Raw genomic sequence first — 142,258 nt, 5'->3', positions numbered from 1 at the left:
GCTGGAGAATGGGTGGAAACAAACTTATTCACCATTCCCACTTCCCATGTCACCTGAAAATTTGGGATCATCAGATTTGGAATGTGCTGAGCTAGAAGGGACCCACAAGCATCATGGAGTTCAGCTCCTGGCCCTGCACAGGGCAACCCTAATTTGCCTGACTGGGCATCTTGCCTGTTATTAAATGTCATTTTTTTACTCTTATGGTGCCCTGTGATCCTTCCCTGATGGGTGGAAGGAGCCAGGGACAGAACCTGGCAGCTGTGTACAGAAATGCCAGTCCCCTAAGCTGGCAGGAATTGGGGAACTGGGACAGTGTGGGCAAGGGATCAACCAGTGGTGAGGCACATGTAGGAGCAGACTGACAGAAGGTGTAAGGAAAAGTTCTGAGGAAAAAATCCCTGGGAAGGAATCAGAAAATTTAATGCCTGGCCCAGAAAACGAGGAGAGAAAAAAGGAATAATTGGACAAGAAAGAAAGAAGGCTCAATGTAAGGAGAGCCAGCCACCTGCTGGGCTCAGAAATCCAGGAAAATTGTGTTAGCTGGGGTCAATATTTCACATACAGCCCTAATCCCATCTGCTCCTGTTCTTCCAGCAGGAGCCTGGGCACAGCTCTGAGAATTCAGCATTTCTGATTAGAGAGGAGGCTGGGCTCTGCCCAGGTTGGGCTTTGCAGCTCATTATCTGTGCAGGGACAGAGGAGGATGGCCGGGATTCGGGGGTGGGAGCCCCTCTGCCGGTGCTGAGGCCACGGGCTCGTCTGGGGAGGAATTACCTTGCCCCAGGAGTGCAGGGTGTTTTCACACTTAATGTGCTCCCCAGGGTCTCCTGTGAAGGTGTCAAGGTGAATATCAAGCAGACCTGAGGAGTCCCAGGATCTGGGCTGAGGATGCAGTCGCCATGGCAACAGAGTGGCTTCTGGTCGACAATATTGAATGATGTGTCACAGTCATAAACTCACCACTCCTCAGAGGAGCCCTTCAAGCAAAGCCAGGATGGAGCAGAGTCAGCCTGGGACGGGGCTGGGCTGACCTGTAGATTCACCAGCCCTGGAAGTGTTCCAAAAACATGTGGATGTGGCACATGTTTAGTGGTGGACCTGGCAGTGCTGGGGGAATGGTTGGACTCGATGATCTCAAAGGACTTTCCCAACCTGAATGATTCCATGATTTTCTGAAAGGCAGGGGACAGTTTCTGCTCCCTGGTTTGGAGAACAGCACCAATGCCAAGCACCATTTCTGATACCACTAAACCATGGTGGTTAAACCACGTTATGAAGCAACCACATTCCCACTCCTGCCTGAGCAGGACTTCGAGTGGCTTCTCTTCCCTGTTTTTGGTGGACAGTGTTTAAAAGCCTGATGGGAAAGAACCACCTGAGGGAGCAGGGAATGGTGCTTATTTCTGGGCACAGGTGGCAACAGAGCCACTGCAGAGAAGAGAAAACTCCCTCATTCCCCAGGAAAGCTGGCATTTTCCATTGGTATTCCTCACTGTGGCACAGGGAGAGGCAGGGAAGTTCAAAGCCAACAGATGGATCCAAACCCCAGTGTTGTACTTTACATTCATGCAATGACCTGGCTCAAGATTAACCTTTAGGATGAGCCTTACTGGGAAAGGCTGAGCAGGGGCATTTTTTTCTGTTAGCAGGAGGTGATACCTCAACACACTGACAGTGTCTGCATTCCCCCTTCACTCCCAGAGGGATCAGGAGTGGGTTCCCTCGACCTAAACAGGGCAGCTGGTGCTGCTGGGCACGGATCTGGATGTGCAGAACACGTTTTGCTGTCACCCTACAGCACAGAAGTGAGCCAAGCTCACCCCAGACAGAAGTTGTCTAATCCCTGCTCTCCGGATCTCGCTTTTTATTTTAACTTCTCCAACAAATGTCAGATGTAACACACCCAAGCAAGTCAGAGCAGAACCTCAAGGCACAGTTTTTCCAGCAGGTTGCACAGAAGAGGTTTCCTCCCTGCCTGTTCCTCACAGGCTCAGTTTCAAAACACACACAGAGTTTATTTATGCTCCTCTTCCAATTTCGAGTCCTCACAGCGAGTGAGGGCGGTTGGGGGGAGCTACTTCTGTTCTCTCTTCCCCAGGTGATTGGAGTTATCCCTGTGGATTTCAGCTGGGGAGGGGGATTTGCCCTCTGCCTCTCAGGCAGGTGCTCTGACTGCCAGACACGTCGTGGCCGTACGTGTTTCATGAGAAGGCAGAGGTCTAAGTGTCTAAACACAGGAATAAGTTTCATGCTCCAAATCCCAATTTCTCAAGTTGCCCAAGTGCTGCTCTTGGATAGGCACGTGAACTCATGTGGAAGAAACTCCACACAACCTGTGTCACTGCCATCTCCAGTGCAGGGCCGTGGACATCCCTGTGCTCGGCGTCATCCCTGTCACAAATCCTGCGCTCTCCCATCCCGCTTTTTCAATCCTCACTTTAAATGTCTGCAGAATTTCAAATTCCTCTCCTGGAACTGGGCTGCTGCTCCTCAGTTCTGGAAGTGCTGCACCCCTCAGGTAAGTTGAGTCTGTGGTGAATGCAGCCAGAAGAACAGTGTCACGATGAGGGATGAGGATGGAGGAAGAAGGAGTTGAACATTAATAACAGTGGACAAGACTTGTCTGCACTGATGGATGGTTTTAGGACCAGAAAATCTAAACACTTTGAGAGTGGACTTGGAAAAACCTGTGGACTGGGCTAAACCAAATGAACCCAGGAGCACCTTTTTATTTCTCTGAGCCCTCAGAACTGCTTTGCAGAGACAGAAAAAGGAACCTTTTTTTCCCCACTCTGATCCCAAACTGTTGTTTTGAAAGAGAGAACCCCTTTTAACAGGGGTCTGAGCAGGTATTTGGGGCAAGGTTTTGGTAGCACTGTGGGAGCTCTGTGGCAGAGCAGGTGTTCCCTGCATTCCATGGAGAACCTGCACTGGAGCAGATGGATATTCCTGTCAGGAAATACAGCCTGGGGAGGACCCACTCTGGAGCAGAGGTGTAGAGGGAGAATTGCACTCCCAATCTGTGATGCTGTTTGGTGATGATGGGGTTGGGTGTGACCTTTGGTGACAACAGCAGGGGCAGGGCAGGTGCTTGGAGTGAAGTCAGCCCTGGGAAAGGAGGAAGGAAAGGTTGTTTCCCTCTGTGGGGTAATATTTGTATTTTTTTATTCCCAATAGCTGAATCAAAAATTATATATAAAAATTATATATATAACTATATATAATATGTTTGTATACAATTATTTAATTATATAAACCTGGCCTAAGTCTAATGTACTAAAAATTCTGGTAATATCACATGCTACATGTTTTTCTACCACCAAGACTATTCATAAAAAAAATCAATTCTCTAAGAACTCTTCATTAGACACATACAGTTCTCTTTAACAACAAAGTGATCTCATATACAATATATTGCTCTTTAGTCTGTTTTTTTTTCCAAAATATAGAACAAAACATGCTCACAATACACTCTTTACTTCTTGCAGCCTTACTGAGCAAACCCCTATCTCGTATTGGATCCGTGTCATCACCAGAATTTTGGCTTTTAATGTACTTGGAAAACAACTTTGCCCTATTGATTGCAGCTGTGGATTTTCCCCTGCAGACCTTAAAACCCTTTATCAATTTTCTGTTCCCTTAAATGTCTGTTTAGCAGAGATTGTTGGGTATCTTTCCTCTGCCTCCTGTTATTTACAGCTTTTCCTTTTCCAGCGGAGCAGCCCAAGCCGAGTGGGAGCTGGGGAGTCAAACAGCAGGAGCTCCTGTGGCTGGAAAGAAAAGAAGGGCCCTGAGGAAAGAGGAATGTGGGACAGGCAGATGGGACAGGATGAAGGGGGGTGGCTTGGCTTGGATACCTTGGGGGTCTGGGAGGATTGGAAATGGCTGGGTGCTGAGGAGATGAGATTGCTCTTGGCAGCATCACAGCCTGCAGAGCGAGGAGCTGCGACAGGCAGCGGCCAAAAGGGGTGATGGGTGGTCTCCCTGTGGTCTGCAGCTGTGCTGGAGCTGCTCTGGCCACAGCAGTTTATGGTGTAGGTGATGTGTTGTCACTTCAGCCATCAAGGCAATGCTGTCAGACTGCAGGGAAGGGAGGGGAAACACAGGGAGTGGAGAAAGATGCTCAAGGAGCAAAAAAATCCCAGTGTTGGACATGGAGAGAGGAGACAGGGAAAGAGAAAACACTCATAAACAGCAGAAATATCCAAAGGTTAAAGAATGTAAAGTGAAGGAAAAGCATCATGATGTGTGATGGAGCCTGTGAGGAAGCACAGGACCAGCAAAAGTGACCTTCCCACCGCCCAAAACTTCTTCAAATTGAGAATAATGAAAGCAGCCACCCCACAGCACCAGGGCTAACAGTGCTCCAGGAGTGTTTGGATGATCCTCTGGGGCACAGGGGGTGACTCTTGGGGATGGGGGAGTGCAGGGCTGAGGGTTGGACTGGATGATCCTGGTGGGTCCCTCCCAGCTCAGCATGCTTCTGAGATTCCCACCTTCCAGGTGGGAAAACCACGGGCAGAAAGTCACGTCATGTCCAGTGACGAGGGGAGGGTGCAGGGAGGTTGGGCTACCTTAGTTTTTTGAGGCATTTGGTTCCCCAAGCCTGGTGAAGTTTGGAAAGTGTGACAAGGAAGAGATTTCTGCCAACAAAAGGTGCACCTGGAGGTGAGAAGTGGAAGAAAAAACATAAAAAACCCCTCTAAGAGTCATCTGGCCTATAGAAAGAATAATACAAAAAGTAACCAGGAGAACACCCTTTTTTGGTTTTTTTTTTGAGCTTTGTGTTGCTTCTTTGGGGTATTTTTGTGGTGGTTTTGTTTGCTGGTTGGTTGGGTTTTATTTGTTTAGTGGTCTTCGTTGACCTTGGTTTTGTCTTTGTTTGGTTTGTCCTTTTTGCTTGTGGTTTCTTTTTTGTTTGTTTGCTTGTTTTGTGTTGTTTGGTTTGGTTTTTTGTGGGTGTGTGTGTTTTTTTTTTTTTTTTTTTGTTTGGCTGGAGGTTTTTTGTTTGGTTTGCTTTGGGTTTTTTTGTTCAGAAAACAAGATTATGGCCTTGAAAGAACCTTCAGTCATTAAACCCAAAGCTATGGAGCTGTGAGAGGAGCTGCCAACCAGGTCCAAAAGATATTTCCACACAGGTTTTAAGGCAGTTCCTGAGGCTGCTTTTCCAGTGGACTTTGCATCAGTCCCTCTGTTTGTACCAGCAGCAATTACTGAGAAGATTAGAAAGTCGCCCAATGGTGTCAGGAACACCAGTCCCAGAGAAACAGTCTAATTAAGAATCAAATAATACAACATTCAGATAAACTCAGAGCAGCCTGATTGGGTCAAACCATCAGAGCTTTTGAAGGGAGAAGTGTGTCTGGTTAACCTGGAAAACTTAATAAAATGGGAGAGCAAGGTGACCTCAGTGCATGCCATTTATTTGGATTTTGAAAACACTTTATAAGGTCCCTCATAAAAGACTTAAGGAAATAAATGAGAGAAAGGGAAATGATTCTTCATAACTGATTGCATCAAAAGATACAAACCAGGGATAATGGGATAATGAAAAAGGGTCATTCTGTAGTAATTTTATATAATAACAGAAAAACTTAAGGTTGGAAAGGACCTCTGGAGGTCTCCTGGTCCCTCCATACTCTAAGCAGGTCATCACCTTGCTTGGGTCTTGTGAGGCCCATGGAAGGGTGAAACAACCATGAAAGGCTCTGAGAAACCTCAGGAATGCTGGAAACCAACGTGGATGGATGGATGGATAGATGTTGGATGGATGGATGGATGGATGGATGGATGGATGGATGGATGGATGGATGGATGGATGGATGGATGTTGGATGGATGGATGGATGGATGGATGGATGGATGGATGGATGGATGGATGGAAGGATGGATAGATGGAAGTGGTGCTTTGTGTTAGCAAAGAGTGTACAGAAGTGGAACGTTGTGGGAGGGGTAAAGCAGTGCCAGGAGGGAGGGTTGGGAGGTGAACAAAGTCTCCCCAGTCTCCTCTGCACCCCCAGGTCCAGCCTAACCACCACCAGTCTCAGCACAATTACCAAATGAATGAGCATTGATGGGAATTATGGGAGGCTTTAACCTCTCAAAAACGGATTAAAAGCATAATTACTGCTTATATTGGCTCAGATATTTTAAGTGATGCATTTCTTTGCAGAAGGGAGTGTAACACTTGCTTTAAACCTCTCTCCTCTATGGATATAAATGTAGTAAAATTTGAATAAAGTGCCATCCTGAGCCGACTTTTCTCACTTTAAATTTCAAAATGGGCAGAAGTAGGTCTAGAAAGAAGGGTTGGAAGCTTAGAAAGGCAAACTTTGAAATCTAAGGAAATGAATTATTGAGTCTGACTAAGCAGCTCTGAGATCTCTGTGCAGAGAAGGCACAGGTACTTAAAATTCAAAATTCAAAAGGGAGACAGTGGTGAGAAGAGGCATTTTTGAGAGGTTACACACTGAAAAGGAAACTCAGAATGACCAGAAACCTGCCTCACTCAGGAAATTAAAATTAATAATAGGAGATGGCACAGGAGGCAGAGAAACCAAGGGGAGCAAAGAGAAAATTAGGACAGTTGCACACTTGAGGCAAAAATAGATCACCAGTTACCTGTCACCAAGACTGAAAACCTTATTTAGCACAATTAACAGCAGCAACAAGGGGGTATCAAGGCATTAACAGTGTAAATTAGGGTGGGGCACAAGGCATTTGGGGAGAGGTCACTACTCAGGTTGATGCAAGTGAAAAATGAACTGCTGGTTTCTACCTGGACCAACAGCACTGGCAGAACAACAGAGTGAGAGGGAGGATGGAAATGAATTATACAAACCAGGGATAATCCCCTGAACTGGAGGGTGACAGATATAACACCTCTGTCATCAAGAGGGTGAAGGATACTCAGACAAGTGTAGGCTGTCAGTTGGATGCCCAAGATATGGAACAAGGATAGATAAACCCAAGGAAACAGGAGAAACTGATGAAGTCCAAGATAATTTACCGTAGCTAAATTGTTTCTGGATAATTTAGCAGCATTTCCTGGTAGGATCAGTGCTGCCATGCATAGGATATACATGGGCTAAATCCATCTCACTTCCTGCGAGATTCTAATAAATTAGCCATGGATTTGGGCTCTGGGGCTGAAAGGGAATGAAAGGAGTCTGCAAGTCCTCACTCTGAGGAGGGAATTCCCAGGAAAGGAGTCCTTACCTCTGGTGGTGCTCAGAGAGTTCTGAACATGGACTCCTTGGGGAAATGTGGGATCTCTGGAGAGCAAATCTCCTGCTGGAGCAAAGCTGGCTGCAAAGGGAGGTTTGTTTAGTGGCCAAAGACTGAAAGTTCGATATGAGCTTCATGAGTGAAATGTGACACAAAACTGGGGGGTGCCACCAAGCCTGACAGAAGAACTGGATCTTTCTGTTGACTGGAACAGTTCAGATGAGGAGACATTTGAGAACACAAAGCCAGACTCGTGTCCTCAGAGGATCTCAATCAAGGCTGCCTTTTGTGGTGCTTGCTGTGAAACAGGGGCCCAGGAGTTAAGGAATAAAAATGCATGAACTGCAGGCACAAGGAGGGTGGAAAAGTTTTTAAGCATTTATAGGTTGCATATGGCTTTTTATTCTTTTTTTCCACTAAGAATACGCTGGACAGACCAGCCATGACACTCATTTGGGTGAAGCTGCTGACAGAGCTGGTGTAAAAAACATTAGTATTGATACTGGAACGTTTTCTGAAGCTTTTAACATTCACCACCCCAGTAAAACTGGTTCTGGAGCTCTCTGCTCAAGCACCAACCTAGAGAAAACCCTCTTGAGTCACATTTGGTGTCGTGAAGCAGCAGCAAATGTTTGACTGAAAATGCTCACAGTAATGGAGAGGCATTTTATCTCCTAGGAAAAGGTACAAAGCAGTTAAGTCATTATCAGATCTTTAATGTAAAAAATGCTTTAGATAGAGGGAAACTGACAAAAATGGGAAAATTACTCTTTATCAAGATTGTGAAATGCTTTCCATTAACTGGATCCAACATTTGCTCCTTGTTCTACACAATCTATCAGATTTTAGGGGAGATTTCTTCTATAGCTAATAAAACAATTTTTGAAACATTCACCCTTTGCTCATTTGCATTTGCTTACAGAAAACTGTGTCTACTGTAAAGACAGCAAAGCAGTAATTATTTAAATTAGTTTGATAGATGTTTAGTAATGCTTTGATTAAAATATCAATTTTGGATACCAGTAAGTTTGTGAAAAGCAGAGCGTTTAAATGATAATGATTTTTTTTCTTCAAGAAATGGTTTTATTTTGCGCAAATGATTTGGAATCAAAAGCCCTTTTCATGCAAAAATTTCAGGCACTCAAACAATGGAGCCAGAGCAGAGCTGAGGTCAACGTGGCGACCCAGATGGATTATTACGAGATAGAAAAGGGGCATCTTTGTCAGATGAAATGTGGATGAATCCCCCTCCACAGGAGAACAGTTTTATTACGTGGGTGATGCCCAAGTAACTCAATCTTGCCTGAATGATTGTCCTGTAAGACTGACAGGAGGTTGCTCAGGGGTGAAGCTGAAGGCTTTTCAAGGCCAGGTGGGACGAGGCTTGGAGCAAGCTGGGATAGTGGGAGGTGTCCCTGCCCGTGGCAGGGGTGGAATGAGATGAGCTTTAAGGTCCCTTCCAACCCAAACCAGTCTGGGATTCTGGGATTCTAAAAGGCAAAGCCAAACTAAGACATCCTTGTGAGCAACCCAGCCCAACACCAGCCCCAGAGCTCCTCATTTCAGCCCTGGAATCACAGGGTAGGAATTTGTGGCTGTCCCCAGCCTGTTTCTCTACCTCTAGACATTTATCACTCCTGATAAATATTCATCTAATCTGTGCATCAAAATATTTCCCTGGTGACTCTGACCTAAATCCTGTTTTGCAAACAGAACTCAGTAGTTTCTGGTCTATCTATAACGGGTATGGAAGCAAAACCATTCCCTCTTTCTTCTCACAAGTCCCCTAAATCAACTGTTCCTCTGGATAAACACCTCAAATCTGTTTTTCCCCTCAGAGTTCTCTATCCAGCTGGTCTTCCTCTTCCCCAAAATGTAGTTCTTTAAAATGGAAATGTTTTTCCCACTGTGATCCAGCCCTTCCCAAGCACAACAAAATGATTGCTTCACATGCTGAAGAAAGGGAATTTAGATATTTGCCCAGGGAAGCTGTGGCTGCCCCATCCCTAGAAGTGTCCAAGGCCAGGTTGGACGGGGCTTGGAGCAACCTGGGCTAGTGGAAGGTGTCCCTTCCCATGGCAGGGGTGTGGCTGGATTATCTTTAGGGTTTCTCCAACTGAAACCATCCTGAGCTTCTATGAGATCACGGAATGGAATAAGAGATTAATCATTCTTGTTTCTCAGACATCAACTCCCACTGAGTTGGTTTATATTTTTCCTGGTGAGCTTTGCCTTCTCCAAAAAGCTCTGTGGAGATGTCTCCTCGTGTGGCTGAGTGCACAGTCCCTCTAAGTGCAGTCGTCGTTTGAAAGAGGCAAAGAGGCTTTCACAGGCTCGTTATCACAGCTAAGGAGAGGGAAGAGAGTACAGCTGCTAATGCTGGAACAGAAAACATATCTCTTCTTGACCTTCAGCCCCCTTCACCCCTCCACCCTCTGTCCCTGCAAAACTCCCCACCCCATCATGCCATGGTGTGAATCAGCACCTTTCTCTGGAGCTCTCCAATTAAGATTCAGCAGCGCTTGGAGAGCAGCAGTCGGCCCACACTGGACTAATTAATTTTTCCTGCCTGAGTAATTACAGTCCAGAGGTGACCATGAAAGCCAAGCAAATCAATTTGTGTTTTACTGAGATCCTCATCAGTCACGGAGCACTAACCAAGAAGAAAAAAAAAAAAAAAAAGACCAGGGACAGAGCCTAAAAAACAACCAACAAAGGTTGCTCTGAAGCTGCTGAAAGTCTGTGCTGGAGATGGCAAACACAGCCCTCAAAATCCTTCTTTTGGCGGTTTTCTTTTTGGCCCAATCACTCAGCTGCTCGAGCATTTAAACTTCATCTCCCTCCCTGGCACTCACATCCACTGCAACTGGTTCGTGTTCCAGCCAAAAACCCTTCAAAGCTCAGTTTACAAAGAAGAGCGGGATCGTTTTGCAAAGTGTTGGGAGTGACTTTGCCACTTCCCAAACAGAGACAATCTGCTGCTCTGCTGCACCAGGGCGGTGCCGTCAGCACCTCGAACCTTCCTCCAGGAAAAACCTTCCCCAGCGTGCCAGGGCTGCAAACAGACAGCTGTCTCCACACAGCGCTTGTTGACACACTCAGGAAATGTCTCAGCCTCAACAGAGAGAATCCCAGAGAAATATTGTCTCCTGAAATCCAAATTTTCTTCCTCCCTCGGATTTTCTTCCTTCCCTCCCCGCAGAGTTCATGCAATCCCGGATGAAGCAGCAAGTGGTTTTGGCTGGTGGTTTGATGGGGAAGATCAAGTTTTCTGTGCTCTGCAAAGAACTGGGACATGTGGTTCTCCTGGAAGCAGAATGAGGATTTGTGGGCAGGAGCTGTCTCAGCTGGAAGGGTGGAGGTGGAAGGGATCTCACTGTGGAAGTGCCATGGCATTGTGACCTTTGAGGTCCCTCCCTACCCAACCCATTCTAGGATTGGAGAAATGGGGCTCCATCCCCTTTGTAACTGCCTTCCAGGAGCTGCAGCTGCTTTTAGATCCTCCTTCAAGCCCCTCTTCACCTGGTTAACACAACCCAACTCTCTTTGGTCCTGCCTGTGGGCCTGGAACCTGAGTCTGACCCTCCTCTGGCCTCTCTCTTTTTTTTTTATTTTTTATTTTTATCATATCCCTCTTGGAGGAGAGAAGGGCCCCAAAACCGGCCACAATAAGTCACATTTGTCCTCCCCAGCACTGATCAGAGAGGAAACCACTTTCCCTGACTCTGCTGGGCACATCCTCCCAGTGTTTCCCAGGGCATGGTTTGCCTTACCTGCAGTGGGAGTGAGCTCTTGGCACACGTTCTACCCCCACATCCACAGATTCCTCCAGCAGGACCTGTGACTTTTCAGCAAGACTGAAAACGTCCAGCGCTGTCAGGTCTGGGCTGAATCAGACTCTGGAATGTTCTGGTTGAAGGGTAGACCTGAGCAAGTGGAGAAGGGCTGGTCAAGTGGCATCTGGCTTAGCCTCTCTCTTTAATATAAAAAAAAAAGGATCAATCAGGAGGAAAATGGGATGGAGTGAGAAGAACATCTCTGCCCCAGCGCTGATCTCCACATCCCCCTTGTACAACAGATGCTCCACAGTGGGACAATGTTCCCCTGACAAATATCATTGGACAGAAACACCCTGAACATGGGCTGTGGAGAAAAGGCCTCCCTCTCTGTGGAGGAGCCCCTGAGGTTTGTTGCTGAGGTCCCATAATGGGACTGGGTGACAATCAAGGTGGTCATCAGTGGTTCCCTGACCAGTAGCTGAGGGACATGATACTCCATTGCCCCATCCCTAAAAATGTCCAGGGCCAGATTGGACAGGACTTGGAGCAACCTGGTCTAGTGGGAGGTGTCCCTGCCCATGGCAGGGGGTAGGACTGGATGATCTTTAAAGTCCCTTCCAACCCTAACCAGTTTGTGATTCTCTGATTCTATTTAAGTCCACAGTCCATCATCCAGAGAAGGCATTTGCTATAAAAAGCTGATCTTTTTAACTACAGTGAAGTTGGCATTTTGGGGTTTGTTTGTGTTGGTTTTATTTTTTTGTTTATTTTTTCCCTGTGCACGGAAGATGGTTTGAGGTTTTTTTTTTGTCCTCCCAAAACGATGGCCCTTTTCCAGAACGGACTTTCCCTGCCAACACATCTATTTTTAGCCACTGTTGCTTTTCAGTCCCTCCAGATGAGCCTGCTCTGAGGAAACACAACGCTTGGGAAGGCCCCGGCCCTGCGTTCTGCAGGAACTCGGAGAGAGGGCCGAAATCCTCGGGGATTTTTCGCTTTGCTCTTCCTCCATGCTTCCTTCCCATCGTTCCCCCTGCTGCCAAGTGAAAGTCCTTGTCTTTTTGACTCCCCCAACCTCAGCGAAGCGGCGGCTGAGAGACCCCGAGGCGCCCAGAGCTTTTTGTCCCTCACAAAACCCACCCCGTTGGGGCGTGGGGGGTTCCTAAAACCCCGACAAATAATCCGGCAGTGCGGTGCTTCGAAAACCAACGGTGGTGACGATTACCCCCAACTTACACCCCAGAATAATTTCTGCCCCCAAGTTGCAAATTGCAAATTAAAAAAACTTCCCCAAAATTCTCCCGCCCCTCGCGCGATGGCGCCCAGAAGATGATTTCTCTTGACGCGCCTGAACTTTTGAACCCGACGAAATAAAAAATCTTTTTTTTTTTCTTTTTTTTTTTTTTTTTTTTTGCCACGAGAGAGTCATCCAAAGTTCATTGCCCTTTCTCACATTTGCACCACCAAAGGGACATAAGGAAAAACATCAAGTGTAATATCCGTCAATGTTAGTGAGGCATTCAGAACACATCACCGATGCATAAATAACCCACATGAAACTCCAGTGGCAGGAGGAGGTTCTGGAAGAACGGAGATGCACAACAATATTTAATTATAAATTGCATCGAAATGATTGTCTTTACTCATCAAAGGGCGTCTCACAAACGTTTCCCCTGGTTCAGATGTGAGCCTGAAAATCCTGGGTGCCCCCTTCCAAAAGCTCAGGATTTTTCTTGGTTCACTGGCTACTTTTTCCTGCCAAAGCTCATAAAAATCCAGACACCAATTTACTTAACACGAGGGGTGTGAAATCCCCACTTAGGGAAGGTGAAGTTAATTGGAGAAGAAAAAAAAAAAATCATAAATCCAGGCCACTGAGCAGTTTGAATTGGCAAGCTCTCCCGTGACCTTGATTTGTTGAGGTTTTATTTTCCTGAAATGTTTTTCCCAACACAAGTTGGGTGGAAAAATCCACTGGGATCACCAAATATTGGTTTTTCCTAGCCTTTGTATGGAGCAGCGGGTGTGGACCCTTTGTGTGAGGCAAATCCTGATGGAAAAAGCTCTCTGGAAGGTCCTGCAGGAGAAGGAGGGCGTACACCTCACACAGGTAGTCCATTAATGGGACTAAAGGGGGTTGAGCAGCTGCTGCCACCAAAAATATGTGGAATAAGATTCTCTGGAGCACCTTCTTAGCAGAAATTCAGTCAGGGATGACCCACAACCTGCGGGATGGAGCTCAGCCTACGCCGTGCCGAAGATGTTCGCTGGTGGGAGACTCTCTGGAGACTCTCAGACAAAACTGCTGCAGTGACAAGGCCCACGGGGAAACAGAGGGAATGGAGCTGGTGATCTTTGATGGCCCTTCCAACCCAAACCATCCTGTGATTCTCTGGCACAGACCCCCCCAGTTACAGACACAACACTGGTGAGGCTGAGGAAAGCACAGGAGGATGCTGAGCAGGGCCTGCTCTTGCACCAGGGGGGAAATGATCTCGACAGCCTCGAGTGAAAACCAGGCTGTGGGAGCTGTTGATGTGGAGAGAACAGAAGGTTTCCTGTCTGGAATCACGAGACAGGCTCTTATATTCCTTCCAAACACAGCCCCATGAATTAATGGGGTTAAAGCACTGTCACATGAGACCCAAAGAAAGCTGGAAGTACCGCACACCCCGATTTTGTGGCACTGCTTTGGCTGCCTGGTGAGGGATCACTTCTCTACTTCCATGCACTCACTGCCAACCAGGTTCTGCTCTTGCTGAGGAAGATGCACCTCTTTGTACAACTTCCTTCACGTTGACCTGAGTGGAAATACAGGGGAGAAGGAGGAGAGGAAAGACACCATCCCAGTCAGAAAATCCCCACACATCCCGTTGTCAGACCCATCTCCAGCTCTTGTCAAAATCCAGCTGGATAGGGAAAACAAAAGGCAACACAGGGTGTGAATATTCCCCTCTCTGGGGGTCAACAAGCTGCCCTGTGGCTTTTAGAGGGAGAGTGTCCATAAAGGGGCAAGGAACAGCTCCAGGCACAGCTTCCTGTGGGATTATCAACGTGCTGCTTGAGGGTGTGAGCAGAAATCCTGTGGGGTCATTAAAGAGCCTCCCTTTAGCCCCAGCTTTGTGTGGTGTTAGATCAGGCAGCTCTGACAACGACCTGCTGTGGGAGAGGGGCCATCAGTGTGTCCATGGAACCAGCCTGGGATTCCCTGCTGACAGTCACAGCTCTGTAATTATAGGTCATGGAAAAAAGGGAAATATGTGAGTATGCAAATGCAGAAGAAAAAAAACAACTGAGGCTCAGTGTGGAAAGCTAAATTATTTAGGGATTATTTGCCAGATATTCAGTGTACAAATGGAGATGCCAAACTCAGATAGGGATGACCAGCACATGGGAAAGGGGACAGAGAGCACAGAATAAACTGAATATTGGGGTGTGATATAAGGAGCAACATAAGGCACCTTAAGGTATTACATCTGATTGAAAGTGGCAAAATGATTGATTTCTGGGAGGGAAAAGCAGTTTCTTTATTAGTGATAAAGAATGAGACACCTTTTTTTCAGCATTTTGAAAAGTCATGGAGGTAAAGTCGGGGAGAAAACAAAGTCAGAGCGGTATCTCCCCCAGCCATCAAGACAGCAGGAAAAAACAGAAATGTATGCAAAGAATTTTTTCCTCTCTTCAGGTGTTTTAGACATCTTTTGCTTATTGAAAACCGAGTGCAAATGCAAATTTTCTTTCCATATGCCAGTGAAATAAATGAAGCTTATGTTTCTCCAGTGAAAGAAATTAATTACAATTAAATCTTTCTTCTCTGTCTCCCCCCTCCCTGATAAATATTTTTAATAAAGGAGATTTTAAACAGTAGAAATATTTAGTTCATCCTCCCATTTTCACTCCACCAGGCTGTGCTGTCCCTGTGTATTTATTGTCACCCAGACTTGCTGGCTGTTACCAGGGTTCTGAGCATGTTTTCTTTGTAATAATCCATTACAATTTCCTACACCAGCCCTGGATTTATGACATTATTTATTCTCTATAAATTCCCAGTCCTTTTTTTTTTTTTTTTCTAATGGCAATTTTATCCTTTGTGTTCCTCCAACAACCATGAGCTGGGGGTGCCTGGGCTGATTGCACTCAGTAAATGCAATTATACATCCCCCCCTCACCCCCTGCACACACACATCCATATATGCCCCTGTTTTCTGATAATAACAAATTTGCAAAGGGAAAAAGAAGAGTTCAGGAAGGATGAAAATGAGTAAAAAAACCCCACAAAATAAATCTCCTTGTGTGGCAAATCTTTCCGACCAGAAAAAATCAGGTTTTTTTTTGAAGTCCAAACGATTCTCCTTCGACCCTCGCACAGAGAATCATCTGCCTGACCAGTCAGGCCAGTGAGTTGTGACATTTCCAAAACTGAAACCCCTCTTACCTTGGGTCCAGAATAACATCTGCAAACATTTGCATTTGGAAAACAAAAAGAAGAAACAGCACCTGGTTGGGGGACCAAAAAGGAAGGGTCATTTTCAGCCTCATTAAATTCCGCAGGGATTCTGTGTGTGATTTTATTTTTTAATTTTATTTAAGGAGAACAACAAAACAGGGCAAAAACTGATTTCATTTTGCTTTGGGCCTCCTGCCCCTTTCCCTTGCTTGGGTAAATGAACAATTGATTATTCCCTTTCTGCTGTAGCACCACTGACACTGCATTTATTTCCCTCTCTGCAAATCCTCCCATTCAGAGCATTCCCAGCCCCATAAATTCCCATGAATAATGTACTAACCAGCAGAAATGTGACACTTTCATATATGTGGCCTGATCTGATTAATTGAGATCCACGACATCCTATTATCTATGTTTTCTCATCCTGGCAGTTTATATATATTAGATTGACCTGAAATACACTTTTAATTGATTTTTATCAACAAATCCAAAGAGCTGTGGTTTGGTTTTTACTGAGCTTGTAGTGGGCCTGGATCTTCACTTAAGCTGAGCTGCATTTCATATGTGGATGGATTTTTCCCACCAAGATTACAAGAAAGCACTTTATTTAGGCATTAAAATGTTGAACAAAATGTGGTGGAAAGGAATAAGAGAGCAGAGTGCAAAACAACACTGCTAAAAGTCTTATTAAAATAGATTTATGTCAACAGTGACAAAAAGAAGGTTGGTGAGACAGAAAATACAATTAATAATAGTCAGAACTGTGGAACAGCTTGGATTGGAATTAAACAAACAAACAAACAAAAACAACAACAAAAAAAAACCACAAAAACCCCCTAAACAAACAAAAACACAACCTAAAAAAAAAAAACCAAGGAAAAAGTCCAAAATCAGTGCTAATAATCAGTGAAAGTGTGGAAGGAACAGGGTTGATACAACACTATAATTCTTCATTTGAGTGTCTCTAAAGATTTTTATCTTCCTCTGAAGGCCTGTGGCAAAGGGAGTGGAAGGCTCAGAAGCTCCAGTTGGATTTTGGGAAAAGCTCCATTCTCAGGGGTTGCTGCAGCCCCAAAACGGGCAAGGTCCCCATTTTGGGTTCCCAAGACTCATCTGCACAAAGCCATGACTGTGCTGGGACAGTTCTGCTGGCAGAGGGAGGCTGGACCAGAAGCACCCAAGGTCCCTCCCACCACCCCCACCGGGATCTCTGAATAACGGGAGGACTTTGGAGCGTGGGTGGCTTTTACCTGGAGGTTTCTTCTGCTCCTCTGCCACCACAGGAGGCCAAGAACTTGTAGATGGCAAGACATATTTTTTATTACCAAGTATTCCACCAGAAACACGCTCAGACCACCTCAGACTGAGCACCCTTGGTGTAGGATGACCCCTTTGGGTGCAGCAGCTCCCCAGTCCTGTTCCAGTGTGTCCCCCAACACTGGGAACACGTGGCAATCTGCACTGCAAATGTGCCTGGGAGGACCTGAGGACTCAAAGCTTTGCACCATGTTCTGCTGCTCAAAGTGCATTGGAAGGGAGCTACAGATCACCAAGGTCCTCCTTTCCTTCTCTTCGTGGCAGAGGGATGAACAAAGGACAGGACAAACAAGGTGGGGCAGATCCAGAGGTGAGTGGAGAAAGCAAGAAAATTTTAGATATTAGGAAGAAATCCTTCCCTGGGAGGGTGGGCAGGCCCTGGCACAGGTTGCCCAGAGAAGCTGTGGCTGCCCCATCCCTGGAAGTGTCCAAGGCCAGGTTGGATGAGGTTTGGAGCAACCTGGGCTGGTGGGAGGTGTCCCTGCCCATGGCAGGGGATGGGAATGGATGATCTTTGAGGTCCTTTCCAACCCAAACCATTCTGGGATTCTATGCAGTAAAAATGTGTCAAAATTGTGCAAAGCAAGCACAGAAATGCAGCAGAGGGGAGATAAATATGCAAAGAAAGAGCAGTGCAGACAATGGCTAAAATGCCTTAAGAAAAATACCTCACAATGGGCTTGTATAATAATCACTGGCAAATCAACTATTACAGAGGAGTCTGCAGAGCAGAAAAAGCCAAGGAAAGAAAGCTCAATGTGAGCAGAACCTCAAAATATCAGATTTTTTACAGTTATGACACCAAAAAGGCAGACTTTTTTTTTTTTTTTTTTTTACAGTTCTGACTAGCACCAGATAAGGCAAAAGCTGGCAGAGGCACACAACCAACCAGGAAATTGAATGGGAAGTGGACTTCAATGCTCTGTGAAGCTACAAAGACTTCAGTGCATTGTGCTGAGGGAGGAAGCAAACCCAGAGCTGAGCAGAGAGAAATTAAAATTTCATGCAGGCTCGAAGGCAGGGTAAGACACAAACGCACCAGAAAGGATATTTATCGGCCAAACAACACAGGAGTCGTTACTTTCAGCAGTAAATTAAAGGGAGCTGACGTGAAATCAGGGAGAAATATTCCACACAAACCCACAGGAGTGAGATGGGTAAGCAAACATGAAATATTCAGTCAGTGTGAGGCGTCTGCCAGCGAGGGAGAAATCCCTTCTGATACCCAGGGCTGCAGGGACTGGTGTCACTGAGACACAACTCCCCTCTGACACTTCCTTTGGCACAGAGAAGACCCTGAATGAGGATGGGAAGGCCTGATATCAACAGAAACATCAACCACACCCCTTGAGTCCACGTGTAGGGAGACCCTGGGAAGCCCAACAGGGACATCATCCGGGATCTCTCATGTGGGTCTCAAGCAGATGGCACGTGCAGGGATTGCTGAGACCTGGAGAAAGATCTCCCTGTAATTCCCTCTTTAGGTCAATAACTTTGGGAAATTGCAGCCCTACACGCCCAGGACGGATTCTGATTACACAGCAGTTCCTCCTCAGTTTTTTTCCACTGCTTCCCACTGAGATGTGCCTGACTTGCATCAGTGTGATGGAAGAGGAATCCAAACTACTCAACAATCACCACTGTGTCTTCGTGGGGTGCAGCAGAGCAGCCTTGGTGGGGGGGGGAGGATTTTGGGTTGCTATTTCCTCACCAGCTGCCTTTCAAAGCAGAGCAGTGACTTGAGGAAGGGATGGTGGGGAGTAGAAACAGCGTTATGATACTGCAGGCTGCCCTTCCTGGGTCAGGAAAGGAAAAGCTCATGGTTTGGGAAGTTTAGTTTTTGCATCAGGCCTATCCTGCTGAGATCCTTTTCAGTGGTTTGCTCTGAGAGCGTTGTCCAAACACTCCCTGAGCTCCGTGCCTGATATTTTCTGTTGCCAGATATTTCACCTGTCGCTACATGAAGCTTTTTTTTATGACCAGCTTGGAGTCCAAGTGTTCCACCTCCCAGGATACTCTGCAAGATGCCACCTGTATCGTGTTTGCAGGTGGTTTTGGGCTCAGGAACCTCCCTGGATTGTTTGCAGGTTCTTTATGCTCTCGGTTCAGGTGGGAGAAGGCGTCCAGGGTCTCACAGCACTGGACATCACAAAGATTTCTGGGAGAGTGAGTGACCTGATGGAGAAAGGAGGGCTGGGAGGAGAAAGGGGATTCTGAGGGGGCTCATGGTGCAATGGGAGAGTCAGGAGGAGACTGCCTGACCCAGGCCAGTGCCCCAGCCTGGACCAATACTGCTGGGAAGAATTTCTTGGTGCACCTAAAGAAGCCCCTGGGAGCTGATCCTGGTCCCACCATCTGTTCACCAGGTTTCCAGAAGAGATCAGGTCTTACCCCAGGTCTAAGACAACACTGTTCCCTCATAAATGGAGTGGCCAGTGGGGTGGGAGGTGAGCCTTGATTTAATTGCCTTTAATTTAAGGCATTTAATGCCTTTGCTGCCTTCCCAGACTCTCCTCTGGGCTCTTTTTCTTTTGGAAAAGAAGTAGGAGGGTGACAGAATCAGGCATCACAGAACTGTGATTATGAACTGAATTATTGATGTTCCCTTCTTGTGAGTCAAAGTCTTTATTGCAGCTGGTTGTTGGGTTATGCCAGCTAATGGTCTGTACAGACTGCACTGCATTATTGACATCAGCCACCTCAGCTACACCTCCTTCTCTCAGTGTGTGTGGGCTTCTGGGTTGGGAGATTATTGCAAAGAAAAATTTGGGGGTAATAATTAAAATAAAATCGAGTTCATTTCCATAGGACTTGATCCTTTCCCTAATTTACAATAATCCTTTAAATGTGTGATTTTCCCTTTTTTTTTTAGTTTTAACACACAGGATTGTCAAGGGAAGAAGATTCCCAGGAAAACAGCTGTGATTTACTTCCAAGGTGGGATCCCAGCTGGGAGGGAGTTTCTTAGCCACTGAATTGCCTCGAGTTTCCTTCTCCTGTTTACAGTTGCTTGTCAATCCACTGGGAGTGGATATCTCCTCTTGCTCCATGAATAATGAAGACCAAGGAAAATCTGCACAGAAGTTCCAAGTTCAAATACTCAAACACGTGCACATATAAATTCCCAGCATCTTTTTACCTAAAGAACAACTTAGTGACGAACAAAGTGTTCTCCTGGATAATTTACGGCCACGTTTGGCAATTAATTATTCAGACTAAATGGTTTAAGCAGGGTAACAGTGATATCTGTTTATCTTGAAGTCATTTACCAGGCACTAAACAAGTTCTGGGCATGTTTTCCTCTCTTTAGGAAATCGATATCCCTCTTCTTTGTCTCTCATAGTATTTACATCCAAGCAGGATTATTGGGAAGGAGGAAAGCTGGACAAAGCCCCTAGAAAGGAAAGCCACAGGCAAATGCTTCAAACTTTACAATTCACATTTATTTTGAAAAAATGTTTTGTTAAAAATACTCCTACAAAGGCATTGGAGCAGCGAGTTTTCTGTTTCCTTTATAAATACATCTGATTTCTTTATTTTATTTTTTTTTTGTTTTCCTCAGTAACATCGAAAGACATCTGACGAAGCCAGGAAAGCCCTGGGCTGAATGGAAGACACATCCCTGTGTAACAAGGACCTGCACACTATCTCCCCATTCACAAGTTAAAAAAAAAAAAAACCCAAACAAAAATACAAATACTGTCATGAAAAGTGTTACGTTGTCCACGGGGTCACGGAGAGTGGGGAACCAGGGTTGGGGACACCCTGGATGTGTCCTGGGGACTGGTTTAGGGGATGGCTGGACACGCTTGTCTTTGGGTGGTTGAAGAACACATCTCATTTCCCCATCCCACACTCCCAAAGCTGTGACAACGAGGTGAGAGCCCAGCAAAGCCTCCTGTCCCTGCAACCCTTCCCTGTGACATCGGCAGCTCCTCCACAGATCCTTGGCTGAAGGACATTTTCCAGCTGGTGGCTTCACGCCACGTCACGTTTGCCCTCTGTGAGCAAACCACAGCCATCAACACCCTGGTGGACGAGGGGATTTGCTGCCACAGCACTCACCCACCCCCCACTGCTGCCTCATGGTCACCACCTCACCTCCCACCCAGCCTGAGGTTTCCTTCCCTCCCTCCAGGACCTTCCTGGGCTTCAGGGTCTGACCAGGAAAGCCCTGCAAGGGCTCTTTCCCAACTGCTCTGTTGGCTCTCTGGCTCCTCAGAAACCCCCCATGGAGGGGCAGTTTGGCCTCCTGTGCCCAGCTCACCCTGAGGGGAGGTCTCTGAGCTCCCAAACTCACCCCTGTCCTGCACCCCGTTGGTTTGAGGAGGTGAGAGGGGGTCACATCTTTATTTGGGACACTGCTTGGAAACCTCGGGTTCATTTCTCCAGCAGGAGCTGCTACTGCTTGGCTCTGGCTGCAGCTGCTTCAGCACCCTCCCAAAACTCCAAGCAGGGCCTCAAAGCGCTCCCTGAGCAGGCTGACTTCACATCCAAAGCAAACAGCACGGCAAGGGGTGACACAACGTCGGCAAAGCCTTTCCAAAACAAACTTGGGATAGAAAGCACGTCCCCAGACTGATGGATGGGCTCATTCACCTGTGGGGAAGAGGCAGGGTTGGAGTCTTTTCCCTGAACTATCCTGTGGGAACGTTGACCAGGGATCCTGACACACCTGACCTGATTTCATAGAACTTTCTACTGATCTGGGATGTGGGGAGGGGTGATAGTTCCAGCAGGAAAGGGATTTTTTCATGGGAAGAAATGTAGCTAACCACGGGTTCCCTGTGAAGATGTGCTGAGATCCAAGGAAGGGAATCCCTGGCAATGACCCAAACCTAAAAAAAAAAAATATCCAGCCAGCCCTTCCATACTGGGGGAGGGGCAGAGAAACAGCACAAAGAACAGAGAGCTGAAGGTGGAGAACAAGCAGTGGCAAAGACAAGGGTGTAACAGTCACAGGATGGAAAATGGTTGGGAAAGCCACTGGAAGAGGGCATCCAACAGAATGCTATGGGTCCACAAAAGAAGAAACAGATGCAAGCCTCCATCCCTGATCCCTGATTTCTCCCCCTCCAGCTCCAGCAGGATGTCAGGGGATGTGCTGGGATGTGGGGTCTTGGTTCAGGAGGACCACACGGAGAGGGGGAGAAGCAAAGCCAGGACTTTGGCAGGAGAACCTGGATGCTGCAGGAGAACCACAACCTTGCACCAGGGATTGCTCTCCTTGCCAGGGCATCCCCAAACTGCAGCTCCCACTCCAGCTCCCTCAACCCTGCAAGGAGTCTCTCCTTCCAGCCCTGCTCAAACCAGGGTTTTCACTGCTGGGATCTCCCTGTTGGAGGGGCCAGGGATAATCAGGCTTGCCTGTCACTCTGCCCATGCTCCTCAAACCTTGGCTGGGCTCTAGGACGTGTTCTCTCCAGACTGTGAGGTGCTCAGGGATAGGGGGAACAGTCACTGGGCACTAAAAGCTGGGATATTGAACCCCCAGCCTGGCTCCTTGGTTTCCTCACATGGGAGCTGGGCCATCCTTCCCTAAAAGCTGGCATTTTCCTATCACCCCAGTGCTCCTGAGATCATAAACATGGGAGTTGGGATTTTCAGGCTAAAAGAACCACCAGAGAGCTCATAAAACCATTATCTAGAAATACACTGGTCCTCTCCCAGCCCTACTGGAGATCAGAGGGGGCCAGGCAAGAAGCACTAACATTGTGTTCCTTCCCCAATCTCCTGCAGCTCACAGGGCTCTGCAAGGGCCAGGAATACACAGTCAGGGATCCCTTCAGCTCCAGCCAGGCCCCTCTCCCACATTCCTGGACTACTCTGCAGAGGAAAACAAATCACTGCCCGTGTCAAACAGCTCTTCATTCCTGCCACGGCAGCAGCAAGCAATGGAAGGGATTTAATGTCTGGATCTAAGTTGTCCCCAGAACATTAAGAACAAATTCCTCTTCAGAGCTGGGCCAGCACTCCCAACTGGACCCTGCAGTTAATCCCTGCCTGTATCTTGTCCTGCAGCCCCCAACACTCAGCTTTGGGGTCCCTCTGGGATTTCACTGCACTCACCCAGCCCAGCCCTGAAAAGCTCCATTGCAACAAGAGCTCTTTGCCCATTTTGGAAGCTTCTCCCAGGCTCCTTTCCTGCCTTTTTCCCCCCTGAGACAGCTCTGATGGGTCCATTTGGATTCATGGTCAGATACCCAACCATACCAGCAGCTCACAGGGACAAGTGTCACTGTCAGAATCCACACCAGAAGAGAGGAAGGGAAGGACAGGAATTTCACCTTATCCCAGCACCCCCTTAATGTTCTCTGAGTCATGAAAGAAGGTTTGAGGCAAGGATGCTTCCACAGAGAACTTCCACATCCAAAATATGATGGGTCACCAAGTCAGTCTCCCTTTTTGTGCCTTTCCTGCTGTTTGAGGCACTGATGTTGCTGAGCCCCAGGGATACCTTGGGATACACAGGGAACTGGGAGGAGAAAGCAGGGGGTTCCCTCTGACATGGGAAGCCCTCTGACTCTGCACTGAAATCCTTCCCCAGATAGAGTGAAAAGGGAAAATTAACAATACTTCATGGAGTATTTGAGCTTTTAAGAGATGCAAAATGTGTCAGTCCCAAGAATATGAGGGTACAGAAGAAGTTCTGTAGGGATGCTCTCACACAACCAGTGCCCCCAAGCATCTGTGACCCAGAAAAGACTGGAAGAGGTATTTTTGTGTCAAACTTGTCTTTCACAAGTTTGTCCTGTCACCTTTTGAATCACCAAGTCACAGAATGTTAGACTGGTTTGGGTTGGAAGGGACCTTAAGGATCATCTCATCTCACCCCTTGCCATGGGCAGGGACACCTTCCACCAGCCCAGGTTGCTCCAAGCCCCATCCAAGACAGCCTGGGACACTTCCAGGGATGGGGCAGCCACAGCTTCTCTGGGCAACCTGTGCCAGGGCCTGCCCACCCTCACAGGGAAGGATTCCTTCCCAACATCCAACCTAAACTTACCCCCTTTCAGCTTGAAATCATTCACCTTTTCCTATCAGTCCATCTAACACTGGGTATCCATGTGCTCCAGCCATGAGTTCCACCCTCCAGTCCCTGTGCTTTGTGCCAAAGAATGTTCTGCTTCACCTGACTTGGTGCTGTTCCTGTCAGCAACAGTCACTGCTGCTTTCTCACCCTTCTCTCATCTTTCCTGGTTTAATGGCATGAAATTTTGATAATTTTAACCTCTGCTAGACCAAGACTCAAAATCTATCTATCTTTTATACCTCCCAAAGACTTCTGGCAGTCCCAGAGGCAGCTCTATATATTTCTTAATTCCTGTGTATCACTTTTTGAGTCAAGGAGAACAAAAGCATGACCAGCCTTTGAGGAGCCAGCACATCAGAAATTCACTGGCTCAGTGAGAAGGCTCCTGAGTGCTTTTGCCACCCTCCACCTCCCAAACCAGCTCACCCAGCACAGCCTGGAGTCCTGAGCTGGGAGTGCAGACAAAAAAAGCAATTTGGGGAAAAGGGTGATTTGACCCTCAGGTTAAACCTCAGGTTGGATGAGTCCTCATAGAATCCCAGGATGGTTTGGGTTGGAAGGGACCTTAAAGTTCATCTCATTCCCATCCCGTGGCCACGGGCAGGACTTTGAACCCCTTTCCAGTGATTTCTTGCTAACACAGCTGTTTGGCTGTTAAAGACTTGACAAAAAGTTTAATCCTTTCCTCCCAGACTTGTTGGAATCATCAAAGGATACGGCACAACATCTGTGCAAGAACTCCACACTGACCTCAGAGGGAGAAGTAGAAGCTACAGTTGAGGCAACTGAAACATTCCTGGAGTTTACTGGAAGGAAAGAGATGGAAAAGGATCAACCAAATGTTTGTTGTCCTTCTTTTTTTTTTCATGAGGGCAAAACAGGACTCTTGACAAAAAAAAAAAATAAAAAAGAGGCACCCAAGGTGGATTTTTGTGATTTGTTTACAGGGATGGCAATGGGAGCAATGTGATATCCAGCAGGGATCAGACAGGGATACAAAGAAGGACAGAGCTCAGGACCACAGAGGGGAATTTCTGGCAGAACTGGGGACAAAAAAAAAAAAAAAAAAAGGGATAGAAACTGCTGAGTTGGTTGTAAGACAGGTAAGAATAGCCAGGAATGCAGATCCAGACAAAGATTTGTGGGGAGAGAGGTCTTGGTGCTTCCAGTCCCAAATTTCTGCAAATAACATTTGTCAGTGGAGCTGGCAGGAGCAGCAGAGGGACAGCAAGAAGGTAAATTCCAGGAAATATCTGCAGAGTGCAGGGAGTTTTCTAGGAGAGCTGTGGAAGATTTTCCAGGAAATATTTGCAGAGTGCAGGGAGTTTTCCAGGAGACATATGGAAGACTGGAACACATATGAAAGCAAACAGAGACCAACGTTTTGTCCTCTCTTCGGGAAGGGCAAAGAATTAATTATAAGAAGCAAAGCCTGAACAAGTCTAAGAAAAAAAGCTAAAATGTGACTGTAGATTAAAAAAAAAACCCTTATGTTCTGCATAATGGGAGCATTCCAGCAGCTCCCAGCAACAAGAAGGAGAAATCAGCAATACAGAAGGGAATTTTTGGTGGGAATTGCCCATGGGACAGTGGCAGAATTGCACAGAACTGGGAGCAGGGTGGATTCAGCACCATGAGCAGGTGGGACCTGTGCTTAAGTCACAAACCAGAGCTCCAGGACAGGACTGGGGGGTGTTGACTGCGACAGGTAAAGTTCAGAGCATGGAACTCTGAGGACATTTGGCCTAATCAATTGATAGAAAGGACTGTTGGTCCCACACCAGTTCCTTGGGGACTGCAGTGCAAAAGGAGGGGAACACAGCTAAGGAGACAAGTTTTAGGATGCCATCAATGGCACTGGATAACTGGCAGCAGGAGAGAAAAATGAAGCTGGTGCTGCATTAATTTTGAGGGAGGAAAAGTTGAATCCTGAATGGGAAGAACTTGCAAGTGTGTAAAATTTTTGAGGATGGAAAAAGACCTACATTAAGCCAGCCTCGAGTCAGACATGCAGGAAAGAAGATGATTTACATTAAAACAATAAACTCCACTAAAGCAAACCAGACAGCAGTGATACTTCCAGCACTCTGGATTATTCATACACCCGAGGCAGCCACAGATTTATTGCATCATCAGAGGACACAACTGTTAAGGACGCAGCAGAGCTCAAGCCCTGACTCCAGGTTTCATATAAATCAGCCTGGAAAATGCAACAAGAAGTTTCCTCAGCTGCTCAGCTCACACCCTCCAAGAGGTTTTCTCTACAGGCCACTGCTAACCTGCAGCCTGGGTGATGATTCCTGGGAAAGAACCTTTCCATTAACCCAAATTCAAAGAACAACTTCCAGGGCAGTGGAGAAGCACCATGAGAAGAGGTGCTGATGAAGCATCTCCTCCTTGGCTCATGCCATGCCAGAGCAGGAGGGAACTGCTCTGGGGAGAGCTCCAGCAGCTGGTGAAGAGAGCAGGATCCTGTTGTTGGGAAAGGGATAACAGGATCAAGAGCCTCTCTGTGACAGATGTCCCAAGGCAGATCTCAGAGGCTGTAGCACTCTTTTCTCCCCAGCTACTTCAAACACTTCCCTCTCTGCCAGTGAGAGGACCCTGTGCCATGACTGGCACAGAGCTGTGGGATGGAAGCCCACACTGGAATTGTAATCCTAAAGGAACACTGCAGCAGTGTCAAACCCTGTGCCAGCCCCACTGACCTGGACTGCTGCCTTGGGAAGCTCCTGCTCCATAGTGAGGATAGCACAGAGAGGAGAAGCTCCTCAGCTGCTGAAAACCACAAATCTCCACTGGTTTAAGAAAGGCAGCTCTGAGGTTTTACTGGGAGGTGGAAGGGCAGATCATCTGGGGAGGAGAAGTGCTGGTCACAGCTCTCTGTTTGTGTGTCACAATTCCTCGTGGCACTGCTGTATCTCACAGGTTTGTTTTTCCTTCTCCTGCACACCCCTGTGCTGCAATTCCAGAGAAAAGGCAACAGCTGGAAATGACGCTCTAAACACACTTTAACTTTTTACTATCTACGTATGCTTTGCTTTCTCTGCTCTGCCCCCTGATGCTCTGCGAGGCTTGAACTCCTCACTGGCCAACCAGCTGGGAAATTCCAGCCTGCTCAGCTTTCCCACCAAGCACCACCCCCAGGGTGACCTCAGCCAGGAGAAGTGGGGGAGAAGGGCAGGGCTGGGAGGTAGCTCAGAAGGGAGAAGGAAAACGGGAAAATCGCAACAAGCTGCCTGAAAAATCTCCTTGTGACCCCTTCTGTTCAGTCCCCACACATGCACACATGCACATGCACAACAGGATTTCACAGTGCCAACGTCAGCAAGTGCCTTTTTCCCCTCGGAACACACCGGATTTTTGCCATTAAGGCTCCCATTTCGTAGCAGTGCATTGGAGACCCATGAAATAAATATGTTAAAGTCACTCCAGTGCCTGTGCCCTGCAGTGCAGAGCGTGCCAGGGGCGTTCACAGCCAAAGGACTTGACAGGAACTCGGCTCCTCGTGCTCCCAGCAGAGCTGAGGGATGCAGAAAATCGCAGTGTTTTTTGGACCACGTCTATTTGAGTTCTCCACGAGTCCCACACAGCCAAACACAGATGTCACAGCGAGGTCTGGCACAAACAGACGGGGATGTGCTCCTTTTAGAACCAGCACCATGTGATTTTTGGTCAGAAGAAGAGGCGTGGATGTGCTTTCTCTGTCCTGGCTTTGGAGGGCTGTGGCACTGAGCTGGGTCCTGTCCTTCACAGTGGGCTGGGTCTGGCAGGTAGATGTGTCTGACAGCAGCCAGCGAGGAGCTTCAGTGCATTAAAGACAAAATGCCTCCAAATGAAGAAGACCCTGAAGTGCCCTTCCAAGCCCTGAGTGGCTCTGAAGGGGTGCTGCTCCTCCTTAGTGTCTGCAGGGATGGGCAGGATGGCAGAGAAAACAGGCAGGAATTGTCTGGGGAGGACAACTGAAGGGCATCGGTGTGCTCCTTCCACATGGCTGCCCCACAGGAATCTGCTGGTGGGTTTTCTGGGCAGGCAGCTCTCCTTGCAAAGCTCTGGCACACGAGTCTCTGGTTGGCTGTGGTGGGACAGCTTGGCACAGCACCCTCCTTCCCTCACCCTGGAGTGCCACCACACAGCTCCAGGCGTGCCTTTGGGAAAGACTGACCACTGCTCCTGGTTCAAACACGTGAGGCAGAGGCACCAGGGGAGAGTCCTCCCTGCTCCCCCCATGGGAGAAGCTCCTGGTGCCCCCTGCAAGCACTTTGTGTGATTTCATCAACTCCAGGGACTTTCCTATGTTCTTTCAAAGTCCATTATTCCCTGACCAGGAGCAAGTGCTTTTTGGATGCAAAGGCATCACCAGCATCCCTTTGGATACACAGGCAGGACAGACAGCCTGGAGCCCACTCCCCCCAAAATTCTGCCACCTGAAAGCCATGCAGGGCAGTAGTGGTGCCATCAGAGGGGCTGCCCTGGGGACACTGAGCTCAGAACACGTTCCTGGGTGCCCTGCACACACCTGGTGTTCACCTCCCTACAGGTGAGCTCTGCTGCCAAGCCAGGGATGTGCAAACACAAACACAACACTGCACTGGGGATTTTGGGTAAGCAGATTTTTAGATGAGTAGGGGCTGGAGGGACAATTCCTCCAGGTAAAGTCCTTGCTGCTGGAGCACTGAACTTTGAGACAGTGCAGGAGCTCAGTAGAGAAGTGACTCATGCCTGTAGGGAATGGTCTGATGCCACTTGCAAGGGCTTTGCTGTTGGATCTGGTCTGGAAGTGGAAAATGCTAAAAGTATTTTATAAATGGCCTCATATTTTACAAGCAGTCCAGGGAGATGATGTCTGGCCTCAGAGGTCTAGATGGCTCAGGATTTTCATCCACAGCAGACACACTTCCTCTTGGATCCAGCTCCTGGAAAATACAGCCAAGCAGCTCCCAATGAATGTGCCTTCAGCTGCTGAAAACGAGGGGAGAAGCCCAGGAATGGCAGACAGGGACCTGTAAACACCAGTTCTGCTGGTCATGGCCAGGGGGTGGCTGGAAAAATGCCAAATGTGGCCACAGGAAGGTGGTGGTGGCAGGAGCCTTTCAAAGGCTACGATGTAGTGCTGGGCAGGAAGAACAACCTGATTCCCATTTGCACTCTCTGTGCTTGGTTGGTGGCATCTAAACAGCCCAAAAAACCTTCTCAGTAACCAAAGAATTTATTTCAGTTATTTATAAACCCATGGATTGATCCTTCAGCTTCAGCCACGGTGTTTTGCCTCCAGAGACCTGGGATGAGGTTTTTGCCTTTGCTGACCCAGGTTCTCCTCGAGGTGAAGGGCTGAGACTGAAGCTGCCTCAGAGCTCCCAGAGCATCATCTCTGAGGGAGGTACCGGTCCCCCAATGGCACAGAGCACACCTGCCCAGTTTGGGAACCGCAGAGAACCAGATCACACAACTCTGACACTCCAAAACTACCAGGACTGGGCTTCCTCTGCCTTTCCGTGCTCCAGGCACCAATCCAACACCTTTCCCAGCAGCCAGACCTTCCTAAAGGGCTCTGAAAATAGAAAGACACAAAACCCAGCCACCCTCCCCCTCTCTCCCTCCCCCAAAACCCTCTGTGGTGCTGGTTCAGCCCTGCACCAGCACCCCTGAATTGAACTGGAAACCCAAGAGCCACAAAACACCTGCTGTGCCACAACCAGTGGAAAAGAACAAATACTCAAACAGGAGGGAATGTGCATATAAAAAAAACCTTTTTCTCCTGGCATATTGTCAATAAGCTGCAATTTTTCCTTCCCCAGGGAAGAGATTTTAAGTTCTTGGATGATATGATGCTTGGAGATGTAATTTCTTTTTCATTAAAAAAAAACCAAACAAACCCAAAACAACCAAAGCCCAACTGAAAAAATTTCCAACCCCCAAAACTCACAAACCGATGTTAAAACAATGGACAAATCTCCCAACAATGACAACTGAAAAATAAAGGTACACGTCAGCATTTGTAATCAAAAACTACTACATACTGTCCTTGGGAAGTCCTCTGGGAAAAGATCACTGGCATCTGGAAAGGACACCACTAAAAGTCTTGTGCATGATATGTATGAGACACGATGCCACTGGAGGGTGGATGGACAGACCCTTTAGGAAACTGTCACTCACAAAACTGTTCCATGACAAGAGAAAATAAGAGATGTAAAAAGGACTGGTTTTTTTTTATCCCACCCCCCCTCCCTCCCCCCCACCAAAGGCGTTACAGATTCCTTCTCATTTGTTGGAAACAGCCTCCTCTAAGTCTTGGTTTATTTGTCGTGTGTGGTTATTTTTTTTTTTAGAATAATAATAAAAAAAAAATAAAAACAAACAACCAAACTCTTCGGCTTTTGAAGAAGTCCATCAGTTTCTGAGATGCACTTGGTTCCACAGCACCAAAGAGCTCCAGCTCTCCCCCCTCTGATTCGCTCACAGGGGTTTTTGGGGGGAGGGCTGCACGGCATTCCCAGAGCCACAGCCCATGGGAGGAGGAAAGGATGTGCTTCTGTGGCCTTTCTTTGCATTCCTCTTCCTCAAAAAGTCTCATCTCTCCAGAGGTGCCTGGGCCCAGCTGCAGCAGCCTTGTGCAAGAGGAAACGTGAAGCTGCTCTTTTCTCTTCCTTTGGAGACTCCCATTGGTCTTGGAGCCCTTTTCAAGAATGCAATTGCTTTATTATTATTATTATTTAAAAATATTTCATAGTTTGTTGTTTTGTTTTTGTTTGTTTCAAAATAATTGTCTTTTTTTTTTTCTTTTCTTTTCTTCTTCTTTTGTTCCCTTTTTCCATTGCTTAAATTCTAGAAGCTCTTCTGTTTTTGAGGACAGGGTGTTCCTTCCTGCTGCCCTGACCCTCAGAGCAGCTGCCTGTCCCTGGTCCATGCAGAACACTCAAGAACTGGAGCTTGGACATTACAGGGGTGAAAGGGGAGCAGGGCCTTGAGGAAGAGGAGGAGGAGGAGGCCACACAGCCATCAAACCTCCACAGACTGAATTTGGTTCATCTGTGCCCTCATCACCTGGATACTGTTCAGGATTTTCTTCTGGTGTCCTGCTAAAGTGACCCCAACTCGCAGAATGTCCCTTTGGGAAGAAAAGAAAACAAGCATCAGAAGGTATTTTCTCACAACAGGACAAGATCACAGGTGATATTTCAGACGATCTCTCAACCCAAACTATTCTGTGATTCTTATGATTCCACGAGAAGGGAGCTGAAGTCTACACAGACTTCTTCCATGAATGCAACCAGTGGATGCAAACCTGGTGAAACCTCTTATTTTTTACTTTTTTCTGGTTTACCCTCCAATCTTTGCATTTTCTACCCACCTGTAGCACCCTCAGAGTCCTGGAACCTCAACAGAGAGGGAGAAACCAAACGTCCCAGGCTCTGCTGAGTCAACTTGCCTTGAACGTTCTACTCTTGTGCCATTTTGTTTGGATTCTCTTTCATTTTGTGACACATTTTTTCCATCCCTGGAGACACAGGACCAGGGTGTCCTGCCCCTCATCAGTGTGGATCTCACACTCCCCCCCTGCAGATGATGGGCTGTTCTTGATGCTTTTCCTTTGATCTGATAAGACCATGAAATGATCACCTTTTGTACTTGTGCTCTGTGTTAAATCAGGGTAATCTAATTTTTGGAATGCTTCTGTTTTTTTATAGATATTGGGCATTTCTGGGAGAAATAAAGGTCATGGCAAGAGAGTGAGTGTGACTCTAAACTGGTCCCATTTGTGGCTCCACTTGTGTTTGTTCCCCTCTGCATCCTTCCTCCTGCTGGATAAACCTCAGTCATGAATTCTTCAGATCTTCTTCCCATCAGGGGATGGATGGACACGACCCACACCTGACTCTGGAGGATTTTCAAGTGCCTTTTCTGCTGGAGTGTTAGGAACAGACTTTCAAGGGGAAGTGTGGCAAAACCCTTGCCTGGTTTCGAGTGGAAGACAAGAGGCAAAGAAGGGCAAACAGGAGCTCCAAGGAAAGATGGAAAAAATTCCTTAACTCATGTCTGTAAACCAGGACAGGACTGTGCCTCTGTGATTCCCAGCTTTCCGCCTTGGACATTGGATATTTGATTGTATACTGGGAAGGAATCCCTCCCTGTGAGGGTGGGCAGGCCCTGGCACAGGGTGCCCAGAGAAGCTGTGGCTGCCCCATCCCTGGAAATGTCCAAGGACAGCTTGGATGAGGCTTGGAGCAACCTGGGCTGGTGGAAGGTGTCCCTGCCCATGGCAGGGGTGGGATGAGATGGGCTTTAAGGTCCCTTCCAACCCAAACCATTCTGGGATTCTTGGCAGATAATTCGGTGGCCCAGGTGTCCCAGCCTGCAGACAACCAGTAAGAAACCTTTCCAGTGTTGAAACCATGCGGATTTGGGGAACCAAATCAGTCTTCAGGAAACATTTACCCTTTGCTGGCTGTGAACAAAACAGCAGCTCCACTTCCACGACTGTGTCCTTCTGCAAAGACCAGGTGAACATCAGGGGGTGGTGTGTCAAGTAGAGTTGCACCAGGATTTCCCAAGGAAAAAGGACTTGGACTGTCCTTCTCTCTGTTTTACACCCAGCCAAGCAGGTGATGGATGAGGAAGGGATGTTTGTCAGACCTGGTGGGACACGAGCTGAGGATGCCCCTGTGATTTTGGTGAAGGCACTTGGAAGATGTTGTGAGGGACGTGGTAAGGGACTGGGAGAAGTGGCATTTAAGGGACACTGAGGATGTCTGTGAAAGAACAGGCTGCATTGGCTGGACTGCCTGCAGAACTGTTTGCTCTTGGATACTCAGAATAGCACAGCCCAGGCAGGGTTAGGTTGTAGTGTGGGTCTGATGTCTCTCTTTAGTCAAAGCTTTTCTTCTCTACCCTTTCTGTTGTATGAACACAGAAAATATTGGTGCCAAAATCATCCCCAGGGCCTTGGGGTTGTACCACAGGTGTGCTGAAACAGTCAGAACTGCCCTGGGATTTTCCCAGCAGCAAATAAGAACAAAAAGCCAGAAAAGGTCCCACTGGCTGTTTGTGTGAACAGATTCTGACTCACTGGTAGATTTAAAATCTGGATTAAGGCACCAACTCCAAAATCATTCCTGGTCACCAGGCTAAAGGACATCACAGCACTTGCAGATGGTTTTAATGTTTGGCCCTTTCTAAGGGTTTCTACAGTGAAGTGCAACCAGGCACAGAGGCATCAGAGCCCCCAACCCACCACAAACGGATTTCAGCTGCTTTCTCCAAAGAGCTTGCACAGACTTTGACACTGCAGGATGTTTTTATCTAGGGGGTCCTGTTTGCCAGGAAGATTGGACTGGATGACCTCCAGTGGTCCCTTCCAACCTTTGCCTCTCTGTGATTCCATGATCTGGACTTTCAGACACCTTTCTTAGGCAGAACTTCGTTGTGTCCATCCCTGATACACCACACAACCCAGAGGACTGCAGAGTCTAAGTGTGCTCTTGAGTGGCTGGGGAAGTGTCTGATGCCACCTGAACTCTCCATTTGTTCCATGTTGGGGTTCTGGAGACCCTGGGGGGGGTGTTCATTCTCACAGTGGGGACGTGCACTGGTGTGGAGATGAACTCTGCAAGCGCAGAGAGACAGAGAACACAAAGTCTGGAGTACCACACAGAGCCTCCAGAAACTGAACAGACCAAAAGTGGTTCCACAAAGCAACAAATTCTATACAAATAAAACCACAAAATATGAAAATAAAGCTAATTCAGTAACAAGCAATTGTTGTTCAACGCCTGAGACTTCCCCTGTGTTTTGGGCACTTACTCTACAGTCATCTGAGATACTACATCAAAGGTGGTGAAGCCAGCACTGGCAAAGCTCTCCTTGTACTGGCTCATCTTGATGGCATCCAGCCATTCATCCACAGTGTTGAAGCTGGAATAATCCGGGATTGTGCGGTCCAGGAGGGGGAGGTTCATCCTGGAACACAGAAACGGGAATGAGCAGACAAAGAGCTGCAAACACAACTGTCCCTGCACCCTCCAGCACCTGGACCAGCATCAACACTCTGTTCTGCTGAGGGACACCAAAATACACCTGGGGGACCCCAAAAGTCCCCAGGGATTCTAAAATACCTCCAAAATACACCTGGAGGATGCAAAAATACACCTAGCAGATCCCAAAATACATCTGGGGGATCCCAACCCACCCTCCCAACCCCAAGGGACTCCCAGTTGGTTCCATGTGCATGTTCAGGGTGTCAATGGTGTTCCGGGGCAAAAGGGGTTTTGGGGGAAAAATGGGGGGTTTGGGGAAGAAAGTGTTGATTTTTAAGAAGGAAAAGGGTTTTATTAGGAAAAAATGGTGGGGTTTGTGTAAAAAAAAACCAGTGGTTTTAGGAAAAAAAATGGGAAGTTTGGGGGAAAAATGGTGGGTTTTGGGGAAAAAATTTGAGCGTTCTTTGGAAAAACTGTGGGGTTTTGGGAAAAATGGGTTTTTGGGGGAGGAATTGTGGTGTCTTGAGAAACAAATGGGGTGAAAACATGGCTTTTTTTTGAAAAATATAGGTTTGGGAGGGGCAAACGCTTGATGATCTCAGAGGTCTTTTCCAGCCTCATTGATTCTGTGATTTCTATGAATGTGAGATTGGACAGCCAGAGTAACCACACTCCTCCAGCACCCTGTGTGCAGAGTCCACTGTCCATCAGCTGTCTGTGCTCACCAGACCCGTCCAAGGAGAGGGATTGGAGTGACCTTGACATCTGCAGAGGTTGCCAACCACAGGATTCCCTGTGATTCCCAGCTCTCTGGCCTGGACATTACATATTTGATTAGAGAGGAAGGAAGGAATTCTTGGCTGGGAGGGTGGGCAGGTCCTGGCACAGTCTGCCCAGAGAAGCTGTGGCTGCTCCTGCATCCCTGAGAGTGTCCAAGGCCAGGCTGGACAGAGCTTGGAGCAACCTGGGATAGTGGAAGGTGTCCCTGCCCATAAAAGGAGGGTGGGATGAGATGAGCTTTAAGATCCCCTCCAACCCAAACTGTTGTGGGGTTCTGTGATCTTTCCATGCCTACCCTGTAAAGGACTAAACACAGGCCATGTTGCCTCTAAAGCAGCTCCAGAGAGAGGTGCAGTGATGGTGCCCACCAGGACCCGAGGACAGCAGGTCTGCACAGAGGAGCCCCAGAGCGAGGGGAAGGCAGGGACACCTACCCAGAGGAGAGGGGTGCCATGGCTTTCAGGCTGTTGGGATTTCGGATCATTTTGTCCAACGTGTTGACAATTTGCCCAAATTTGGGCCTGTGGTTTCGATCCTTCTGCCAGCAGTCCAGCATCAGCTGGTGGAGGGCGTTCGGGCAATCCATGGGCGGTGGCAGCCGATAGTCTTGCTCAATGGCATTTATCACCTGCAGGAGGGGAAAAGGAGGTCAGTGCAGCTGTGATAAAACCCATTTAATCCACAGTGTCGCCTCTCTTGGATCCTGAAGGTGACTGGCACGACCACCCCTGCTGCAGCCTGCACTCAGTGGTGCCCTCCAACCCCCCCTAAACTCTCAGCCCTCGGCATTTCACTGAGGTGTGTCCTGGGGGGTGACACCAGCCTTGCTCAGCTGGCACCCAGCCTGCCTGCTCAGTCTGACCTGGTGATAGAGCCCATCCCTGCCGGGCTGTGTGACCTCACAGCTCCAGCCACGAGGCAGGGGAGTCAGGGGGATGTGTTTGGATGGGTACCCAGCCCAGCAGCTCCCTGGGAGGAGAACATCTCCATCCAGTGAAGGGTTGTGATCTACAGACAGGGATGTTGCCCCCTGTGTTTTCCTTCCTCCAAGAAGCTGCCTAGAGAAAATTAAGGATACTGCAGCTGGGAATGGGAAAGAAGCAGGGAAGTGTTGGTGGGGAGGAGGCACTGGAGGTGCTGTGGCAGTAGAAGGCTCCCTCCAAGGGAGGGCAGATGGCAGATCCGTGCCAAACAATCCAGAGGGTGAGGTGGGGGATCTGGCAGGGTTTAAGAAGGACAGTGGTTTCAGGTAGGGAATGGACTAGAAGGTTCTCCAGACACTGCTGTGCGTGGCCAAGGTGCTGGGCAGGCTGACTTGAGACCACTGCTGACAAAATGAGCCAGGTGGGAGGAATCCTCCCTGCCCTTCCCTGCTCTGGTTGGACAGGGGTTGTGAAAGTCTGACCAGAGTCATCTCCTCTACAATTCCCTGACAGGAGGATGGAGCCAGGTTGGGGTTGGTCTCTTCTCACAGGTGTGACAGGACAAGAGGAAACAGCCTCAAGTTGTGCCAGGGGAGGTTCAGATTGGTTATTAGGGAAAAATTCTTCATGAAAATGTTGTCAAGCATTAGAACAGGGTGTGCAGGGAAGTGGGGGAGTCACCATCCCTGGAAGGGTTCAAAAGGTGTGTGGATGTGGCACCTGGGGACATGGTTCAGTGGTGAACACCGCAGTGCTGGGTTGATGGTTGGACTCCATGGCCTTAGAGGTCTTTCCCAACCTCTGTGATCCCGTGACTGATGTGCTTTGTGCAGCTCTTGGCTCCTGCTCAGGTATTCTCCCAGGAGGTGCAAGTTGACCCCTCTCCCAGCTCTACATCTACCCAAGACAGAGGGGAGGGGAGGCACAGGGGGCACGGGGTTGGGCAGCAGCATCACACAAGGACCAAGTGTTCATCTCCGGCACGGACTGAGCGCTTTTTGGACGAGCCGCCTGCTGTGCTGCCACCAGACACATCCAGAGGCAGCACAGGCTGCTCTCTCCATCTCCCCTCCCATCAGACACATCCTCTGAGGCGGCACAGGCCTCAGTTGTCTCCATCTCCTCTCCCCCAGCCTCCCCAGGCGCTCACACCCCAGGGTCAGGAGGCTAATCGGCACTGAATGCCCGCCACGCGCCCTCAGCGGGGAGGACCAGCTGGCCTTAAGTGGTGACAGCTTCTGGGCCACCATGTCACCATGTCCTGCGGCAGGAAGAGCGGGAGAAAGGGCTGGGGACGGGAGATGCAGCGGGAGATGCCAAGAGGAGAGGAGCAGGCTCTGCCAGCCCCGGCAGGTGGAGCGGTGCTGCCGCAGCACCGGGGTTGTGGCAGGAGAAACCTTGGAGGGGAGAGGTCCAGGGAGGAGAAATTCTTTGAAGAGGGACTGATCAGACACTGGAATGGGCTGCCCAGGGAGGGGGTGGAGTCATTGTCCCTGGAGATGTTTAAGGAGAGACTGGATGTGGCATCGGTGCCACGGTCTCGTAGGCAAGGCGGTGTTGGGTCAAAGGTTGGACTTGATGATCTCAGGGGTGATTTCCAACCTGGTTGATTCTGTGGAGTGCAAGGGAGATGGAAGGCAGAGGGCTACAGGTACAGTGACACCTGGCTTCAGGAAATGCTTGAAGCTGAGGTGACAGTGAAGCCTCAACAGGAAGGGAATTGTCCTTGCTGAGAGGGCAGACCCTTTACCTTCTCAGCATCTGCCCATCACCTGCTCCCCTAAACCCTGTCCTACTGCTGTAGGTGCTGAGCAGTCCCCAACCTCTGCCACAGGGTGACCAGACCAAACCCCAAAATTATCCCCATTACTTCTTCCAACAGTGCCAACCTTGGGCACATGTCCCTCAGCAGGGAAGGCTCTGGACACACCACAGGCTGTGGCCACTCCTTGGCCTTGCAATGCCCCCAATTTCAGCGTTTCTGCCCCTGGTTTTCTGAACTCACATCTTGGTTGGTCATGTCCCAGTAGGGCCGCTCTCCGTAGGACATCACCTCCCACATGACGATCCCGTAGCTCCACACGTCGCTGGCTGAGGTGAATTTGCGGTACTGAATGGCCTCAGGTGCCGTCCATCGTATGGGGATCTTCCCACCCTGCAGGGAGAAAACAGAGGATGGGAACAGAAGAAATAAGAGCAACTGAAAACATGAGAGTCCATGATGTTTGCCTGTAATGTTCTGGTAAAACCCAGAAGGAAGGGACCACAGGACTACCCCTCATGCTACTTCAGGATGGATGTGGATTGTCTGGTCAAGCTGGGAAGCCTTCAGTGATGATGATTTTCCCCATTTGGTGACCTGTCCCACCACTCTCCTGAGGATGGAGCTTTTCCTGTAATTCACCTTGAACCTCACAAGCCACATTTTTGCCTGTTACTCCTTATTTTATCATCTGGTGCCACTGCAAGGAGTTTGTCTCTGCCTTCTTCCTCCAGGTCACTTAGAGACGTTCTCTCAGCCTCCTCTCCATCACATTAAACAAGACCAGCTCCTTCCACCTGCCTCCTGCTACAGTTTTTCTCAGCATGGAGAAATACTCACAGTGCTAGCAGTGACTTTGGTAGAAAAATTAAGGTCTAGGAATACAGGAAAATCCAAACTGATCTCCCTCCATCCTTTTGCTGTCACCTCTCTACCTCCAGAGCAGGATATATGGAATAAGAACACCTTCTTCTTCAGCCTTCTACAGCTGCTGACTCCTTGAAGTCAATGGTACATAATTTTTGATGTCCCCTCCATCAGGCAGACTCTTGACAGAGCTCATGGCAAGCAGTGGGTTTAAAAAAAAACATATAAAAGAGAGGTCCTAAAGTAGAAATTACAGACTTTGGAGGTTCTTTGCAGAGGAAATCACTTCTGTGAGACCTCCCCTGTATGTGGTGATGTGACCCAGGGCCTCAGCCATGACCCTCCCACACCACAGCCTGTGGCTGTTGCCCACCCATGGGCACCAGGTCCCTGGGATGGTGACAATAAAACACATTTGTGCATCCCAGGACAGGGCATTTTGCAGAGGAGGATCCTCCTGGTTCTCTGATGCAGCAGGTGCACATATTCTGTCCCTACAGATAATCTACACCCTGCCCACAGTCCAAGGAGAATAAATTAGGGTTGACAAATTTATTATTAGAGAGAGAAAAGCTACAGGCACAATAACAGGGATAGAGAACAGCAGTAAAGACCACGTATTTACTTAACAAAGGGAAAGTTAATTGGCTGTGAGGAACATGTTGTGAAAAATAAATGTTATTAAGTGCTTCTAAGGCTGTGTAAGATGGAAGAGTTGATGTTTGAAGCTACACAAGTTCAGATGAAAATAAACCCCCACACTTTTGCTGTTTGTTTGGTATTCAGCTGCTGATATAATTCACTAAGAGCTATCCCAGGTAGCTTCAAAAGACCCAGGAGGGATGATTTCCTACAGCAATACCAACACTTATTTCCAGGAATTCTTGCCTTAGGCATTGATCCTGTTGCACTGTTCCAGAGCCACGCTGTGTGATATTTATGAGAAGTCCTGGCTACAACCTCACTAAACAACAAGTCTTCAAACAATCCTTTGGTCCCAGTGAACATTCTGTAGCCTGAGACAGGCCATGAGTCCTTGGTGGCACTGTGGGTGTTCCTGGGAAGCAGTTACATGTCCAGGAAGCCTTTTCTAGGAATCTTTCTGTCTAATTTAAACAGATTCCCTGGAGAATCAGTATCTAACACTGCTGGGATGAATGCCCAGCATGCACCCACACTTCAGGCTGTCGTTCCTGGGGCTGAGCCTGTGACATGACACGGAGAAGGATGACAGATTCCTGAGCAGCAGGATGATGGATTCCTGGACAGCAGGGCAGCACAACTGGACAGTGATGATTAAAAAACCCAGACTTGCTGCCCTGGCAACAAATCTGTCAGGGCAGCATTTCAAAGGACCCCATCTGGATCCCACTGAGTGGGTATAGTGCACGATACCAACTAAGGGCTTCATCAGGGATATAAATGTTTGGAAGAAGGCTCAGCTATCCCTAGGAATGACAGGACCTTGCAGGAGAGAATCTCCTTCCATTTATTTCACTAGTCTTTCCCATCTGGGACCTTATTCCTCCTGAAAAAGCGACCTCCCTCTTTCCCCTCTCCAACTCCTTCCTTCCCCCCCCATCCCTCCCTCCGGAGGAGCAGCGTTACCAGGGCGCTGGTGTAGGTGGGATCAGAGGTGTCGTCCTCCAGGAAGCGGGAGAGGCCGAAGTCGGACACTTTGCAGACCAGGTTGCTGTTGACCAGGATGTTTCGGGCAGCCAGGTCCCGGTGCACGTAGTTCATGTCCGCCAGGTACTTCATGCCCGCAGCAATGCCCCTCAGCATCCCCACCAGCTGGATCACCGTGAACTGCCCGTCGTTTTGCTTGGGGAACAGAGAGGGGGGACATCACGTGAAAATTCACAGCCTGGCACGGTCAGGCAAACAGCCAGAGGTGTCTTTCTATGTTGTGGCAAGACACAGCTCTGCCATGAGTACGCACATTCCCTCCAGAGGGGAGTGCAGAGCTCACAGGCGCTGGGAGTCACCCCCACTCACCCCCAGGGCATCGCCTGTTACCCAAAGGTGCACCCACTTTGCACCAGAGGGCTCAGAAGGGATCATCTATTCCTGCTATCTCCCTTCAACAATTGTCCACCTCAAGCTCAGAAGTAGCAATACTTGGACAGAGCAGCTGGAGGTGAAGTCCTGCTGTGTTAAAGCTCTGTCAGACTGCCCCTCTGTGCCAGTGTGTACAGGCAGCTGTGGGCGTGCAGGAGGGCACAGCCTCTCCCTAGGATGAGACATGGACAGGTGACCTCCTGGAGGTGGTGCCACCTCCACCTCTGCTCCCAAACCACAGACCTCTGGACTATGCAGCAGCTGCTCCAGGGGGTGCTGGGCAGGGAAGGGCACTGGGAAGGGAACCTTCCCCCCCTAGTCCTCCTCTGTCCCAGCACAGCCTCTGGAGCTACCCACTCCCAGGACCCCATACCCGCAGGAAGGAGTCCAGGGAGCCGTTCTCCATGAACTCAGTGATGATCATGACTGGAGAGCTCTTGGTCACCACGCCCTCCAGGTGGATGACGTTGGGGTGGTCAAACTGGCCCATGATGCTGGCCTCGCTCAGGAAGTCCCGTCTCTGCTTCTCCGTGTAACCAGACTTGAGGGTCTTGATGGCCACAAAGATCTCCCTCTTGCCAGGAAGCTTGAGGTGCCCACTGCACACCTCTCCAAACTCCCCTGTGGATGGATAGGTAGGGCTTGTCAGCTTCCCACAGGCTCCCCTGTCTGCCCTGCACATCCCTGAGCTGCCACCCACCATCTGATCTCTGCTTCCTCCCTCCTCCACACCCAAAGACCCCCCTTCAGGTGGACTCATCACTGTGATATGGGATTATTTGCACGTGGGAACTGGGTGTTCATGTTTCTCCATGAGCACTGGACCCCGCTGCTCCTTCTAGTCCAGGCTGGGGCTAAGTAAGACCTTAGTGACACCAGTCCTCCCAGTACAGGTAAGGCTAAACCCTCACCTGATCCTGGGAGCAGGAAGGAGCCTGTGGTGCTGAGGGGAGCCAGCCATTCCCAGGTCACCTACCTGCCCCGATCACCTGCTCGATTTTGACACAAGAGATGTCGATTTCTTTCGCAAACTCCCTGACAGCCTCATTGGGATCTTCGTAGGTGAACGGATCGATATAGATCTTCATCCCTGGAGTCACTGCACAGAGGTGAGGACACAGTCAGAAAGGTGGATGCAACCACAACAACAGACTGTTGGCATCAAGGAAAAGAGAAACCTGTTTGTGTGAGGGTCCTTCTGCCTCAGCGAGTTGCACAATCAAGGGCACAAAGCAGAAACAGAGAGACAGTTTGAGAAGGAACATGCAGAGCCATGTTTCACAGGACTATTAAAGCTGGATTTAATGACTATCAGTCCACAAGTCACTGTTGGTGTAGTCGGGGGGATATGTTGTGAGCTCAGAGTGCAAACTGCAGAGTGATTTCTCCACGGGGGCAGTGCAAGCAGGATGGACACTCCAGTCTGTTCTCCTGACAGGTAACCCAAGGCTGAGTTTCCTCTTGGGAGCCCCAAAATGGCCAAGACAAGCTGTGGAGGACACAGGGAAAATTGCAAGCACCAAGTTCCTCCTGCTGGGCAGAGCAGAGGACACAGTGGGTCCTGGGAAAGGCAAAGGCCATGGGACCTGGTGAGGCTGGACTGCTGCTGCCACACCCCACACTACCTGTGGGACAGCTCTTACCTGTGGGTTTCCTCTTTCTATACCCATTTTCTGGCCTCTAGCTCACTCCAAAATGGGGATTACATGGAGGGCAGAGCTCACAGCTCACGAAACAAGAAGCCCAACATGGCACCAGAGCATGACTCCCAACTCCAGGATGCTGGTTGGGTTCAGGGGGTTCTGCAGTGCTCACAGGCTACCCAGGCTTTGGCAATTTGCTGTAGTCTCCCCACAGCAATCGCTGCTGGGGAGTGAGCAGGGACTGAGCCCTGGACAGGTGTGTTGAGTGTGGAAGTGGTTAAAAGGCACCTCAGGCCCTTTATCAGCTCACGTGCATCCCATGGCACCAAGTGGTGCAGGCACAGCCATTAATGCCACCTCAGCCTGGAGCTGCCATGTCCCACACCAGCACCAGGAGAACGTGTGAGTGTGTGTTGGCAGCCTGGACTGACAAACAACTGAGAGCTGCATTTTCATAATCTCTCCTGAAAAGTGTCATTTCTCCTGGTAAGGGATAGCGAGGCAGCCAGAACAGGCAGCTGGGCCACAGGGCTGCAGCTCAGAGCTCTGCCTTTTAGGAGGTGTTTCCCAGGAAAATGAGAAACAACAGTGAGTCCTGAGCAGAAACACTACTGGTGTTCTCCATGCTCTGAGCAAGGTCTGGGTTTGTACAGGAAAAATTATTAAAAGGGCAGAAATGCTGAAACTATGAGTAAAACACAAGGAAAATAACAACTGACACTGGAATAAAGCAAGATTAGAGCCACATGTCTCTGGTGAGGGAGGAGAAAGGGATTCCAGGGACATGCAGGTAGGGATTAATCATAGAATGGAACGACTTGGGTTGGAAGGGATCTTAAATGACCTCATCTTGTTCCACCCCTGCCATAGGCAGGGACATCTTTCACTATTCCAGGTTTCTCTGAGCCCCATCCAACCTGGCCTTGGATGCTTCCAGGGCTGGGGGAAGGAGGATGCAGTGAGGCAGAGGGTGTGCAGTGAGGCTGGGAGCAGGAATGCTGCACTGAGGGAGTGCCTTGCACTTGGGTGTTGGAAGAGGGAGGCTGCAAGAGAGGGCATGTTAGGTATTGTATTCTATACCTATCCATAGATATATCTCCTATCTACTGGGAATCTGGGAGCACTGGCATGGGCTCTAGCAAAGGTGTGTGGGCTCCTGCAGAAGGACAGCACTCTGCAGGAGGGGGACAGACCAGGGAAGAAGGGGTCTCACTGCTGCCCAGCAGACGGGCAAAGCTGAGGAGTCGGAGGAGCAAGACACGGTGTGGTAGCAGGAGCTGCAGCACAGAAGAGCGTGGTGAGGCTTCAGGGGGTGTGTTGGATGTCACAGGGGGTGTGTTGGATGTCACGGGGGGTGTGTTGGAGGTCACAGGGCTTTGCAGAGCCATGCCCAGGGGTTGCCTCCTGCCAGCACAACGGGCTGGGGAGCAGGGCAGGGATCAGGAGCTGGATCAGGGGAGATGCTCCTGCCCCACATGCACACACCAGGAGGCCCCTGAGCCCCTCCCTCCCCTCCCCAAAGGAGGAATGAGTGAACAGGAACACAAACCGAAGAGCGAGCGGCCCCCCAGGGCGGGCGGGGACCCTCGGTACGTACTGTGGCCACTGGTATAGTGCTGCAGCTTGTCGGTGTACTCGGAGTCCGCGCGCTCAAAGCCCCTTCTTCTGGAAAGGAAGGAGAGACCTGAGCACAGCATGGGCCCTTCCCATCCCCAGGCCCTGCCAAAATGTCCCCAGGGACCACGCCCTGCCCGGCCCTGGCGTGCTCAGGTGGCCTACCTGCTGCACACGATGCCGATGACGACCACGGCGATGAGGAACACCAGACCCGCCGCCGAGGAGCCGATGATGAGCGGCAGCTTCTCCTGGACGCTGGTCTGGTATTCAGCTGGTGCACAAAGAGAGGGAGTGGGTTAATGTGTCATCACCCACGAGTTCATCGAGGCCAGAGCAAGGTCCACGTTTCCATGGGTGTTGCTTGCTTTGGTCCGGGACAGGTGGTGCTGTCCCAGGCCTGGGATGTGCCCCAGTAGGCAGGTTGGATGGAGCTATCCCTTTGGAGAGGAGGGTTTAGTCCCATGGATACGTGCTGTGCCTTGTCCTTGGCCTCGGGGCTGGAAAACTGGCTTGGCCTGTTTTATTTAGCAGCACAAATTTAGAAAATTAAGAGCTGGCTCTGCATTTGTCATCACCAGCTGTGCATGTAGAACACATGAAGTTTGCTTCCTCCAACTCCAGCTGAGCAGGGGCATCCCCATGGCAGGAAAGCTGGGCAGAAATTAGACCAGCTGTGGGATTATCTGCATGGACCACCATGGCCAAACCTCTCTCTCCAGGTCTTGAACAAACAAGGGGACCAGCATTGCTGCCAGTGCCATCTCCGTGGCTTCCTGGACCCCGTGTCACCTTTCCCCAGAGGTGACAGACTCACCTTCAGTCATGGTCTGGAAGTACATCTTCCCACTGTAGCGGCCGTACCCAGCCACGGTCCGTGCCCGCACCTGGAACACGTAGATGGTGCCAGCCTTGAGGTTCTGCACTGCCACGGTGTTGGTGGGGCTTTTCACCGTGGTCGAGTTCAGCTCGCTCAGATCCTGCCAAGAAAATACGAATCTGCCATCAGAAAAACCAGTTCAGGGTCGGGTGCTGTGTTTCTGAGAGGAGGAAAGGGCAGGAGACCAGGGTGGTGTGGGCAGAGGGGCCACCCTGGGGAGAACAAACAGGCTCTTCCTCCTGGCAGTGAGACACAGAAGCAGGGATGTGAGTATGGATATCCCAGGGCTATCCAGCACCTCTCAGGAAAGGCTCTAAAGGAGGTTTTTAGCTGGAAAACTTGACTTGCTGCTCCAGGCCTCGAGCTCAATGGGGATGGGAACTGCTTCCCTCTTGTGTGCACACCTTCTCTTAGCACTGTCCTCCTTCCTCACCCCCTCCTCCTGTGCCTGATCCAGCCTCAGCACCCTCTCCATTTGCTCTTCACCACCTCCCTTTGCCTGTGCTGGTGGCAAAGCCCACCTGAACACCGGGTTTTTGGACCTTGGGAGAAGTATTTGGAGTGCTACCACCCAGGGCCTGCTTCTCCAGGGGCCATGGCCAAGTTACCAGTGCTGAGGAACCCAAGAGCACATTTAAAAGTGATAATGAGACTATTTCCAAACTTTTGCCCTGCCCCCTGTCTGCTGTTCTTCCAGCTGAGGGCTGGAGCAGTCGCATCATAACGATACAGATGGCATTGCACTTCTGTCAGTGGTGGATCCATGAGGAATTATGCCTTTAGCTGAGGACCCAGAAGCACTGGTGGACAGGAATGTACAAGAGAACAGGCAGGGACATGGAGAAACTGGACAGCAGAGGAGGATGGGACCACATTCAGAGAGTCTTGAAGGTGGTCAGAGGCCTGGCAGGCACGAAGTCCCAAAAGTCAGAGCAAAGCAGTAATCCCTGCAAAGAGCACAATGCCTCTGGAAAACACAGAGATCATAGGAAAGCCAAGTTGTGGGCATGAGCCCCGAGAAATGGAGGTGCAGGCACTGTTTTTTAACCCCAGTGTCTGTGGTGATGTTGAAGGTTCTCATCCTTCCTGGCAGCACCCCGGATCTGGCAGGTCAGGCTGCCTTGGCAGGATCAGTGGTAAAACAGAGCTGGCAGCTCAGAATCTGAGCTGGCAACTTTACAGACGAGTCCCCCGAGATCTGTTCACTTCAAGTCACTGCAAAGGGCTCAGCAAGCCCAGGGACCCCCACCCTCACCAGGGTGTTTGGGAATCAGAGTAATGACAAAGAAAAGCTCAAGGACAAATACACACAGATCAAGGGAAGATGAGCACACAGCAAACCCATGGCCTTGTTGGTCTGATCAGTCCTCAGCACTCCCTTGGACCTTTCCCAGGTGGGCCAGGAGAGAAATAGGTCAGGAAATGTTCACAGTTTTAGAGCTCAAGGGCTTGGATGAATCCTCCCAGGCCCTTGGATGGCATTAACAACACAGTAGTTTAAAAATCATTTTATCCAACTCTTTTGGAGAACCTCATCCCTGCTCCTGGAGGACTTTAAATAGAATGCGAAGGGGCAGCCTACAAGCTGGTTGATAGCCTGGGAGATTGATTTGTGCCTGTCTGAGGAAAGGGTGCTCATGACTGGGCTCTCCTTTAATCCCAGACCACAAGGAAAAAGCATTTACACCTCTCCACCCTCCCTTATCAAACCTATTCTTTCTCCTTGGCATCACCTCTCCAGAACCTCAAACACATTCACCTCAAACACTTCTTTCATCCCCCCGGGCTTCTCCAGCAGGTCCAGGGCAACCCAGACGGTTCAAAATCCAAGTCCAAACTGTTTTATTGCAGAGGTTTGTGGTGTTTGTGTTTTTTTTTTTTTTTTCCTGCTGATTTTGGTTTGTGTTTGTAATTCCTAATTCAAAATAACACACTTATTTCTTCTTAGGTTGGTTTTTGAGTCCTCATCTGGTTCCCTTTCCCACGAGTCAAACTGAAGCTGAAACCAAAGTCTGCTCAACAGAGAAAGAGCTCCTTGAAAGCCTTTCAAGTAGGCTGTGAAACACCAAAAGGACTTGCAAAAACTGCTTCTAAAATGTCACCTTTTAAAATAAATAATTAAATAAATAAAAAAGCCAAGTGAAAAATGTCAACTGGCTTAATTTGGCAGAGAGCTCCTGTGTGCCCGAACAGCCCTATCTGCCAGGACCAGACCATCACACACAGCTGAACTTCAGCCCCCATGGGATGGGGGAATGCTAAGGTGTGGGGAGAGGATCTTCCAGCCACTCTGGAGGTGGATCCATGGGGTCTGCAGAGCCTGGACTCTCATGGGGCTTCCCAGCTCCACCTGGCACAGGTCACCTCTCCCAACCATCCCAGGAGACATCAAAGGGCTCCTTTGCCTCCTAAACTATTACACTGGTGACCAAACTGGGCTGAATGTCTTCAAACAATTACAAAATTGAGCATAATCAAGCCCAATCCTTTTGCACAATGAAGAGAGCTAATTACCCTTTGCAGTGCTGGACACCACAGTGGGTCTCCAGTTCCCACACTCCAGGATGAGTCTGGCAACTTTCTGGCCAGAAAACTGCTCCGTCCTTTCTACGTGAAGGCAACAACACACTTCTCTTAGTAAGACAAATATTGGCAGGTGCATCTTGGAAGTGGAAAAAACCCACATTAAAAAAACACAGAGAGCAGCCACGTCAGGCAGGGTTTGCACAACGACCTGCACCGGTTCGCTCCAGCTCCACGTGAAAGCAACTCATAATGTTGCCTTTGTACAGGCACCTTTAATAGCACCTAAGAATAGCAATGTTATAAATAATCTGTGAGAGGGAAACAAAAATATGCCTTTGTTTCAGGTATTGTGAGTGGTTCTTCTCTAAAATAACTTCTTCCATTTTTTTTTAATTTAATTTATGTCTTTATATAGGAGAGAATCGGTTCAAAATGGAGAGGCAAGGTGCTTTTTACACAAAATGTGTGTTATGCTATTCGTCATTTGAGCTGTTTTCATGAAAATAAAACATAATTTTCAGCTGGGGGAAAAAAAAAATTCCACCAGAAACAACTTAACCAGCTCCAGAGATGTTTGCTGAGCATTCAGAAGCACGAGGGACAGTTTGCAGTGAAATATTTGGAAGGAAATCACCTCTGCAGAGACTGGCAATGGAGTGAGAACACACCTGGGGTGTATCACACACCCCATCCAACTGCAGGGCTGATGGGAAGCAGGGGAAGAGCAGAGCAGAGCCAAAGCCCTGCATTTTGGGAGTGTTCCCAGGCATCCAGTAAATGGTTCTCGATTGCAAAACTCAGCCCTGCAGTGGCCGGGCTAACCTGGCATTCAGGGATTAACCTGAGGTTCAGGGATTACCTCTGGCCCAGCAGCCTGAGCAGGACAGAGTGTCCTTATGAACACACGCACATCCCTTGGCTGGGGAGGAGTCACAGCCCTGCTGTTCTCCAACCAAAGAAATAGGGAAAAAAAAAAGGTACTGTGAGGCTCAGATGATTCTGCCCCTCTGCTCTGTTCAGGTGAGACCCCCCTGCTGAGCTGTCCCCCCTCCTCTTGGGGACCAAGCACAGGAAGGACGTGGAGCTGCTGGAGAGAGTCCAGAGGAGGCCACGGAGATGCTCCCAGGGCTGCAGCCCCTCTGTTCTGGAGCCAGGCTGGGAGAGCTGGGGGTGGTCAAATGGAGAAGGGAAACTCCAGGGAGCCCTGAGAGCCCCTCCCAGGGCCTAAAGAGGCTCCAGGAGAGCTGGGGAGAGACTTGTGATGAGGGTCTCGAGTGACAGGACAAGGGGGAATGGCTTCCCACTGCCAGAGGACAGGTTTAGGTGGGCTATTGGGAAGGAATCCTTCCCTGTGAGGGTGGGCAGGCCCTGGCACAGCTTGCCCAGAGAAACTGTGGCTGCCCCAGCCCTGGGAGTTCAAGTTGGACAGGGCTTGGAGCAACCTGGGCTAGTGGAAGGTGTCCCTGCCCATGGCAGGGGGTGGGATGAGATGAGCTTTAAGATTCCTCCAACCCAAACTCATGCTGGGATAATCCCATGGCTCTATGAAATACCAGGACTGAGAGCACCCAGCACGTGGGGCTGCCTGTGTTGTCCTCTGTGCTCTCTCCCTGCTGTCTGAGAGTGGCTTGGGCCACTTGTCCCCATCATCAGGGACAGTGTCCTAAGCTCTGACAACACTCACCTTGTGGCTGCCTGCAAAGACTGACCACCAACAGCAGCACAATGTTTTAGACAAAAAATTCTCTTTATTTACAGCCTCCCTCAGAAAACTGAGGGGAGAGGGATGAAAGACAGAGGGTGAGAGATTAAGAGAAAGTAAGAGGAGGAGAATGAACTCCTTGAGATCTTCAGCCTCTACACTGAGGGTCCCAGGGAAAGAACCCCTTTTGCTTTCCAGATCTGTCTTATCTACTCATCCATCTTGCCACATATTCTGGGATCATTTCCAAGGGTCAAATAAATGGCTGTGATTTATGCAATATAGGTCAGGACCTATTTAACAGCTTACAAAGGAGCCCCCCCCCCCTCCCTGTTCTCCCTCTGGCTCTTGGTGATGAGAAAATAGGTCACAGGCAGGCAGTGGGGGGGATTAATCATTTCTTCCGGCAACTGCTGGGAAAAACATTTTCAGTTCCATTTAATCATAAAGCTTTTTAATTAGTTAGTTTGCAATTTATAATGTATAGTTTATAAGCTCTTGTGTAAGGGGGCAGATTCCTGGAAGGAGAAATCTCCTGCTCCCCTGGGTTGCACGGATGGAGTTCACCAGCAGAGCCTGGCAGGTCCTGGGACCAACACTTACGTGGTCTTCAGGTCTCTAAGCAGCCACACAACTCCAGCCCCATGAGATGGACACCCTGGCATTGTCCAGACTGAAATCCCTCTGCTCTCCTGAGTAGGGAGATGCTGGAAGGGGCACGTTCCCCCTGGGATGAAAGAGCCAGAGCTGCAGGACCCCTTCACACCAACCCCATTGTGCAGTGTGGGCCCTCCATGGGAGCATGGACAGGTTGTCCCTGGTACAACACCCAGGTTCAGGATGCTAAACAGATGCCAAGTTCACCTTGGGTGCAAATGTACCCATGGACAGCATTCCATAAAACCTCCGAGATGGGACACCCAAAAAAGTGTGCTCTGGCCCTGGACTGGATATTGCCACCAGCACCCACTCTTCCAGTACAGGGAAGAGAAAAATCAGACCCTTGGCTACCCAGCTCTCCCTGCAGTGGGTCCACCTGCCCCAAGTGCTGTGGAGGTGAAGGGAGAAAAGTTCCTCCTGAATGACCAGCAGATTTTCCACACTTGGGTCACTGGGACTGGACTCTGGAGGGCTGATGGCCACCCACGTGGCCAAGTGCAGCCAGAGAAGTAACCTGCTGATCAGCCAACTGCTGTAGCTGGTGTTACACCCTTAGGCAGAGCTCTGCACCCCCCTCCTCTCCCCAAAAGCCGTGGGTGATCCCTGGAGTACCTTCTCGTAATACTGCAGCTCGTAGTCCAGGATGACTCCGTTGGGCTGGTCAGGCTGGGACCAGGAGAGGGTGATGCTGTCAACGGTGCGGCTCACCTGGTGCATGATGGACACAGCAGAGGGAGCTGGAAAAGAGAACAGGAGAGGGACCTCAGTCAGACACCAGCAAGGGTGGGTTATTGCTGTTTGGAGCTATGGAATTCACTCCCAGTTCAATGGTCAGGACATCCTGGATTTTGCTGTTTGTAGAGAGCAGTTAGGGGAGGGGAAAAAAAGTATTCCTTTGGATTTGTAATTAGAAAACACATGGGACAGTGCCTCCAGCAGGAAAAAGCGTAATTCCAAGGAAAAACAAGTCCAAGGTTGGAGCAAGCACAGCATTGTTCCAGCTGGGAAAAGCCCCACAAACCCAGTAACGTGCAACCCTTCCTGCTCGCCACGGGGAAATCGGGGGCTTTGCACTTTGCCATTTGCACGGGGAAGCTTTCCAAGGCTCGGGAGGAGCTTCCCAAGTCTCCGGCGGGGCGCGGGAAGCTCCTCCCGCCGGGTGCGGTTGGGTCCGCGAGCCGCACACGCCGATGGCGGGAGGTGCATCCAGCGCATCCAGCGCATCCAGCGCATCCAGCACATCCAGCAGCCTGAGCAGGCAACGCAAACCTGACCTGACACGCTGACAATGCAGAGCCGCCCGCCCGGCCCGGCCCCTGCAAACGGCACCCCCCCCCACACCCCCCCAGACGCCACTTGTCCCATGGGCACAAAGGGCCCTTCCCGTGGCTTTGAAACGGGGCCAGGTGGGAACAAGCGCTGGTGCCACGCCTTGGGAAAGCTGTCGTGGGGAGCTGTGCTGACAGGCCCGTGGGGCAGGGACCACGGCGTGGAGCTGCCACCTCCCTGGGAAACTCCGACCAGCTCTGATCTGGCTGTGGAGTCGGGGAAGGAGGGGGCAGGTGAGCCAGCCCTGGGCTGCCTGTAATCCAGCTGGATCAGGAGGCTTGCAGAGCTCATCGGGGCTGAAGGTGTGTCAGAGGAGGGTTGGGTTGGATAGCAGGAAAAGGTTCTTCCCCCAGAGGGTGGTCAGGCACTGAACAGGCTCCCCAGGGCAGTGGGCACAGCCCTGAGGACAAGTTTGGACAACACTTTTCAGGGACAGAGGTGGCATTGTTGGGGTGCCCTGTGCAGGGTCAGGAGTTGGAGTGGATGATTCTTGGGGGTTTCTCCCAGCTCAGGATAACCTGTGATTTTCTGGTTCTAGGTATTGACAGTCAGAGATGCCACAGCACTGCAGGATCAGCCACCCACCCTTGCTGGAGGGCTGACACACACACACATGGGTGCCTGTGCTGCCTCCTCAACTCTGAATTGAGAGCACCTTGCCCACTCTGTGCCCAGCCTGCCCACAGCACTGCCCACACATCCACATCAGTCCGAGGCCTTTCCAGACCTCACCCAGCGCCAACCCCACCCTGGAGAGTGTGAACTCCAGCCGAGCGTTAGCCCTGGCACGTCTGCCAGTGCAGACTCACCACTCCAGCAGCTCCAGGGCAGAGGGGAAGCCTCAGGGGTGGGAGAGGACTGGAGAGCAGGAGCATGAAAGCCTCCCCATCACTCGTGTGCCAGGTCTGGATCCGAAGGGATGCAGAGAGGTTTGCACTCAGACGGGCTTTTACCAAGTCCAACCCTTTCAATATTTCATGGAAGAACAACTCATTTGACAGCTCTGAGGCACAGCTCAGAGGAGCAGCACACAAATCAATGCCTCTCACTTCTCCCCAGGCTGGCTCCCCTTGGCATCCTGGGCAGCAACAGGAACTGTGCCAGCCGGGATTGCAGCACCAGGACCACGGTGCTTGGACCAGCGTGGCTCCAGAGTGTTCCTGCACAGCCCTGCAAGGAATTACCAAGGAGCTACTCCTCTCAAATACACCCACAAAAGCCATTTTTCTGATCCACCATCTGCCTCTTCACTGCTGGTTTTCTGGACTCTGAGCACTGCAGTCCCAGGATGTTCAGTGTCTGTGTGCCAAGGGGCTGGGTGTGGGTAAAGCCACCGCACTGCTGCACTGTTTCCCTTCACCTGCCTGGATTTGCCCACTCCTGAAGGAATCCTGATGTGGATGAGCTTCAGCAGAGTGTTGCCGAGCTCTGGTTTTGTCCAGAACTTGCTAAAATTGAAGGAGGGCAGAGAACTTCCATCACTGGAAGTGTTCAAGGCCAGCTTGGAGTAACCTGGTCTAGTGGAAGGTGTCCCTGCCCATGGCAGGGGGTGGAATGGGATGAGCTGAAAGGCCCCTTCCAACCCAAACCACTCTGGGATCCTAACAGATCCTGAGACCAATCCTTCCATCCATTCCTGGTGAAGCCAAGCCCCATTACCCACCAGTCTGAAACCCTCTGTATCACCTCAGCCCTGCCCTTGCTCCGTGGACAAGGCACTGCCTCCCTCCTGTCCCACTGCTTCAGGACACATCTTTACACACTCCTGGGAATAGTTTCTCATGCTGGTGTTAAGATAAAACACAGGTAACATTCCTGGAGCCTGCCAGCTCTTGCTGGAGCTTGCTGCTTCCCTGTCAACACAGATTCCATTGGACATCTGTGATTTTCAAGACAAACATTTATCTCTCTCTGGAGTCAAGCCCTGGAAGGGAGATGTGACCACGCTCCAGATGCCCTGCAGCTTGGATGGGACTGGAATGAGGGGAGAGCACAGCCAGGGGTCTCTCTGGTGTCTGCTCTGGGAGCTGATCCCACACTTGTACGGGCTGTCCCAGGACAGGGGCTGCACAGACCTGTCCCACTGGGATGTGGCAACATCCCATGACTTAGACAGGCTATTCCAGGACAGGACCCACACACCCCCAGACATGTCCCACCACGGAAATGGGATGTGGTAACACCTCGTGATTGAGACACAGGTTCAGTGGCCTTGCAGCTGGAGAAGCTCCTCAGCTTCAGGTTCCTCCCGGTGGGAGCGAGGTCCCTGGGATGTTCTTCTTCCAGTTCAGGCACTGCACACCGAGCTGGGAGCACACAGATCCTGCAAGGGATCTCCTGCTTCTCCAGGCTATGCTGAGGAAGATAAGCAGCTCCAGGAAGATGTGTGTGACTCATCTGTGAGCAGCCAGGCCAGGCTGCTGCGTACCTGGGGAACCTGCCCCGGTCTGGCCCAGGAGGAGACGCAAACGGATGAGGTGGAGCTCGTCTGATGAGCCCTGATGAGGCAGATGTGCTGCATGGTGGGAGGAGGCAGGTGAGATGAACGACTACAGTGACTTCAGCGCTTTTCCTGCACCTGGGGCAAGGCAGTGTCTCTGGATGGGCAGGAATCTCCCCACTGTGTCTCCTCAGAAACTGCTCCTATTATCACAGACACCAGAGGGGTGCACAGGAGTAAAATCCCAGGAAGGTTCAGCTCAGAAGTGACCCCTGGGTGTTTCTGGTCCAAGTGCATGGCAGAGTAATTTCAAAATCAGATCACTTTGCTCAGGACTGTGTCCAGCTGGGATCTGAACATGTCCATGACAGTAATCCCATGGGGCCTAGGAGATTTTTAAGTTCCCTTCCAACCCAAACCAGTCTAGGATTCCATGATTCTCTTCTGTTACCTGAGTAGACTGAGTTTCTTGAGCACTTTCATCTGCCCACATATCTACCTGATGACTCTCTCCTCAGTATTTTCCAATTTTTTGTTAACCTTTTCAAACATAAAACTCAAAACTGAGCTCAGTAGCCTGGATATGCCTCTCAGCTCCAGAGACAGCATCCAACTCCTCACTCAGGTTTGATATTCCTGCGTGTCCAAGATCACAGAATATGTTGAGTTGGAAGGGACCCACAAGGATCCTCAGTCCAGCTCCTGGCCCTGCACAGGCCCAGCCCCAAGAGTCCCACCCTGTGCCCCAGAGGATCATCCAAACCCTCCTGCAGCTCTGGCAGCCTTGGGGCTGTGCCCACTGCCCTGGGGAGCCTGTTCAGTGCCAACCACCCTCTGGGGGAAGAACCTTTCCCTGAGATCCACCCTGAGCCTGCCCTGACACAGCTCCAGCCATTCCCTGGGGGCTGTCCCTGGTCCCCCCAGAGCAGAGCTCAGTCCTGCCCCTCCTCTGCCCCTGCCCAGGCAGCTGGAACTGCAGTGAGGTCTCCCCTCAGTCTCCTCTTCTCCAGCTGAACACCCCAAGTGCCCTCAGTGTCCTCACAGGGCTTCAAATCCAGGCCCTTCCCCATCTCCATTTCCCTCCTTTGGACACTCTCCAATGGCTCAATCTCTCCCTTCCACTGTGACCCCCAAACTGCCCCAATGTTGAGGTGAGGCCACCCCAGGGCAGAGCAGAGCGGGACAATCCCCTCCCTGGCCCTGCTGGTGATGCTGGGCCTGATGTCCCAGGACAGGGTTGGCCCTCCTGGCTGCCAGGGCCACTTCCCTGGCTCAGCCCACCCTCAGCCAGCTCTGCAGAGCTGCTGTTCCCTCTCCACTGGCCACTTCCACTGTTGTTTTTCAGCTGTGCCCCCTGAGCCGGAGGGAGGAGGTGGCTGCTGCTTCCTCACTCCTTGCCCCTCCCTGCTGCTCGGGGTCAGACCCAACCCCAGCAGATTGAGGCTGCTGCAGCATTTCCTACCACCCCCTGCCTCCTGCTGGGAGAGGGGTGAGAGATCCTCGAAGCATCCGAAATTAGTGTAATTGGTAAAAGTGCTCTGTAAAGCTCGGGGCAATTCATTATGATAAAACTGACAAAAAGCAGCAGGGGGACATCACACAATGAAGAATTGTTTCGGGGCAATGGGAAAGAAATAGGCCCATTTTTCCTCCTTGTTTTTATGTCTCTGAGTTGTTTTGAGGGTTCTTAGGCAGCTCATGTGTCTCCCACCCCAACCCATCCCCACCACACCACGACTCTGAACAGGACCAGGAGCCTCAGGACATCTGCTCAGGCACCTTCCTCTTTTATTCAGCAAGAGCTTCCATCTAGGAACTGTTCCTTTCCCCCAAACCTGCTTTTTCAATATCCTAAGGAGACCTCCCTTCTATCCCATCTCTAGCTGCCCCATCCCTGGAAGTTGGACTTGGAGCAACCTGGTCTAGTGGAAGGTGTCCCTGCCCATGGCAGGGGTGGAACAAGATGAGCTTTAAGGTCCCTTCCAACCCAAACCAGGCTGGGATTCTGTGATTCTATGACTCAGTCTATTCTGGTTCATCCCATCCCAAGGGACCCACCAGGGCTCCACACATCCTTACTGCTAACAGACTTTGATAGCAGGGGCCAATTTTCTGTGTCTGAGGCCACCACAACTGCCAGGGGCTGTGGCTGCCACCAGTTTTTGGGAGGTCTGGATCCCAGTGAGGTGATGCCTCCAGTTACACCAAGCCCACCTCCAGTTACACGCTGGACGATGTCCATGGCACGCCAGGGTCACTTCCAAGCCTCTGGAAGGTCACACTGTGCAGGCTGGGAAGCTGGACTGCTGGGATAAAGGGAATAAAATGGGAAAAGAGAGTGCCTACAGCCAGGGATGCAGCCAGGGAGCAGCCCAGGGGCTCGGACTGTGCTGGCAGCATCGCCTGCAACGCTCCCCGGGAGTGCCTGGTGGGACTGTGTGGCTCCAGCCTGCTGGGGGGGACACCAGGAGCTTTCCACAGCTTCTCTTTCATCATGTCCATACCCATTTGAAATGCTGCCATGCAATCTGCCCCCCACTTTGCAGCCACCCCCTTCACCTGCCAGTCCCAAGGCTCAGCCGCTCACTCCTTGCCAGAGCGTCAGAGCTGTGCAGATCCCGAGAAAATCAAAGACTCCCCATTCCTCCGCTGGCTTAGCTGGGAGAGTCAGGTTACAGGCAGCAAACCCCTATCTCTGATCACTCTAATACCACTAACCCATGTCATGTCAGACAGAGTCAACATTTGCCCTGGAAAACACTCACCACGGAGAGAGAGCAGAGCCAGCCCGGCCCGTGGCCTCTCCCCGGCAACACTTTGAAATCACCCAGGGGAAAAAGCGAGGTGAACAGCTGGGAGTTTTCCAGCATCTCCTCAGAGCCCTCCTGACAGATCTTGGTCCCTGGAGTGTCAGGTTACCAGACTGGGGGAAACTGCTTTTATTATAGGAGGGTCAGCGGGGAATTGTGGCATTTTCAATTACCCCCGAGCAGCAGCGGCTGCGAGCCGGGGTCAGGATTAACTGCCTGACCCCCGGCTGAAGACAGAGTGCCAGGGAAATGCACCATGATGCTGGGAGGCACCAGCCAGTCCAGAGGCCATGGGATAGGGCCCTGAGTGGGGAGATGTGAGGGGGAAGGTTGTGTCAGAGCATCTGGCAGGGGATGCCTGGGACTGCCCTGCCACCGTGGACTTGGAAAGCCTTGGGGGAAGGGGACAAACTTCCCTCCCAATGCCCCCACCCAGGGACTCAAACTCTCTGGGTGACTCAGGTAGCTCCAACACGTGGGGAACAGGATTCCCTAGGAGTCCATTCCCCAGGAAAGGGTTCCCAGAGCTCCTCCTGCACTTGGAGCTGCAGAGAGGCTGAAGGGTGACACTGTGCAGTGGTGCTGTGATCCCTCACGGAGCAAGGGCCTCCCTGACCTTGAAACCACAGGGCTTGGAGACATCTAGGCTGGGATCCAGGCTCCAGCAGCGCCAGAAAACTGTGTTTGAAGTGGCAGGAGCACACAGGGCCTCTGTGCAAGGCTTCAGGAAGGTGAAGTAGGCACAGGGGGTGTGGGGAGTGACCTCTGTTTCTCCAGCAAGGGCAGAGTGGAAATCCAGGACAATTCACCGCCCACTTTCCCAGACACCTCAATGCCTTGCACCAATATCTCACCCAAGGGACACCTAACCCAAAGCAGCCCAACAGCACCCCAGTCCCAGAGGTCCCCAGCAGGTGACTGTCACTGAGCAATAGTCCCACTCTCCCCAGTCCAGGTCCTACCAAGGCCCCAGTTCTTTGTGCTCCTGCTGAGCTCAGAGTCCAAGCACATCCAGATCCCGAACTGAAAATGATTTCTCTGGTTAAAACCTTTCTCATTTTTTGCTTTTCTCAGTCAAGTTCTCTCCTGCCGTGGGCCCTCCTGGAGAATGGATTAGAATTTGAGGTGCCTTCCTCCAGTGTGAGCACCAAAAGCACCACAGGGAGGAATATCTGGCTGAGGAAGGGAGGAAGGGAAGCTTCTCCTGACCTGCCCTCCATGGGGTCCTGGTGACCCTGCTTTGTGTGTAAGGTTGGGCTGGAGACCACCAGCACTTGTGTGTGTGTGACTCTCTCCTGCTATAAGGGTTCACTATTCCTTGGACTATTACAACATTTCTCCACCCAGTTCCTTGCCCAGTCCCACCCCTGTGATGGCATTTCAGGAGCCACACACTTTTGGAATCAATACTCCCCTGCAGAAGCTGAGGAAAGCAAGGAATGACAGACAGTGCTGGGACTCTGAAACAACATTTGCCCTTAAAGCAGCAAAATCCTCAGGTCTGGGGCATTCCTGGTCTTGCTGGAGCTCTGGAAGGCTGGCACTTTGCAGTGTGTGAGGTTTTTGTTCCCAAGGTTCCTGGCAAGGTGGCCCCATCAGGCTGGTGCCCACCCTGTGTCGAGTGCCTGGAAAACTTCCCAGTGGGCCCAGCCTCCAGCTCCTTGAGTCTGTAACTACAAAACACTGGAAAATCTTAAGAACATGGCAAAGCTGGTCCTGGCTCTGGCCCCACTTGGATCAAGGCAGGCTTTGGTGTAGATTACAGCCTTTAAAACAGTTGTTAATGCCACAAGCCCAGCGACTTGGCCCAGGCAGCCGAAGGTTTTGGCTGTCTCTGAGCTCTTTGTTTAATGGGGTTTGCAGTGCCCATTTGCATGTGCCACTGGGCTGTGGAGGAGGGCAGGGCTTTGTTCCCACACTCAGGAGGTGCTCCAGAGGATGCTGGCACTCCCCACGTGGCTGTTGGAGCGGGTTTGGGGTCACTCGGCTCCAAGGTCATCCCCACCTCCTGCCCTCTCTCCATCTGCTCCAGATCAGGGGCATGATGATCATCAGCACAGGGGTAGCAGGAATACTGGCAGGAGACAGAACCCCATGCCTCCAACTTCCCCCCCTGACTTTCCACAAAATGACACTTTTCCCAGAAAACGCCAATTAATTGCAATGAAAACTGTCCTTAGGAACAGCCTGATTTCAGAATTTGAAATATAGAAAGCTCAGAGTAGAGAAATATTTCTTGAAAGAGTCAGGTCTGTGCAGAGCATTTACAGAATCACAGAATGATCTGGGTTGGAAGGGACCTTAAAGCTCAGCTCATCCCACCCCCTGCCATGGGCAGGGACACCTTCCACCAGCCCAGGTTGCTCCAAGACACATCCAACCTGGCCTTGGACACTTCCAGGGATGGGGCAGCCACAGCTTCTCTGGGTAACCTGTGCTAGGGCCTCTCCATGCTCACAGCCAAGAATTCCTTTCCAATATCCCACCTATCTCCGCCCTCTGGCAGTGGGAAGCCATTCCTCCTTGTCCTGTCCATCCATCCCTTGCCCCCACTCCCTCTCCAGCTCTTCTGGAGCCCCTTTAGACACTGAAAGGGGCTCTCAGGTCTCCCTGGAGCCTTCTCTTCTCCAGTGAACCCCCCCAGCTCTCCCAGCCTGGCTGCAGAGCAGAGGGGCTCCAGCCCTGGGAGCATCATCCCTTGGACCCACTGTGTCTTGCTAATTTTTGACTGAACTTGTCCCCTTTCCCTCTTGCATGATAACCTCCACCAGGCCCCCTGTGTGTGGTGACAACATTTTGAAATTATCAGATTTTTTTCCCTCAGGAAGAGCATTTCCTGCCCAGCCCCACGAATGCAGCTGCCCAAGGTCAGGGATGGATATGGAATGGGCTTGGAGGGACAGGCACAGTGAGCACCTTCCTGCCTGAGCAGTGTCCCTGCATTTTGTGTGTCCCTGCCTCTCCAGTGTGTCCCTGTATTCCATGTGCTGCTGCCTCTGGTACCCCCACCCTCCCCAGGGCTGGCACTCAGAACCTGCACAAGAAGTCACAGCCCCCTTGGGCCGTGTTTCCCAAGAGCAGCAGGAACACAGGAGCAAAAGGTGAGCTCTGGAGCCTCTCCATCAGCTCCCAGCACTGCACAGAACACAGGGATGGTGACACGTTGGGGGAGGGAGGTGCTGGCTCGCCAGAAGGGACTTTCCACCCCATTCATCATGGACAGGCTTTTGTTCTCTGCCCCAAGTCAGCTCCAGATGCACTGGAACAGGTTTGTGAAGCCCCCAAGGCAGGTGTGGGAAAAAAATGATCCTCGGACTCGTGGAGTAAATGATGAAAAGAGAAGCCTGGGAGTCAGCAGGTGGTGGGAGGAGAAGGGCATCTGCCAGGGATGGTGCAGCAGTGCAGCCCAACCCCTGCTCTGCCAACACTCTCCCCAACTGCCCACCACAGGAGCAGGGAGAGGATCCTGAAGAGCCAGCAGCTGGCAAAGCTCCTGCCATCTGCTGCAGATGGTCTCCAGTGGCAGGGGAGAAGGGATTTGGGCATGGCAGGATCTCTCCTGGGCACTCAGCACCGGCTGCTGCAGGCTGGGGGGGGGATGCAGTGAAGGCAACAGGTTGGGACAAGTGAGGGGAGGAGGGCAGCAAATGTCAAGCCACATCATGTTTTGGTGGCAGTGGGAGCTGCAGATGAGGGAAAGAGAAGAGGAAAAGGAGGAAAAAGCCAGGATGGTGATGTGGGTCCGTGGGAAGGGCAGGTCTGGATCTTAACTGGTGATAAGAGAAGCAGCCATGGGGATGTCAAGATTTCAGGAGGTTTGGAGACTGGGAGCAAACTGGCCAAATTGTAACAGAAATACACCCAGTGAAGTGGAGGATCTCAGGATCCTGCAGTGTCCTAGGGGGGCATCTCAGGACCTACAGTACCCCAGCAGTCACACTCCAGCTTGCTCTGCCACAGGGGCAAACCCTGCCCCAGCTCCTCCCCATGTGAGATCGCTCCAAAGCTCAGAAAATTTCTGCTTTTCCAGCTTTTTTTTTTTTTTGTCAGTTTTCTGCAGGAGAAATACCCCACCAGACCTTGAAACATCAAGAAGAGAGGCTACTTCTCATGGACCTCAGCAAGTCCCCCCAGTTCAGCCTGATGCTTCCCCACTCGGGTCACCCTGGTCTCCCATTCAGGCAGTTCCTGGACAGACTTCACAGAATCACTCCCAGCTTTAGCAGTAGTTTTCCAGATCAAATGTTTTCCTGGTGTCCTGACAGAGTCTACTGCATTTCCTTAGAAAATCAGCCATCTCCTTGGGAGAAGAAAAGGCAAGAAGAAGCTCCACGGACTCGAGCACAAGGACCTGATGGGCCGCCTGTCTCTCGATGGTTCATGTCAAGATGAGTTGCTTTCCTGAAAGGTGTTTCAGCTGAGACAGGACTGAATGTGAGGATAATTCCCATCCCTGGAGGTGTTCAAGGCCAGGCTGGATGGGGTTTGGAGCAGCCTGGTCTAGTGGAAGGTGCCCCCTGCCCGTGACACGGGGGTGAAACTGGACGAGCTTTTAAGTCCCTTCCAACCCAAACCATTCTGTGGTTCTCTGGTAAACAGACATTTCAACCCTTCGAGATAACTTCTGCAAACACTTCCCCAGGTCCTTGTTTCCCAGACAAACAATTCCTGACTGTAGCCAGCCCATACAGGGCGTGGCTGAACAGCATGAGGGGGAAAACAGGAGGTGCCACCCTCCTTGTGTCCAGAGGACGCTGCTGGGCACCCCTGGGAAGGAGGGAGCCAGCCAGATCTTCTGATGCACAGTGAAAGTGAGAAGATAAAAGCAAGACTTGCTGTGCCCCAGGCAGTACAACTCTCCCCTCCCTGTCCAGCCAGCAGCATAACTAATGTGACAAGCAAACAGCAACCTTGGAAGGCTGGTGAGAAGTTCTAGGCCTACCCATCTTATACCTTCACCTTGTCTGCTCCCCTGGCCCCTCTGTGCTCCTGCCTGCTGCGTTTGGCAGCAAAGCTCCTGGGCCGTGGCTGCAAGGGAATTGTTTTGGCTGAAGGTGAGGGGAAAAATCCTCCTTCCTGGTGCTTCTGCACTTCCCAGGATCTCTTTTGCTTCGTTGCTCATGGCTGAATTCCTCAAAGTTTGCACCAGGAGCAGGCTGGACTCTGTGCAGTCCCTGGACACCCAGAGGAGAGCGGAGCCTGGGTGAACCAGGGTGACTTTCCTTGCTTCCTGTAGGGTTAGAGAGGCCAGTGTGGGGGGCACTTAGCAGGGAGATGGAGCCCCAGCTGGCTGCTCAGTCCAGAGCCAGGGCTTCCACAGCTTCCCCAGGCTCATCCCTCCCTCTGCTCCCTCTCCTCTCCCCACAACACCCTCCATTCTCCTGTCCCAGCTCTGCCTTTGTGTCTGCAGCTTCTGTTACCAACTGCTAATGATCTACATCAAGGCTGCCAGGCGGTGTGGAGTGTAAGCAGAAGAATTCAGAGCCTCTAATTACAGAGGAATTAGCAAGCAGACAGTTAGTGTTTAGTGCTAATGAATAGATACATTAAGAGAGACATCACACAGGCTGAGAAGTGTGAGGCCTGATAATAAAGGAGTGTCAAACTAGGAAAACACAAGGAGGAGGATCCAGGGGACTGAAAAGGATTCGCCTGCAACTCAGCTCGCTGGTTTGGCTCAGGTGGAAGCATCCATGGTTAATACATGAAGCTTCAGGAACACCCAGAACTGGAAAGTATGAGCATGAAATGATGACTCAATAATGCAGGACCAGGGTGGGCAGGGGCAGAGCCCCTTCCCAGTCCCAGGCTGCATCATACCCACCCCATCTCCATCAGGGAAAGGAAGCTGAACTGGTCACTGTCCCAGATCTATTCCCCTCTCCTCTGTGTTCAGATCTGGCCCTGCTTCAGACCTTCCTTCAGACCTTCAGACCCCAAACCAGGGTTCAACACTCTCAGATCTGCCTTCAGGGCTTCAAACACATCCTCACTCTGAGCTCACAGCAGGTCAGAGGTCACCATGCTGGTTCATCCAGACATTTTTGCAGGTTCCCTCTATCCCCATGCTCTGAAAACGATGCCCAAGTGATGCCCACCTGCCCCACTGCTGCTTTAGCCCACCCAAACACCTCATCCTCTGCAGCCAGCACACACCAGTCTCCAGGCAGTTCAGTGGAAACACAACCACCACTGCCAGCTGCCAAATTCAGTTCTGAAGGTCAGGTGGTGTCCAGGGCAGGTTCAGAGGGACCACAAGAGTCTCTCCTGCTCCCACCCAGGCCTGTGCCTCACTGGCAGGCTTCCACCATCATCTGATTAATCCAAGCCCCAGCTGTTCCACTGCGGGGACAGGAAGGGCAGCTCTGCCTTGGGGCACACTCCAGCTTTTCACCGAAATAAGGGGGGATTTTCACACCCAGGGCTTGGGATTTATCCAGGAATCGCCAGGCACTCTTGGTCACCACCAACAACGTGACATCTCCCCCCACCTCTTCTCCCCTCCCAGCCCTGTTCACCCCAGCACTGACCAGGAGATGCCGCCCCACCCCTTCCCCGCCCTGCTGGGGAGCCAGGGACGCTCACCAGCCTGGTTGGTGGTGATGTTCACAGAGGCGAACTGCGGGGAGAAGGGGCTCTGGTCGGTGACGCCGTTGACGGCCTGGATCTCGAAGGTGTACTGGGTGTGTGCCAGCAGGTCGCTGATGTAGATGCGGGGCTCCGTCAGCCCCAGCTGGCGGGGGGCGAACTGCACGTTGTCCCCGCAGCGCGTGCAGGCCCCCCGGCCCGACCCGCAGCTCTTGCAGATGATGTTGTACACCAGGTCCTCCCGCCCCCCCGAGTCCCGAGGGGGGGTCCACTCCAGCATCAGGGAGGTCTCGTTCACGCTGGAGATGACGGCCTGGGGGGCGGAGGGGATGGCTGTGGAGGGAACAAAGGTGTCAGAGCCGGAGCGGTGCCCCTCGCTGCAGGACCAGATGCACCTCCCGCTCCTGATGCCAAGCAGGCACACACTGAGCCAAGTGCTTCTCCTGGGGTCAGGGATGTGTGGAGCAAAAGCTGGAGAGCCAGCAGCAAGAGTGGGAATAAAACCTGTCCTCTTATCCCAGGTAATTTGACTGTGTGACATCCCAAGGTTCTCCTCCAGTTATGGCCCCAGAGCGAAGTCACCCCACTGCCCAGAGCAGCACAAACCAGCCCAGGCTTCTGTCCCCTCTGGCCCAAAGTAGGACAGACCCACACCTGCAAAGCTCCTCTGGACAGGCCGCTTTGAGCCCCTCAGCCACCCCCCAAGCCCCACTGGGACAGATGCACTTGCCAAGCATCCCTTGATGAGCAGTTCCTTTCCCTCCCCTTCCTAATCCCTCCCAGTTGCCCAGACCCACATACTGGTGCACGGCATGTCCACGGGGTCGGCGTCCGCTCGGTAATATCCGTTCCGGCACACGCAGTTTGTGGCCCCTTCCGAGGTCGTCCGGCTGTTGATGGGACAGTGGACACACCCTTCATCCCCCTGGCTGGCCTTGAACGTCCCTGAGGGGCAGCCTGGAAGGGAACAGAGAGCAGTGGTGAGGAGGGGGCTGCGGGGGGGACACCCAGAGCCCGGCTGGGTGCTGCCAAAAACACCCCTTGGGGTTTTGCAGAGTCCAAACCCAAATCCTGACAATTGGAGGTGGACACAGTGGAGAAGGAGCAGCTGGTTTGAAGGCACCTGCAGAGATGGGTCCCCATGCAGACATCTCTGCCCCAACCACGAGCACGGAACGAGGACTGCAGGAATGCAAAGGGGAGTTTTAGCCCCTGTCACGTAAAAAGACACAAGTGGCTGTTCCAGGTCAGACCACGGTCACCAGAATCCTCTGCCCAGCAGTGACAGTGATTGAAGGGGGGTTATCTTGGATCTCAGGAGAAGGTCCTTCCCCCAGAGGGTGGTTGGGCACTGAACAGCTTCCCCAGGGCAGTGGGAACAGCCCCAAGGCTGAGAGAGCTCAAGGAGCGTTTGGACAACACTCTCAGGGACGGGGTGAGATTGTTGGGGTGTCTGTGCAGGGCTGAGGGTTGGACAGGATGATCCTTGTGGATGATCCCTTCCAGTTCAGGAAATTCCATGATTCTGTGACCACTCAAGGCACAGGACATGAGCCAGGCACACAGGTTGCCATCAGTACCTCCCCACCCTCCAACGATTCGTAGCTGTCTCAGGTGCAGGTTCTTCCCATTTCCCATGTGGGGTGTTCGTTTCTTGCACTCAGTTGTCCAGTCCCTTTTTTCATTCCCTGCAAATGTCCTGCACCCACAGAGCCCCGTGGTGCAGCCACATGCTGCATGAAGAAACTGCTGCCCTCTGCTTTGAAGCCACCAGCTGCCACTCCCGATGCCACCCCCCACTTCCACTGTCAAGGGACCCTCAATCACCATCCACCTTCTCCATGACACCACGGGTCCAAACTTCTGTCACGGCCCCATGCAAGTGGCATAACAACACTCACTATTTTATTCTCTTTTTGCCATAATCAACAACACCCAAATCACTTTTAACCACCAATGTACCTGGAGGGAAATAAGGCCAACTCCCAGTCTATCTCTGTGCAGGTGTGTGTGAATTTGTCTAGTGGAAGGTGACCCTGCCCATGGTAGAAGGTGAAACAAGACGGTCTTTAAGGTCTCTCCCACCCCAAACCATTTTGGGATTCCAGGATTTCACAAGCTGGGGTCGTTTTCTCCAACTTGTTATCACCTCAAGTCTACTGAATCCCAACTGCCTCCTCATTCCCTGGTCACACCATCTCATGAGGCCCTTCTGCAACTCTCTGCACCCAGCCTGACTTCACAACTCTGTGGATGTGGCACTTGGGAACACGGGTCAGTGGTGGCCATGGGCAGTGTTGGGACTCCATGATCTTAGAGCCCCCCACAGATGAAGAAGATGCTCCAACCTGTGTTAAACCCAGCAGGATGGGAGAGTGTAGCAGAGCAGATGGGTGATGAAAGCTGGACCTCTAATACAGCACTGACAGAGCCAGCACACGTGGCTAAAAACAGCACTGCAAGGCTTTCAACGCCACAGAGTCACCTTCCATGCCAGGGACCACCACTGCCCAGGGAAAAGCTTGCCCTGGAGTATTTCCCTGTGCTTCCTCCTGATGGTGACCCTCCCCTGCTGTTAATTCTGGGGCAGCCTGAAGAGCCTGGGGGGTGGCAGGTGCTTTCTGTGCTGAAATGAGTTTAAACAACTTCTCCTTCAGTCGCCTGCCAAGGCTTCCAGGAATGAGGCAGATCAGAAAACAGCCTGGGAAAAACACACACTCGAGGTTGCTGTAAGCAAGAGCCATTGCTGGGAAGCAGCCACTTTTTTCTTTTAGGGGAAAAAAAAAAAAAAAGAAGAAAGAAGAAAAAAAATGAGGGTTTTTTTTTCAGTTTTCATCTCCCTTCCTCCAAAATGCTCCTGAGTTTCAAATGAGAAAAGCTCTGTAGAAAAATTCCATCAGTGCCTCCTGCCTCATACGGTCAAAAGAGCTGTGGAAAAACTGGATTCTCCTCATGGTCCTGGATCTTTCCACCCTGTCCCTACGTGTTTGGCTCCATTTCTGCCTCTGTTCCCTCGGGACCAGCCCATCTCAGAGGGTGTTGAGCTGTCAGGAGAGGTGATGGCTGGGCAGTTCTCCATCAGCCAGGAGAGATGTGATGGTAGCTGAAATGATAACAGGGTCCCTGCACTAATACCAATATTTGAAACACCGTGAGAACAACACACAAAATTGCTCCAGTCTGACATCCAGGGCGAAACACAGGGTCGTTTGATCAAAGATGGTTTAAGACAGGGGCCTCTTTCACCTTCCTGAGGCTTATTCTAAAAATAACAACTTTCCTGTAAGGCTTCTTCTGCATCAAGATGGAGAGACACCCAAAAAATGCCCACGCTGTAGAGACATAGTGACTGACCCTAAGGGATAAAAACATTCCCCACATTTGCCCTGGCACAGGTCTATGGCTGGACAGGGGTAAAAATTGGGGCTGAAGGGTTGTTCTCCAGAAATACCGAGTTTGGGGCACTGAAACTCTTTGCAGGGGCCACCAACACAGAGCCAGAAGTTTTGGCAAGTCCCTCCCTCCCCAGGAGGTCCCACTTGGGATGAAACGATCCTGGAAAAATCAGCACTTCTCAAAAGATGAATGTTCTGAAATCATGTGGAAAGGCAGAAAAAATCACTGAAATTTGATGCAAAGACCTCTTTTAATTTATTTATTTTTCTCAAGTAATGACAACCCCCAGAAGTAAAATAAGCCAGCGTTGTGTTCAAAACTGTTCTGCTCCCTCCGGGTCTTCCCCTGGCTAAGAAGGCAGCTTTGCTTTTGGAATGCACCCAATTTCTTGTTTGCAGAGTAAACAGCAAATCAGGAGTGAAATCTTCACACAGTGGCTGAACCCCCTCCCGCCTGAACAGTGGGAATATTCCCACCTCGTGCTGCAGGAATCATGGAATCACAGACCATCCTGAGCTGGAAGGGACCCACAGGGATCACCCAGTCCAACTCCTGGCCTCGCACAGGACACTCCAACAATCCCACCCTGTGCCTGAGAGGATCACCCAAATACTCCTTGAGCCCTGGCAGCCTTGGGGCCGTGGCCACTGCCCTGGGGAGCCTGATCCAGTGCCAGGGGAGAAACCTTTTCCTGATATCCAGCCTGACACAGACATCAGAACATCCCAGGAGGTGACAGCAGCTTTGGGACGTGATGCTTCCCTTTAGGATTGCAGTGAGGGCAGGGACAGAGCACCCCTAGAAATCCCTGCTTGGAAAGAGGGAATTGAAACAGCAAAAGCACAGAAATTTCTACTTTATCCAAGAATCCTTAGGATCTGGGAGGCAAGGCCACCTCTGCAGCATCTGCTGCTGGAGGCAGAGCTGGCACCAAGCTTCCAGCCCTCCTGTGCCGGGGCAGCTCAGCAGGAAAAGGCATCCCATGGCTCAGCCTGAAGGAAAAGCCTTTGGCCAAACATCGCAGGAGGGGCCACAGAGGGGATCCCTGTTCCCTCCAGTCTCACTGCCTCTCTCTAACCAATGGTTTAATTAATCCAGCCTGAGCTGGGCAGGCTCCAAACAGGCATCCCAAGCTGCCCTGGCCTCCAGAGCCCACCCCAGCCCCCTCCTGCAAACAGCTCTGATCCATCAGCTCCCTCCTGCAATAAAAGCTCCTAAAACGGCACCTTCAGCCGACAGCTCTGAGGGAGGAAGGGTCCTCCTCGCCCCCTCTGCCTGGCTCTGTTTATCCTGGCACAGGGATCCCTCCACTCCAGTGAGGCATTTTAAAGGGCTGATGGAAACCAGGCAGTCCCAGCTCTGTCAGGATCCGCCAGGAGCCTTGAATTCCCAGCCTTATCTCTCCTCTGCCTCCCTCCTCCCTCCGGGCCCAGAGGTAGGGGCAGCAGCACATCCTGCCTCTCCCCCTCCTCCACAGACAGGACACCCGAAAATGGGGAAATCACTGGGTTTTAAGAGTCCATAAGACCCCAGAAAGGCTTTTTTGGGAGGAAAATCTTGTGGTTTTAAGAGTCTGTAGGACACCAGAGTGTCTTTTTTTTGGCCAGTCTTTGGGTTTTAATGGTCCATAGGAATCCTTCTGGGGGATGTCTTTGAGTTTTCAGCATCTGTAGGACACAGAAGAATGTTTACAGGGGGAAAATCTTTGTGTTTTAATAATTTGTAGGACACTGAAGGGTCTTTTTGAAGGGGAAAATCATTGGGTTTTAAGAGTCAGTAAGATCCTGGAGAGACTTTTGGGGGAAATACTTGGATTTTAAGAGTCTGTAGGACACTTAAGCCATTTATGATGTTGCCCTGTGAAGAACTATTACATCCAACCAGCTCTGAACACCCCCCTTTTTTCCTTTCACCAACCACACCCTTTTTTGCAAGAAAAGGTGAGCGTTGCAAAGACACTGTCACTTTTCCTACATTCTGCCCCTTGTGCCTTGATCCTTGCTTTCAGTTCTGCATCCAAATGGTCTCACTTTGTCTCTCCCCTGTGAATTTGTCCTTTCTCTCCTTGTTCCTGTCCCCTGTCCCACACAGGATGGTGTTTATGCCCTTAGGGAAAGGCTGAACTCAGGACAACCCAAAAATGGGGAAATCATTGAGTTTTAAGAGTCCATAAGACCCTGGAAAGGCTTTTTTGGGAGGAAAATCTTGGGAGCAACTCTGCCACCGCCTTTGGATCTGCTCCCACCTCTGCCATGGTCTGTCCAGCCTGGGGAGTGCTGGAGGGAAGAGGACTCCTTGAGGAGGCAGGTGGTGACACCCAAGCCCCTTGGACATTGGAGTTGGCTGTCAGCCTGGAAAGGGCAAGGATCTGGGACCTGCAGGTGCCAGCCCTCTGCACTTGCCCTTCCTGGGGCCACACAGGTCCTCCAGATTCCTTCCTGATGAATTTAATTAGTGGCCTGTGCTGTTACCTCATGCTCGAGATAAGCAATTAATGCCATTGCCAGGTGCTGTCACTGCCAACAGCTCTGACAGCGTTTAGAGAGCAGAGGAGAGAAACACAGGAGGGAAAACAGGGTTAAATGAGATTAACTGGAGGGGAATGTGCTCAGGCACCTCTGTGATGTGGATTACAGAGTTGTCAATAGAGGGAGAAGTCCCAGAGCAAATGTTCCCGTTTAACCCCATCGTTCTCCTCAGGACAGGAATGGAAGCAGACAACACAGGCTGAAAAATCATCCTCCTGGATGCCTTTTGGACACCACAGGACAACCAGCAGTGCTCATCACACCAAAGCCAGGCAGTCACAACCCCCCTGCTTTTCTGAGAGCATCCCAGGACAGCCTGAGGCAGGACCAGCCTCACCCCAACCCTGGCAGCTCTCTCCCAGTGCCACCAGCAGCAGGGCTGAGCCTTGCCTGGGAGAGGCTTCGTGTTGGGGGCTCCCCAGCAAATCCCTCCCCCAGCTTCTCTGGGGTTCACAAGGTCACCTCCCCAGCAGCTCCACTCCCAGGCTGCAGCACCTGGTGAGCCCAGCACACCTGTGGGCACACACACACACACACCTGGGAGCCCCCCTCCTGCTCTGGGGGGCACATCCATCAGCACTGACGGGATTCAGCTGTCAGGGAGAAATGCCAGGAATTTCTTACCTGCCCGGTCAGCTCTTACATCATCGGCCTGGTTCGGCCTCCCCAGCCCCTCTTAAAGAGAAATGGAATTCTCTTAAAGAGAAATAATCCAGCATTTGTGCTGCCAAGGCTGTGTAGTGGACATGCGAGGGGAGAGGACTTCCCTGTTCCTGGGTGGGGTCGGGCTCTGCTCCCACAGAACAGGCAACTGGACAAGAGGAAACAGCCTCAAGTTGTGCCAGAGAAGGTTTAGGTGGGATGTTAGAGAACATTTCTTCACAGAAAGGGTGGTCAGGCACTGGAACAGGCAGTGGTGGAGTCCCCATCCCTTGAAGTGTTCCAAAAACCTGTGGATGTGGCACCTGGGGACGTGGGTTAGCAGTGGGCCTGGCAGTGCTGGAGGGATGGTTGCACTGGGTGATCTTAGAGGGCTCTTCCAACCTAATGATTCCATGATTCTGTGCAGAGGAGACATGGATCTGGATGTTCATCATGCTGCTGTAGACCACAGGTGGCTGCAGCCCAAAAACTCCGCTGCTCCATCCCTGGAAGTGTCCAAGGCAAGGTTGGACAGGGCTTGGAGCAACCTGTGACATGTGGAAGGTGTCCCTGCCCATGGCAGGGGGTGGGATGAGCTGAGCTTTAAGACCCCTTCCAACTCAAACCCTTCTGTGCTTCTGTGATTTTATTCTGATGTTTTAGAGATGCTTTTCAGGCCACCAGCACATCCCTTTTCCCCTCAGTGTAAACACTGCGGACTCACAGAGCGTCTGCTCAAACCCTGAGCCAGCTTTCTCCAAGTGGTCTCCAGAAGAATTTAGGACTTGCACAGTCTGTTACTTTGTTTGGTCTTGTTTAAATGTTTCCCAAAGCTCCTGCCTGGGAGAGCTCTGCCTGGGGAGGGAGGTATTTTAACCATTGCAGGAGCAGCTCCCGAGGTTTTAAGGCAGGGAAAGAAGCAAACCAAGCGAGCAAGTGGTGACATCAAAGTTGCACCGATGGAAAACCCCCTAATCCTATAAACCCTTCCTGCTTTAATTGGTGTTAAAACAAAGATAATCTTATCTCAGCCCTATAAAAGAAGGGATAGGACGTTCTCTCTAAAAGCCTCTCTAAAAGCCCTCGTAAACTTGACAAACATTCCCTGTTTCCAGCCCGAGGAGAACGGCTTTCATCCTAAAGGAAACAGGAGAGTAAAAAGGGAGCTTTCCCTGGACAAGAGCCCTTCAAGTGGAGGGTGTCCCAGCCCTCCTGGTCCTGGTGCAAATCCAGAGTCACCCCCCTGGCACCACGGGACTGCTGGGGACGGGCACAGACCCTCCCAGAAGCAGACACAGACCTGGGGGACCAGAGCAGGCAAGAGCCCTGGGAAGGGGGGGTTGGGGGGGTGGGCATGTTTAATCATGACACTTTAACTCAGCACCCAGTTTGGACACGTTTAAAACCACGCCAGTTGGTTTGGCGCCAGCAGCCGCTTTCCAGATGACAACATTGCTCTGTGTCAGCCCTGGGTGCTGAGCAGGGCTGGCAGAGGGCGATTAGAAATGGGTTTTTACGGTGGTTTAAGCCACTGAGAGGGGGGAGGGAGGGTCGGGGAGCTGCACAGTAACTTTCTCTCCTGACCTGAAATGAGCAGAGAAGCTGTGGGGAGGCAGCAGGGCATGGGGAGGGTGGTCACACACTGTCCACCTCCGCTCCCCAGAATGCCCTGAAGGATGGTGAAAGGCAAAACACGGGCAGAACCAGCCTTCCTCCAAAAAAATCCCTCCAAGTCCCAAACTCGTCCAGTTTGGGGCTCCCCAGTGCAAGGAAGGCACTGGAGAGACTCAGGGAAGGCCACCAGGACTGGAGCACATGGTGGGAGAGGAGAGGGTTAGGTGTGAGCCTGGAGAGGAGAAGGCAAAAGAGAGACCTTGCTGCTGCCCTCAGGGTGGTGGGAAGAAAGGAAAGAAGGACAAGACTCAAGCTGGCACATGGGAAATTCCACCTTGACACAACAAGAACATTTTCCCCACGTGGGAGGTCAAGTATGGGAAGGAGGGATCAGAAGTACAAGGATCTACATCCTCAGAGACAGTCCAAAGCCTCTCCCTGGGAACTGAGATTCTCTCCTGTCCCTCCTGCTGCCTACACCCAACAAAGCTTCCACTTTTCAAGGTGCTTGTAGGAGCAGTCTGGGGGAAAAAAATCAAAATCCACTCTTCCCTTTGCTAAATCGGTCCCAGCTGAAGCGAGTGGCCCTTCCCCAGAGCAGAGCCCCCTCAGTGCTGTCCCCACGCTCGGCTCACGGGTGGCAGTGCCAGCCTGTGGCTCCAGCTCTGCCTCAGAACTCCATCTGGCCCTGCCACCTCGGATTCCCTCACGTCCCAGCAGCCACACTTCTGGTGCTCGGACGTTTTCGAGGCTTCCCTGACAACCTGAGCCGAAGCAGCTCCATCGGGCCGGGTTTGAAGTGCAGGCTTTGTTCCTGCAGGGGAAAAAAGCAGGAATAAACCAAAATCACCCCGTCTGCAGGCACCTGATCTGCCAAAAAGCTGGGGCTCCGTTGAAACAGGTCCGTCCTGAGTGGAATCATTAAGGTTGTAAAAGCCCTGTAAGATCATCAAGTGTAACTGTTAACCCAGCACTGCCAGGGCCACCACTAACCCACGTCTCCAAGTGCCAAATCCACGTGTTTTTGGAACGCTTCCAGGGATGGGGACTCCACCACTGCACTGGGCAGCCTGTTCCAATGCCTGACCATCCCTTCTGGGAAAAATTTTCCACAGTGTTCCACCTAAACCTTCCCTGGCACCACTTGAGACCCTTTCCTCTCGTCCTGCCCCTTGTTCCCTGGGAGCAGAGCCCGACCCCCACCTGGCTCCCCCATCCTGTCAGGGGGTTGGAGAGAGTGAGAAGGTCCCCCATCAGCCTCCTCTTCTCCACAGGCTGAGCATCTCCAGCTCCTTCACCCACCCCTGGTGCTCCAGCCCCTGGGCCAAGGAAGTCCAAGAAGGAAGACACATCCCTGTAATCAACACATGGATTTTTGACAGCAAACAGGGAATATGATGTGGGGCCATAGACCAAAACATGAGAAAACTACTGTAACCTCCAGCTCTTCCCAAACAGCAGGTCCTGGGGATGAGAACCAGCAGCATGGCCATGCCAAGATCAACCCTGTGCCAGGGACATGCATGTAAGGAAAGTTAAAGCAGGGATTTAATATATTATTTTCTAGGAAGCATTTTATAAAGCACAACTGTAAGGACCTCCCCAATACATGGCTGAGCACATGCCCAGAAACAATTCCTACCATCCACATTCCCTCTGCACTCAATGCCTCAAATGCAGCACTGGGGGTTGGGAGGGATCAACATCAGAGGCAAAAGGCTGAGCCCTCGGTCCCCTGGCTCCCATTCCACTGATAACTTTCCCCAAAAGGATGCTCTGATGAGGGAAAACCAGCAGCAAATAATTATCTGTCTGAATCCATCAGGAGCGGGGCTGCATGGTGGGATCTGAGAGCCGAGCGTGCCGGAAAACAGATGGGAAGAGGCAATTTTCAACAGCTCATAATTCCCATAATTCGGGTGGGTTTTGCCCCTCCATCCATCAAAATGCACCTTCCACATTTGGATGCTTTCCTCCAACCAGATTTCCTACTTCTAAAACTCCCAGATTTTCGTACTTGAGGTGGAAAAGCTGTTCTGACAGAAGGTTGGGAGATGCTGGCTGGTGTCAGCTCTGCGAAGGTTCAGCTCAGCTCCTGCCTCTGTGCATTTAAAAGCAGCTCTCAGAAAATCAGGGTCTTTCCAGCTTCCTGGATTTCCAGGACTCTCCCACCACGCTCAAGGGCTGGCTGCCAGCCCTGGGCATGAGCATGGAACAGGTTCCCAGAGATGCCAGGAAAGCCACCAAGGACAGAGAGTACAAATAAACCACTGTGAATAATAACCAAAATAGCCTCAAATAAAGTTGCTGCTGCCCCCAGGAAAAGGCAATTTTTTTTTTTTTTTTTTCAGTGAAAATTAATTTTGGACAAGAAATGACAGTGAAGGAGTAAAAATGCACCTTAAAAAGTCATGAACTGGCAGCAGTGGCTTTAAATTAGTCCAGCATGAAATACAGTAAAAGCAGTGGGAAAAAAACAGGGCCTGTAAGATTAACAGTAACAGGATGGAAATCAAGAACACAAGGAAAATGAAGCCACAGAAAAGAGCTGGGCCTGCCCCCAATATATGGCAAAATCATCTACAGTGACACAGAAAGAAAGGAATATTTACTCACACAGTGCGTGCACAGAGAGGGATTGTTTCATAACCAGCACTTTCCCAAACTTTTCCACTGCTCCTGGAAATAGGAGGAATATCAGCTCTGGGCTCCCAGCATCGGGCAGGATTAGACAACTTGTACCCCAGAGCTGTGATGCAACTGAAATCAATTCCAGACACACTGATCACACCAAGGATGTCCAGGGGTGGGAGGCTCTCAGCTCTCCTGGCCAAGGTGATGGCACCATGGGACATGAAATAAAGTCCCCTGAGGTGTTTCCTTGGTGTTGTCTCACTCTGAAGGGTGGGATCAGGCACTGGGAGTGCTGGGGAGCCTCCCAGCCCCGTTCTGCACAACGTGGGTCTGAGCAGCACGTGCCACACAAAGAAACCAGGATGGAGAACAGGGAGGAGGCTGGAGGAAACAGGTGGAGTGGGATAGCCTGGCATGGAGCTGCAGCAATGGAGCTGTGAGATCCTCGGGTGGAGAAGACCCTCCACTCTGCTCTGAGAACCCTCCCTGTAGTGCTGCATCCAGCTCTGGGGTCCTCAGCACAGGAAGGATGTGGAGCTGCTGGAATGAGAACAGAGGAGGCCATGGAGATGCTCCAAGGGCTGCAGCCCCTCTGCTCTGGATCAGGCTGGGAGAGCTGGGGGGTTCACCTGGAGAAGAGGAGGCTCCTGAGAGCCCCTTCCAGGGCCTAAAGGGACTCCAGGAGAGCTGGAGAAGGACTGGGGACAGAGTAGGGCCCAGAGGGGTCCCAGGAATCGTTCTCCAGGGGACTTCACTGCCTTTCCCCCAGGAAACCCGCAGCTCCCAAAGCCCAGGGCACGGCTGTGGTGCTGACACCAGGATTTCCTCTGTCTGCAGAGGAGAGGGGTGGGGAAGCAGCTGGGTTATTTGGAAGAGGGGTTGTGGTTGGAGAAGGGTTTTCTTCAAAGCACGAGGCTCCTGGAGCAGCTCCAGGCAGGGCTGGGAGCAGGACAGATGGCAGAGGCCCCGCTAATCCAGACGGGCAAGCCAAGCCCAGGACTGTGCAGCTCCCTGGGATGCTGCCAGGCCTGAGCTCCTGCTTTGAAGGCCCCATTGGCTCATACAGATTAACCCAGCCCCTGAGAAGGTCCCGTGGGGAGACACTCCTGTTTGGGAAGATTTGAGCCCTGACTGATGAAGGATGTGGGGCTGGAGCAGGGGAGTGAGACTGGAACCAGGCTGGAGAAAGGGACTCCAGGAGAGCTGGAGAAGGACTGGGGACAGAGTAGGGCCTAGAGGGGTCCCAGGAATCGTTCTCCAGGGGACTTCACTGCCTTTCCCCCAGGAAACCCGCAGCTCCCAAAGCCCAGGGCACGGCTGTGGTGCTGACACCAGGATTTCCTCTGTCTGCAGAGGAGAGGGGTGGGGAAGCAGCTGGGTTATTTGGAAGAGGGGTTGTGGTTGGAGAAGGGTTTTCTTCAAAGCACGAGGCTCCTGGAGCAGCTCCAGGCAGGGCTGGGAGCAGGACAGATGGCAGAGGCCCCGCTAATCCAGACGGGCAAGCCAAGCCCAGGACTGTGCAGCTCCCTGGGACGCTGCCAGGCCTGAGCTCCTGCTTTGAAGGCCCCACTGGCTCATACAGATTAACCCAGCCCCTGAGAAGGTCCCGTGGGGAGACACTCCTGTTTGGGAAGATTTGAGCCCTGACTGATGAAGGATGTGGGGCTGGAGCAGGGGAGTGAGACTGGAGCCAGGCTGGAGCAGGGGGTGCATGTCCCAGCCCTCTGCTGATGTAATCCTCACCAGTGGAGTGCAAAACACTGAAATTCCCCAACCTGACACATCCTCACCGTTCATCCCAGCAGGGCACGTGCTGCAGAGCAGGGATGTTAACAAGGAATTGCCTTATTGGTAGGGGAGAACCTCGCTGTTCTCTACAACTGCTTGTAAGGGGGTGGTTGTAAGGTGGGGTTGGGCTCTTCTCCCAGGGAACAAGTGAGGGGACAAAGGGAAACAGCCTCAAGTTGTGCCAGGCAAAGTTTAGACTGGATATTAGGGAAAATTTCTTCATGGGAAGGGTATTGGCACAGGCTGCCCAGAGCAGTGGTGGAGTCACCATCGACGGAAATATTCAGGAAAGGTCTAGATGTGGCACCTGGGGACATGGTTTCGTGGTGGCCCTGTCAGGGATGGGTTAACAGATGGACTTGGTGATCTTAGAGGGTTTTTCCAACCTGCTCCTGCTCCTTTTGGCTCCATCTGCAATGCCACAGAACCTGCTTTCCCACACAAAGGCAATGTCATAGGCAAGGACATGTGAACTGACTGCAGTCAGCTTGAAAGGCAGAGAGCCCTGCTTGGCAGGACAGGACCCTGCTCTGCAATCAGCAGCTCTGCCAGGAATAAACACAAACTCCTCTGGCATCTTTGGGGTGCTCTGCTCTTCCTATCTGGTGACAGGACAAGGAGGAATGGCTTCCCACTGCCAGAGGGCAGATGTGAGGGTGGGCAGGCCCTGGCACAGCTTGCCCAGAGAAGCTGTGGCTGCCCCTGGATCCCTGGAAGTGCCCAAGGCCAGGTTGGATGGGGCTTGGAGCAACCTGGGCTGGTGGAAGGTGTTCCACGGCAGGGGGTGGGAATGAGATGAGCTTTAAGTTTCCTCCAACCCAAACCATTCTGGGATCCTGTGATTGATTCTTCCAGGCAATGAACAGCAAACCCGAGCAGGCACAGAAACTCCAAGGTAACACCAGCTCCTCACACCACAGAACGACCCCAAACCAGCACCCTGAGAGGGCTCAGGGGCATCTCATGATGTCCCTCAGCTCTGTGACCCCCTGTCCTGCCAACACAACAATGTGGGGCCCAGCAGGTTCCCCATCCCTGGGAAAGCACAAGCACCTGAGCAGGGCAGCCCCACTGCCCCCCTGTGCTGGCCACCACTGCCCTCCAGTCCATCCCAGTACAGGCAGTGCCGTGGTACTGGAACCCAGATGCTCCCAGGACTGCCCTCGCTGGTCTAGAGCTGAAAATTAAATTAAAACCGCGACAGGGACAGTTAATTAAAGCAGATTAGTGCGAGACTAATTAGGGACGCTGACACTGCAACCACCGAGCTCTGCGATGTTAATTAGCTGTTCATTAATGTCAGCTCCCTGTTCAGTACAGAAATATGAACCTGCTGATCTCCTGGGCTTCACACACAGCAGAACCCACGGGATTACCTGGTCACCTCCTCTGAGGGGATGTCCAGCCTCCGTCACCGCCCCGAGAGACACTGTCACCTGTGAGACCCTCAGTGCCACCAACAGAGACCCTCACTGTCACCACCACCAGTGAAACCCTCACTGTCATCACCAGCTACAGTGACACTCTTTACCACCACCAACAGAGACCCTCACTGTCACCACCACCAGTGAAACCCTCACTGTCATCACCAGCTACAGTGACACTCTTTACCACCACCAACAAAGACCCTCACTGCCACCACCAGTGAGACCTGGGGGGGGCAGGTAGAGGGTTACACACGGCACAGGTGGAGCTACAGGGAGCACAGAGGTTGTAGGGAGCACACAGGCACTGCAGAGAGCACACACTGCCTGTAGCAACCCCAGACACAGCTGTAGGAACCTGAGACATGGTTGTAGGAACCCCACACCTGGTTGTGGGAACCACAGACACGGTTGTAGGAACTCCAGAAATGGTTGCAGGAACCCCACATCAGGTTGTAGGAACACCACACCTGGTTGTAGAAACCCCACACCTCACTGTAGGAGCCCCACAGCTGGTTGTAGGAAACCCACACTTCATTGTAGGGACACCACAGCCGGTTGTAGGAACCCCATAGCTGGTTGTAGGAGCCCCACAGCTTGTTGCAGGAACCCCACAGGTGGTTGTAGAAACCCCACACTTCATTGTAGGGACACCCACAGCTGGTTGTAGAAACCCCACAGCTGGTTGTAGGAACCCCACAGCTGGTTGTAGGAACCCCACAGGTGGTTGTGGGGAGCCCACCCAGCGACTGCACAGAGCACAGTAGGGTTGTGCAGGGCACACACTGGGGGGCAGGGATAACACAGAGGGGTGCAGGGAGAACAGAGGGGGCTGGGGGAGCTCCACCAGTGGCTCTCAGGCTGGTCCCACTCAGTAGCACAGGCCATTGGTACTGTGCACCCCACTCCACCCTCATCCTGCTGACCCCAGCCCACACACAGTCCTACAGCTACACCCCCACAGGACCTGCCTGCCCCTCACAGCCCCCACAAGGGTCCCAGGGACACAGGAGTCCTCCTGTGTCTGGTGACAGTGACAGTGGTGAGCTGTCACCCAGAGGGAATGCTCCTGCAATCGAGCATCTCCCAGAGATACTCCAGCTGCCAGGCTGAACCAGCCCCAAAACCTTGCACATTCCTCAGGCATGGCCACATTTCCCGCCACACACTCAGAACCAAGCTGCACCTTCACATCCCACCATAGGAAACACACGAGGATGCTCAGACCTTCTCTAACTCAGGTTCTGCAGCACTGCAAAAACCCTTTTGGATGATGCACCAAACCAGCACCATGGATGATGCACCATCAGCACCCTGGTCTAGTGGAAGGTGTTCCTGTCCATGGCAGGGGGTGAAATTAAATGAGATTTAAGGTCCTTTCCCGCCCAAACCATCCTGGGATTTAGCCAGCTCTGGAGCAAAAAGGTGTCTCCTGTGGTTGGTGCAAACTGGTGATGGGGTGGGAGCTAAGTGGGGAACTTCCTAATGGGAAGCAATCAGACTCCAGTGCTCCTCCTCCCCCAGAGCGTATTTTAGAGCTTTCAGAAAGAAACAAAACTTGTTTATCTTAACGCTAATCAATTTATAGCAATCAAAATAAAACCCATTAGGAGCCATTCTCCATTTGAATTTCAAAGAGGCTCCTGACCCCAGGAGGCTCCCAGCTGATTGATTAGAAATTTCTGACACTAATGTGTGTCTTCGAAGGGTCCGGTGTGGCTTTAATTCCTCTCTCCTGAGACACTGATCGTGTGTTAACATCTGTCAGCCCCTTCCTGCACTTAGGGGAGGGGAAAATTCATGAGCACATGGAGTTGCCTGGCACAGCTGGGGAGAAGGCGGCATTTGCTGGCTTAAACAGCTTCCAGGAATCCCAGGGGGCAAATCATTTGCATGATCCTTTTCTCCTTGGGTGAAAAAAAAAGAGCTGGAGTGCACCAAGAAATGAAAAGCAGCGATACAGAGCAGGGGCAGAGGGTGGAAGGTTGGAGCTCAGGGCTGGGATTTGGCTTTTGCATCCCAGCTTTGCCCCTGACTCCTTGTGTCCCTCAAAACCACAGGAACCGCAGGATGGGTTTGGGTTGGAAGAGTCCTTAAAGATCATCGAGTTCCAACCCCCCCTGCCAGCCCCCCTACACCTTCCACTCAGCCCTGACTTCCTCCAGAAAAATCCCAGGTGGCATCTGGCACAAGGGAAACAAAAAATCTCGAACCTGAGACACACTCCCATTGTTCCAAAGCTTGTCTTTTTAACCACATTCCCACTTAGGAAATCGTGACCTTCACTTTTGCTGGGCAGGAATTTGTACCCTTCAAGGTGTTCTGTGACTCAAACTGGACTGGGTTAATCCTGGGCATTCCCTGGGCAAACCTCTGGGCAATCCCAGTCCCCCTCTGCACGAGGGAAACGGGGAAACACAAACAGCAATGAAATATATAGGAAATATATAGGAAAGGTGATTTTTATCTGCAGCTGGAGACAGATGTAGAGAGGAGCCTTCATCCTCCAGAATGGAGCACGCTTGGTCCATCAGTGGTTTGTAACATGGTGACAACCTGGGGACAGGGTTAAAGCACAGAACCCCCAGTCCTGGCACAGGGGACATTTCCTGCCTGGAGGGCATCACCCTGCTGACCACAGCCCCCTTTGCTGGAGCTGGGCACACATGGCTGGGCAAAAAAGAGCATTTTTTTTTGATGGGGAAATTGAAATAATTGACCCAAACAGTGGAGGGATCTGACCAATTACCCCCCCCCCCATCTCTTTGTGTGAAAATTACCCCCCCATCTCTTTGTGTGATGCAGAAAAGCTGAGGGTGCCCAAACATAAAGGCTCAGGGTACATCCCTGGGGGTGATCCACGGGGGGACAGAACAGGAACAGCGTAATCCCCCCCACGCATTTTCCATCTGTACAAAGAAAAGGGGTGCAGAGGCGGTGGGAGGAGAAGGGGTAAAATCTGTCCAAGCAAGGAGGAAGCAGCAGGAGCAGCAGGCAGAGCCTCCCTGCTGCCTCCACCCCCGCTCCCAGTGACATCCATCCCCTCTGCGGGTTCCCAGGCGGGACCAACTGCCTCTCACTTTCAGCAGATTAAAGCAGCTAATCTAGTTAATGAAGGCAAATCAGTCCAGTGGTGCTGCTCTCCCCTGCAGCAGGGTCACTGGAGCAGAGCTCTTCATCCCTGCCTGGAGCTCCTGGGGAGGATGCAGCATCCCAGTGTGCCAGGCTGGGCTGTCCCTGCCCCGATGGGTGGGCAAGGTCAGTGAGTGTGTGAGGATGCCCTGGGACCAACAGGAGCCTTCAGCCTCTGCCACATCCCATCCAGGAGGCAATCAGCCAGGATCACCCTGCTGGCTCTGGGTGCAGGATGATGAACCTGAGGGACGTGGAAAATTGGTCTGGGGGTGGCTGGAGCAAAGCTGCTTGGGAAGGGGAGGGACGCAGCAGCGGGGCAGGGGTGCGGTGGGTCCTGTGGGGTTGTCTGGGGTCAATGCATTACAGACACCCCCCAGGCTGGGGGGAGGTGTCCCTGACTGTGGCAGGGGGTAGAACAAGATGGTCTTTAAGGTCCCTTCCCACCCAAACCAGCCTATGACCCACAGGAACCCGGGAGGGAGGGGAAGGGGGTCTCTCCACTGCTGACACTGGTGGGAGGAACTGCTGCTGCCACAAGGTCACACCCCTTTGGACACCTCCCTCCTTCTCCACCGGTATCTCCAGCTGGGCAGCCCCACGGTCACAGCTCCAGCACCCAATGCCCATGGGATGGGAGGCACGGGAAGGGCTGTTGGCAGTGTCCCCCCCAGCAGGAGCTGCCAGCCTGGACCAGGGTCCAGCTTCAGAGAGGACACTGCCTGTGCTCTCCCAGGCACTGCTGGGCCTTTTCAGCTCCCCTGGGGCTGGGCCCTCCACAGCCTTGCACAGATTTGGGCACTGGGGCCCTGCCCTTCATGCAGGTGCCCTTTGATGACCCTCAGCTAAAGCCCAGCACTCAGCAAGGAGCCAGCTTGTTTTCCATGCTCCAAAACGTGGAGAAGTCCCTCACTGCATGAGCTTGCTCTAGTGGTTCATCACTAAGAAACACATGCCTAATTTTTTTAATTTGTTTAGCTTCAGTTTAACCCTACCAGTTCTTGTTATCCCTCCCTCTGGCAGATCAAAGAGCCCTTTGGAGCCTGGGATTTCCTTTGGTAATCATCTCACCTCCTAATCTTCTTTGTGAGAAGCCATTGAGCTCTTTCAGTCCCTCGTGGAAGGACGTTTTCCACAGCTCTTGGGACCACATTTGTCCTTCCCTGCAGCATCCTCCAGGTTTATTTTTCATATCCCACTTGCAGAGCAGGGAGGGCTGCTCACCTGGTGGCATTTTTCTGACCTCAGGCTACAGGACAGGCAAATTTTGCATTTAACTTCTTCATACGAAGCCTTGCACGACCTCCCAGACCTCCTCACTTGCTGCTTATGGTTTTATCAGCAGAGATTTTCCACTCCCTGCCAGGTGGAGGGCTGGCTCTGGGTGCTCTTGTCCCCTCATGTACCTGAGGAGCATATTTAGAATCACAGAATAGAATCACAGAATTCCTCAGGTTGGAAAAGTCCTCTAAGATCATGGAGTCCAACCTGTAACCCAGCACTGCCGTGTCCACCACTAAACCATGTCTGCAAGTGCCACATCCACACGTCTTCTAAATCCCTCCAGGGATGGAGACTCCACCAGTTCCCTGGGAAGACTGTTCCTGTGTTTGACAACCCTTGCAGGGATGAAATTTTTCCTCATATCCAATCTAAACCTCCCCTGGCACAACTCGAGGCCTTTCCCTCTCGTTCATCACTCATCATTTGAGGAGCAATCCCAAGACCTCAGCCTGGCTTCAGCACTGCCCCAGGGTCTGTCCATCCATCTCCAGAGCAGAGGTGCTGCTCGGATCAAGCTGGATCCATGGTCCTGGCACATACATGAGCATCCTTGGCATCCCAGCAGGGATGGTGGGAAGGGACCTCTGAGGTCTCCAGGCCCCTCTCCAGCTCACAGAAGGGCTAATGCCCTAAATGAGGGCAGCCAAGCCTTGGAAAGCCCTGGGATGGGGATCCTCAACCTCTCTGGGGAACTGTCTCTGCTTTTCCAAAGCCTGTTCTGAGCCTCTCAAGCTGCACTGTGTGGCTGCTGTTCCCTCCTACAGGATCTGGCACCACTGATGGGGGCTTGGCTCCATCCTTTACTGCCCCACACAGAGCTGTGTTGAGACCCCTTCTCGGGTTTTTTTCTTTACCAGGTTCTCTCCACGTGAAATCAGCTCCTGCCAAGCTCCAGCCACATCCCTCCACTGTTCCACACTGCACATGATCCAACCCTGCTCTGCCAGCTGCTCAGGAGTTGGGAAAGAGCCCCCTGGGACACGAGGCACAGAGCTCTGCTGGCCTAAGAGCGCCCGGAGAAACCACACGGAGATCCGGAACAGAGTCCGTAAAACTCCACCCAGCCTGAAAATCCCAGTAACTCAACATATTCCCTGTTGGCATCCGGAGCTCAGACCCACCAAGGGCGAGCACAAGGCACGAGTGACATCCCAAAATTCAGATTCAGCCCAGGTTGAGGCGGATGCTGAGGACACCGAAAGAAGGAGCTGCCCTGAGCACCCACCTGCAGGCTGGGTGACAAGTGACACGGCTCAGCCTCCTGATGTCCCCAGATCAGCAGGGTTTGCCGGGGCTGAACTCACTGGCACAGAGTGACAGGAAGATCTCCAGGTGCCGAGAGAGTGGGCAAGAACGTGGCAAATGAAATTCAGCGGTGACAAAAGGAAACTAATGCACTTGGGGGAGAAGAGCCCTAATTATACAAACACAATGATGGCACTAAATTAGCTATTAACATGCAGGGAGGGGATCTCGGCAGCACTAGAGATAATGCTCTGAAAACATCAGTTCAAAGCTCATCCATCATCAAAAAAAAAAATGAGGAAATGTAAGGAATTATGAAGAAAGGAGCCCTGTGAAAAGCAGGAATGTCATTAAGCCATCCATGGAGCCACGGCTCGAGCTGTGCTGGCAGTGGTGGTCAACCCCAGACAAGGGCATGAGGGAACTGATAAAAATGATTGGGGACACAGAGCAGCTTCCATATGGAGAGCCAATCAACTCAGAGCTTCCATGTGAAAAGAGGACACTCAGGGAGGGATATAAAACCATCAGGAATATGGGAGACGTGAATGGGAATAGATTGCCTGAAATTTCTTACAGTGTGCAAGGACATATTTTTTAAAGTGGTGCATAATTAAATTGCAAAACTTGCTGCCAGCAGGCACTGGAAACAGGAACAGCATGGCAGGAGACAGAAGGAAACACTGCTCTATCCACCACTTTCTTCTCTACTCTCTGGCCAGTGCAGAGCTCTGCAGACCAACAAACACCAGGGCGTTTCTGAGGAGGTCGTGTTTTTCCTTCACATGCACCATCTTGCCCAGCACACGGGAATCTCCCTCTTGGACACCTCCTGGATGTGTTCCTGGGTCTCCACAGGACCTGCAGCTACCAGGAGCTTCAGCTGATGGTTTCCAGGGGGCAGGAGGGGGATGTCCATACTCCAGCCCCCCCTTCCTCCTGGTGAGCCAGGTCAACAGTGCCAACACCTGGAACTGAAGCTGGAGGGGCTGCCAAACACAGGTACCAACAAAGCTAAGGACAGTCACTGTGTTCCTGTGAGAGCAGGAGGACCCACAGGACTGTGATGTCACACTCTGGACCATGGACTGTTTGCCTGGAATCCCAGAATTCCACGATGTCACACTCTGGACCACGGACTGTGTCTTGAGACTCCCAGCATCCCGTGATTTGTCCTTGGGCTGTGTCCCTGTCCCCTCAGCATCCCACAGAGGTGACTGCAGCAGGAGCAGGGGCTCTGGAGCCCTGGTCTTTGCCCTTGCCATGAGTGTCTGACCCTGCCCACCCACAGCACGGTGCCTGCACATGCATTAAACCTGTGCTAGGAGGCCGCTCAGCTCCTCTGATGTCCTCCGAGAGCCCTCTGCGGAACAAGAAACCCTCCCAAAACAGATCAAAGATGTCCACAGAGAGGCTGCTTAAGGGGGAAAGAGCTTCTGGGCTTCCCATTCGAGGGGTATGTTTCCCTTCACGCTCAGCCCAGTGATTAATGCTCGCCGGGGAATCGGAGCTGCAAAATGAATTTGAGAAGACAGAGCAGTGTCAGGCTGTTAGAGGCTCAAAAAGGAGCTCGGCGGCTCCCCCGAGCCCCCGAGGCTGAGCACTTACCATTCAGATTTAACAACCAAACGCTTCCAAGGCAGGCAGGGGCCTCCCCGCTCACCTCTCCCTCCCCGAGGACACCATTAGCACCTGAGAGAGGGAGAAGCCACGGCCTTGGCGCTGCGTTCGGGGTTTGGATCCGCACGAGATCCCCGGGCTCCGGGACGGCTTCGCGCGCCGGGGCTCGTATTTTTGGAAACAGCATCCCAGAGGATGCTGCTTGTTCTGCTGCCAGCCCTGACTGTTTTGGAAAGTTTGGTTAAGCTCCGTTTGGCTGCCTCGGAGTTATTCAAGCGCGGGAAGGGGGGGGTGATTGGTTACAGGAGGTTTCAGGGCTGTTCTCGGAGAGCGGTTTGGGTGAGGAAGCCCCGATTTGGGCTGCCCGGTGAGGAAATGAAGCCTCTCCCACGGGCATGCGGAGTCATGGCTCGGTCAGCAGAGGGTTATTGGAAAAGGACATATTCAGAGCTCCTGGGTCTGCTCAGTCCTGGGGCAAGAGGCACCTTCCCTGCAGCCCGAACGCCTCCACAACCCCACTGATCCCCTTCCCCCCTCCCGGCACTTCTCTCCACGCCTCCAGCAAAAGCCGCTCTTCTCCCTTCACCAGGCAGAAGGTTTGGCAGGAAAAGCTGGACAGGAGCAGGCAAGGGCTGCTCCAGTCTGCACCTCGAGCCACCCCGGGAGCCCGGGACGCCCCCTCCTCTTCCTCAGCTGCTCGCCAGCCTCACGCTGATCATAAAGAAACCTCTGTGCGTCTCCAGGGAAGCGGGACTCGGAGAGGGGCACAAAGCCTCCCGCAGCTGTGTGTTTGCAAACAACCCAGCTGAGCTGTGAAGAGGGGCTGAAAGCAGTAATTGTCTTTAATTAAAGGAGGTTGGAGGCATCTCAAGCTTTGACAAAAGACATTTCCAGCCTGCCAGCGGCTCCTCCGGCACTCAGAGCCGCCACAGCCGCCACTCGGCCCGGCCCGGGGGGTTCAAAGGCGGTGGGTGACAGCGGGACGTGGGGACACTGGCCCCAGGTGGCAGTGGGGACGTGGGGATATCAGCCCAGGATGCAGGCACAGCGGTGCCAGGGCAGTGCCACACACCCGCAGGGCACTCCCAGAAGGATGCAGGCAGTCAGCTCACAGCAGGATGAAATGCCTGGGACTCCTGCGGACCTCGTTGTGCCAGATGTGGGCCAGATGTGCCTGTTGTGTTGGGACCCAGCAGCTGCCTGAGGTGTCCCACCCTCCTGCTGGACCTCTTGTGTACAAGGTGTCACCTCAGCCCTGCTGGTGTCTCACCCTTGTCCCGACCTGCCCTCATCCCCCCCGCCCGTGGAGCTCACAAAGGGGATGCTCAGAGCCAGAGGCCACGGACCCAACGCCAAGAGCGCTGCTGCTGCAGTTCCTCCGGGGCTAATTAATTAATCCTGCTTGTTAGTGAGCTACCTGGGCTGGTGTGGAGTTCTGTCGAGGTGCTGCACCCCTGGAAGCTCGTGTTGGGCTCTGCAGCCCTGCCTGCAGCAGGAGCTCACACTGCAGGACACCCACACACGTGAATCCTGTTCCCCCAAAGCCCTCCCCAGGGCTCCCTCCCAGCCACACTCTGAGCTTCAGGGAGGTGACAGTGTCTCCCTGCCAAAGCTCCTTCCCTCCTCTCCTCCATCCTTCAGGGCCGAGGCTCCTCAGGGAGGACCTATTGCCCACCAGACACTGCTTCTTTCCTCCCTCCCTCCTTCCCTCCCTCCCTTTTGCTTTTGGCCTTCCAGCACATCAGCATGCAGGGAACAATGCTCTGGTTTCCATGGAAACCCCATCGCGGGGGGCACCCCCGGCCTGTGCACCAGGCACAGCAGTGGTGGTCCCGTGGTGGTCCCACCTGCCTTGCTGCCCCCACCCCTGGCTTGGCAACCCCCCTGCTGGGCTCCCCCAAAGCCTTTCTGAGCCCTGGGGCTGCAACCCAGGGGTGGAGGGAGGAATTCTGCTGCTGGAGAAACACGTCACATTCCCTCTCCACCTGTTTGCCCAGAGAAGCTGTGGCTGCCCCTGGATCCCTGGAAGTGTCCAAGGCCAGGTTGGACGGGGCTTGGAGCCACCTGGGATTGTGGAAGGTGTCCCTGCCCGTGGCATTGGATGAGCTTTAAGGTCCCTTGAACCCAAAGCAGTCTGGGATTCTTTAGGCAGGACTAAGCTGCAAACCAGCACCTGGGTCCAGTCTGAACCCTCAGCTCAGCTTTGCACATTGTGCTCCATCTGGTTTCCCACGTGTGCCCCCTCATCCCTCACTCTCACCCACTCCATATCTGCCTTGCAGCTGGAAGTGACGGAAAACCAGCCCCTGAACAAGGGTAAATCCCCACTGTGGCCCCTGCAAAGGTGCAGAGAACCAAACACACCCAAAATCACGTCCTAGGAGACCCACTATGCATGTTGGGCAGGTCCCCATGTGCCTATTTTTGCCTGGGAAATCCTGGAAAGAGCAGCCGTGCTCTAATTCAAGAGAAACAAAAACAAACTGGGATCACTTCCATCTGTGCCAGACAGAAAAAACTTTCCAGAAGAAAAAAAAATAAAAACCAACACACCACCAAAAAAACAGACCAGTTCTAATTATAGGGTATCCTGAAGATACACACGCTCAGATTTGTCACCCTATTTGCAAATTAGTCGTACCCTGGTGACAATGAGAGCGAGCACTGGGCGTGCTGGAGTTCCTCTCCTGGCTTCATAATCCCCTCTGGAAAGCAAGAACACCGCTGTAAGCAGTCACTGAGGGTGAGCCAGTGCATCCTGCCTTTCCCTTTTATGGAATCACTAAGGCTGGAAAAGCCCTGTCAGATCATCAAGTCCAATCATTAACCCAGCACTGCTGGGTGCACCAGTAACCCATGTCCCCAGGGGCCACTTCTAGACCTTTTTTGAACACTTCCAGGGATGGGGACTCCACCACTGCCTGTTCCAATGCCTGACCAACCTAAACCTCCCCTGGCACAACCTGAGGTTGTTTCCTCTTGTCCTGGAGGCAGAGCATGACCCCCACCTGGCTCCACCCTCCTGTCAGGGAGTTGGAGAGAGTGAGAAGGTCCCCCCCCCGAGCCTCCTTTTCTCCAGGCTGAGCCCCCCCAGCTCCTTCAGTTGTTCCTTGTGCTCCAGACCCTTCCCCAGCTCCATTCCTGTCTCTGGACCTGGTCCTAACACTGGGATTTTCCTGGCTGGAAAAACCAAGCTGGAGAAAACCTGGAGAACGTTTTTCCTACAACATCTTCCCAGTCTCTTATTCTTCAGTCAGTGTCATAGGTTGACTCCCAGGGTGGAAACTGAGAGTAAAACACCCCCATTTCTGCTTGGATCGATGTGGGAGCCGGTGCAGGTGATGGTACCTGGGAAGGTGATGGGATGACAGCACAGGCAGCGCTCTCCATCCCCCCTGGGACTACAAACAGCACCGAGATGGCAAATAAAGGCAGCTTTAAACCCATCACTGGGGTGCACTGTGGGGAAGCGTGAATGAGAAGCTTCTCTGGGTGTGAGTCATTCCCCAAATGTTTCTCCTAATCCTGTTTTCCCTGCTTTTCCTCGCTGTGTTTTATTAAGGAGGCTGCGTGGAATCACGGAGAACACGGGTGCTCCGAAAGGCTCGGAATTAATTTTGCTCGCTGTGCTGCAAGGGAAGGCCTGCAGCAGGAGTATTCCCACTGGGATAAACCCTCCTAAGCTTCCTGCCTCCAGCAGCAGGAATGCTCTGGATGATGGCTGGCATGAGGGAGCAGCTCCAGCATCCTCTGCCTGGGCAGCCTGAGGAATCGCCACCTCCTCCTCCTCCTCCTCCTTCCTCATCACAGATCCCTGAGAGCCAAAGATGGCTCTGTAGGATCCCAAACCATCCAGGTGGGGATGGACAGGGAAAGTTATCTGCCAGGATAATGCTCTGGGATCATGCTGACAGGAACATGGATGGACACTGAAGAATTGTCACCAGTAACTGGAGGGCTAAAGAAAAAGGGAAGGGAGGGAAAGGGGCAGACATCACTGAAATGGCTCAAGAGAGCAGCACCTCAGAAACTTCCAGGTAGGACTCTGATGCCCAGCTATGTCCTGTATCCCACCTGTCCCCTGTGGGCACATCAGGCCACTGCAGGGGGGACCAGCCCACATCCCAGAGGATGCAGACACCCTGCCCAGGAACAGCTCTCCTGAAGGGCAGGGAAAAGGTGGAAGGGTGTGATGGGAATTGATGGGAACCACCCACTGCTGCCCAAGAGCAAACATGTCCCTGGTCCTGTGCAGACCCTTCCCATGTTCCCAAAGAAGGCCCCCAGAGAGCTCTTCCCAAAGAAGGCCCCAGGAGAACCTGGGCCATAAAAAGGCAGATCTGGGGCATTTAATGGACTGTGCTGTTCATGTTTGACAAACATTATCTGTTCCTGCAGCCGCTTCAGAAGTCACTACGGTCTTTTCCAAAGCCATCCAGGCTGGAAAATGCCATTTGGAGCCAAGCATGCCTGTTACTCTGCTTCGGGGGCTCTGCTTCAGGCTGCACTATCTGACTACCTGAGGGTTTGGGCATTTTGATAGTTTGAAATGATAAAGCCTTTCTCTCGTGGCCTTTGATTGTTCACTCTGCTCCTGTTCCTGTCACAGCTCCAGATGGAACCAACCCTCCCCACTCAGGAGATTGTAGGAATCTGCAATCCTCCCCACCCTCTCACCTGGTTCTGCTCCTCATTCTTCACCCAGGTCCTTCCTCACGCTGCTTGAGCTCCAGCACTCACCCACGCCAGGACTGGGTGTCACAGATCACTGTGTCACCAAACTGAAGGCCTCCTTCAAATGTGACAATATTGTGTATTTTGCTGGGCCAAACCTAATTTAACCTCGTTTGATGTTCGGTCTGTGTAAACAGAGCCATTGTGTGAGCTATGAACACTTTGATTCTACTTCCTAACCTTTATGGGGACTTTTCTGTACACTTCCCAGTGATATATTATGTTTCTAAGGCATATGGGGAACAATAACGAGTTTCCCTGGAGCTAATTAAGCTAATTATGGCTTCTAGATTAAATTTTCTGTAAGATTTTTACCTTGTGTGGCTAAAATAAAAGAACTGTGCTCTTACCAAGCACATCTGACTCATCTGACATCAGAAAAACCTTAAATCTGTGCAGAGAACATCTCAGGGTATTTCCCAAAATTAAATGTTCAAAACAGTCTCTTGGCTCTGGCCCAACTTGGTCAAAAATCTCAAACGAAAAAGAAAAAACCCCTCAAAAGCACCTTTTTCTCTCATTTTTTTTTCAAGCTACATAGGACAAAGAATATTCTCCTCATAAAAATTCAGTACTGTGAGGAATTCAAGGAAAAATCCTCCTTCCTCCCCCACCCCCCCCAAGATCTCTGAGCTCTTCGAATCAAAGGAAAAAAACTAACGGCAAAAAACACATTCCCTTCATTTTATGGCAATAATGAGTTAAAATCCTGGAATCCTGGGCCTGAATCCCAGCCATTCATTCCAGTTCCTATTAATGTTTACCACTTTTCTCAGAAAAAAAAAAAAAAAAAAGGGGAGGGGGGGAAAGGGAGGCCAAGGAAGGAGAGAGAGGAATAAATGGAATAAATGCCTCTCTCCCGCTGGCGTCGGCACGGGATGCTGCCAGAGCCCCCATTCCCTGCTCACATGGGTGTAGCAGGATCAGGAATGTGGTATTTGATCCAAAATGCTGTTTCATCTGTAAAAAAATAAATCAGGGGGAGATTTTTCCTCTGGGTACACGCGTCAGCTCCGTGAAAGCACCCATGTCACAGCACCCCAGGGGGGGACACACCACCCTCCAGGGCTGCTCTCAACAGCTCCTCCCAAATTCTCCCTGATCCCAGCACAGTGGGAGTAAGGATGGGGGGAGCAGGCAATCCCAGAGTGGGAAGGGGGGGGCAGAGACCATCCCTGCAGCTCTGCAGGGGAAGACCATGTGATCTTTAAGGTGCCTTCCAACCCAAAGCGTTCTGAGATTTGAGCACAGAGATGAAGGGGCCGGTGCAAAGAGACTGGGAAGCAGCAGCTGAGGCAGACACAGTGGCAATGCAAAAACCCACCATGTTTCTCTGAGAAATCCTGGGAATGGCCATCAGTTCCATCAGGAAACTACTACTAGGGTTTTGCTGGACCTGAGATCTCCATCCCTTCCTCCAGCCCAAGGTACTCACGACCTGCCCCCACTGATAAATGAGAATATGCTGCTCCTCTTCAGCTTCCACGGGCTGCTCTAAGGCCACCCCCTGCATCCTGCTGGGTCTTTAATACACCATCACAGCAGAGCTGGAAGTGCTCTGCAACACTCCTGCTGCTTAAAATCCACTCTCACGTCCTGGAAAACCTCATCTCCTCCCTTTCTCTGTAGAGAAAATACTTCATAGAAGGTCTCAGCCCATTCCTTGTCTTGAAAGCAAAATCAGGAAGGGATTCTCATTTCTGTTGTTTCCCAAGAAGATTTAGTCCCTCTGAAGCTGCATCTCCTGCTCCAAGGTAAGTGGTCCATCTCCCTCCTCCAGCAACACATCTTGCCCCATCCCTGTGAGGTCAGCATCTCTTAGGGCTTCACACCAACAGCAAATCAATCCCTCAACCCCCCATCTGACACCCCCTTGCTCCACCAGGCTCCCCCTTGGTCCCACTCCAACCTCCCAGAGCCCAAACTCCAACGGGAACGTGCAGAGGACAGGCTGGCATCTCCTCCCACCCCAGGGAGCCACCAAGCAGGCGTGGAGCAGCTCCCAGAGCAGCTGCAGTCCCCACCACAGCCCTAATTGGATTCACAACATGGAGAGGTCAGCGAGAAGAATCAAAGCCGTGGAAAGAAAGGCGCTGTATTCTTGCTTCCCAGACGGAGAGGGAGGAGAGGGAGAAGCCCCAAAAGCAGCATCCAACAATGCCACGGAGCCCCGGCCGGCTGGGAGCATTCAAATTGTCAACAAGCCTGTAGAAAAGGCAGACAAATTCCTGTTTTGTACTTGGGAAGCAGCCAGGTGATGTAATCATCTTCGAGGATGATGGTGGAATACTTTCCATTCCAGCAGTAACTCAAGATGTTAAATAGCAGCTCCTAAAGTCAAACATGGCTAAATCAGTCTGTCAGGGCAGCCCCTTCCTAAGGGGGTGTAAAAAGGGGGCTGATGGGCCGGGGGACACTTAATATTTGTTTTCCACACACCGTGTGAGGCAACAGGTTCTGGAGATTTAGGAAAAAGCTGTTTGCTAAACGAGGCAGTTGTGGCTATTTTAGGATTGCAACGTCAGTACCAGTCAAATAAGGCTGTGCCAGACCCAGGACTGGATCAGGGAAGGATTAAAGGAAGGTAGGGATAGCAGTGCCAATCTCCTTACTTTTAGGGAAAACAGATTAAGGCAAATTAGCCTGGTAGGGCTTTTTGATGCAATTACAAGATCGGCTGGGGGTGGGGGGAGGGTAACGCTGTTAATGCCACACACCCAAACCTCTGCAGAGCATTTCCCTTGCTAACATGCATGATATTTTGATTCCAACATCAGTGGGTCCACCGACACCGTGGGACATCCTTGATGCATTAAAACTTGGCTGACACTGCAGGGCCTGAGATCTGAGCAGGGAACGTGCAGCGAGCGGGTCTGTTTCCACTAGAGCCAACAAATTCGGTCTGTGCCTCTGGGCTGTTTAACATTTTTATCAATGACCCAGGAGAGAGCCCAAAACATTCCCAATAACGTTAGCTGATGACATGGAAGTTGTAGTGTGGTAAATGCTGAGGATGATGGGTTCTTGATACAGCGACCCCCGACACCTCGGGGAGCTGGGTGCATTTCGGTACAAACACACGTCAAATCACACCTCCAGGGACAAGGATGCCACAGTCCCAGTCTTCCCAGTCCCACAAGGAAGGACAAGGATCCTTCCAAAGCACCCAGAGAAATGCCACTGCCAAAATGGTGAAGGAAAGTGGGGGGGTAGGAAGAGGGAATCTCAGCATCCCCTCTGGCACGCAGCTGATCACCACGAGCATCCTGTGCGTGGGGAGCTGGAGCTGCCAAGGGAAAGGCTAAAGCAGTGCCAAGGGCTGGGAAGAGCCAAAAAAGCTGGCTGAAAACCTTACCAGAGGAGTGGAGGCCAAGGATTACCCATGAACAGAGGCACAGAGAGCACAGAGGTGTGGCGATGGACAAAGCTCCCAGCGCTAGGCGCAGCAGGAGCGACCCGCTGGAAGCGTTTAATGGGCAGTTCTCCATCTCTGGAAACATTTCCAGCACTATTGGCTGCATCTGCTCCAGTTCAACCAGAAATGCTTCCTGGAAGAGCTTGATTATCCCTAGAGCCTTACAATTTATTGGCTGGGTCCAGCATTATCAGTGGGGGCCCAGACCCGAAACAGGCAGAGAGCCATAAATAGCCTCTCATCATCAAAACATCACGTCCCGCTCGGACAAGCCCTTCTCCGGCACTTTGGGAAGCTGTACGACGCTCCAAGCCCTTAGCACATACTTTGGCCTCCTCTGAATCCCAAGCACAGCTTGTCTGGGAAAGACCCTCACTGCTTCCCACCCCTCTGGGAAGGAGGGACGGCTCTGGGTCCTCGTGTACATGCACAGCACGATCTGCACATGCATCCTCCACACGTGGTAGGATGGGGGCAAATCTGCTGCCCTGGACACCAAAATAACATAAAGCACAGGCAGGGAAGGAGGCCCATCTCCACCTTGGGCTGGAGGATCACAGAATCCCTGAATGGTCTGGACTGGGAGGGACCTTGAAGCTCATCTTGTTCCAACATCCCTGCCATGGGCAGGGACACCTTCCACTAGACCACACAGCTCCATCCAACCTGGCCCTGAGCAATTCCAGATGGGGCAGCCACGGCTTCCCTGGGTAACCTGTGCCAGGGCCTCCCCACCCTCACAGGGAAGGATTTCTCCCCAATATCCCATCTATCTCTGCCCTCTGGCACTGGGAAGCCATTCCCTGTTGTCCTGTCCCTCCAAAGTCCCTCTCCAGCTCTCCTGGAGTCCCTTTAGGCCCTGGAAGGTGCTCTAAGGTCTCCCTGGAGCCTTCTCTTCTCTAGGTAAATACCCCCAGCTCTCCCAGCCTGACTCCAGAGCAGAGGGGCTGCAGCCCTTGGAGCATCTCCATGGCCTCCTCTGGGCTCATTCCAACAGGTCCATGTCCTTCTGGTGTTGGGGACCCCCAGAGCTGGAGGCAGCACTGGAGGAGGGAGGTCTCACAAGACTGAAGTAGAGAGGCAAAGAGCAGAGCAGAGGGGCAAGGAGAAAACAGCTGGTAGCCTGAATCTCAGGTTTCTCCTCTTCCCATCAGGTCACCAGCTCCCCTCCTCCACAGAAATGCTTGTGACCCCAAGGGGTGACACCACACGTCTCTCATAGCCAGAGAGTGTCACCAGCAGCTTCTGCAGGTCAAAACCATCCCTTGTCACCCCAGCAAGGCCAGGGGTGTCACCCCATCCTCGGCGCTGTATGGGGCGCAACAAAGAGAGAATTCCGGTATGGGAGATGCCCTCCTGTGATGGAGAGGGGCTGGAGAAGGATGAAGGGCTGAACTGCTGGGACCAGCAGTGATCCCTGAGCAGGCAGAGCCCGTGCAGGCACCGTCCAGCCAGGCCAGAGAGAGCAGCAGCACAATGGCTCTGCCTCCGCCGTGGCTGAGCGGAGCCAATGGCTACGAGAGGCACGGGGAGAAATCACTTAATATGCTGCATGGGAGGGACGGGGAGGGGGGGAGAGGGGGGAGGCGCAGACAAAGAACAGGGAGATGGAGAGAAAAGACGCAGGCAGGGAGCAGGAGGTGAAGTGGGGAGGACAGGGCTTGGGGGAGGCACAGCCCAGGAGCCGGGAAGCGAGCGGGGAAGCGGAGGGGAACGGGCAGCCAGCCCCTCGCACGGCCCTGCGGGACAGGCGAGCGAGGCCCCGGCAAAATGAAAATCTCTTAACCACACAGAATTGTTAACTGCCCCCAAATCCTTTTGTGCTGGGGCTGCGAGCTTAGAAGAGCTTAAGCTGTTAGATGCATGAACTTCCTCCATAAATATCCCCGAAGCGCAGCGCTGCGAGCAGGCTGGCGCTGTCAGCCGGCTGAGAAACCCAGTGGGGAAAAGGAGCAGCTCCTTCCAGCTGCTGGCCATTCCTTGGGATGCCCCTTCTCCACCTGGACCCCTTGGAGGGGCAGGACCGTGTCCCCCCCCACTCCCTGCTACGTCCTGTTGGGGCACCCGAGCCGTGTGAGAACACTTCACCCCAAAAGCCGGCTTGGATTTGCTTTTGTTTTGCTTCTGGAAAGGGGCCCAGATTCCCTCCCACCCCTGGAAACACGAGCAAACCTGCCAGCCACATGTAGGAGTGAGTTCCCCGAGCCAGGCGGCTCCGACGCTGCCTCCGCAGGGAGCAGGGCCAGGGCCAGGGCGGGAGGTGGGCAGGATGCAGGGCTGCATCCCACAGGTCCTTCCTGAGCCCAGCTGGGGCCACCAGCCCCTTCCCCAGACCTTTGTGGGGCTCTCTGGGAGGGCTGGGAGTGGATGGGGATGTCCTGACTGTCCTGCCAACTCCGTGGCTGTCCCAGTCCCCAGTTCGCTTCTGGGGGATACTGGGGGGAAATGGAGGGGGTGTCCCAGTCTGGTACAATCCTGGGGTGCCATCCAGCCCTGACCCAGCCCCACATGGGAAGGGGAAGGAAAAGAAAGGGAAAGATGGAAAGAGGAAGGGGAAGAGGAAAGGCAAGAGAAAGGGGAAAGGGAAGAGAAAGGGGAAAGGGGAGGGGAAAGGGAAAAGGAAGGGGAAAGGGAAGAAGAAAAGGAAGGGGAACGGGGATGGGAAAGGGAAGGGGAAAGGGATAGGAAAGGGGAAAGGAAAGGGGAAGGGGAAGGCAGCCCCAGAGCCAGCTGCCCCATGGAGACATCGGGCTGTGGCCACTGAGTGATTAATGAGGGTGGGGAGAGCGGGACCGGGCGAGCGCCAGCACCGGCTGGAGAAACAGCTGCCGAGGTACCGGACCTCCCAAAATCCTGCTGCTGCTGCTGCACACACAAAGAGGGCCCAGCCCCCCCACTCCTGCTTGCTCCCTCCACCTTGGCCCCTGCTCCTGCCTCCCCTCCAGCCCTATGGGCTCTGCATGAGGGGTCTTGGGAGCCCTGGGGCACGTGAAGGGACTGTCCCTTGGCTGGGCTGCAGCAGGACCAGGGAGCCCCCAAGAAAGCCCAGTTGGATCAGAGCAAAGAGCTGCACAGGGCTGGGTCTGCTCCGGAAAAAAACAGGCCGTGAATTGTTGGGGCTTTCTGGTGTTGCTATGGATGCTTTGCTTGGGAGTTGTAAAACCCCCATCTACCCTCTGAGGCAGGGATTAGCCAGGCTCAGTTTCCACCAGTATTTCCTTGCTGTATCCATCCCCATCCCTGCTAAGCCTGGGAGACACTTGATCTCCCGAGCTTGGTGGGAAGAGATGTTCAGTGGCCAAGTGAGGAGCAGCTGAAATCGTGGACATTAAATGACCCCCAGAGCACACCAGGACCTAAACTTTTGGCATGTGAGCAACCTATCCACCAGCAGCAGACATGGAACCCTGTCCAAGGGGACCATACAGCCTGCAGTCCCTACCAAGCATGGCCAGACTGCCCATCCCCCTCTCCAGCCTGTGCATCTTCCACTATGAGCACCTTCCCCTTGCTCGGTGCTACCTGATGATCCCTTCACAGCCAGAAGAAAGGAGACACAGCTCCTCCTGATACTGTTGGAACTGCAGTGGGATTTGGATGTTCAGCCAGGACAGGGGTGGAGAGGATCCCATGTGCCAAACACTGTGGTTTGCTCTGTGCGTGGTACAGCTGCAGGTGCCCATCACACAGCTCTTGGGTCCTCTTCTCTCTCCCAACAACCCCAGTAGTTCCTTTCCCAACTTTCCCAAGTGTGACTGGGGAGGAGCACGGAGGGAGGGTGGTGCAGAGCCTCTTGGACAACATTGGCTCCCTGGTGCTCAGCTGAGCTCAGCAGGCACTCATGGAGCCTGCTTTGAACACTACACGGCCAGGAGAACTCCTGTAGGGCAGGAGAACATCTACAAAACAGGAGAACATCTAAGGGGCAGGGAGCAGAACATCTATAGGGCAAGAAACCTCTGGCTGTTGAGGAGCCCAAGGGCCAGCTGAACAGCACATGTTCCACCCTGGGCCATTTGCACCTCACCAGGAAAATGCTGTAGACAACTTGTTCCCTCCCACTGCACCCCCTCTGGGAGGCTGCACTCCCACTGCCCTCATCCCAGAATCAAATCAGCCCACGCCAAGGGCACAAACCAATGAGAAAACAGCCCCAGTGTTTTGGGAGGCAACAGCCGGTTGGTGACACGCACCACAGCTACACACACGTGTCCCATCCGAGAGCGTGGATAGCACCAGCAACAGGCGGCCCTGGGGACCCAGAGATCAGGTAGAGCCTCTTCAAATGGATGGATGAGCCTGGGGCAGGAACTGAGGGGCTGGGGGAAGAGTCATCCTCCACCCCTGCCCAAGGAGGTCACTCCCAGCCGGTTCATGCAGACCCCAGGAGCAAACCCCAACCGCCAGCCCTGGCGCAGAGGCGGGACCGAGGCACGCGGTTACCTCTGCAGACGGTCCCGTTCTCCACCGACTCGTAGCCCGCCCGGCACATGCAGCGCCCGATGGGCACCAGCCACTCGCCGTCCCCGTTGCAGTAGAGCTTGATGGGCACGTCCACCTCCTCGGCGTTGGCGATGCACGTGCCCCGCGCCGCCACCAGCGAGGTGCTCTCCGCCCCCGAGAGGGTCTCCTGGAAGACGGCCCCGTTCTGGATCACGCGGGGGCACTTGCGGTAGAAGACGCGCACGGCGATCAGGGACATGCAGCCCCCGTAGTCCTGGAAGGCCAGGTAGAAACCGTTCTTGGAGACGGGCCCGAAGCTGCGCACCTCGGTGTTGATCTTCATCACCCGCCCGCCCAGGTCCACCTGCGAGAAGCTCTCGTCGGCGGCAATCGTATCCACCTTCATCCAAGGATTCTCCATCCAGTTAGGAAAAGTCTTGGTGGCCGAGTCAAAGTCCGACTCGAAGTAGTAGAGGTTAAAAGTCTCCTTACAGGAGCCTGGGACGTTTGGGATGCTGCTGCAGTCCCGGACGGAGAATTTCATCTCCACGTGGATGCGGTGTGCTCCTCGCCTCCAGATGTACTTGGTCCGGAGCCAGTTGTTCTGGGAGGACTCGAAGACGTTGCACACCTGGTAGGTGCGAATCGTGTTCATGTTCTCGTCGTATCCACTCACCTCTTCCCACTGAGGGCACGACACAGAAAGTCAGGGGGCTGCACTGAACGGATGCCCCACACCCTCCTCGCCTCTTCCCAGCCCCACTATGTGCCAAGCGGGCTCTACCAGCACCAGCTGCCCCCACTCTGTGCCCATCCCGTAGTGCCCAGCATCACACCCCAGCCTGCTGGGGTTTGACCCACACCACACCCAAGGCGGGCACTGTGGGGACAGTGGGGCCCAAGCCCTCAGCAGAGCTTGGGGCCACCTTGCTGCCATCAGCGCTGTGCTCCATGCTTGGATTTAGGGTCAAGCCTCTCTGCTGGTGGCAGGGACAGCAGGGTCTCCTCGACAGCAGGAATGGCTTTGGCAGGGACTCCCCCGCACGGCTCAGCCTCCGGCAAAGGAACACGATGCCTTGAGCAGGTGGATTCCCAGCAGTGCCACTATGGTTCCAGCTGTAGCAAACAGGACCCCCTTCTCCAGGAGCCCTAAAACCTCCTGGCCAGCTGCAGAGGCCAGTGGCCAGTGCCTTTCCCAGCGGCTTGAATGGACCATAGCTGACCCCACTGCATTCCCAGAAAGGGTGGGTCCCTCTGGAGCCCCCATCCCTGCCCCTTTGAGGGTCAATGTCTGCAGGTCCCAGCTCCAGCTGTCCTAAACTGGATCTATGGGATGTAGACATGCCTACGAGCCGTGGCATGACAGCAGCATCCTTCTCAGCAAGACAGCTCGGAGCTGACAGATTTCCCCTTGGGAAGCTCAGCCCACTCCCCCCAGCTGACTGACTCTGCCAGCTCTGGAGGAGGCTCTGTAGAACTCACAGATTCATAGGATCATAGAATATCCTGAGCTGGAAAGGACCCACAAGGATCAGTGTGTCCCACTCTTGGCCCTGCACGGCCACAGCAATCCCACCCGGTCCCTGAGAGCGTTGTCCAAATGCTCCTTGAGCTCTGGCAGCCTTGGTGCTGTGCCCACTGCCCTGGGGAGCCTGTTCAGCGCCAACCACCCTCTGGGGAAAGGACCTTTTCCTGAGATCCAACCTAAACCTGCCCTGACACAGCTCCAGCTGGGTCCCCACAGAGTTCAGGGTTGCTGTGGCACCTTCTGGCCCTCTTCAGCTCCCTGCCTTTTTCCCAGGCTGTTTTTTCTCAAATCCTTCAGTGCTTGTTGTCTTCAATCTGTGTGGGATGGGGATACTCCAGGGTGGGGGATGCAGAGCACAAGCTGCAGCCTCTAACAGGCCACCAACAGGGAAGAATCTTGTGGGAGGAGAACCCTCGGCTCACAGAGCATCTCCCTCAGTCCCTGCCCACCCAGGGCACCCGTGTGCTGCTGGCAGCAGGGACCAGGGTCCTGCTGGCGTGTGACACAGCACTGGAACAGCTCCCCCTGAACTTGTTCATGAACCTGCTCAAGTGGAAGCCGAGCTGTTTCCCATGGCTGTAACAACCCTGCACATCCTATCACAGCACCCAGGGCAGGGCAGCAGCACAGCCCTGACCCAGCACCAGTGCCAGGACCGAGTCCACGGGGAAAATCCTGCGGGAGCAGAGCATCCCCAGCCCCTCGGGTTGCAAACGGCCTCACGAGGGCCTCACCCAGGACTGGGGAGGGGGGCTCAGGAGATGGGAGACAGATTGCTCCTCGCACATCAAGGCTAACAGCCCAACAGAAGGCTGTCAGGAAAGATCCCCAACAGCTCCAACCACTTCAGATTGGCAGTGGCTGCAAATCTGCTGCCATGGCTGGGGGAGGAGAAGAGCACACTCGCAAAACACAGCAGAAGCATTTGCTTTGTTTTCCAGAAATAAACTTGGTGTGCTGGTGGAAAATTGCAGGATCTCCCCCCATTTTTTAGGGCACTGCTTGGGAGGGGAGAAAGGGAACCAAGGACAAGGCACAGGGAAGCAATTCCTTCCCCTGCCCTGTCTCTGACGTGGCTGTCCCTCACCTGGGCCACTCCTGACACCTACCTTGTCAAGCCACCAAGACCCAGGGACCCCCAGTGCTTCTCCATCCCCATCCACATCTGCCCAGCCCCCAGGGACCTGGGAGCACCCCGGGGTCCAGGCTCAGCATCCCCCAGCATCCTCCCACATATCCGGGGGGGGGATCCCAACCTCCCTCTTCCCAGCTGGGAGAGAAAGTCACCCCTGCACACCGGGCCTGCGCTTCCTCGGCGCTTAATTAGAAGCCTCTCCCTTTCTCCTCGCTCTCTAATTAACATGCCGGGAGCTCAAAAGGAGGCAGCAGCACAATAACCCGGGGGGGAGACGGCTTCCAGCAGGCCCAGGGCCTCATTAGGCGGGGGCTGGGGAGCAGGAGCGGGGCGTGCTTTACATATGGAAACACCGCAAACAAGAAAGGCTGGGCCGGGGGAGAAAAAAAGACTTGACCTCTGCTCCCCCCCCATTGTGTGCCCATCATCCCGCCTCGGGGGGTGGGGGGGAACTGGCCGGGCTGGGTGGGGCTCAGGCAGCACCACCTTTATCACGGTGATGGCACCCGGCTCAACACGCTGCTCAGAGCTGGGTTTGATCTCTCCACAAGAGGCTGTTTCTATCCTGCCAAGTCGGCTCGGAAGGGGGGGGAGGTTTAGGAATTGCTGTCAGCCCGGTGAGGTCCACAGAAACATCTTCATCCAGCCCCTGTGGAGGGTGGATGGAGGGCAGGATGGAGCCTGAGCCACTGCCACAGCAGGCGTGGGAAGCATCTCCAGGCGTTTGCCAGGCTGGATTGGGCTACCCAAGTGCAAGGGAGCAGGTCTGGGGTGTTGGGCACTGAGGTTGCTGCTGGTCACCACAGCCAGAGCTGGGCAGGATGCTCTGAAGCATCTCAGTGCCCCACATTCTGGTTTTCCATCACGAGTGGAAGGGCCAGGGACCACAGAAACACAGAACACACTGAGCTGGAAGGGACCCACAAGGATCATCCAATCCAACTGCTGGCCCTGCACAGGGCACCTCAGAAATCCACCCTGTCCCTGGGAGTGTTGTCCAAACCCTCCTTGAGCTCTGGGAGCCTTGGTGCTGTGACCACTGCCCTGGGGAGCCTGTTCAGTGCCAGCCACCCTCTGGGGGAAGGACCTGAAGCACTGCCTTGTCCAAGCTCTTCTTTAAAGGAGGTTGTGCTGGGTGGTCTTCACATGTGGCTCAGGGGTGGCACTGGTAAAGCAGAGAGACATTGCTGCTGAGTCAGCAAATGACTCTCCATGGGATGCCAGGGACAGTCATTTCAGGCCCTGAGGCCAATGCCCTCATCCTGCTACAAGTGACAAGTGAGACAGCTGGGGACAAATGAGGGTGGCCTTGGCATTTTGTTTCTTCCCCTCTCTTGATTTTTAGGTGGCTACAGGCTGGCTTCATGGAGAGTACGAGTCCTCCAACACCCCACTGGCCTGATTCTGTGGGGTGAGAATTACAACCCTCCAGCACTGGGGTATTTTTTTGGAGCACGACCTCCTAGAAAACTACTGGAAACCTCAAATGACAGCCTTCTTTTGTCCTCTTCCCACCAGATACCTCGAGTGGCCAGGGCACTCTGCTCACTCTGCTTCAGTGCCTGACTTTTGTTGGGCCAACCCTCCTATGCTGAAGTGCAGGAGGAGGCCCCAGAGCAGCTCTGGAAGTGCTGATGACTTACCCCTGATGGAGGATGCACCGTCCAGCCCAGCTCTGCTGTTGCTGTTGTGGAGTCCATCAGTGTCTCTGCAGGAGGAAGGTGAAACACGGAGTCATTGCAGGTTGTGAAAGGACTGAAGATGGAAACAGGGAAAAAAAGCAGAGAGGAGCCAGCCCAGGGCTGCAGAGATGGGGCCCAGACCACGCTGAGCCCTCTGGCCACATCTCTGCCAGGGGGGAGCCAAGCAGTGCTCACTCCACCCATCTGCTCCCCTATCCATTGCCAATTGCTCCCTGGCCCCCATGGAGAATCATGGATTCACAGAACTGGTAAGGCTGGAAACATCTCAAAGTTCATCAAGTCCAACCATCAGCCCAGCACCAAAACCGTGGTCACCATTAAAGCATGTCCCCAAGTGCCACATCCACATGTTTTTGAACTCTTCCAGGGATGGGGACTCCACCACTGCCCTTGGAAGTCTGTTCCAATGCCTCACCACCCTTTCCATGAAGTGTTTTCCCCTCATATCCAATCTAAACCTCCCCTGGTGCAACTTGAGGCTGCTTCCACTCATCCTGACGCTTGTTCCTGGGAGCAGCCCCCCTTTCCCCCCCAGCTCCCCGCTCCTGTCAGGGAGCAGGGATCCTCCATCACCTTCCACTCCCTTTGGAAAACAGGCTATTCTTTCCTCAGCACTTTGCACAGTCAGAATCCTCAGAGATGCAGCAGCACGTGTGGAGGAACAGCACTTTTAGGATTTAAAAGTACTAAAAAATTAAACCAGTGTTAAAGCTGGTTTTCCAGATGGTTTGGCTTGAAATAGGTCAGGTGATGCTACCACCGACCAGCACAGACAAATCTTCCGAAGCCAAACAACAGCAAAGCCTCCTCACCCTTTCTACAGCTCATCACACTTCCAGCACTGGGATTTCCTTCACCCCAGAGAGCTGCAGGTTGGTTTAACTCCATAAGGAGAGGCATAAGAAGAGGTGCTCAGGTTATGGTATTCCAATACTTGGGCTAACATGTCCCACCAGAAATACACTGGACACTCAGAATCACGGCATCAAGGTTGGAAAACCCCCTGAGATCACTGAGTCCAATCATTAACCCAGCACTGGCATTTTCACCACTAAACCACATCTCTAACCACCACATGTTTTTAACACTTTCAGGGAGTGTCCAACAGTGTTTTTTGAACACATTTTGGACACTTCCAGGAGTGGTTTCTGCAGTCTTGAGTATCTCTCCGTCCTCCAGGCCTGCACGCAGCCCAGGTTGCTCCAAGGCCCATCCAACCTGGCCTTGGACACTTCCAGGGATGGGGCAACCACAGCTTCTCTGGGCAACCTGTGCCAGGGCCTGCACCACCCTCACAGGGAAGGACTTTCTTCCCAATATCCCATCTATCCCTGCCCTCTGGCACTGGGAAGCCGTTCCTCCTTGGCCTGTCACTCCAGGCTCTTTTCTCATTCCATCCTTTCACTAGCCCAGGTTGCTCCAAATCCTGGCCTTGAACACTTCCAGGGCTGGTCCCACAACAGGAATGGAGAGTTCCTGGCTGTAACCAAGTCCTTCTGCTGCTTCCCCCCAACGAAAAACCAACCATCCTGCCACAGACCCCCCCCCCCAAAACCATCCCCACCTTCTCCACTTTCACTCCACTGAACAAAAACAAAGAAAAGTTCAGCCTTGAGCAGACCCATCACTGAAGAGACAGAGGTGGCTGCTCAGCACACAGAACCTTCCCTTTCCCACTGGCACCCCAAAAGGTGCCTCGGCACCACTGTCCTCCTTGCACCGACTCCTGGCAGTAAATCCCTCTCAGGCTGTGGGTTGTTCCTTGCTCCTGGTCCGAGCCAGCGGTTTCCAGCTCACAGGAAACCAGGATTTCAAAATTTGGTTTTATTCCAAGAGACAAAAAAAAAAAAAAAAAAAAAAGGCGCAAGAAATAGATCTCTTCAATTTTTCCCACTAGGAAGAGCTCTGGAAAACAGCTAATCCCAAAATGTTGTGGGTCAGATTTGCGAAATTTCTTTTTAAACTCAGTATTTGTTTACACAGGGCAATAATAGTGTTTATTTTATCAGAGGGTCTGGCTTTTTCATTAAAACACTAGTGGCGTTCGGATCTGAAAGGAAAACAACATTTTTCACCCAGTGCTAGCAAAGAAGCTTTAAAACCCCTTTAAATTTGTTACTTTATCTTAACTATCAATGACAGTGGTGCACAGTAAGTACATTAATAGCAGCGACTATAATATAAAAGAAGATATATTCTAAACCATTACAAATAATACCCCAAATAAACCTCACACTTTGAAGCATTTTGCATTTTTTAAAAGCCTTTTATTTAATGAAAACTCGGTGCAATGGAAATGTCATGCTCAGTGCACCACAGCTTCCAGCCTCTTATCCTGAGCTGAACAATCCCCTCGGAGCTCTGCATCCACCCTGCCTGGCCCAGGGACAAGGAGGAGAAGAAATTTGCAGGCTTTAAGCAAGTTTTTCCAATGGTCAATTATCTTCTCGTAAAAAACACCAGATATTCCATTAATTTTAGTCTGGATTTACACCATTTGGCTGCCAGCTTTTGGATTTCCTTTTCCTTCTACAAAGACCCTGCTGTCCAAAACCTCCTTTCCCGCTTGTGGTGTTCATGGGTGGCAAATGATCCATCTCCAAGACAGCAAAATTACCTGAGCTTCCTTCTTCTACCCTAAACCAGGTTCCTGTCTTTGAGGCTCCTGTTTATCAACCTTCATTGAGTAGTGGGGGGGTCCAAAGGCCGTGGTCCCCATCACACACAGTTGTAACATTCCAACATGCCCCTTTTTTGTGCAGTTTTTCCATCAGGTTGCTGCCCTGGCTCCCTTTGGAGGTGGGTCAGTGTGTGGGTGCCTGAATTACAGAACATTGGGAATAGCTGGTCCCCACAAATCACAGTAACCCTGGTTTGCTGCAGTGACAGCACAACCACAGAACCAACCTGTCCGACCCTTCCCCATCTCCATTTCCCTCCTTTGGACACTCTCTCATGGCTCAATCTCTTCCTTACACTGTGTACCCCCCAAACTGCCCCAATGTTGAGGTGAGGCTGCCCCAGGGCAGAGCAGAGCAGGACAATCCCCTCCCTGATGTCCCCAGGACAGGCTTGGCCCTCCTGGCTGCCAGGGCACTGCTGCCTCAGGGACAACTGGCACCCACCAGCACCCCCAGGGCCCTTTCCTGGCACTGCTTTCCAGTCTCTCATTCCCAGTCTGTCCATACATCCTGGGTTGCCCCATCCCAGGGGCAGAATCTGGCACTTCCCCTTGTTGAACTTCCCATGGTTGGTGATTCCCAGCCCTTGGATCCATCGAGGTGTCTCTGCAGGGCCTCCCTGCCCTCCAGGGACTCAAGAGCTCCTCCCAGTTCTGGGATCACCTGCAAACTTGCTCAGTGTCCCTTCCAGTCCTGCATCCAAGTCACTGATGGAGATGTTGGAGAGCACAGGGCCCAAGATGGAGCCCTGCTGAACCCCACTGGTGACAGATGACAGTCTGATGCCATCCCAGTCACTGTCACCCTCCGTGCCCCACCCATGAGCCAATTGCTCACCCAGCACAGGATGTGTTTATCCAGCTGTGGGTTGGACAGTTTGTCCAGGAGGATCCTGGGAGAGACAGGATTGAAAGCTTCACTGAAATCACCACCTGGCTTCCCTTGATCAGGTGGGTCACCTCATCATAGAAGGAAATCGGGTTGGATGAGCAGGACTTTCCCCTCGTGAAGCCGTGCTGGCTGTGAACAAGGACTGCGTTGTCTTTCGAGTGTTTTCCAACACCCAAATAATCTCCTCCATAATTTTACCAGGCACTGAAGTGAGACTGACAGGCCTGGAGTTTCTGGGATCCTCCTTCCTGCCCTTCTTGAAAATCAGGACAATGTTCGCCAGATTCCAGCCAGCCGGGACCTCCCTGGATTCCCAAGACCACTCAAAAATCATCAGGAGAGTTTTTGCAATGACATCAGCACCTCTACGAGGATTCTTGGTGAGTCAAATAATCCCAGAATGGTTTGGGAATGGAAGGGATCTTAAAGCTCATCTCACTCCACCCCCTCCCGTGGGCAGGGACACCTTCCACTATCCCAGGTTGCTCCAAGTGGCAAGTCCAACCTGGCCTTGGACACTTCCAGGGATGAGAAGCCTGCAGCCTCTCTGGGCAGCCTGTTCCAGGTGCTCAGGGACATTTCTGAGTGACACGTGGCTCCAGGCCCTGGGACATCAATTGGACAGAGCTACCAGCTCCACACAGGGCATGATAAGCCCCAAGCAGTGGGAACCCAACAAGACAAACTCCTGTGCTGGGGATGACAAAGACAGACCAATTTCTGGAAGGGCAACCCCAAGCCCAGCTGTTGACGCCTCACCAACCATCTCAGCAGCTTCACTCGCTGTCACAGCCAGTGCCTTCATGGTGCCATCTTGCTGGTTTGGCAGCACCAGGTAACAAGGTGAGGGCTGATGCCTCAGCAGCCCCATGAAGACCATCCTGGCACCCAGGACATGGATCAAACCCCTGTGGGGGCAGCAGGGGTGGGAGCCTGGCCCCTGGCCCACCTCTGGTGGCTGCGATAGCCGCAGCTCAGCGTGACGATCTCTCCACAGCAGCATTTCCTCAGTGTTGTTGTTTGTGCTCTTCCCTCCCTCGTGTTTATCTGCAGCCTCACATGCTGCCCACGGCATTATAAATAAATCTGCAGCTGCTCGAGACCAGCAGACACAACTCTGGCCCGCTTCCCACCGGGAACTGCTGCTTCCCACGGGATGCTCTGAGATAAGTGCCTGTCCTTTTCACTTTGAAGATGTTCTCAATAAGCAGCCCCGTTGCTGGAGCTGCTGCCGTCTCCGAGGGCGTGCCAGGGCTCTGGATGAACACTTGGCATCCCAAGATGCATCATCACCACCGCACCACCACCTCCAGATGCTCAGCAGCCACGCTGAAACGCTGTCACGCTGATGATCTGCTGTGACAATGACCTGGGAGGGAGTTCCTGTGCTTCTGCTGGGGCTTCCTGCTGCTCAGCCACAAGTGAGATGAGTGGAGGGTTCTTGGCTGCACCAGCTTTTCTCATCTGGCCAGATCAGGACTGAGATCTGGTGGGCAGAGCTGGGAGGGAGGAAAATTCTGGATGCTGGTAGTGATGGACACCAGCATGGACTGTGCAGGAGTGGGGATGGAGAGTGGCAGGACCAAGGGTCAGTGGCAGAGGCTGGAGGTGCAAGGGATTAACAGAGGAGCTGTGCATGTTGCAGACACACTTCTCTCCATCCAGAAAAATAACTTCCATGGAGTTTTGCCAATTCAGACCAATTTAGAGCATCTGGCCCTGAGTTTCTCAGAAGTCCTGGCAAATCCTTCACATTCGCAGGCTCCAAGCTCATCCAGATAAAGAAACAGCTGGACAAATAAATAGCCCCACAGATAGTTGGAGCCTCCACCCTCATTTTTCCACCCACAACTTCTTCCCTTCCCTTTTCACTACTCACACCAGCTCCTCTCTCAGGGTAGGACACTTGCCAGCATTTCAGTCCTGGTACAATATTAACAACACAGGGAGTGATCTTCTCAGGGAGCCACGACTGCATCAGCTGTGGCCAGTGCTGGATGTGCAACGCAGTCAAGAAACTGTCCAGCCCTCTCAGATGGGTTGGGAGCAAAGTCAGAGCCAGCAGGAGATCATTCCTTGTCACCATGTCCCAGACATGACCCGGAAGCCCACCCAACACACCTCATCAGCTCCGGGCTGGAGGGATGCTCAGTGTCAGAGCCCAGCCAGGTGGAGCAAGACCAGGATCCACACCGGAGACACCACAGCTTGGGATGAGCCCCTCCACGCGGGAACACGTGCTCCTGGAACCATGTTCCCATCCTGGCCTCAGGCACAGCCACAGCATCCTGGGGCAGGGGTGGGGGGGTGGCTAATGAGAAACCCGTCTGTCCCCCGCCCGAGGAGCCCCCGCCGCAGATCTCTTTACCCTGCCCGAAGTTGAAAGGCCCCCTCTCTGCCTCCTGCGCTTTACTGGAGCCTGATTATAATATTTTTGCCAGCACGAGCTGAGAGGGGCTGAGCAAACCCAGTGGCCCTTCCCTGCAGCCCCGAGCTTTGCTTTGCCTGGCCGGGGGCCAGCGGAACAGGCTGAAACCCAATCCCCCCCCCCGGCTGAGCCGCTGGCGCGGGAACAGCGCGGTGCATTGTGAGCCGGCGGCTACAGGATATTCTGGATACTTCACTCAGGGATCCACTTAAACTCCGAGAGGGAGAGTGATTGATAGGGAGTGAGAAGAGGCAGTTGACTGAGCTGGGACGGGGAGAGTCAGCACCCACCCAGCGCCCCGAGCTCCAAAGGCCACCCCGAGGGCGGCACAGCGGGTCGTGCCCGTGGCCCTGGAGCTGTGGACCCAGCCGAGAGGTACCTGATGCACTTCCCTGAAAAATTAGGTCCCTCCAGTCTCAGAGAGCTAGAATTAGGGTGATGTCCAGCATCTCCATCCCCCAGAGTACCTCTGACCCACCAGCCAGGCCCCAGAGTGACAGTACACGGAGCAGGGAGGCCTGATCCCAGAGACACCACACGACACTGGCAAGGCAAAGATGTCCCCACTTTTGGGGAGCCGTGGGGCTTCCTGGGACCTTCAGTTCATCTGGGCATCAGCCACGCCCACCTGCAAGCCCTGTGAGACAGGAGCCAGCCCCATAAAGTCAGCAGGGGACAGTGCTGGGAGCTGGTGGGGCTCACGGGACACCCTCACTCAGCTGCTGGGTGATCCTCAGCTGCTTGTGACTCTTGGGGACAGGTGTCGGACTAAGGGATGGCCCCAACACCTTGCCCTCGGCACAGCAGTTCAGCAGCCCCAGGGAAAACTCCCCCTGCAGTTCCACACCTTGCTAGGGGAAGTGCCATGAGCTGGGCTATGCTTTCCAATCCCCACCTAAATCCTCCCCTCCCACACCTTTCTTATGTCACTGGACCCATCCTCAGGGAACCAAACCCGGAGCTGATGCTGCTCTGTAGAAAGAGATCACTGAGGCCTTTGGCTTCCAGCTCTTGCCAGACTGGGAAATAGGGAAAGCAGGGCTTGGAGCAGAGCTGCACCTGGCCCTTGGGCACATGGTCATGTCGCTGGGTGAGCCAGGGCTGAGCACCACCATGACACAAATCCAGCAGCTTCCCAACTCCTCTTCCCAGCCTCTCCTCTCCCTATGAAGGCCTCGTGCTGTTGCCCTGCCCAGTGCCAACTGCTCCACTGATGGGAAGCTCAGAACAAAGTGAAAAGCCCAACTCAGCAGTCCCAGGGGTCCTGCAGGTCACCCGAGCACTTGTCCTGCTTTCTAAGCACCCATCAGCCCATCCAGGATTGTCCCTCTCACCTGCCTGGCAGGCAAGGGAGCAACAGCTCCAGCTCTCAGCTGGGAATTCTGACTTTGTGCCCTTTCAGCCCCCGCTGAAGGAGCAGGTGAGGCTGGACGGGAGGCAGGGCCATGCTCCATCCAACTGCCACGTCTCAATCGCGGCTGGGGATGCATCCTGTCTGTTCCAGTTTCCCCACACCATCTGCTCCAGCGGTCAGCAGAAACAGGATAACCCCACCAGGGACTCTGGGAAGCTGCTGCAGCAGCACTGGGGCCCACTGGCAGCATCTGTCCCGAAAGGAGCCGGGACTTGTAGGTGGTCTGGGTTCAGGCGAGGGCAGGCTGACGGGAAGAGACAATGCAGATGCCAAATGCCAGCGAGCAGAGGCCCTCCTGCTGCTGCCAGGAATGCGGGAGCCACACAGAGGAGACACAGATGCAGGCATTTAGCAGCCACTGTCACCGCTAATGACTCCTCCCCGCGGCGGCACCGACCCCACCTTAAACATCTCACCCAGTGAGACACCTTGAGGGAGGGAATCCCAGGGTGAAGTGTTGCCCTCACCTGCATCCACGCCCAGTAAAGACTAAATTCCCTCGTAAGCCACCTTCCAAGACAATGGAGTGGGGCCATGTACCTCCCGAGAGCCTCCAGGTCTCTCTCCCTCGCTGAGGGATGGACACAGGGGTGCTTTGGGAGGGCCCCCACGCCCAGGAGCCCCAAAGTTGCTTTATAACACAATAACCTGCCCCCACCACCGTGCACCGGGGCCAGCTGGAGCAAGGTGTAATGCCCAGGGTGCAGGCAGCACTGCCCAGTCCCTCTGATACCCCACAGCCACTCTCCTGTGTCCCAGGTGGAGCATCCTGTATTCCCAGCCCCACTGTCTGCATCCCCAGGCACAGGGACAAGGTCACCTCAGGAGGTCTGGAACGCAGCAGGAAGCCCAGAGGCTGCAGAGCATCACCCTGTAAGGAGCACATGCTTGGCTCTTGGTCAACATCCAACCCTTTCCCCATTATCCCCTGCCCATCGTGGGGCACAGAGGGGACCAGGAGGAGTGGCATGAGCCCAGGGCATGGCTTTGTGGCCAGCTCTGCCCATCGTGGGGCACAGAGGGGACCAGGAGGAGTGGCATGAGCCCAGGGCATGGCTTTGTGGCCAGCTCTGCCCCTCCTGCCCTCGGGGCCAAGGTTGGGATGGTGTGTGCAGCCAGTGCCACCTCCCAGCACCACTGGCACTGAAATGAGGGTTTGTCACCCTGCATGGTGGCACTATGGGCTGCAAGCAGCTCGTTCCCAGCAGGCTCTGGAGCCCTGCTCGGCATCCCAATGGAGCTACCCTTAATGGGCTTCAATTTTAATTTGCTTTTATTGGAAAACACAGATGGTGACCCCCCCCAACCCCCTCTGGGCCCAAACATATACAGGATAATGACATTTACAGGGGAAAGATGTTATCTCCAAACAGCCCCGAGCTGCAGCAAAAGCCCCACCACCCCACAAGGACACACCCACAGTTCTGGGCCAGGGCCACTCAGAGCCACCAGTGAGGGCAGGCAGGGTCAGGGCCCAGCAAAGGAGAATTAAAGAGCAGGATGAACCCCTTCCCAGCAAAGCCTGGCAGATTGGTCACCTTTCCCATGACCAGGTCCCTGCAAAACAGCCAGGGGCACTGCCCAGGGTGGAGAGATGCCCAAAGCTGCTGCCCAGCACTGGTGCCCGCCCTGTCCAGAGCCAGCCCCCGCCTGCAGCCCATGCAGCTGCTCCCAGCATCCCTAACTCCAGCCAATCCCCTGCAACAAGTCCATGTCAGAGCTCAGGATGGCTGCAGGAAGGAGCAGGGACAGGCAGGGACAGGCAGTGCTGCAGGCACCTGGCTACCCTCGCCGCAGGGGGACCAGGATTGGGGTCCCCCAAACATCACACATGTCTTCTCCATCTAGCTACCTGACATTCCTGACATTTTGCTCCTGGGTGGCAGCCCCAAGCAGGAATAGCTTGGGAGGAACTGCTGCCTGGTTTTTGCCAAACCAATAAAAGGGACACTCCAGGGGTTTGCCAGGAATGCAAACCCTCTGTCCCCTCCACCCCCCCCGCTTCAGATAAAGCCCCAGCAGCTGCAGAGAGTGGGTACTTTTAGTCAGCCTGGAAATGTTTCCCTCCTTGGGAAAACCCCATCTTCCACACCTCACCATGGAAGGGCCTTCCCTCCTTCCCTCTCACACACTAATTCCCCCTCACAAGGCAGTGAACTGAGGGGATGTTCCATCAATCAGTGCCACCGTGCACTGGTGGTCCTGCTTGGGCAAGGGATGTGCTGCATCCATCTGCCCATCCATCCTTCCATCCTTCCATCCATCCATCCCTCCCTCCCTCCATCCATCCATCCATCCATCCATCCATCCATCCTTCCATCCATCCATCTGCCCATCCATCCTTCCATCCTTCCATCCATCCATCCATCCTTCCCTCCCTCCCTCCATCCATCCATCCATCCATCCATCCATCCATCCATCCATCCATCCATCCCTCCCATCCATCCATCCAACATCCTTCCATCCATCCCTCCATCCATCCATCCATCCATCCATCCATCCATCCATCCATCCATCCATCCATCCATCCATCCATCCATCCATCCATCCATCCAACATCCATCCATCCATCCATCCATCCATCCATCCATCCATCCATCCATCCATCCATCCATCCATCCATCCATCCCTTCATCCATCCATCCATCCATCCATCCATCCACCCATCCATCCATCCATCCATCCATCCATCCATCCCTCCATCCATCCATCCCTCCCTCCATCCATCCATCCATCCACCCATCCATCCCTCCCATCCATCCATCCATCCATCCATCCATCCAACATCCATCCATCCATCATCCATCCATCCATCCATCCATCCATCCATCCATCCATCCATCCATCCATCCATCCATCCATCCATCCATCCATCCCTCCATCCATCCATCCATCCATCCCATCCATCCATCCATCCATCCATCCATCCATCCATCCACCCATCCATCCATCCACCTGCCAAGCAGCTGCATTCCACTGGGAAAAAGCATCCCTGGAGCAGGCAGGAGGTGGGCTGTGGGGCCACAGGCACATCACCCCCAAGGGCTGCAGTGAGGGAGCTGGAGGATCAGGGACTGGCACAGGAGTGGGGAATGTCCACGCTGCAGCTCTGCAGACCAGCCTGCAGCAGGTGGCAGGAGGTTATGAACCAGCTGTGCCGCTCGTGGGGCTGCAGGACAGCAAAAACGGGGTCCAGGCTGCCACTGGAGACCCCCAGGGCTCGTGGAGACTCATTCCCATCACAGAACAACTGGATGTGGGGAACGGCAGAGCAGAGCTCACCTGGTGCACCCGGCGCTGCACAGCTACAAACAACCCTAATCCGGTTCCACGGCTGCGGGAAGGGATTTTTGCATCCACCAAAAAAAAAGAAACCACACCCCGAGGTGGAAAAAGGGTAATTTCCAGAAGTTGAAAGGGATTATTAGCAAAAATTGATCAGGGCAGGGGGGGAGAGGGGGAATGTAAACAAAAACAATGAGGAGTAATTACGGCTTACGGCGGCGTTGCCAAAATCTCATAAATCTGCAATCATAAAAGAAGGCGTCTTGAGTTCAAAATTATCTTGGCTTGGAATAAAAGGAAAAAATTGCAGTAAAAATAAACATATTGTATAAATTAAACCCGGGGGAAGTTGGCAGCAGCGAATTAGCAGCTCTGAGATGCAGACAGTTGCAAAAGGATGTATCAATGAAAAAATCGACTGCCAGGAGACAGAAAGTGGGGGGAGGGGGAAAGGAATTTTTAAATACACCAAAAGCAAATACAACCAGAGCTGTGGAAAGGAGAGTCCACAGGGATGACTGAGTGTGAAGACAGGCAGCAAAGACAGACACCCCAACCAAAACAAGGGCAGGAGGGATGAGCAGTGCTGGCTCTGGGGCACCAGCAGTGCCCAGGAGATGCCAAGAGCCACGGACACACCTGAGACCCCTCTCTGGCAGCCCCGGGGGGCTGCTCACCTTGCCTCATCCAGTAGCTGAGGGCTGTGAGGGGTCAGGGTCAGGAAAACAACTTTGGAGTTGTTTCCTGATGGCAACATCCATCAGCCCCAAGACAACTCTTTGCTCTCAAGCAGCTCCATGACGTGTTCAGCACCGCCCTGGGACCAACAGCTCCCCTTTCCCCTCCCCACACCCTGTGGTGGGCACCACGCAGGGACAGTGCAGTCCAAGGGTGGGCAATGATTTTGGAGCATCCCAAAGGGCTGGTAGAAAGGAGCTTTGGGGTCTCTGTCCAACCCCATCCCCACCAAGAGACAAGGGGCAGCTCTGGGAGAGCTTCAGGGAGGGAGATGTCCCAGTGTCCCAGGGACTTGCTGCAAAGTGATGTGGGCACAAATCCAGCTGCTCAGCAAACCCTTGCTGGACCAGGAGGATCCTAAAGCACCTGGTGCAGGTGTTGCCTGCAGAGTGGCCATGGTGGCTCCACAAGCTCCGCTGCAGGAACCATCCTGGGCCCCCCCAGACATGATCAGCAAATCCTGGGAGGAGAAACAGCCCACAAAAGCCTCAGCAGTCGCCCAGACAGCTCAGCCAACATCTTGGCAGGAGTCAAACCAGAGAGATGACCAGGGCATTAGCCAGGATATAGGAAAGCAGAATGAGCATTGGAGAGGGTGGATCCAGTGCTGGAGCTCTCCAGGCCAAAATCCAGGTGGTTTGGTCCTGCACCCCTCATGCTGCTCTGCACCTCAGATGCTCTGTGGAGGTGCAGCAATTGGGACCCCCCTGAGTAAGCTTTGAGGATAAAGCAGCAGAGGTATCAGAGGTGCAGCCACGAGCCTGTGGCTCCTCTGCATCCCTCTGCACAGCCAATGCCACACCCAGCCAGCACAGACACAGGATGCCAAGGACAAGCCATCAGGAGTCTTGTGAGGTGGCACCTGGGATGGGGCTGAGCAGGTGATGCTGTGCCCAGGAGCAGAGCCCTCCCTCCCCCCAGAGCACAAAGCTGGCAGCTTCTCACTCAGTTCTGGGGAAAGCACTTGTTTTGGCCAGCCCAACCCCCCCCAAAACTGAGATGTTTCTGCTCCCCACAGTGCAGAGAAAACCAGACCCTGGAAAACACCACAACAAAACAGCTCTGCCTCCTTTTTTTACCGCAGGGGAGGGGGTGGGGAAGCCCCTGGGTGCTGACCCCCCTGGTCAGGGGGCAGTGGGACCCCCACTCCGCCCCTGGGCCAGGGGCTGTGGGCAGCAGGGCCGGCTGTCACGGCTGGGGGTGGGTGGCAGCCGCAGGGACGGGGGAACAAAGGCCAGTTCACAGCTCCATCGATCCCGAGGTCAGGCGGGTGACGCGGGAACATCTGCTCCGGCCCTGCCCAGCGCCGGCACAAGGACTTCCCGGGGTTACACAGGCAAGGGAGAGCCTTTCAGGAGGAGTCAGCTGGTGCTGCTGTCAGAATTCCCAGGATGGGAAGCCCCAGGAGCCCTGGTTTGTATCCAGGAGCCCCACAGGGTAAGTGCCAGGCCGTGATCCACGCAGTCCTGTCCGGGTATCTCCAGCCTTACACATGAAGCGTCCAAGGCCAGGTGGGACAGGGCTTGGAGCAACCTGGTCTAGTGGTAGGTGGCCATCCCACCTGCCCAACATGTGCCCAGGATGGCTGGAGACAGGAGAGGAGCATTGGCTGGAGGGAGGAGCCCCGGAGGTCAAAACCAGTTTATGACAAATCAGTCGTCTTTTGATCTACAGATTCGAGCAATAGCAAACCGACTCCACTCCTGGGTGAGCTGCTGCACAGTTAATTAGACACATTATTAAAAACATGCTCCTCTACCAGGCTGAATTAGTCCAGCTTCCAAGCCACAGAATCCTGCCCTGTCTAATTAAACAGACCTTCCCGATTAACAACCCTTCCTTCAGGCTGGTACCAGCAGACAAGGCAGTAGACACTTCTCCATCTGCAGGATAAAGCCAACAGTGGGCAGGTTTCCACACCTTGAGTCATGACCATTAAACCAGTTTATTTTTATTTTGGTTCTCCTTCAGCTTTGGACACCATAAACAGATGCAGAGGAAGCCAGGGCTGGCCTCTGGATCACAAGGGTAGAACACCCAGGTATGTCCTGGCTCACCAAGCAAGGACATGATTAGCTCTTCCACTCCAAGAATACCTGATTTCCAAGGTGTTTTCAGAGCCAGAGACTTCCTGGTTGTCCTGGTTATGTCCCATAGCCGTGGACCACCCTGTCTGCTCCCAGACACAGCCTGGCCATGCTCAGACCAACTCCTGTTCCCCTGGCTTACCACACTGTCTGAGGTGTAACCAATCCATCCCCTCTGGCCTTTATTGCTCTCCCAACACCAGTACCTGCTGCAGATGGGGAACTCCTTAGCAATGCTGCCCCAAAAGTGCTGATCACCCACTCAGAGTATTTTCCTCTGACCAGTCAATGTTAAGCCCCTCCAATACACACCTGTAAATCCATTTCTTGCTGGAGCACTGTGGTAACCCCACCACCCCCCTCCTCCGCTCCTAACGCTGCAGAATTGCACATAAAAGGTGTGAAAGCCCTGTTTACCTCTGCAACAACTCTTGGGGTGACTCATCTATCCCCCAGCCTGAAAGCATCAAGAGCTGCCCACGTGCTTCCCTCCACACTGACACCCTGATTATCCCACATATCCATGGACTTGCCATCCTTACAGCCAGCCTGGGCTGCAGGGTTCTCCTCAGGGCACCTTTGTGTCCCACGATGATGCAGAGCAAGTCCTGCTGCTGCTCTGTTCCCCCAAACCCCACATCTGAACCTGAGGGAGCAGCTGGAGCTGTGTCAGGGGAGGGTCAGGTTGGATCTCAGGGAAAGGTTCTTCCCCCAGAGGGTGGTTGGCACTGAACAGGCTCCCCAGGGCAGTGGGCACAGCCCCAAGGCTGCCAGAGCTCAAGGAGCATTTGCACAAACAGGGTGGGATTGTTGGGGTGTCCTGTGCAGGGCCAGGAGCTGGACTGGATGATCCTTGTGGGCCCTTTCCAACTCAGGACATTCTGTGATTCCATGAGCCCCACATCTCCCCCTTGAAGAGCATTGCTGTGCACCCATTCCTTCCCTTGGCTCACATCCCAGTGGGGCAGCATAGCTGACTGTTCCATATCCAGCTGTTTCACCTCACAAAAGCCACCCCAGCTGCCCCAGAGCCTTGTGGGGACCCTGCAGGTCAGCAGTGGGACCCAGCCCTTCCCACCATCCCGATCCCCCGCCGGCTGGGAGCCTTTGCCTCGCTCCAGAGGCTTTTATTAGAAACACACAGTCACCAGAGGCTGCAAGTGGAACCCATTACACAGCATTTAGTTCGTATCATTTGTATTTCACAGCCAGAAAATCCTCCTGGTTTCACAAGGAAACGGCGATTAAAAACCCTGCTGAGGCCAATGAGGAGGGACCACGTGGGAGCAGGGATGGAGGGAGCATTCCCAGTGCCAGGATGGATCTGCTCCCACACCTGGACATCTTTCAGAGCCACAGCCTCTCCCGCTGCATCCTCCACATGTGAGATGCTGTTGGAATGTGGGAGGAGGCAGCTCTGCTACCTGCAAATAATCACCCTGGTCTGACTCAGGAGAAGCTGGGATAGGATTGCAAATTGCTGCTCCAAAGGAAAAAGAATCTCAGAATCCCAGAATGGTTTGGAAGGAATCTTAAAGCTCATTTTGTCGTGTCCCCTGCCATGGGGGATACAACCAACAGCCCAGGTTGCTCCCAAGCCCTGTCCAACCTGGCCTTGGACACTTCCAGGGCTGGGGCAGCCACAGCTTCTCTGGGCAACCTGTGCCAGGGCCTGCCCACCCTCACAGGGGAGAATTTCTTCCCAATATCTCATCTATCCCTGCCCTCTGGCACTGAGAAGCCATTCCTGTCACTCCATGCCCTTGAGAAAAGAACCTCTGATGCTCTCCAGCGTTTAGTGTAGCACCATTCCAGTGAGGAATTCCAGATGTGTGCAGACATTTCTCGTTTGTGCACACAGAAACGTTGTGAGCCATGCCTCAGAGACAAGTCAGCTTCTGGATTAGCTCCTTTCCCACCTCCTCCCTGGTGCTTCTTCCCCCAGAGCTCCAGGACAGGAGCAATGCGGGGCCGTGGCCAAATGGGATCAGCACCACCAGGCAGTGTTATTTGTGCACCACCAGCTCTTGGGGAAGAACAAGAAGAGAATCAAAAATAAAGACATGGTTTAAACCCTCAACATGGCCGTTCCCAGAAAGATGCAAAGCTTCTTTTCTTTCTTCTTTTAAAGAAAAAGCTGGAAGTCATGAAGGGAAAACACAGCCCCCACCCACGTTCAGCTACGTAGAAGGGATCTCATCTCATAAAACAAGAAGTGACTCATCCCATAAAATGAGAACAGCAAGTCACTCCAAGATGGACATCTTGACCCACAAGAGACTTTTTAAAATAAAAGTTCTGACTCGGGATGTTCAAGTTGGATATTAACAGATGATTTAGGACATTCTTTCCCAGGAGGGCTGTCTGGGGACTTGGGGGATCTCCAGCACTGGATGCTTCCAGGAACTGGCTGTCCAAATCCAGTTACCCTGATCACTGCTACAGCTGGGGCAGGAGGACCTTGGGAACAGGAACACCAGAGCTAGACATCTGCTCTGATCACAGACAGAGCTGCCTCCTTTTACTGATGGACTGATGGAGCTGATAAATCTTTTTCTTTTGTAAGGTGAGACACAGCAGGATCCCAAATCATTCCTACATAGAGATTCCAGCCACTATCCCATCCAAATCCTTGTTTGCCACCCCAGTGTTTACTTTTTCTGGCAGGTGAAACTACAATGTGCAGCTCTAAATTTTGCCCACAGGAAGGCTGGAATGGAAACACAGGCTGGGAAACATCATCCAGGCCCATCTCCACATTAACCACCTGAGGATGTGGGAGCCCCGTGAACACACTGAGAACACACCCCCTACTCCAGGATGTTCATCTGTTGAGTATTAAAACTTATTTGGTGGGGGGGAAAACCAGCATTGCTTCCTCTTTATTGTGTTTTGGAGCAAAAATCCAGCAGATGCACCAGGCCAACAAGGCAGGAGGAAGGCAGGGTCTCCCTGGACTGACACCAGGCTCATCCACACGAGATTGGTCCCCACTACAGGTCTGGAGCACCAGTCTGATGGAGAAGCAGCTGAGGGAGCTGGGGGGGGCTCAGCCAGGAGAAAAGGAGGCTCAGGGGGGACCTTCTGGCTCTGCAACTCCCTGACAGGAGGGGGGAGCCAGGGGGAGGAATTGGGCTCTGCTCCCAGGGAACAAGAGACAGAACAAGAGGAAACAGCCTCAAGCTGTGCCAGGGGAGATTTGGGTTGGATATTTGGGAAAAATTTCTTCACTGAAAGGGTGGTCTGGCATTGGAAGAGGCTTCCCAGAGCAGTGCTGTTCAAAAAACATGTGGATGTGGCCCTTGGGGACATGGTTTAGTGGCCAACATGGCAGTGCTGGGTTGACAGTTGAGCTCGAAGATCTTGGAGGCCTTTTCCAACCTTAATGATTCTGTGATCCTATAAACTCATCACCAGGAAGTTCTGCAGAAGAGGAAAGAGGATGCTGGAGAAGACCCTGGTTCAGCTGCACCAATACAAATTACAACCAGCTCAGGACACGCGTGTCAGGACACGTGCAGTGACACACACGATGGAAAGGCAACACACGATGACACAGAACCAACAACCCAGCTCTCAGGGCAGGGTTTCTGCCTCTCCCCCTGGTGCCTGGTACCTGTCAATATCTGTCCCTGCCCCTCTATCACCCTGTGAGCAGTGAGGTCAGGCTCGTTACATAATTTTAATGCACAAAGTGCAGTAAAGACCCCGAGGTCTCCAATTTTGGACCTCATAATGACACCAGAGCGAGGGTTGAATCACTGGACTGGAAGGATGGAAACATGGAACTGCCCCAGAACTGATGACCTCAGCCTGTGTGGGCCAAAGGGAGGACAGGCCAAACCCTGAAATGGCTTTGCCTGTTGCTCCAAATGTATCAGTTTCCCGTATCTCATAAAATTCACAACCAGAATCAACCAGGAAACAGGAGCAAAAAAACACAAATGAAAACCAGAGGGGTTTGGGACTAAATGATCTTTAAGGTCCCTTCCAACCCAAACCATTCTGTGATTCTGTAACTCAAAGAAAAGTTTAAACAACTGGGTTTTTTTATATATAAAGGCAACCTAGGAAGACAAGAACTTCAACCCAAACCAGCCTCAGAGGAACAAAGTGCTCGTGACAACCACACACGCAAAGGCAGCGCATGAGAAACAGAAGGAGAATAAGCACAACCCATATTTTATTGTGACTGGCAGGAAGTGAATAAGAGAAACCTATGGAAAAATCCCTGTCTGAAGAGAAGAAAAAGTTATGGTGATGTTATTCTTTTCAGCACACAGACAAAATGCTAAGTAAAAAAATGTTAAAATTCATAGAAACACGGGAAAAAAACCACTGAGACAGCCCAGGGCTGGTGGTGCTGTCATCTTCTTACTCCTGCTCCCCTCCCAGAGTGATTAACAGGTTTTTTTACTCTCCATCAGTAGTTTTTTACTCTCAGTCAGACCTTCCCTCGCTGTGGTTCCTGGTAACCGTGTGTGTGAAGGATGGCTGTGGTCAGCCAGTTTGTGTCTTTATTAGGAAAGCGGGATGTTATTCCACAGCCCTCCAGAGGACAGGGCTGCTTCCTCCCCTGAGCAACCAGGATTCCTTAGCTTATACATAACTAACGACCCAGGGAAGGTCTGGCTGTAATTCCTTAAAAATCACACAGGTTTGCAGGCGTTTAGCAAATAGCTGAGACTTTGGAACGGATGCGTCAGGACCATGAGGGGGCCAAACAACTTGGCTCTTTTCTCCACAGGCAACGGCCTGGTGGAGGTGGGAGAACCCACAGCCCTCATTTATCTTCATTTCTGGCTGCTTCAGTGGTGACACTTTCATAAACAAGGCCAAGGAACCATGACCACATCAAATTCCTGCGCGACACCTCCACAGCAGATCTGACAAAACCAAATTCTGGGACGAGCCATTGGGAGCAAACTGGGAGAAAGCCAACAAGAAAGCTCCCCAGCCTGGTTCCTGTGCTGGTCGAGGTTTGCAGGAGTCAACTGGGCAGTGCAGCAAACCCATGCAGCTCTCTCCAGCACTGTGTGTTTCCAGAGAGTGCCCCCGTTCCCTTTGTCACCTCTCCTGTCTAAGTGACCACCACGAAAGATGGAGCCCGAAGTCATGGACCTAATGAACTCAGTGGACATTTTGTGGACAGGTGTGGGACATTTTATGGACATTTTACAGGGGATGGTCCATAGACTAAGGGATCATAGAATAACTAATGTTGGAAAATGCCACAATGGAGTCTAACCATTAGGCCAGGACTGCCCTGTTTCACCACTAAACCATGTCCCCAGGTGCCACACCCACACACCTTAGAGCACTTCCAGGGATGGCAACTCCACCACCACCCTGGGCAGCCCATTCCAGGGCATATCTGTGTATTTTATCTGTGTGGGGCTGAGCTGCCAGCTGGGGTTGAACCACGGCAACGGGGAGAGGGAGAACTAAGAAAACCAAACACATTTCGCAGTGACAGACCCAACAGACTCCCAAGAATTAACAAGCCCATGAGGAGATGCCTGGGAGGAGAAGAAGAAAGCTGGTGAGTCCTTGAAGACACTAATGCAGAGCATCTCAGAGCAGAAGGAGCACGTCTGGTGGATGCACCGGGATTACAGCGGGAGGGAATGGCAGGCGCTCAAGGTCTCGCTCGGTTTGAAATCACTTCTGGGAGAATAATGAAAAAGCTGATGTAATTCCAATCATAAAGAATTAAAGAACAGGAGTATAATTAGCACCAGTCAACATACTTCGAACAGGAAACAGCTCTTGTCAAACAAATCTGATTTCATTCTTCACTGAGATTACAAGCTGGATTGGTGAGAGGAGTCGTGTACGAGGCAGGAGAGGCGTCTGAGTGCCGAAACCAGGAGGCATGAGGGCAGCACGGGGAGCAGAGCTGCTCTGCCAGCTGCAGCCTGGACCCCACATCACCAAAAAACATCCCAAATGGATTAAGAACTCATTAGCAGGCGGGTTCCAAGTGATAGTTCCCAGTGCTGGACCTCGGTGGGCTCTGCAGGAACCAGCCCCGGGTTCTTTTTTTGCCTTTACAGTCAGCAGTGATGGAGAGGAGTGAAGGAAAGCACTGCTGAGGTATGTAATGCCCTTGCAGGCTTGCAGAGCATTCTCAGGTGAAGGATATGGGATTCAACTCCCTTGGCGTTCACCATATGAAAAAATAATGCTCCCACTTTAATGTAGTTGTTAATTTTCTCCAGATAGTAATGGCAGAGAGAAAAGGGCCTCCAAGGACAGGCTGATGATCGAGGCCAGCCAGGCAGGTGGGCTGAATTGCCCTCGGCAGGATACTGAGGCAGGGGGGGCTTGCTTCCAGCTTACATTAGAAATCCCATTTTTGTGATGACGATTAAATTGATCAAATCATCCTCGAAGAAAATTTAAGGGTTGTACAAACCTTAAAATAAATTAAACCCTGTTGGGGTTTAAACTCAGCGCTGGAAAGCCCGGTCTCCTCCAGCAAGCACCCCTGGAGCTGGTGTGGCTCAGCAGATGTAAGCACCAGGAAAAGCTCCAGATGGTCCCAGTGACAAGGTGCCCTCTGTGCCCAGCTCTGGCACCACAGCAGGGATGCTGTTCCCACCTGACAGGCATTCGTTGTGTGTGAAGCAATGGGATGGCTTCAGTCCCCTTCCAAGCAGGCAGGTGTCACCCACAGGACTGCCACCACAGCTGGGAACCCCTGGCAGCCAGGAGGATTAGGGCTCTTCCTTCCCCTCCACAGCATAACTATGGTTTTAAGGTTTCCAGGAGATGACTGTCCCAGGCAGGAGCATCAAGAGTGTCCCAGAGATGAGCAGCCCCGAGACACGATCAAGGTGTGCACACCTGCCTCAAGGATGCAGCAATCAGGATAAGGAACAGCCTCAGCATCACCCCTGGGCATCCATCCACTCCCTTCCCCTTTGGCTCCCCAAAGGATGAACAAAACTCAAAGCACCTCAAGAAAGTCCCATCAATGGTATTAAACCAAGAGCATTTCCATGGCAGGCATCACACGTGAAGGGGAAGGTGAAGAAGGCGAAGGTGAAGGCACACCCATGGATAGAAAAGACCACCTGGTCCCCAGACCAAGCTTTAGAATTTGTAGAAAGTTTGGGGAGCTTTAACTCAGGAGCATCACTCAGCTACAGCAGAGCAAGACAGATCTGCAGCGTGCTGGGAGATGGGAGAAGAGTCCCAGTCCTTGCCCGCCCCAAGCTTAGGGAAAACTCTCAGGCAAATAGCAAATCTCTATGGAAAAAACCCTCAGCAATCGGGAGGGAGCAGCTGCTGTTGTCAGTGCCTCCTGGGCTCGTCACGGCTGCCTCTCACCCACCGCCTCCCCAGCCAGATCCTCTGACATCCAACACCGCCTCTTGCCAAACCAGCCCAGTTGGGTTCCCCCACGAATGCGAGCAGCAAACCCATCCTTCGGGGGGCTCCTTTATATCCCTGCCTCCCCCCCCAGGAAGGGCTTAGTCAAAGCAAATGCCAGAGCCATTAAGTGCAAAGGACCTCACAGCCAACACAGGAATGCTGGGGCTTGATGGACTGTTTATAGAGTCTTTTATAGGAAGGATGGGTAACCTAATCCCAACTACAACATTTTTTATGCTGCTCTGTGAGGGTTCAGCTGTGATTAAACTGTTGGCACGGTCCCATGGCACATAAAACCATGGAGACCAGCAAGGCTCATCCCCACCAGAGCCCTGCGAGTGCAGGCGGCAAAAGTATTCCAAGTATTAAAGGCTGGCGAGCCCCGCTGTGGGACATCCCAGCTCCCACCTCCACCGGCCTCCAAAGGCTGGGAGACCAAAATAAAACATCTCCAGTGAGTATTTATTCCTGCTGCAGCCCAGAGCAGGGCAAAGGATAACCACCCCAGCAGGACACTGTCTGGGTGCAGGAGGTGCAACAAAACTGTTGCTCTCAGCAGTGGAATTCAATGTCCTTCTCCCTTAGAAACAGCTCAGGATCAGCACAGAGCCCTCCACCACCCCCTCTAAAAGACCAAATAAATCCCATAGCAACATTTTCTGCTCAGTTAAAACACTTGATTTTGAGGCAGCCTCCCTAAACTGAGATGATCCAAGTTGTGGATCACCCGCTGTCTCTACCAGGCTGATGCTCCATGGCTGTAGCTGAGACCATGGTCCCCAAACATGAGCAAAGTCCTCCTGGGGAGAGGGTATCCAAATGCTCCAGCAGATGTTGACCCAGAAAACCAGACCCACCTGGGCCAAACCACTGCCAGGGTGCTCAAATATGACTGTCTGAGAAGGAAATAAAGATTAGGAGGGCAGGGAGATTGAGAGGGCGGGTACTCCCAGCCCAGGCTTGGTACGGGGTCACACCAAGCCAAGCCCCACTCCAGAGTCTCAGCTTAGCTGGAAATGGGAAAAGGGGCTGGGGCAGGGACATCAGAGCATCAGCGTCTCCCCCAGTGCTACTGGTGGGTGAGATTTCTTCAGGGAACGTGAACACGATGTTTGTTTCATTTTATTGTTACAGAATTGGCACAGAAACAAGGTTTGCCTTTTTTTAATTTACATTTTTTTGGCTCTGTTGACTCATCCATCAGTTTGCCTGTTCGCCCTCATCATAATTCCCTGGCAGGATGCATCATCTCCCTCCTGGCCACCACACACCCAGCCCAGGTGGGCTCCCACCACCCACATTAACCAACCTATGGCCAGCTCTGGAGCACAACGGAGCACAAGAGCAGACCAGTGACTTCAACCCCTTCTTCTGCACTGAATAAAAGCCATCAGCACCTCAGAAACCCTTGCTGAGCATCCCCACCACAGCAGCCAGGTGAGGAATGCGTCCCCCCAGGGCTTTTTCTGTGGGATGGGAGTTTGCCAGCAGTTTTGTTTTAGCCCTGTGTGACTGTAGGGCACTGAAGGGAAGGAGAGCCCGTGGTGGTTTTGGGTGCCATCACCTGAGCCCGTGCCCCTAATGGGGTTCCTCCTTCCAGCACAGGCAGCACAGACACTGACACACCATGCACAGGCACCTTGGTGGTGACACACAGGGTGGGCACATCACCCTGATGAGCTGCCAGCAGCCCTGGGAGACCCAGAGAGGGGCCAAGCCCTTCTCCACCCCTCTGGCCACCAAGTAATTCAGGGCTGGTGGACACCACACCCAGGGCTGAACTCATAAATCCCGTTTTTTCCCTTTCCCCTCCGTAGCCCACACACCAAGGACCTCCCAAACACACAGCAAAACGCCGGGTCAGCCTTCCAAGGGCTCAGCACCCACAAGCAGGAGCCCAGGTCATATTTAGGCCACCCAAATTACAGGGCAAGGTTTCTCCTTGAGGGTGACCTGCTTGGCTTCCCCCAGCACGAAGCCACACGGGCAGCCCCTGCCATCCCACCCAGAATGCCACGGGGACATGTGGGCTCCACTGGTCCCCTCCTGTCGGTCACAAACGTGCTAGTCCCAAACCTACCACAGCCCCTGGCAGTGTCCCCTACACATCCCCTGCTTTCCAGTCCAAAACTCAACCCCTCTCCCTGCAGCCCCACCTTTCCTTGCCCAAGGACTAACAGAAACAGGGAAGCAGCAAAGCAACACCGTGGGACACAACGGGGAGAGGCTGAACTTCACCCCCAACCCCCCAGATAAGGAAGGATGGGCTCCTGCAACGGCCAGGGATGAAAGGGAAGCCGCAACGGTCGAGTTGGCTCGCTCAGCTTTTGGCATGTGCTCCTCTTCCCGCCTTGTGCACGCCCATGAACTGTGTCCCACCAGGATGGGGACAGCTCAGCGGCCCAGCGGGAACAGCCTGGATGGCAAAGCCTCACCTGCACACATCTGCATCTCCTGCCTGCCCCACAGTCCATAAACCAGTGGAGCCCAGGAGACCCTCCCCCAGCAACCTCCTGAGTGGAGCAAGGTTTAGCCAAACCTGGGAAGAGAGACCAGTAGGCACAAGGGAGCAGCTTCCAGTAAATTCAGCGTTTCCAGAGGATCTGGAATCAAAAATTCAGCATTTCCAGAGGATCTGTTTGTATCAAAAGCTGCTGCTCTGCAGCCAGAACAGGTGTCAGTCACAGCAAAATCTTGTGGCAGCTATTCAGTCTGATGGCATAAGAGTTTGACATCAGACCGAAAAAAAAACCCAAAAGCAATGTGAGCAGCTCCTCTACTCTCCATTTCACCTACAGCCACGGAAAAAGAGAGGTGAAAAGCCAAAAGGAGGAGAACACCAGGTGTGCCAGCACTGCCTCTGAGAAGCACCAGCACAGCCACACGATGCAGGCAGCTCCCCACCACCAGTGATGCTCCGAGCAGTCCCATGGCAGAGCCACACTGCTGCCTGTCACCCAGCTTTGTGGGGTCACAGGTGGGCTCAAAGCAGCACCCACCTACCCCAGAATGGTCCTGTCACCCCTGAACTGGCCTTGTCCCCCCTGCAGACTCACAGGCTGCCTCCTGCCCCGAGCTTTACACTGAACATGACACGGAGCAGACCCTGTTCAACACCTCCCACCAACCAGACACCGACCCCTAATTAGCCAACATCCTAATTAGCACCCTCCCTGCGCTGGCTCTGCAGCTGTCCAGGACTCTCTGAGGTCCTGCAAAGGTGACAGGGGATGGGGACAAGCTCTGAAGCACTGGGCACTCTGTCCCCTCCAGAGCAGCTGGCACAGCGTGCGTACAAAGGCTGGGGACACGAAACTAGTGCTCAGTCACCTGCTAGGGCACTCTGCAAACAGCCTTGGAGCTGCCAGGATCCTGCAGGAGAGACCCCGGAGAAGAGACCCACAGGAAATGCTTTCCCAAGGCTGGCATGCTGCAGTTAACTCCCTGCAGCCTGGCCAGCCCCCAGGACACCTTGTTTCACTCCATCCACCCTGCCCTTCCCCCAGGTCACGCATTTCTCCTGCTCCCTTTGTCCCCCTGATACCAGACAGGCTTAAAAAGTAAAACAAGGCCGAGATTTATGAAGTGAGGCTCCCGGTAAAGGTTTCCCGAGCCGCAGTTGTGGGGCCTGGAAACAGGATTACAAGCAAAGCAAATCAGGGAACGCCACCGTAACCTCGGCGCGGCGAGACGTGACCCCTCACATGCTCCTGCCCATTTCCCCCCCTCCATCAAGCATGTGGTGTGCACCAGCTGGGGCTGCCTGACTACCTCGACCCTCTCTGTGATGGCCCAGGGTTTTCTCGACCTCCCTTCTTGCTGCTCCCCCCGCTCATCTGGGTGGCCCAACCCTGACTCTCAGCAGACTTTCTGCCATACCTTGCCTGCACAGGTGTTTGCCAGCCCAGATCGCTCCCAAGCTCTCATTCAACACCACAAACAGCTTCTTTGGGCACATCCTCAGAATTCCATAGTGACCTTATTGCGCCTTACACTGCCTAGAAGGGCTCCAAGACAGCTGGAGAGGGACTTTTTACAAGGGCACTTTTTACAAGCGACAGGACGAGGGGGAATGGCTTCCTACTGACAGAGGGCAGGGTAGGATGGAATACTGGGTAGAAATTCTTGGCTATGTGGGTGGTGAGGCCCTGGCACAGGTTGCCCAGAGAAGCTGTGGCTGCTCTACCCAAGTGTTCAAGGCCAAGTTGGACAGGGCTTGGAGCAACCTGGGCTAGTGGAAGGTGTCCCTGCCCATGGCAGGGAGATGGAACTGGATGAGTTTTAAGCTCACTGCCAGACAGGCCCCCAGCTGGGCACAGGCAGCTGCCCCTTGTGTGATAACTATCACTGGGGATGTCCTTTAGCCCGCTGCAGACTGGGTATCCCCGTGTCCCCCAACACCTGGGTGGGAGCAGAGGGGATCCCAGACCTCTGCAGCCACCCCCACTGCCTTCCCTCCTCTCCCAGGCCAGGGGCTCGGCAGCCAGAGCCCATTGTTCCCTTTGTCTGGCCCTTTGGAGCACGAGCTCAGGGCGTCCCCTGCGCCGCTGGGACGTTCACACGCCTGGCCGCCCTCACCACCCCTGACCTGCTCAGCCAAGCACCTCCCCTAACCCAGCCTTTGCCCCCCAAAAGATGAACTCGGGGCTGAGGGCAGCTCCTCTCCTCCCCCCAGCTCCAACCAGATGCTCTTGGCCTCCAAAACTCTCAGGAAGGTGACGACAAGCGCCCACAGGCGCCGTGGGGGATGTCACCCTTGCCTGGCCATCCTGCCAAAATCAAGAGCCTGAAGGTGTTCCCAGACCCAGAGAGTTCACCACCATGGTTCACCAAGGCCATGAGCACCCAGAGCAATGTGGACCCCCCCAGCACTTTGCCTCAAAAGCTGCAGATGGTCTTGAAAGCCAAACTGGGAGCTGGGATGGGGGGGCAAGAGGACCCCACTGAGCCTGAAGGCACCTTTCCCTTGGGACACACCTCAAACACCACACCTACCAAGGGAGGGTGAGCCAAAGGCGTTCCTGGTTTCCATCCCACCTCCAGCAGTGCACCAGGATGCTCAGGGAGGAGGTGTAACAAGCACCCCAGCACCAAGGGCTTCCTGATGCCCCCCCCAGTACCCAAGGATGGGCAGGGGTGGGGCTTCACCCTCCAACTGCTCCTGAGCGAGGGGAAAAATATAAAATAAAGCATCTTCACCCCTTCATCACCCTCTTCTTCACACCTCCCACGGTCCAATGCACCTCTGTGACTCCCCCCAACCCCTGAGCCCAAGCTGCATCTTCCCTGGAGCAACCCCTCCCCTGCACCTCTCCTGTACAAGCATCTTCACCCCCATTCCCAGTCTTTCCCCGTTCAGAGTGGATGCTTTCAAAGAGCCATCCACAATGACTTTAAGATCTCTTTCTTAAAATGCTAATAAGTAATTTAAAGACTGCCACTGTGCATGCATGGGTTTAGGGTAATTTTTTCCATGTGAATCCCCTTTTCATTCATCCCTGACTACATTTAATCTGCCACTTTATAGCCCGCCTATCCAGTGTCATGAGAGCCTTTTGCAATATTTTCAAGACAACTGTTGTTTTTATCATCCTGAATAATTTTGTATAATCTGCAAACACTCTGGCCTTCCCATTCCCACCCCTCTCTCGTTTATGAATACATCACCCAGCGCAAGCCTCACGCTGACCCCATCCAGTGGGAAAACTGACTCTTTGTTTCCCATTCTTTAAGCAGATTTTAATCCATAAGAGAGCTCTTCCTCTAAAATTACTGCTCTGGGGTCTCTCGGATCACCCAGGGAGATCATCTTAAAGGATGCTCGTCCCATTTCCTCTGGCCTGAATATTAATTTTATTGATTTATTGTAAAATATCAGTTCTCTTGCCATCACTTCAGGGCAGTGTCCCAGCCCTGCCCTGGGAAGAAAAGCTCCTTGGCAGGAGGCCCCCTGGCCACAGCCATTCAGGGGGACACTGAAGTCAGTCCCCACCTTCCCAAGGGCTCCATCCTGCAGGTTTTACCTCCCAATACTCATTTGTTGTGGGGAAACTTGGGGGGATAAATCATTTCTTCTCTCAAGTTGTTTTTCAAATTCCTCTCAGCCTGCCTTATATGGCTTCACATTCACCACACCACAGTTTCTGATTTTCTTCCTATATTCTCCTTTTAGATACCACTTCCACTTTCCAAAGAACATCTTTTTACCTCCGCTGACCTCCTCCAATTTGCCATTTAATCAAGTTTGCTTTTTTTTTTTAGAAAACTCATGTTAAATGGCTGCATGAATTTATTCTGAGCCTTAATTTAATTTCCTACATCATGGGCAAGTACTTCCTTATTTTAGCTTCTCCCTTCGGCCAGCTCCTTCACTTTGCTTCACTTACAGACCATTACTGTGGGATGGTTTTAAGTGCTGGCTGCTTTACAGATGTGATGGTCTGACTCTAAGAGACATACAGTGGAAAGAACATCATTTAGTGGATCAACTGATGAAGCTTCACCAACTTTTGGAGCTCTCCAGACCCTTTTTGTCCCCACTGGGAGACTGAACCTGCATGTCCTGCACGCTGTGCTCGGGTCTGATCCAGAGATCCTCCTCCTGTGAGCTCTCCAAAGAGCCACAACTGTTCCCAACCACTAAAACTATCATTTCTGAATGTGACATTTAGGGAGGCACAGACCAGTCACAATTATAGTTGTGTTTTCTGCCCTTTCATCTTCCTTTATCACTTGGCAAACAGTGCCACAAGCCCTGTCAGGGGGCACCACACCTGGTGCCGCTCCCTTCATCCTGAGCAAGGAAATTCAGGGATGGGCAAACAGCAGGGCATGATTCTCACTCCTTCACCTCATCCTTTTTTTCCTGAGTGGGCTGGCACACCCTGAACACCCAACCCTGTGCCTGCACCCTGGCACAACTCGCCGTGCATCCAGCACGTTCCTGAAACACCTGACACTGATGCAAAGTCCGTATGGATGTATCTCTGCACATCTCCCAGCACCTCACACGCTCCTTCCTGCTGCCACCCGGCCCCCCAAGGGGTCCTTGCCTGCCTCCAGTGATTCCCCTGTGCTCCTGCATCCCTGGTACCAGGCAGGGCACAGTGATCCTCCCGTGCTGCTGCATCCCTGGTACCAGGCACGGATGCACACATGCTCCTGCATCCCTGGGTACCTGGCTGTGATCCCCCGTGCTCCTGCATCCCTTGGTATCAGGCAGGGATACCCCTGTGCTCCCGGGTACCAGGCAGGGCACCGTGATCCCTGCCGTGCTCCTCCATTCCTGGGTACCAGGCAGGGCAGAGCCCTTTCCCAACCACCCCGCGCTGCATCTCCCTCCCTCCCTCCCTCCCGCGCGGCCCATCAGCTCCTTATCGCGGGAGGCCCCGTCGTTACCCCTTATCTAAAGGCTGAACTTTTGCCTCCGAGGATCTCCCCGCTCCCCCCCCATCCCGACGAGATCCAACAGGGGAGCTGCACGCTTCGCCCCCGGCCGCTCCGCAAGCCAGATCCGGGTTCGGGAGGGGTTGCACACCAGGCTGGGGAGCCGACAGGTAAAAACGGGCTTTTGGTGGGATGGGAAGCGCGTCCCCGGACAGACCCACCCCCAGCACCCATCTCAGCAGGGCCGGTGTGCCGGGAGTGGAGTGGTCTGACTCTCGTTTATCCCTCTCTCCAAAGCGCTCAGGCCTCGGGAAGCTGTCGCAGCATTCACTATTTACCCAGCGGGCGCGTTTCGTGGGTGCCCACCCCTCTCTCCAGCCAGCTCAGGTATGTGTACACAAACGGCCACGACTAGTGCAGGCAGGTCCTCAGCCCCGTCTCCAAGGGGATCGCTGCTCCCATCCTGGGGGATAGCCCCAAACCCCCCTGGAAACACCTTCGAGGCACAGACACATCCCCCTCACAGCCCCAGATCCCTCTGCAGGGTGTCCCAAGGAGCTGGGGGACAGTGGTGGCCACGCCAACCCTGAGCCCTCATCCCCCACCACCCTGTCCCCTCCAGCATCTCCTCCCTGTGCTTTCGTCACCCAGAGGAGCTGGAAATTCAGCAGGGATCAAGCACATTGCTGCTCCCGCCTGGAAAAGCCACAGAGCAGAGTGGCAATGGCTGCAACACGGGCATTTAAATGAGGCACCGATTTATTTGTTCTCCAAAAGGAGTTTTTCCTGTTGCTGCCCCTGTAATGCAAAGGGCAGGTGGGTGCAAGGAATGTGCCTCGTCAAAAATTAACCCGGGCAATTGGAGGGGAGGGGAGGCAGCAGCAGGGAGGCACAGGGCTGACCTGAAACCACAGGCTCTGCTCTGCTCCTCAGTCCCATTAGTTCCAAACAAAATTTGTTCCCAGCCTGTCTCAGGACAGTGTTTGCAGATGTGATGTTAAAGCACACAGGAGGGATCAGCTTCCTGGGTTTTTCCCTGGACCTGCTGCTCTGCCACGTCCCTCTAGAGCGTGCTGGGCTAGCCAGGATGCTCCTGCAGCTCCTGTGGTCCTGGCACACCTGGAATATGCCACCTCCCTGGAGCTCCAAGGTCAATGCCCTGGCGTGACCGCAACCCTGAAGGGGATGGCTCAACTCTTCCCCCACAGAGACCACAAAGCCACATAGGAGGAGGTACAACCCAACCCTGTGTCCAGTGGCATCCCCCTGCACCCCCAGGGCCTGAAGGAGGCTGTGGGGTGCTCAGCAGCAGGTCATGACCATGGGTACAGAAGAGGAGACCATAGTCTGAAGACTAAAATACGTTGCAGCAGACATGGAATTAAATATATTGTATTTTACAGAACCACAGAATGTGACACATTGGGAAGGATCCAAAAAGATCACCCAGTCCAACTCCTGGTCCTGCACGGGACACCCCAAAAAAATCCCACCACGTGCCTGAGGGCGTTAAGACATGTTATGCACATTATAATTAACTATAAACTCTAAGAGTCCTGTCTCCAGATTGCTCAGAGGACAGGCAGGGATGTCCATGTCCAGCACCTCAGCCACAGCATGCCCCGGGAACGCCCACCCGGGGAGTGGATAACAGCCCTCCCACCCCAGCATTCCCCTCCAAGCCCAAAGCTGGGCTCAGGATTAGGATCACTAGGCACAGCTGATGCTCCATATCGAGTCCCCTCTCCTGTGATGCTGTTTCCCAGCAAAACTCGTGGTGGGCAACGGAGAATTGTCGAGTTGGAGCCCGGCACTGCCTCTGCGTTGCCGGCCCCGGGCTGCCCACACCCTCTCTGACAGCGGGGCAATCTCGTGTCTCCTCTCACATTTTTGGCACAGGGCTGGCTCTCCTCCAGCCCTCGGGAAAGTTGCCAGCACCGCAAGGTTTATGAAAAGTTAACTCCAACGGGGCAAAGAGCGCCGGCGGTTTGGTTTTCCCCCCCTCGCACGTGAGTTAGGCAGGCTGCTGATTTTTAAGATACCTCGGTGTGTCCTTCCCAGCTCCCCCCGAAACGCCTCGGCAGAATCAGTGCCCCGATCCGCGCGCAGCACACGCGGCAGGAATACAAAGCGGGGCCGTTAGCGATAGCGGCACTACCAACCGGTGTGGGATCCAGACCCTTCCAGGACTCCTTTGTTCTTGACTTTCTGGTTTGGGGTTGCTTTTTTTTTTTTTTTTACAAAAAACGCACAAAAAAACTTTCCTTTGAGAAGCCTGAACTTTCTCGGCTGCAGACACATTACCTTCCAACTGCCTTCACAACCATAGGCAATTCCTAACCTCTGCTTTATGTACGTTGTCATCCACCTCCCTGTTTTCCATATTGATTTATGTTTTACGTTCTTTTCACATTTCCTTTTAACAGAGCCGGTTTTAACCAAACAGCCTTCCCTCCCGAGCCCAAGCCACGCATTCTGCTGGCCAGTGAGCAATCAACTTCCAATTTCCATGCACACTCCTGTTTATATTTCCTTCCCTATCGGCTTTGTTTCTAATTAAGGTTTGTTAAATGCAAGTGAATATATAGCGTACAGAGAAATATAAAGCATGTAGATAAATAAACACCCCACACACAGCCACACTGACTAAGGCTGTGCTTTCAACCACGGATCCCAAAGCACTTTGTCATGTTCATTAACAAAACCTCGCAGCTCCCTTGGGAAAGACGCTTGGATTATTTTACGCCTTGTAATTAGGAAAACTGAGGCACAGAGGAGACAAGTGAAATTACCAGCAGTACAGAAACGTTCTGTGGCAGAGCTGAAAACAGGACTCAAGAGGCAGGATCCTCCAGCATTGTGGGTTTTCCCTCAACAAGCCTTTTTTGCCCCCATTTTGGCCCTGGGAATTTGCCGGAGCCGGTGATGGAAGCATGGAGGGCATCGCCACCGCGGAGGTGCCTGCGGCCGGGGGACGTGGCGGGGTCCAGCCAACACCTCCATGGGCAGCAGCTGCTGTTGGGTCAGTCTGTCCACACCACAGGGATCCAGAGCACCCAGCAGCGCAGGTGGACACTACATCCAAGCGCCATGAGAAGAGGCAGCTCCCAAAAGGAAGGAGCAGGGGCACACCCGGGGATCTGCATCCCGCACACCTCCACCTCGCCAGCTCTCCAGATGCCCATCCCAGGAAGGCTGGGCATGGGAGCTGGCTGCCCACGCCAACACTGCGAGTGACCATCATAACCCCACAGCACACACGGGGCAAGAGGAAACATCAGGGGCATGGGGGATCCCGTGAACCCAAATCCACACAGTTGGCTTCAGCTGGGAATGGCTGCTGGAAGCACAGTGCAGGGAGCCCATCGACCACCTCCCCGGGCACGTCCCCATCCATGTAGGAGCACACCTTACAGAGACCATCTCCAGTGGGCAAAACACCCCGCCAGCAATGGCCACCTCCTTGCTCCCAGATATTTTCCCCGTCCCTTGGGATGCACCCTGGCACTCGTGCATCCAGTGCCCGCTGCTCCTGCCATGACAGTGGAACAGTCACTCACGTCTCAGGCAGCGCGTGGAGGAGCTCCCGGGAGCTGGTCGCTGACCCCCAGCACTGCCCAACAGCCTCTCTCGGAGTGCAGGAGGAGCAGGGTGGGGTGGAGGTGTCATCCTGTCCCTCCACAAGGCACCTGGCTCTGTCCCCGCCGCAGTCGGCAGCGTTGGCTGGGCACGGCCAAGCCCACTCGGGCCCTGCTCGCCAAGCCCAGACCCCACTGGAAGCGTCAAGGCCACGAGCTGACGGGGCCAGACATCCTGCATGGACACACATGCTCCCAAAAACACACTCATCACCCCAAACCCTCCCCCCCATAATTAAAACCATGCTGGGCTCATCTGAATACCAGAGCTGGCGAGCGCTCTCCGCTGCAACGTAAATAGTCCTATTTATGCCAAGCTCCCATATTGTAAATATCACGATGTATAGCTGGCCAACCCATGAGTCATCTCCCAAAACTCCAACTTTAATAAATGGTGCCTCATCCATGTTCCAGACAAACACTGTCCATGCGGCTCCCACCGTCCGGCGCACCCAGGGCCAGCAGCGGCCACCCAGCCTGCCCAGGGAGCCCAACGGAGCCAGATGGACAGCGGAGCCACCCAACCCCTCAGACACGACCCTTCCACAATGAACAGGCGCCCATGGACCGCTCTGCTCCGGGATGAGCCCGTTTTTGGGCCTGACACCTTGCCCTCGCCCCTGCCCAGCCCAGTTCTCCGCCGCTTCCCAGGGTGTCCACGCAGCGGGCGGGCAAGGAGGAAAGAAGGGACGGCCGGGATGGTTTGGGAGCTGGGAAGACGACTCGTCCGCTTGCCCAGACCCCAAGCACGGGGCTCCCAGCCAGCGCCGTCCCCGCGCACCCAGCCCCGGAGCTCCCACCTGCCGCCTCGCTCTGCTTTGTCTGAGCACCGGGGACCTCGGCGGGGAGCTCGGCTCCTCCCGGGGACGCCGGGAACGCCACGGCGCCAACGGGGAGCCGGCCAGCAGCTCCAGGATGCCGGCGAGGCCTGGTTGAGGGGCGCCCCAAAGACTCTCCCAGGACCAGCGGTGGGGCGGCGAATCCCGGGCATCCCCGGGGGACGCTCGGCGGAACGCAGGGATGCCCACCTTGGCCAAGGGATGGCGGGGAGGAGCGCGGCGGGGCATCGGGAGGGTCCGGGCATGGCGGGGGGCACACGCGACGCACCGGGGCTCCGCCGGCGACACCTCCAGCTGGGGCAGCACTTCCCCAAAACTTCTCCTCCCCTCCGAAGGGTGGTGTGTGTGTGTGGGGGGGTGGTTATGCGGCGGGGAGTGTTGGCGGGGGGGGCAAAGTGCCACCTCCCCAAAAAACGGGGAGAACGTGGAGGGAGGGCTCGCCGCGCACACGAGTCCCCCCGCCGCTCCATCCCCCACCCACCCCCTCTTACCTTCCACGGCGGCGAGCAGGGGCAGGAGGGCGAGCGGGAGGCAGCAGAGCCACAGCGGCCCCATGGTGCGCGCCGGGCCGGGCATCAGAGGCGGCGCGGGCGGCGCTCCATGGAGGCGGCGGAGCGCAGAGCCCAGGAGCCCCTCGCTGGGGCCGCCGCCGGCGCGGGCACGGCCGCGGGCACGGAGCGCCCGCCGGCCCGCCGCCGCGGCCGGGCCGAGCCACCGCCGCCGCCGAGCGGGGACGCCTCGCGCCGCCCGCCCTGCCCCGCCCCGCGGCCGCGCCGCCCGCGGCGGGAGGCGGGGGCTGCGGGCGAGGGGCGGCCGCGCCGGGCCGGGGGCGGCGGGGACCGGCGGGCCCCGGGCGGGCGGCGTGGGGAGGCGGGCGGGCGGGAGGTTCCCCCGCGGCCCGCCCGATGGTTTCTCCCGGAGCTGTCGATCATCCCAGAGAAAAGCCGTGATTTCGGCCCCAAAAATCGCGCCGCGCCGCGCCGCCGGCACCCCGGGCGGAGGGGGCGGAGGGGCAGCTTGGGTGGGTGGGTGGGGAGGGAGGGGGTTTGGGGAGGGGGGTTGGGGTGTCCCCGGGATGCCCCCCCTCGCCCTTCGCACCGCCCGCGGTCGTCGCGGGCCACGGGCTGAGCATCCCTCCAGCGGGGCTGAGGAGGTTCCCGGCCGGAAAAGGGGACGTATCCAGCAGGATAAAAAAAAAAGAAACAAAAATCCGAGGAGTTGGTAAAGCCGTGGCTTGTCGCTGGCATCCCTGAGTAGCCCCCCCTCTCCCCGTCCCAGTCCCTGAGGCTAGCCCAGGTGGAGATGGAGCAGGGATTCCCCCCCATTTCAAGCGTGGAGCATCTGTGAGCGGGTCACAAGCCCCACTGACACCACTGGGGTCAAGCAGGACCTTCCCAGAAAGTGCAAGGTGAGACCAAGCTCCACCTCTGCATCCCAGCACTCAACAGCCTCAATTCCACCCAGTGCCTGGGAGCAACATCTGCCCTGTGGGCACCTCCAGAGCCAAACCCTCTTCAGGACATAGCAGGAGGGTTGGGATCAGATAGTCTTTAAGGTCCCTTCAAACTCAAACCATTCTGTGAATCTATGACATACGTGACAGTCTACCTCACAAGGTCCCTCTGCCACCACCCTAACATCTCCTCCTCCCCCTGTCCAACCCTGCAGCATCCATGTTGTACCCAGCAGTGCCTTCTGCTCACCCCCCATAACTGCGTCCCAATTTCTGCTGGCTGGGAAGTAGCGTTAGATGTGTCCTGCAAGAACCACTTGTGTCCTGGAGAATCTTCTCAGGGAGGTCACACCCTGAACACAGAGCTCTACACAAGCTGTGCCAGGCTCTAGGCAGGACCTGAAGACTCTTCTCCTTTGAGCATTCCCTTAGGCTGTTGCTGATGGAGGCGGATCTTGGACTATGCAGACATTGTCTGGCTGCTGCATTGACTTTAAAGTTCTTATGTTGCTCCTTGGAATCTGTTTTCTGCCCTGAAGATGCTCTTCTGGGGTCAGTCATGAACTGTGAGCGCTGGTCCCACCTCATGCCCTCTCTCTGCTCCCAGGAAGGGCTTTCTATGGGTGCTGCATGTTTTTGGAATCCACGTGAAGGCCTGCCAAGGTTCCCAGCCACTGTCACAAACTGGCTGTTCCCAGTGCAGGCGATGCCACCAGTAGCCACCTTCTGACCTGAAGCCACAAGCCCCTCTGGTCACCAAGCCACTAGCTCTGGGCAGACCAGCAAGTGCCACAAAGCCCCATGCCGTGACAAGTGACTCCAGAGCTCCTCCAGTGCCTTTCTCTGCGCCATCCACTTAGTTTTAGTGGCCTGGTCACGGACTAGGGAGCACTGTGTGTCCTCAGCCAGCCACCACACTGTGAGCTGACGATGCTCTCCTTGCTGCCATCTGGTGACAAGTGGACGAGGGACTGTGTCACATGGATGTGGCCACCTTGGGAGTCGAGCTCTATGGGTTTTACCGGTACTTGCTGCCCACAACTAACCCTTGGGCAGCTGCAGGACACTCAAACCCCGCTGCAGAGAGCATTAGGTAAAGCCTTGATGGGGGTCACAAAAAGGGGACAGGCGCCCCTCCAGCTGCACCTAAGTGTCAGTTTACATCATGAGATGGTTCCCAGAGAGACTGAGCCAGGAGAGGTGCCATCTCGGGGACATTAAAGTGGGTTTGACGGTGACGCATTTTATGCAGCATTTTCAGTCCCTGGAAGAACAGGTTCCATTTGCACATGAAGCCCTTGGCTCATCACACCTAGAGGAGGTGTCTCCCTCTCACCCTCTGCAAGGGTAAAGTCCAACCTTTGACCCAACACCACCTTGACCACAGCACTAAGTGCCACATCCGGTACCTTCTCAAACACCTCCAGGGACGGTGACTCCACCACTTCCCTGGGCAGCCCATTCCTGTGTCTGATCACTCCCTCTGTAAATAATTTCTCCCTAATGTCCAACCTAAACCTCCCCTGGCCACTGCTTAAGACTGTGCCCTCTTGTCCTGCTGCTGGTTGCCTTGGTCATCCTTGGTGATGCCAAGGAGACTCAGCTACCAGAGATGTTCAGAAGAGGCTCTTGTGGTCCAGGGAAGCTACTTGGTCAATCTCAATGCCCCAGTCGAGGGAGAGGGCAGTTCATTTGGGATGGGAGAAATGGGGAGTGAGCCCCAGGGTGGCACCTGGACCAATAAATCTTGTCTGTGAAGTCCCACCAAGAGCAGGCAGGGAGCTGGTCTGGGGCCACTGAGAGACACCCTGCAGGGAGCCAGCACTCTTGGTCATAAAGCAGCTCCCTTGGTCACCTCTCTGCATGCAGGAGGAAAGCTCTCCACCTCTTGGCTGAATCCCTTGGGCTCCGAGGAGCCTCGAGCTTCCAGGGGCAGGTTGGGAAGAGGAAAACACGAGCATATTTTTACAGAAATTGGAGTCTCCCTGCAGCAGCAAATCCCGTAAAAGCAAAACCCAAGTGAAAAGCAACTTCAGCTGTTCTGGCTCTGGCTGTGACGGGCTTGGCCCCAGGCCAGTGAGTTAATTCTGCCTATTAACTAATAGTATAGTGTTGTCGGTAAAGATTCATTGCTAAACTTATGTTTTTAAGATATCACTTATCATTTAAACACTTAACTCTTGATCCCCGAACATGTACAGGCACCATGTAGCCCTGCAGCCATGCTGCAGATAACCAAAGCCACCGCTGGCTGGGGAGGCTGGGCAGTGTTTAACCCTTTTCCCCCTCTTTGTTTGAATGATAAATTGTCTGAAGTAGCGCTATCCAGAGGAGAGCAGGCCCTCCCGCTCGGGGACCGCATATTATCACCTACTTAATGTTCCCCAGCTCAGCAGGGATGGAGGAATTGTTCCCAATAGCCGGTTTTTCTAGCCTCTGAGAAGGGTGTGTGAACAGGAAGAAAAGCTCCATGGATATCTGTGACTGCAGCCTGTCACCACCAACGGCCTCCCTCTGTCCTGCCTTGCCTTTCCCCAGCACCCCAAGCGCTCTGCGGGCTGAGGGAGAAGCAGATCTGATCCTTTGGGGGGGAAGGGTGGGAGCAGGAGGGGCTCCCCACCACCAGGTGCTGCCCAGCACCTCACAACTCCGATCTGTCCCATAAAAACACAGCTTTCAGGGATCGCAGAGCTCTCCCCCCATCAGCCCGGAGCAAACCAGCACCTTTACCAGCTACAACCAGTCACCGGCCACCAGCCAAGCAGGTGTCGGCTGCCCTCCCCACCCCACTGGGGTCATTGCGGTGAGGTTTCTCTGCACACAGTTACGATAAAGCTTTTACATCCCTTTATGCTCGGTGAGGGCACCCGGCCCTGGATGACTCGTGCTGAAACGCGACACTGGACAGCCCACCTCACTCAACCTGTTCAGCTTGTTGCAGGGACCTGGGGAAGGGGGGAACCAGCAGCTCCCTCTCTCTCCCCTTCAACTCTTTCCTCCCGCGTTTCTCATCTCATCTTTGGCTACCTGAGGGATTCGTGTGCGTAGGAACTCTGAGCTACCTGGCACCAGAGAAGGGGACAGGTAAGAGGACGGCACTGGGCAGCTGAGCATCGTCCTGCACTGGGACCTCCAGGAACGAGGCAGAGCCACCGAAAAGCTTCGAGGGAGGATTTAATCTCTTTGGGGGGACTGCGGTGAGAATCCAGGATCAAGGAGCGGAAGGTAACACTGCTCCTGTTGCTGTTGCGATGTTTGAAGTCTGAGGGTTTAGCTAAATTAGGAAGGGAAAGTCAAATGGTAGATTGCAGTAATGATTTGGAGAGTTCTCCACTCCGAAAATGAATGAAACTTTTGAATGGTAGCCATGGGAACAAATTAAAGAGAAGAGGTGCTTTTGAAGCATTTAAAATAGATTTAGATCCGTAGAATTGAGCAGGAAATTTGGGGTATTTTGTTCAACAGCTAATTTGGACCCACGTTCAAAATTAAAAGCAGCTTTTGGAAAAATAAAGTTTGTAAAAGTGTCTCCTTGGGGACTGCAAAGATGTCAGGTCTTCTTGCAAAAAGTTGTTTTGGTAAATACGCAGGACCTTAGGGAGACAGAAAGGGAAAAAATGATAAAAAGTAGGCAAATTTAAATAAAACATTATATTACATATTTATTTTTAAATAAAACCAAGAATTTCCTGATTTATAGAATCATATGACCATTAGGGTTGGAAAACACCTCCAAGATTATCGAGTCCAACCTTCGACCAAGTACCACCACCTTACCAGAATGTAGAAAAATGCAGCAATCAAGAATATAAAGTATTACTCTATGTTTCAAAAAAATACATTAAAAAAGAGTATTTAGATATACAGCAAAGAATAGGTGGAACCATCACCAGAATATCATGATATATATATATAAACCTAATACAAAATACTTTACAGCCATGAGGCATGACTGGCAGAAGGTGGGGTTTGTATTCTGGAAGATATTTTCATTTTAGTCCTTGATTATAGTCAGAAAGAGCAACGTTAGAGAATAAATCTGCCCAGTGGGTAACCTCTGATGAAAAACTGCCAGGTATTACCTACTGACAGGGGTAATGGCATAAAAGGATGCTCGATTTAATTGCTGTCATTTGTAAAGACTTATAAAAAAAAAGGGTGTAACTCAAGCTAGTTTGTGGCAGGGAACCCAAGGTCTAGAAGTCTTCAAGAAAATAGTTTTAAAGTTGTTGAAAGGAAGGTAAAAAAGCTGAAAAGTCAAACTCAGGTCTGTGTTTAATACGATAAAATTACAGGGTGGCATCCTTGAAATCGAGAATACTGAAATGGCTTTTAATAGGAAACCAGGGAGAAAACTACCTGGTTTTTGTCAGTGTTGGTGTTAAAAGTAGGAGGTTTGCAAATGCATATGAACATTTTTTCATAAAAAAAGAGCAATATTATGTGTTACATTGAAGGCACTTGAGAGCCAAGTGCTCCAGTGCCCCGAGACAGCGGCGGTTTTTGAGAAGGCAAATACAGGATCAGAGGCAACAGCCTAGTGGGAAATTGCTCTTTCCTCCTAAGAGGTGATTGCTATAGAAATACAGACCTGAAGGAGGCAACTACATCTCCTTCCACAGGAGGGGAAAAAGACAGGTTATCAAAGCCAGGCTGGATGGGGCCCTGAGCAAGCTGGTCTAGAGGGAGGTGTCCCTGCCCGTGGCAGGGGGTAGAACTGGGTGATCTTTAGGGTTCCTTCCAACCCAAACCATTCTATGATTCTATCCATGTCTTTCCAAAGGGAGGCGAGCTACAGGAGATGTGGTGGTGCAGAGAAAGCAGAACAGTGTGCAGGCAAACCCCCACCCCCCCTCGAGGTCTGGAGATGAAAGGTCAGGAGTCAGCAGGAACGGGGCTCGTGCTGCATGATTGGCATTTCCCATTTTCCCTTTGGGTCTCGGAATATCCATGTCATTAAGGTCTGCACTGAAATGTGACTGAACTGGAACAATTCCTGCAGAGTTAGATGGATGGCAAATGCATGCACAGGCTCCTCATGCTGATGTTGACTGACTTACCATTTTTTTATTGAAGATTCATCAGAATAATAATCTCTAGCATTGAGTTATAGAATTATAGAAGGGGTTGGGTTGGAAGAGACCTTAAACTACACCCAGTGCCAACCCCCTGCCATGGGTGGGGATGCCCAGGTTGCTCCAAGCCCCATCCAACCTGACCTTGGACCCCAGGGATGGGTCAGCCACAGCTTCTCTGGGCAACCTGTGCCAGGCTCTCACCGCCCTCACAGGGAATAATTTCTTCCCAGTATCCCACCTATCCCTGCCCTCTGGCCACGGGAAGCCATTCCCTCTGTCCTGTCCCTCCAGGCCCTTGTCCATGTTTCTCCCTAGTCCCCTTTCAGGCACTGTATGGATGCAATAAGGTCTCCCTGGAGCCTTCTCTTTTCCAGGCTAAATACTCCCAGCTCTCCTGCCCAGAGACAGCTGGGGGGATGGAGAAGCACAGGGATGCAGAGGCAGGAGCAGCAGTGGAAGGGGACAGGCAGCATTAAGAATGCACGAGCATTGGGGAGGTGGTGAGGAAGGAGAGGCCAGGGCTTGCACTCAAAACATGAGTGGCAGGCATGGGGAGGCATTTTGGGGCTGGGCAGAGGGAGGGGAGGCATCCCTGCAGGAGTGTTGCCATGGAGCAGGAGCAGGGACCTGCTCCGAGCCTGCCTGTGGCTCTGGCAGGGAGTGGAGGGAAGCGCTACCCAACTAACCAGGATGGATGGAGCGTGGCTGCCCCTGGAACAGCCTGTCCACCTGCTCTTTGGGTTGCTGCCCTGGCATTACGAGGGACCTGCCAGCAAAAAAGTTCTCAGGTGACCCCTGGCACCTTGACATGGTGCCACAGCACCGCTGGGACAGGGGCAGAGCTGGTAGAGGGACCGTGGCACAGGTCCCTGCCCTGAGCACCGAGCACAGAGGGCAGCAATGCTCACAAAGCTCATGGGTTCATCCTTTCATTGAGCCTTCAGTGTGGCCAATGGAGGAGCCTCTTGGCTGTTTTCCACCCAAGACTTGGTCCTTGCAGCTCCTGGGATCCCCTTGGACCATTGGCATCAGCATCCTGCCTGGACTCTGGGGAACTTCTCCTTGAGTGCTCCTCTGGGGACTCTCATAAGCACTGGGGCTGTACTAGAGGACAGTTGGAGACCTCAGGGTAAGTGCTATCTGCCAGGGGAGAGTCCATGGGGCTTCTCCAAAGGGGAATCCTGCTCCACAACTCCTCAGAGCCCTTCAGGGTGGCCAAACACACGTGGTCAGTGCCATCTGTCCCTGGCACGTGCTGGGAGTTCCAAAGGCTTTCCATCAAGTCCTTTGCCAAAATTTTTTTTAAGGAAAACAAGGAGCCAAGAGTATCAAGGGAGTTCTTGTCATTTTAGTTGCTTAAGCAGAGAGGAGTAAGCAGAGGGAGGTCACCAGTCTGTCCTGCAGGGTCTGAGCTGGACCCAACAACAACAGCCCCAGAAGTGGCAGGAATAGGAATGAGCAGGGAGGTGACAAGGGATAAATGATGTCATGGGGAAAACAACCACAGCTTCACTTGCACAGTGACAAGGCTGCTCTCTGTCTTTTCCCATGGAAGAACCAAGACCATCAAATGACACCTGTGTGAGGTCCAGGGCCAGGGTCTAAAAGATTGGGGCTCGGGAATAAAGGAGGTTGTTCTTCACACAGGTGGGAGATGAACAGGGGACCTCCTCAGCAGAGCTGTGGATGCACAAAACTCATAGGGATTCAAGTGGAGGCTGGAGAAGTTCTTGGAAGGAAAAGTCAGGAACCAAGAACACACAGGGAAATCCATGGAAATTAAAATAGTTTGGATGTAAGGAGGAGCAGGAGGGGATACGGAGGCAGGGATGTGCTGAATGCATTGCTTAGCAGGAATACTGGAGAGGAAATAAATCAGCCCCTGATTTACCTGGGAGGACAGATACTTCTTCTCAACTGGTTTTTAATTTGGACTCAATTTCCAGGCCCGGCTGTTCAGATGTCTCTGAGATAAGTGATCTGTGAAACGTCTGAGTCAAACAGGATTTTCCTTCTTTTCAGACAGCAAAGCTGTGCTCTGTAAGTGGATGTTCCAGCTAATGAGGTGTTAAGTGTAGAGAGAATCACAAGTACTTGAGGGCAGATCCAGCTGGTAGTAAAACCAACAACCAGCAAGCACCAAGCTTGTCCTCAACTTCCAGGCACGACTTCAGACAAAGATAACTGTCCTAAGGGCAGGACCGAGGGAAAACTTGGGAAACAGAACCACAAAAATATGGCCGTATTTCATGTCGGCTGCATCGTGTGGTTCCACATGTTCCCTTTCCTTGGGCCAAAGGAGGAGGCTGATGACAAGGGACAGACAGAAAC

At 52.8% G+C, this 142,258-nt stretch overlaps 1 protein-coding gene across 4 annotated transcripts; it reads right to left on the bottom strand.

The window, feature by feature from the left end:
• Positions 1-30,606: 30,606 nt before the first annotated feature.
• EPHB2 (EPH receptor B2) lies at positions 30,607-134,046 on the bottom strand. 4 transcript variants are annotated; one of them, XM_050322171.1, is made up of 16 exons: positions 133,888-134,046; positions 100,570-100,634; positions 96,264-96,948; positions 63,166-63,321; positions 62,362-62,697; positions 49,810-49,934; positions 44,247-44,409; positions 43,595-43,703; positions 43,365-43,480; positions 41,149-41,271; positions 40,546-40,793; positions 39,720-39,935; positions 37,488-37,637; positions 34,994-35,187; positions 33,607-33,762; positions 30,607-30,913 (listed from the first exon to the last, which is right to left on the bottom strand). In XM_050322171.1, exons 1-16 carry the CDS (start codon positions 133,970-133,972, stop codon positions 30,805-30,807), a joined length of 3,036 nt encoding a protein of 1,011 aa, XP_050178128.1. In that variant the 5' UTR covers positions 133,973-134,046; the 3' UTR covers positions 30,607-30,804. The 4 variants fall into 4 exon arrangements, with proteins under 4 accessions (XP_050178128.1, XP_050178130.1, XP_050178129.1 ...); XM_050322173.1 differs by having other exon boundaries at positions 43,413-43,480; positions 133,888-134,018; XM_050322172.1 differs by having other exon boundaries at positions 43,365-43,477; positions 133,888-134,018.
• Between the last annotated feature and the right edge of the window lie 8,212 nt (positions 134,047-142,258).

Source organism: Myiozetetes cayanensis, unplaced genomic scaffold (assembly GCF_022539395.1).
Source record: "Myiozetetes cayanensis isolate MyiCay16 unplaced genomic scaffold, myiCay2020 scf28, whole genome shotgun sequence".
In the NCBI taxonomy this organism is placed as follows: Eukaryota; Metazoa; Chordata; class Aves; order Passeriformes; family Tyrannidae; genus Myiozetetes; species Myiozetetes cayanensis.
This window is presented reverse-complemented; position numbering and strand designations above follow the sequence as displayed.

What these genes read in the sequence shown, in the direction of transcription:
- EPHB2 (XM_050322171.1), bottom strand. Translation starts at nt 133,972, where the DNA reads ATGCCCGGCCCGGCGCGCACCATGGGGCCGCTGTGGCTCTGCTGCCTC. An exon ending in GAACGGGACCGTCTGCAGAG is followed by an intron (nt 63,322 to 96,263) that starts GTAACCGCGTGC and finishes GTTCCCTTCCAG; the next exon opens with GCTGCCCCTCAGGGACGTTC. An exon ending in CATCACCACCAACCAGGCTG is followed by an intron (nt 49,935 to 62,361) that starts GTGAGCGTCCCT and finishes TCTCTTTTCCAG; the next exon opens with CTCCCTCTGCTGTGTCCATC.